The following is a 133,215-nucleotide window of genomic DNA, read 5'->3' as shown; positions in this document are numbered from 1 at the left end:
CATTTACACCCAGAGTAGATTTGTCATACATGAATGTTATAGTTTAAACATCGTAATCATCTGGATCAGGAAACAAATCAGTTAAAGCATAATCATCATCATCATCATTATCATCATCATTATCTTTATTATCAAACAGTAATGGATACATCAGCTCCATACGGTTCTCCATGGGGGTTATGGCTGTGGTGATTAATCTACTGATTAAAGCTCGAATGCATGGGATACAACAACATCCACAAAATGTCAGAATGGCTGCAAAAACAGCAATTGATATCAATATTGGTGAAATTAGGGTTTTATATTTACCAAAAACGTCCATCCAGCTGTCCCACAAAGAAGTGTCTACCCCAGAGTGGCTCTTCATCTTGTGATTGAGGGTCCGTAGACCATCGATGGCTCTGGTCAAGCTGCCATCCGCAGCAGTATTGTTTGGAATGTATGTACAACATTGTTCTCCAAACATACCACAAACACCTCCCTCTCTTGCGAGGAGCATGTCGACAGCTATGCGATTCTGGAACGTCATTAAAGAGGTAGCCTTGAGCTGCTCATGTACAGCTTCCAACCCACTCTGAGTCCAATTTCCTAATCTCTGTACATTGAAGTGGATGTAGTTTATCCTATCAACATTTTTATTAATCGTACACCACCAGCATATGAAAGACTCAAATCCTCCTGCAACTTGGTCAGCCAATTTGTATTGATTTGGAACCCCACGAGGAACACCTATGGCGTCGATGTACGTCGGATTATTTTGCCCCTGCCAGGACAAATCTCTTTTTTGTCTATGTTCTAGATCAGACAAAAACATTGGTGCCCTTTTCATTAAATCTTGAACAGGGATAGGGTATACTGACACATGCAATATCAAAGTGACAATAGCACACAATCCAGATATATCTTTAGGTAATCTATCAAACAGTCTATCATCTCCGCACCACCACCAGATGTCGCTCCGTGACACTGGCATAAAATTTGGTCCGACTTTTAAGGTTACTTTACACTGTGTGTCATTCAGTGGTCCTAATTTTTTGCCTTTACTAATCATGTTTATACAAGTGAAATTATTTGGTGCTACTAGAGTAGAAAACATCGGTTTGTTTTTATCTGCTTCTGTTACGGGATATATACGATCCCATGATTTACATCCCTTAGTTGGTACAGTAGCGTTCATTAATGGAATAATACAATTTTGTGATAATTGTGCCGGAACTATTCGCAACAAAGGCCTTGGACCCATGCAAACCACACAATCTTTTTTTGCTACATTTGCTGCTTGTTCCACCAATAGTAACCAATTGTTATTTTGTCCTGAAACTCCTGTGACTACAAGGAACCAATCATCAGTAGTTATTTTGTTAACCATTAACATGTGTCCACCTTTCTTTGAAGTTTTTAATGGCATTTCTGGTTTAACGCGGTTCCCATAACACAATGCTACTTGGAAGTGGGGATCTTTTCCCGCAGTATATGCCCACAAACTCACCATCAAACACATTGGGTGACTCGACTTGTATGTCAATATTAAATTATGGGTCGTTTTGCTTAAGTTAAACTTCTTTCTATGTTCTTTTGCTGCTTTTAATGACCAATTGGACCAATCATAACCTGTTTCACCAATGAGGTATTCCCATCCAAAGCCTATAGATGCATACCAGTCATATTTATCTCCCCAATTCTGCCCATTCTCTTGAGCTTCATTGGTGAGAGCCGCATATGGAATTATGATTAAAGTATCTTGATTTCGGGGGGCACAAAATATTAAACTGTTTTGCCGCATTTGGAGGTCATGCCCACAGTTCTGATCATCAACTGTACTCCTTTTGGTACGAGTTAATGCTTCCAAATTTTTTATTATTGGGTTGGTCATATTGGTCCAGTTGGTAGGTGATTTCCTATCTAAAAAATGCGTTGTATCGTTTAGTGTGGGACTTCCCACGTACCACATAAACAAAACCAACACTATAGTAACCAAAGTTGCTGCGTAACAGCTTATCGAATCTCGTAACCAACGTGGGTGTGCCATTCTGCTGAGTTCTCACTAAACGGGTTGGTGTCTTTTTTCTTCACTGACCAGCAAGCGTTTTCAGAATCTACACATCTGCTCCCGCTCCGTTATCAGACTTTTGCTCACCTTCCCTATTTGAGTACTCAGCTGAAATGACCCTTTTACAGTGTGTTAAATGAACCCACGTATTTCTTTCTGCTATTTTTAGGGCTGTTGGAGTTGTCAATAATACTTGATACGGTCCTTCCCACTTCGGTGAATGCCAGTGCTTCTTTTTGATGCTTCGAATTAGGACCCAGTCTCCCGGTCCAACCAACTTGGTTTCCTGCTGGGAAACATGTTTACTTTCAGCAGATACTTTTAAATCATTTTGTTTCTCTAACAACTTTCTCATGTAATCAGCTAAGTTTGTTTCGTCATCAAGTTCCCATTTTTGTTTAAACAACGGAAGTCTATAAGGTCTTCCAAACAATGTTTCGTAAGGTGTTAAACCTGTGGTACTTGTAATGTTGATGTACATTTTAACGAGGTCCAGACACTGTGTCCATGACCTTCCTGTCTCTTCCATACATTTTTTCAATCTATTTTTTATTGTCCCATTCATTCTTTCCACGAGACCTGCACTCTGAGGGTGGTAAGCACAATGGTTTTTCAAATTAATGTGGAACATGGTTCCTATTTTTTTGATTATTTGATTTACAAAATGAGTCCCATTATCGCTGTGAATGGTTTCAGGTATGCCATATCTTGGAATGATGTCTTTACATAGTGCTTTTGCCACCGTCAGAGCATCAGGTGATTTTGTTGGGAATAATTCGATCCATTTAGAAAATGCATCTATGATAACCAAACAGTATTTCTTTCCTTCACTTTGATTTAATTCTATATAATCCATGTGAATGCGTTGGAAGGGGTATGTAGGCACTGGAAATTGACCTCTAGTAGGTCGTAATTGCCCTTGAGGATTATGTCGTGCACAGATCATGCATGCTCTACAATAATTCTTTGCATATAAATTGAAACCATAGGTTGTAAAGTGTCGATGTATCTGTGCCACCATCCCTCCTGTTGAGACATGTGACACACCATGGCTCAATATAGCAGCCCATTTGAATAGGTTCTTTGGAAGTATTTGTTTCCCTTCTGTGCTAATATAAATATCATTTTGTAGCCTTGAACCTCGTTTTTCCCAATAATTGCGTTCTTGTTGTGGACTCTGTTGTTGCATATCTTTTAGTGTTTGGTCATCTAAGGTCTGTTGCTCAATATTTTTTATTAAACCCAAAAATGGTTTATAGGCTGCCTTTTTCGCGGTTTTGTCCGCAAATGCATTCCCTCGAGAAATTTTGTCAGTGCCAGATGTATGTGCAACACATTTGCAAATTGCCACTTTTCGTGGATGCTGCACTGCCTGTAACAATTGTTTAAGTAATTCAGCATGCGTTACTGGTTTCCCTGTTGATGTAATCATTCCTCTGTTATCCCAATATTGTGCAAAAACATGAACTGTGGAATACGCATATTGGCTATCAGTATAGATTGTAACATCCTTGTTTATCATCATTTTGCATGCTTCGGTTAATGCTACTAATTCAGCAGCTTGGGCAGAGTAGTGTGACGGTAGCGACTCAGCGATCCTCTTGTACATTTGGATTTGCCACCTCAATCATCGGATATAAATCCATGTCCCCCTCGTTTGAGGTTGTATTTGCCATTTTGGGAACGGGAGAAAATGTTTCCCCCATATTTTTAGACCAATGCATTTGTACTCCTCCTGATGGTAAAACTCAATGAGTTTCTGATTCACAAGTTGGAGGATGCTCATGAGGTGGCAAACCCGGGTACAAGGGCGCTGATGCTTGTGTCTCATCATTTTTCTCACTTCGTTTTTCAACTATCTTTGTTTTAACATTTCTTATCATTGGTCCTGTCTCATCATCTTCCTGTCTTTGGAACAATATATTTTTATCCTTGTCTGTTTGCTCTCTTAGTTCATCTGTTAAGTTTTTCTTTTTCTCCTCTCCTTTTTCTCTTTTAGACGCCATATTTAGCCAAAAAAGTAAGTCGTCAAATCCATCTTTCCCCATTTGTGATATATTATTATTGTGCCGTTCCTTTATTTTGTTTCGAAGTTGAACTAATTTTTTCGAATTCAGCTGGCCAGCGAAACTGTATTTGGTTATCCACGTGTTTAAATGTTTTATTTTGGAAGGGTTTTGAAGTTGTACATATTTCCAATCTTTACACGTCAGGCTTTCTGTTGGATTCGTTTTATTGTTATTGTTTCCCATTTTTGTGAATTTGGAAGTCAGTTTATTCGCACCTAGAGTGACCTAATACTGACTTTATTCAAAAAATGACTGGGTGACAATGAATGTCTGAGTTCTGGTAACCCTCAACCTTCTACCCCAAATGGGGCGGAGGATTCTTGCCTCTGCTTTCAAACTCAGTTGTCACTTACAATCCAGTCTCTTACATCCATACTTTTACACACACACACACGATATTAGTAACGTTTTAACAAACACACGAAAACATGGAAACACGGAAACACAAAGGCACGGAATTTTAAATACGTCTAGGACTCCGCCGTCCTTTATTTGTTTTTTGTTTTTTTTATTTTAACACGGAATTTTAGCACGTATAGGACTCCGCCGTCCATGCGGAATTTGTCGGACTCCGCCGTCCATCAGTTACTTGCCAGTGACTAGTATTACACAAGGTTTATTTCGCCGCAGACTTCTTTGTCGCGCAATACATTCACTCTTTAAAAAAATTCCCTAAAAATTTTTTTGAAATTTAACTCACCAAAGTCGTCTTCAAAACTGTGGATTGTCGTCAACCTTCAGATCCCAGTTGAGAAGAACGAAGACCAGTCCCGGAAAGGGTCTCAATTGCCGTGGCCACGGTCTCTTAACTGGGTGTCGGCTCCACAACTGGAATCCTCGGGTATGTTGACATCCGGCTCGAAGGACCAATTTAAGCCAATAATTACCTAGATTAATTCCTGCCACCCGTCCCTTCGCCTTTTGTACCACATGACTGTTTACCGCTCCTTTGACCAAGTCATTATTCAGGTCATATCCTGTTACTTTAGATGTTTGAAAAACCACTGGATCCTCATTTTTTGAAGCTGGTACTTTAGCAAATCTTCTCATTTATCGGACTAGATGAACTTTTTTTAGGTCGTATCCAATTAATAATAATCTGTCCTAGTGGATCAGCCCCCGAGACATATATACCCAAGGTCAAGACTGTAAAGGTAGCTACTGGTTTGCCCCACTCTCTCCACGGGGTGCTAGTTATATCACACAAGGTCAACAACACGGGATGTCGGTCCCTCGGGGTTACTGAGTGCATACTACCTCTTTCCAATTTGATCTTGTCCTTCCACCGCCAATTTCTGATCTCCGTCGGCTCCCAGTATCCCGGTTTCGAGTGGATAATCACTTGCCTCCAACTGTAACACAAATCCACCTGCTGGTTCGCTTTGACCCTATGGTTCACCGGATACCGGCCAGCTCCCCTATGTACTGTACTCAAAGCGCACAAGTAAATATCGTATCCCACCGGGTCGCCCCAGCGTGCACAATTTACCACCTTACACAATTCAAATTGGTATACCGTCCTTTCTCCCAATGTGTAGTTCAATTCCAAGGCCCCTGTTGGCTTCACGGCCCTCTTTGTTACTCTTTCTCCTTGTATTGAAGGCAATCCAAAATAGATTCCTGCAACTATAATCAGGGAGATCACCAGAGTCATGATTATAACCTTCTTTGACCAGACATCCAGGATGTACATATTTCCCCCTTCGTTAAAGGACTAATTTAATCCCAAAACACAACATACAGACACACTTACCCAAAAACGAAAGATATAGAACGAACAATACAACTACCACAACAACAACATCACCCCCCCAAAAAAAAGAAAACACAGGTCGACCGGGTTAAGATAAAATAAAAAACGAATACCAGCGCCCAAAAAATCCAGCATACACAATACAGCAGACAGTCACAAGAGGCACAATGTCTGTTTATTCCGCTACTGAGGTCTGTGCCGGGCGTGTTTGTGACACGTGGTACCACTTGTCCCCCTTTCCAAAGAGACGCACAGCGTGAGATGTCCGAGCCGACACCTCAAACGGACCAGTCCAGCGGGGTTCAGACCACTTCCTTTGGAGTACTTTCAAATACACGTGAGACGGAAGGGAGGGGTCACTGACGTGGACGTCTGCAACAGAGGGATCTGAAACACAAAGTGAGGACACAAGAGATGACAGTTGCTCCCAGTAGGGCTTATAGCCATGTCTCTTTTAAGATCGGTAAACAACTTCTCAGTTTTATCTGTCCAGTCCAAGCGAGCATGGAGGTTACGCATGCCTTTGACCCTAACTAGGTCCCGCAAAGCTCGTGTTCTAACCGCAAAGTCAGGAATAAAGCCACGGGAATAGCCGCAAAGGCCCAAAAAAGAAAGCATTTCCTTAACATTAGTCGGTCGGGGATAAGTCAAAATGGAAGAGCGGTGCGAATTACTCAGGGTCGAGCCCTTCCCTGAGATCACCCGCCCCAAAAACGTCACCTGTCGTCTGCAACATTGAAGTTTCTTTTTTGACACCTTGAACCCCAAGTCCTCAAGTCGGGACAACACAGTATGTGTTGCCTTTAAGCAGGTTTCAGCCGAGTTACCTGCAATCAACAAATCATCTACATACTGAACCAACAGAGAGCCTTCTGGCATACTCATAATAGCTAATTGCTCTCGCAAACACTGATTAAAAATCCCAGGGCTGAGCTTCCAGCCCTGGGGAACCCGCGTATATTGTAACTTACAATTCTTATATGTAAATGCGAAGTACTTCCGGCATTCCTCTGCCAGGGGGATGCAGAAAAAAAGCATTAGCCAAATCAATTACCGAGAACCATTGCATCTCCGGGCCCAAAACACCTAAACAACGGTGTGGGTCCGGGACCGGAACGCAAGGAGTTCTGGTAATATCATTTATTCGTCTTAAATCATGAGCCATCCGGTAATTAATACCGTCGGCCTTTTTTACCGGCAAAATAGGAGTGTTAAAGGGAGAATTTGATTCTTCAAGGACTCCTGCTTTCCAGAGTCCGTCTAAGGTCTCCGCTATGCCTTCCGCGGCCTCTTCTTTATATGGATATTGCGGCACGTTAACGAAAGCAGTCGGGTTTACCTCGAATGTTACCGGTGTCACGGATGTACACAGACCCCCGTCTGCAGGACCCTCGGACCACAATGAGTCCGGCAGGGAGCTCAACAGCTGTGCGGCGTCCTCATGGTCCGAGAGTTCTCTGCCATGGAATCGCGCTAAAGTCACATGCTCCAACACCCCTCCGTCCACCATGGTACCTTGAATACAAAAACATTCAGTACTAGGAGAGTACAACACATTGGGTATTTGATCTTGTTGCCAATCATTTGCCAAATGGCATTTCCTCACCATGGGTCCCAGTTCTCTGGCTTCATGACCTAATGCTAGTGCAAGTGATATGTGTGGAAAAGATGTCAAGTTCATCATAAACCACTCACTCTGCTCTGGTGCCAAGGTGGACGCAGCCGCCACACCTTGTTTCCCTATGTAAATTCCTGTACTATTGAGCCTCCAATTTTCTTCCTGTATTGACTCAAAAGCTTCCCTATGAACCAAATCGTCATTTTTATCATAAAACAGTGTGAGATGGAGAGGGTCACTTGGAGGACGATAGGGGGCAAGAGAGTCAATCCAGGGCTTCCACCGCAGGAAGGCCGCCCTCCTTTGTTTCAGGTTTTAGTCGGGCCCAATATATGTCAGCAGTTGCTTCCGGAAGTTCATGTTGTATCATGTTCCATCCGGAGGACCACTTCTGTCCACAGTTCATCATGGTCCCATCGGGGAACCGTATTGTCAGTCCATCCGGGCTACAAAGGATGGTAGCCCTGGTGTTGATAAGCAGATCTCTGCCCATCAGGTTCACTGGAGCCCCTTTTTTCATGAGGACAAACTGATGTTCATGTGTCTGTCCAGCAATTTCAGTCTTTAATGGTGTCGTAATCGGCAGAGTCATGGGCACTCCTGCACAGCTCATTCAGGTGGTTGTCGTCCCTTAGCGGGATTCAGAGGCTCTGTCTTTCCTCCGTCCCCTGGCTCCGGGCTCATTGGGCATTCGGACCAGTCCTCATCGCAGTAGTACTGGCGAGATGGCTCTTGTTGCTGTGGAGCCTGCTGCGGACGCTGTTGCCGGGCCGCGCCCAACTCTCCCTCGTGAAGCTTTGTAGCCTCCTCTTTGAGGTGTGGCCTCTCCGGGTTCCACTGGAGGTCGTTGTTGAATCATTGGGTAAACAGCACATTGGCAATCCCAGTGTCCCTACTGACCTCAATTGAAGCACGCTTGGTCCGTTGGAGGTCGGCAAGGGCTTCCCCTGCCTCCGTTGGTGTACTCTGTCACGACTCCCGCCTCGTCTCCTCGTTGACCCCTGCGCCATCCACATCTGTTTCTCTGCTTCTATTTTTATTTATTTATTTATTTATTTATTTTATGGCCACTTTACGGGCCTGGGCCAATTGTAGCTTCAAAAGTTGTTCCTGCATGTCCTTTACCTCATCTGATGATTTGTGTTTTCTGTTGACAAAAAGTTGCAAATGGTGTGACATATGACAGTTAAAGAAGCTATCTCCCCCTTTCATGAGGTCAGGGTCTTTAAAAAGTTCAGTCCTAACTTCAACCGGCAAGGTGTCAAGTAAAGCTATTCAATAAATAACATTTGCCTCCCTTAAACGGGAGGGATGTGACCCGGTCTCATCTGTCCAAATACTTATACAATTTTCGAAGTGAGAACTGGGATCCATGAGAGGTTTGTAGTCCGGAAGCTTCGGCACCGTTGGGGAAGAGGACGGGAACATGTCGCGGATTACTGCAAACACTATAGGAGCAAAAGGGGCAAATAAAATTTCAGGTTCGACATTATTCAGACCCGACCGTGTCAAAATATCATCCGATTGGTGAACCGAAATGCAACAGGCGCGTATCAGTCTCACTATGTCACCACACGCCAGGCTCATGCCGTCCGTCAAACCTTTCAGCCCCTGGATCCAAATTACACCAACAGCAGCCAGTCCGGGAAGCCGCTTCTGTAAAAACTCAACATTTTTTAAAGACAATTTTTATATTTACCCACCTCTTTGAATGTGGTGACGTCACTGGGGCTGTTTTCGGAAAGTTCCGTAAATTGTATTTAGCGGGGGAATTTGTCGCTCTTTTTTTTCTGAACAGCTGTAACAGCTGCCATGGCAGGGCACACCAGACAAATCTCATAATTTTTTCTTCTCAATTTTTCACTCTTCTATTTTCTTATTCAACGTTCAATTCTCTCTCCACCCTGCAGCATCCAGCTTTTCCTTCATCTTTTTCCTTTCAGAATAACCTCTCTGTTACGTGAAACAACTTACATTCCTTTTTCTTTTCCACTTTGCCCACACACTTCTTAATCCTGTTTGTTTCTTTTTCTGCCTTTTTCTTTCAATCCACAAATCCGACACATATCACATTCATTACCTCGACACTCGACTGTCCAATTCACAACCCCGAGTTTTGGTGGCACACTCATCTTATTCTAAATCGGTTTTGGGGGGTCCCAAAATCCCCAATGTCTAACGAAACGTTACAATTTGAAACCGCGTCCGATTTCAAGTCAGTCTACGACGGGACAAGTAGGTACCTTGTTACCCTACTTCCAGGATTTTCTCTGATCCTGGTCTGTCAGGTCCCTTGTTACCCTGACGTCAGGTCCTCCGTTACCCTGACTTTAATTATGCAATTTTAACAACACAACGTCTTATTAACTATAGACAACAAAACAACTGTACCACAAGTCTCCCAAATTTCGTAATTTCCAATGCGCAGAATTCGTGATATACTCAAACAGGCTTCCGCTCACCTTTTTTAAAAGGTTTTTTAAAAAAACTGAATTCCTGTCCGCTCCTCTGTCTTTTTATCTATTGTTCCTTCAGGATCACGTCGGGGTCACCATTTGAAGGAACCTGTGTTTTAAAATCCCCTAATTTCCGTGGTTCCAAGCGTGTTCATTTTCGTGAAAGAACTTCGTTCACAACAATGTATAAAAAGCAACCAATTTATTCCTGACAGAGGAGTCTATACATTTTGCAGAGCTCTGGGTTCGTAACTACCCTAACTTATTCTTAGCAGATACAGTAGTAGAACAAAACTATCTGACTCTCCCCCAGACTTATGCAATGTTTCAAACAGGCCGGTGTGGAATCGCTGTCGTCCGATTGGTCCGTAATCTGACGTCATCGTTGTTCGGCCAAATGATGACTATTTGATCTGGGTCCAGACGTCGCCTGCCGATGTCTCCTGCATTCAATGTTTATAGTGGCTCCCCGCAGTTCCTTTCTTCTTTGCCATCTGTCTCCAAATACCCCCTGATGGGGGCCACATACCCCCCGCTGGGGGCCTTCCTGCAGTATACTCCTATACTCCAATACACATTCTCTTCCAAACTAGTTAGAATTACATATTAGAATATAAAGTATTCTATATTCCCTTCAATATATATATGTTTAATATAATTATTTTAAATCCGAAGCGTTGACGTCCCTGTCGGACGATTTTATTTTGAAGCTGCCGCTCGTTGGCGGCTTATTACCGTAATGCCGAGTATGAACAAAATTAGGGGCGTCTGGTTTGACTTCATTTGGCTCAAACCGGTGGCCTGCCGTAAAGGATCATGGGTAATATATCTCCTTTCCCTTCTCGCCATGCGGGAGGAGGGACGATCGTGCTTCAGTAAATCTTCCTGAATTTGGACCGAATGTTGCGAATCCTCGACGCTTGACGCCCCTGATCGCGACTTTAGTGGACGAAAACATCATTCGTGCAATCTTCGTGTCCGGTTGGAGTCGTCTCTTGCACGTCGAAGGTTCTCGGCCGAGCTTATTTTATTTTAGCTTAGCTTGCTAACAAAGAGACACGTTTGTGAGCAACACTTTGCTAAGCAGAGATCAAGCGTCAGGCCACCTCCGAGTATCGAATGCTAACACTTAAATGGAGAGAAAATAACACACACACACACACCAACGACAACATTCTGTAAGCTTTGTCTGAGATACTAAAATAATATCCTCGAACAATTATTTTCTAAATCGTTGTTTGTTATTATTATCTCCGTCTGGATCCTTTTGTTGAATAATGTCTGTCATGTTTCATCACAAATTGTTTCTCCTGAAGTAAAAAATTAGCTGTCTTCTTAATCTCTGTTATCTGTTACAATACATAATTACGTTTTCATGTTTCATTTTGTTGACTTTGGTGCTTTGCCGTTTTGACTAACCTACTGTTAGTAGACTAACTACTTAGTTGGTTAGTCAAGTCGGCGCAGCCGAGGCGTCTGGGGGGTCCGGTTTGGTGGCCTCAGTATTGCATCTCTGCTTTTTGCGGATGATGTGGTTCTGTTGGCTTCATCAAGCCGTGACCTCCAACTCTCACCGGAGCAGTTCGCAGCCGAGTGTGAAGCGGCTGGGATGAGAATATACACCTCCAAATCTGAGACCGTGGTCTTCAGTCGGAAAAGGGTGGCGTGCCCGCTCCGGGTCGGGGATGAGATCCTGCCCCGAGTGGAGGAGTTCAAGTATCTCGGGGTCTTGTGCACGAGTGTGGGACGAATGGAACGGGAGCTCGACAGGCGGATCATGCAGCGTCTGCCGTGATGCAGACTTTGTATCGATCCTTTGTGGTAAAGAAGCAGCTAAGGCGAGGCTCTCGATTTTCCGGTCGATCTACGTTCCTACCCTCACCTATGGTCACGAGCTGTGGGTCGTGACCATAGGTGACTGTTGGTCGAAGTCAAAGAAGAAGAGGAGGTGAAAAGCGGGTTCTTCGGCAGAAAGAGAAGAGGAAAACACAGAGCCTAGAACTGAATGTGGGGACTTTGAATGTTGGGACTATGACAGGAAAATCTCGGGAGTTGGTTGACATGATGATTAGGAGAAAGGTTGATATATTGTGTGTCCAGGAGACCAGGTGGAAAGGCAGTAAGGCGAGAAGTTTAGGGGCAGGGTTGAAATTATTTTACCATGGTGTAGATGGGAAGAGAAATATTTTAAAAGAAGAGTTGGCTAAGAATGTCTTGGAGGTGAAAAGAGTATCAGATCGAGTGATGAGGCTGAAATTTGAAATTGAGGGTGCTATGTGTCATGTGATTAGTGGCTATGCCCCACAGGTAGGATGTGACCGAGAGGTGAAAGAGAAATTCTGGAAGGAGCTAGATGATGTAGTTCTGAGCATCCCAGACAGAGAGAGAGTCGTGATTGGTGCAGATTGTAATGGACATGTTGGTGAAGGAAATAGGGGTGATGAAGAAGTGATGGGTAAGTACGGCATCCAGGAAAGGAACTTGGAGGGACAGATGGTGGTAGACTTTGCAACAAGGATGCAAATGGCTGTAGTGAACACTTTTTTTTTCAGAAGAGGCACGAACATAGGGTGACCTACAAGAGCGGAGGTAGAAGCACGCAGGTGGATTAAATCTTGTGCAGACGATGTCATCTGAAGGAGGTTACCGACTGTAAGGTAGTGTTAGGGGAGAGTGTGGCGAGACAGCATAGGATGGTGGTGTGTAAGATGACTCTGGTGGTGGGGAGGAAGATTAGGAAGACAAAGGCAGAGAAGAGAACCATGTGGTGGACGAGTGTTGTGCAGCTTTTCGGGAAGAGGTGAGACAGGCTCTCGGTGGACGGCAGGAGCTTCCAGAAGACTGGACCGCTGCAGCCAAGGTGATCAGAGAAGCAGGCAGGAGAGTACTTGGTGTATCTTCTGGCAGGAAAGGAGAGAAGGAGACTTGGTGGTGGAACCTCACAGTACAGGAAATCATACAAGGAAAAAGGTTAGCTAAGAAGAAGTGGGACACTGAGAGGACCGAGGAGAGGCAAAAGGAATACATTGAGATGCGGCACAGGGCAAAGGCAAAACAAGAGGCATATGATGACATGTATGGCAGGTTGGACACTACAGAAGGAGAAAATGATCTATTCAGGTTGGCCAGACAGAGGGATAGAGATGGGAAGGAGGTGCAGCAGGTTAGGGTGATTAAGGATAGAGATGGAAATATGTTGACTGGTGCCAGCAGTGTGCTAGCGAGATGGAAAGAATACTTGGAGGAGTTGATGAATGAGGAAAATGAGAGAGAAGGGAGAGTAGAAGAGGCAAGTGTGGTGGACCAGGAAGTGGCAATGATTAGTAAGGGAGAAGTTAGAAAGGCATTAAAGAGGATGAAAAATAGAAAGGCAGTTGGTCCTGATGACATTCCTGTGGAGGTATGGAAGCATCTAGGAGAGGTGGCTGTGAAGTTTTTGACCAGCTTATTCAACAGAATTCTAGCGTGTGAGAAGATGCCTGAGGAATGGAGGAAAAGTGTACTTCTGCCCATTTTTAAGAACAAAGGTGATGTGCAAAGCTGTGGGAACTATAGAGGAATAGAGTTGATGAGCCACACAATGAAGTTATGGGAAAGAGTAGTGGAGGCTAGACTCAGGACAGAAGTGAGTATTTGCAAGCAACAGTATGGTTTCATGCCCAGAAAGAGTACCACTGATGCATTATTTGCCTAGAGGATGTTGATGGGAAAAGTACAGAGAAGGTCAGAGGGAGCTACATTGTGTCTTGGTGGATCTAGAGAAAGCCTATGACAGAGTACCCAGAGAGGAACTGTGGTACTGCATGCGGAAGTCTGGAGTGGCAGAGAAGTATGTTAGAATAATACAGGACATGTACGAGGGCAGCAGAACAGCGGTGAGGTGTGCTGTAAGTGTGACAGACGAATTTAAGGTGGAGGTGGGACTGCATCAGGGATCGGCCCTGAGCCCCTTCCTTTTTGCAGTGGTGATGGATTGGCTGACAGATGAGGTTAGACTGGAATCCCCGTGGACCATGATGTTTGCAGATGACATTGTGATCTGCAGTGAAAGTTGGGAGCAGCTGGAGGAACAGTTAGAAAGATGGAGGCATGTACTGGAAAGCGGAGGAATGAAGATTAGCCGAAGTAAAACAGAAGATATGTGCATGAATGAGAGGGCTGGTGGGGGAAGAATGAGGCTCCAGGGAGAAGAAGAGATAGCAAGGGTGGAGGACTTGAAATACTTGGGGTCAACCGTCCAGAGCAATGGGGAGTGTGGTCAGGAAGTGAAGAAACGGGTCCAAGCAGGTTGGAACGGGTGGAGGAAGGTGGAGGAAATCACATCCTGTAACACCTATTTTGTGAATCCATTTGAAGAATCTCAACAATGTTTAAACACCAATTTTCTCTCCCTATGTCACAAATGAGCTATTTTCTTTCTCTCATATTTCTTCCAATGCATCATTCCGTTTTCCTGTTTCCTCTTGTTGACTTTGGTGCTTTGCCATTTTAACTCATGTAGTGTTTAACCCACAGTGTCCAAATCGTCATCTTGATTTCATTGTTTCACATCTGATTTGCACTTGCTTTTCTCATCCCGCCAACGTAGAGCGGAAAGTGTTGCGATTGTCGTGTGAAAATGTGTGCAAGGACAGCAGAGTACGAGGAGGAACTTTGGGGCCCAAAAGAGGAGAAGGAGCCACAACGTCAACTGCTGGACGCTGCGTTCAATCTGCAGCCTCGAATTGTGCTCCGCAGAGCAGGTGGGTTCACTTCTCTCTCACTTGTTTTATGAATTACATTCTAATTTTCATATTATTCCTGTTTTTTTCTGATGAGCACTGTCTGACGTTACAATTTTTTTTTTTTTTAAATAATATCAAATAGCGTGTAGTGTGATGGCATCCCCTCATGATGATGTGGATTGAGGGTTGTAGGCCAAATTTCAGAAGATCTGAAAGGCTTGTGGCCATTGTTGCGTGATCAAAGTGTAACAGTGTTCCACAACCTACACGACGTGTTTGGAAAATTGCCAGCAAGATTTTTGCCCTTTTTGTGTCTTGTTGGCAAGTTGAGTAAACATTTGTTCATGCCAAGTCAAATCACTCTTCAAAGTAACCAAGTACAGTAAACCCTCCGCTATCGCGGTTCATCTATCGCAGTTTTATTACTGTACACATTATTCTTTACTGTACATTTTTAGGTGTCTATACTTTTTTTTTTTTACTTTCACTCTTTAAATTTGAAACCTGTGATTTCTCTTCCTTACTTTGTCACAAATAGCATTACTTTTTTCTACTTCTATGGACGATGACGTGTCAAAAAACAAAAAAACGGTGCATCCGCATTGAAGGGTCGCCAACTTTGCTTCGTTCCGCTGTTCTACTATTTTGCGTCACCCCATTAGTCCCATGAGGCTCTCTGGTTGAAGGCGCTAACGTGTAAACAGGATCGAGGACCAAGGTGGTTGTCAATATTGGAAACAAATTAGATTTGACCCATTTGTGTTTGTCTTCTTTTGTCTTGCAGGCGTCAGTAAATATCTTCATTCTGAGCGGCAGCAGTCAGTGTCCCCTCACATCAAAGAGGAAGAGGAGGAGGAAGAGGTTCAACACATCAAAGAGGAGGAGGAAGAGTTCCTTCACATGAAAGAGGAAGAGCAGGAGAAAATCATCAAGGTTCCATCCACTGGTGTCCCTTTGAAGAGTGAAGATGAAGGTCGAAGTGAGGAGAGACGAGGGGCGGAGCCACCAAACGGCAACAGCTCAAGTGATGGAGACCACTGTGGAGGATCACAAACAGACGGTGATGATGATGATGATGTTGATGAACAGTTGGAAGGTGATATGACATGTCACACTGCCAGTAAATGCTGGAAATGTTCTAAATGTAGGAAAACCTTTGCTTCTAAGAGCAATTTCAAACAACACATGAAAATACACACTGGTGAGAAACCTTTTGCATGCTCAGTTTGTGGTCAAAGATTCTCTCGTAAGGCTCGGGTTAAGACACACAAGTGTCCTGGTGAGATAAGCAGTGATCAAGAAGCTTTTAATGCAAATGTAAATGTTTAATATAAAGGTAATGACTATGTGACTGACAGAAATCTACACGCTTGTATTCTGTGTACCAGCTTTTATTGTATGTATCTTCTTCCTGTCCATATAGTTTCTAAAAGCCCCGTGAGTGTTGAGAATGAACACTGTTGCCAAAATACTTAAAAGGGACGAGTTAAAGGTGGTGGGAAAGAGGGCGGGTGTGGATCAGTAGAGCGGGTCGTCCAGTGACCGAAGGGTCGCCGGTTCGAACCCCGGCTCCGACGTGTCCTTGGGCAAGACACCACACCCTAATTTGCTCCCAGTGAGCCTGGTAGCGCCTTGCACGGCAGCAACCGCCCAGTGGTCTCTGAATATGTGTGTGAATGGGTGAATGTGAGGCTTAATAGAGCGCTTTGGGCACCGTGATCGTGAAGATGAAGCGTTACATAAGTGCAGTCCATTTGCCATTTGGCAAAGGTGAGAACATGGACACTTATTCCATGGTGCTGGACTTATAAATGTCTCCAGAAAAAAAAGCCCTCCAAAATGAACTCGGTCGTAATTTGCTAAAATCATTGAGGTTCATTGTTTTCTCCTCCTTAATGGACACACAGCACCCCATATTGGCAGAAAAAATCGGAATTGTTGAAATGTTTGCAGATTTATTTCAAAAGAAGAACTGAAATATCACACAGCCACAAGTATTCCGACTCTTTGCTCAGTATTTAGTCGAAGCGCCCTTTTGAGCTAATACAGCCATGAGTCTTTTTGGGAAGGATGCAACAAGTTTGTCACACCTGGAATTCCTGATCAAGTCCGATCAGCATAATCAAACACAGCTGGACTCCGATGAAGGTGAAGAACCATTTGAAGGATGATCAGAAGAAATGGACACCACCCGAGTTAAATATAGGAGTGTCACAGCAAAGGGTCGGAATACTTATGGCTGTGTGATATTTCAGTTCTTCTTTTTTAATAAATCTGCAAAAATGTCAACAATGATTTTTTTTTTCTGTCAATATGGGGTGCTGTGTGTACAAAAAAAAATTAAGTGATTTTTGCAAATGGCTGCAATATAACACAGAGTGAAAAATTTAAGGGGGTCAGAATACTTTCCGTACCCACTGTATGTATGTATGTATCGATCCAATATATGTATAGATCACAAATGAGTTTCTGCAGATGGCATTGTGTGACAGATGTGGACTGTCATGATGTCGGACGACCCGTAACGAAGGTCTCCTGTCCCGAAACTGCGGCTGATCTCATTTGATATTATCGGATCCATAAAAGCTCAAATATTGGGCTGATCATGAAATATTATTATTTATGATAGTTTGAAGCTGTCATGAGTAGAAATGTCTGCATATATTTTGGCGATGATTGTTGACAGTTGTGGGACATGAAGCCACGTTTCTTGGGTTCATGCATGAGGCTTGCAAGGATGTGGTGCTCGCCCGGCGTGTTTGCGTCATTTTAATGATGGCGTCCTCATCCATCCCAATCCATAAGTTTGCGTTTTTTCTTTTTGAAGCATTCCACCTGACAGCTGCGATATACAAATATGACCAATGACTGCCACTTCATAGTATGGTACATTCCTTTTCCCACACCAGCTATGCCAGTGCTTTTCAATTTTGTTGATGAAAAAGGGGCGTTCGAAAGGGAATTAGTTATTTACCAATTGCTCCAAAATGTATTGATATTATTGGAAATTAGTGCCAGTTTCATTTTCTTGAGCACGCATGCATTTTGTCCAATGTTTTAGTGATGTCAATATCAAATAAATGAATGATTGATTGAAATAGACTGGAAAGAAAAAACTGACTTTTGGTGCGAAACTGTAACGTGTATATGTGATCCTGAATAAAGTACAATAAAGTCAGGCGAGTGTACCACTACACCATCAGTGAGTCATCGGCATGATGTTTAATCTTAAAACAAATGACTTTGGCTCCGATTTGAAATTCAGTAGCTACTTCAGGGCTTCCTGTTAACAAGTGTTGAGAATTAGCACTCGTGCTAAAACATTGCTTTGTCGAATGTTTTTGTGATGTTCATTTCAAACAAGCAAATGATTCATTGAAATAGACTGTGAGGAAACTTTTAACTCTTTGGGTAAGATGGAAAACTGCATGTGATCCTGAATAAAATAAATAAATAAATAAATATATAATAATAAAATGGACATACATTCTGTAATGTAATATTGTATTGTGTAATTATCACACTGTACAGTTTCTCATCTATGTATTTGTATTTGCTTTTATTTTGCTTTGTTTTACGATACTGTCTGCTGCCAGGTCCGCCTTGCAAATGAGAATCTGCTCTCAATTACCTTGCCTGGATAAATGAAGATTCAATTCAAATTGAAACAAATTAAACACTGGATACTTTTCAAACCGTGATAGTAACCTCAGGAGCTTCAAAGATTATGAGAAGGTCGTCGACCATATTCGGACTCAGGAGGGAGCTGACCGCATGACGGCGTTAGAAGAAGGCATGGTGTCCCTCCAGATTTCAAAGCCACCAATATTGAGTGGGACTCTCCCACCTGCCGCAGTTGTTGGCGGATACTCTATATTCCTTAACCAATAAAGTTGTCTTTGTTCATTGAGCTCGTATCAGTCTTTTCCAATATCGCTCTTCGCAATTTGGAGTACGACAGGCCTGTCGGGGGGCTGCGGGTAATAACGGGGCAGTTCGAACGAACCGTGTGGGCAGAAGAGCCGGACGTTTGCGATGGTGGCCAGCACCATCTCAATTGAGTTTTTATGCAGTTGTAAATAAACACAAGGTAACCTCACCTAGGTAGGCGTCCTCCATTTAGCAAGAGAAGAGTTTAAATGAAGAGAGAATGTGGAAAATGAAGACAATACTTGAGGTGAAGAAAAGATCGTGTTAGGCCTGGTACACACAAAGACAATCGGGTTGTTTTTGTCCCGGTTTTGCCCTGTCCCGACCGGGGACCTCAAACGCCAGACTGGACTATGTTTTAAAAGATTATCCCATGAGATTATGTCAACAAGAGGAAACAGTGGAACGTACGCTGTTTTAATTGTACTTTTATTTTTTTCTCTTTGTATGAAATGTTTATAAGTGCTTTTTAAAATTTGTTTGGAAATGCTTTTAATCATGTAAAGCACATTGAGTTACCTTGTGTATGAAATGCACTCTTTAAATGAATTTGCTTTGCTTTCAATTTGAGATGTCTTAAGAGTGGTTTTGTTCAGAATAAAGGGACCGATCCGAAAAATATTTACGACGCTTACAAAATCTCCACGCGTGGAAGCCAACGTCTCCCCCAGTCATGACGTCGTGAATTGGGAAGTCAATCAGAATGGAGCCAATCGAGAAGCGCTCTGACTCAGGAACAAGGAAACAACCGCAAATAAAAACAAACGTCTTACCCGATGTCATGGTTTTTTTTTGTATCAAGGTGGGTTAGTATTTAAAAAGTATTTTCCAAAGCAAGTCCCTCATGGACGACATCGCCATTCTACAGATTTGTTTCCAGACCCGTGGTGGAACAGAATCCTTCTGTATGTTGTCGTGCCTTTCAGATTATTGGAGCACACCACAGAAAATAATGACAGAAATTGTTAAATGGCTGATTTTTTATGTTCATGCGTGGGGTCTTGAGCAGATGAAAACTCTTTTAAGATTGGAAAAATCCTTATGTGCGTCCGGGCCTTAGGAAGTAGAATTGTCGATCGAGGTGTGTGTTGGAGGAAATTTAGGTGTGGAAGTATATCTGTGCCATCAGATTCTCAATTTGAATTACACTTTTTTTTTTTTTTACACTCAATTTGAATTTTACTTTTCACATCAAAATATCCAATCCAAGCATTTCAGCTTCAAATATTCAGCTGCTCCATTTCAGAAGCAAATTCAACTCGCTGGCAGAAAAGGCTGTTAAAAGGGCAAAAAAATAGAAGAATAATAATAAATGCTAGTTAATTCTGCACGCAAGTGCAAACATAAACAAACGTAAACAACAATTTTCTATCCACAAATGAGGTATCAAAAGTTGCGTCTCAGCCACTCTTTAATCAAACCTTCTTTATTTTAAATTCTGCGTTCCCATCATGACGCAATTCCCCAAAACCTACGGATAAACTTCGATTGAGAATGAATGCGCTCCAACAATTCCCACATTTAACACTGTCACATCATTCATTTCCCATTCCAACTTCAAATCCCATACTAACTGTTAGCATTTGAGCTAATCTCCTGACTTATTTTTGTATACCATTTTTCTGATGTTGTATCATGATTCATGGTTTCTGATTCAATTCAAGGATGATATTGGAGTGTTTGGAAAACGATTCAGTACATTTTGGAAGTTTCACCAAGACGATCCATCCATGCATCCGTTTTCTGAGCCGCCTCCTCACTCGGGTCGCGGGCGTGCTGGAGCCCATCCCAGCAATCATCGGGCAGGAGGCGGGGTACCCTGAACTGGTTGCCGGCCAATCACGGGGCACGTACAAACAAACAACCGTTCGCACTCTCGGTTCAACTCCTGGCTCGCTTGTGGACAGTTTTGGGCGTTAAACCCAATTCAGAATGCTATATTGGATATTTTCACCTTTCTTCCTTCCTTCCTTCCTTCCTTCCTTCCTTCCTTGTTTCTTTCCTTTTCTGTTTCCTTGTGCCTTCCTTGTCTGTTTCCTTGTTTCCTTCCTTCCTTGTTTCTTTCCTTTTCTGTTTCCTTGTGCCTTCCTTGTCTGTTTGCTTGTTTCCTTCCTTCCTTGTTTCTTTCCTTTTCTGTTTCCTTGTGCCTTCCTTGTCTCCTTCCTTCCTTGTTTCTTTCCTTTTCTGTTTCCTTGTGCCTTCCTTGTCTGTTTCCTTGTTTCCTTCCTTCCTTGTTTCTTTCCTTTTCTGTTTCCTTGTGCCTTCCTTGTCTGTTTCCTTGTTTCCTTGTTTCCTTGTTTCTTTCCTTTTCCGTTTCCTTGTGCCTTCCTTGTCTCCTTCCTTCCTTGTTTCTTTCCTTTTCTGTTTCCTTGTGCCTTCCTTGTCTGTTTCCTTGTTTCCTTCCTTCCTTGTTTCTTTCCTTTTCTGTTTCCTTGTGCCTTCCTTGTCTGTTTGCTTGTTTCCTTCCTTCCTTGTTTCTTTCCTTTTCTGTTTCCTTGTGCCTTCCTTGTCTCCTTCCTTCCTTGTTTCTTTCCTTTTCTGTTTCCTTGTGCCTTCCTTGTCTGTTTCCTTGTTTCCTTCCTTCCTTGTTTCTTTCCTTTTCTGTTTCCTTGTGCCTTCCTTGTCTCCTTCCTTCCTTGTTTCTTTCCTTTTCGGTTTCCTTGTGCCTTCCTTGTCTGTTTCCTTGTTTCCTTCCTTCCTTGTTTCTTTCCTTTTCTGTTTCCTTGTGCCTTCCTTGTCTGTTTGCTTGTTTCCTTCCTTCCTTGTTTCTTTCCTTTTCTGTTTCCTTGTGCCTTCCTTGTCTCCTTCCTTCCTTGTTTCTTTCCTTTTCTGTTTCCTTGTGCCTTCCTTGTCTGTTTCCTTGTTTCCTTCCTTCCTTGTTTCTTTCCTTTTCTGTTTCCTTGTGCCTTCCTTGTCTCCTTCCTTCCTTGTTTCTTTCCTTTTCGGTTTCCTTGTGCCTTCCTTGTCTGTTTCCTTGTTTCCTTCCTTCCTTGTTTCCTTCCTTTTCGGTTTCCTTGTCACTTCCCTGTCTGTTTCCTTGTTTCCTTCCTTCCTTGTTTCCTTCCTTCCATACTTCCTTTCCTTCCTTCAAATCACAAATGGCCGTAGGAATTCCATTGATGTAGAAATACGAAGAAAAGATGGTTGGCTTGATAAGTGCTCAAAACACTTGGTCCTCTCAAAAGAATTCGGACTTCAGTCATGCTTCAATAAACTCCTTTATGACTTATCGTTTGGAAATATTCCATTCTGCTTCTGAGTTGGTTCCTTGGGGGGGGGGCTGGTCTGTCAAAAACTCCATGTCCGCTTTTGGGTAACAGTGCCACCACAGTTTCCATAGTGTAGTGGTTATCACATTCGCCTCACACGTGAAAGGTCCCCGGTTCGAGACCGGGTGGAAACAGCAGTTCTTGCTTGTCAGGCAGCTGTTGTACGTGGTTTGCTGGTGATGTTCTGCAGTGGAAGTTACCGTAGCTTAGTGGTGTGCATGTGCAGAAAAGGAATTCTTGTGACTTAAAAAAATTCTCGTGACGCGAAGTTTGTCCAAGTGGACTTGCCGTACAACGGACGGGCCGCTGCACCTCGACCTTTTTTCGGGGACCGCACGCGCTTCCACGCGCTGCACAACATTTTCCTGAATTCGCACCGAACGTGCTGAATCCTCGTCACGGGAAGTCCATCAATACCTCACAGGGCTAAAACATCATTCGTGCAAATCTTCTTGTCCGGTTGGCGTCGTCTCGTGCACGTTGAAGCCATTCGGCCGAGCTTCGTTGAGCTTAGCTTAGCTTAGCATGCTAACAAAGAGACACGTTTGGGATCAACATTTCAAAAGGTTTGATCAAGATTTCAAAAAAAAAAAAAAGAAAACCGTCTTTCTTGTAACTACTTAAAATATACTGTTTTCCTTCCAGTCACTGATGGTGTCGTGGTTCATTTGCCTGACTTCAATGCAGCCAGCGTGGGTTTGGTTCCCACTCAGTGGTGGTCTCTCCAGTGTATGTGCCCTGCGACTGACTGCCGACCAGCTCAGGGTTTTTTCTGTCTTTTGCCCGAACTCAGCAGGATAAGTGCTTTTGAAATGGATGGACCCATGCATGTCTTCCTTCCAGTGGCAGACTGGCATGAGAATTTACTTCAGTGGTTAAAGCGTTAATGTTGATACCCCAAAAAAATCATATTTAATGATAAAACAATCTTTTTTTTTTTTTACAGATTGCAGATATATTACATCAAATGGTGATGGCTGTAATGTAGTCGCATCCTGTATTTGTCTCCTACATTTATGAAGGGTAAAAGGTGTTGCGATACGAACAGGATTATTTCTAATGATTTCTTCAAAGAAGTAGGATTGACATTTTTTTAAATGAATGTTTTAAATCAGGCGGCACGGTGTGCGACTGGTTGGAGCATCTGCCTCACAGTTCTGGGGACCGGGGTTCAATCCCCGGCCCCGCCTGTGTGGAGTTTGCATGTTCTCCCCGTGCCTGCGTGGGTTTTCTCCGGGCGCTCCGCTTTCCTCCCGCATCCCAAAAACATGCATTCATTGGAGACTCGAAATTGCCCGTAGGTCTGAATGTGAGTGTGAATGTTTGTTTGTATGTGCCCTGCGATTGGCTGGCAAACAGTTCAGGGCGTACCCCGCCTCCTGCCCGATGATAGCTGGGATTAAACTCCAGCACGCCCGCGACCCTAGTGAGGAGAAGCGGCTCAGAAAATGGATGGATGGATGTTTTAAATCAGTGGCAGTGACAGTGAAATATGAATATTTCAGGAGACTTTTATTTTGAAATGCCACATCAGATTTGGCCCCTCCTTGAACTGTCCCCTTATCGTGGTGGAGGGGTTTGTGTGTCCCAATGATCCGAGGAGCTAATTTGTCTGGGGCTTTATGCAAACAGGTCCTAGGTGAGGGGCCAGACAAAGCACAGCTCCAAAAACCTCTATGATGACAAACGATTCAGGAAGACGTTTTCCCTTGCCCGGACGCGGGTCACCTCTGGAGCCATGCCTGGAGGTGGGGCTCGAAAGCGAGCGCCTGGTGGCCGGGCTTGCACCCATGGGGCCTGACCGGGCAGAGCCCGAAAGGGTAACGGGGGTCCCCCTTCCCATGGGCTCACCACTTGTTGGAGGGGCCATTGCGGTCGGGTGCAGTGTGAGCTGGGCAGTGGCTGAAGGCAGGGACCTTGGCGATCTCATCCCCGGCTACAGAAACTGGCTCTGCTACAGAAACTGGAATGTCACCTCTCTGGCAGGTAAAGAGCCCAAGCTGGTTTGCGAGGTCGAGAAGTTCTGACGAGATATAGTACCAAACAGCAGTTCAGAGTACCCACGCTTTTTGGAGTCCTTGGAGGGGGTGCTGGAGAGCGCTCCCGGTGGGGACTCCATCGTTCTGCTGGGGGACTTCAATGCTCACGTGGGCAATGACAGTGAGACCTGGAAGGGCGTGATTGGGAGGAACGGCCCCCCCGATCAGAACCCGAGCGGTGTTCTGTTATTGGACTTCTGTGCTCATCACGGATTGCCCACAACGAGCACCATGTCTTGGACACTCGGGTGAAGAGAGGGGCGGAGCTGTCAACTGATCACCACCTGGTGGTGAGTTGGCTCCGATGGTGGGGGAAGATGCCGGTCCGACGTGGCAGGCCCAAACGTATTGTGAGGGTCTGCTGGGAACGTCTGGCAGAATCCCCTGTCAGACGGAGCTTCAACTCCCACCTCTGACAGAACTTTGCTCATGTTCCGGGGGAGGCGGGGGACATCGAGTCCGAGTGGGCCATGTTCCGCGCCTCCGTTGCTGAGGCGACCGATCGGAGCTGTGGCCGTAAGGTGGTCATTGCCTGTCGTGATGGCAATCCCCGAACCCGTTGGTGGATGCTGAAGGAGTCCTATCGTGGCTTTTTGGCCTGTTGGACTCCTGAGGCAGCTGATGGGTACCGGCAGGCCAAGTGGAATGCAGCTTTGGTGGTCACTGAAGCAAAAACTCTGGCATGGGAGGAGTTCGGTGAGGCCATGGAGAAAGACTAGGAAATTCTGGTCCACCATCCGCCGTCTCAGGAGGGGGAGCAGCACACCATCAACACTGTGTATAGTGGGGATGGGGCGCTGCTGACCTCAACTCGGGACGTTGCGAGTCGGTGGGGAGAACACTTCGGAGACCTCCTCAATTCCACCGACACGCCTTCCCATGAGGAAGCAGAGTCTGGGTTCTCTGAGGCGGGCACTCCGATATCTGGGGTTGAGGTCACCGAGGTGGTGAAAAAGCTCATCGGTGGCAAGGCCCCAGGGGTGGATGAGATTCGCCCGGAGTTTCTAAAGGCTCTGGATGTTGTGGGGCTGTCCTGGTTGACACGCATCTGCAACATCGCTCGGACATCGGGGACAGGGCCTCTGGATTGACAGACTGGGGTGGTGGTCCCCCTTTTTAAGAGGGTGTGTTCCAACTACAGGGGGATCACACTCCTCAGCCTCCCTGGTAAGGTCTATTCGGGGGTGGCGTGCCCTCTCCAGGTCGGGGATGAGATCTTATCCCAAGTGGAAGAGTTCAAGTACCTCAGTGTCTTGTTCAAGAGTGAGGGAAGAATGGAACGGGAAATCAACAGGCGGATCGGTGCGGCGTCTGCAGTGATGCGGACTTTGTATCGCTCCGTTGTGGTAAAGAAGGAGCTAAGCCGATAGGCGAAGCTCTCAATTTACCGGTCGATCGACGTTCCTACCCTCAACTATGGTCACGAGCTGAAGAAAGAATGAGATCCTGGATGCCAGCGGCCGAAATGAATTTCCTCCGCAGGGTATCCGGGCTCTCCCGTAAAGCTAGGGTGAGAAGCTCGGTCATCCGGAAAGAGCTCAATGTAGAGCCGATGCTCCTCCACATCGAGAGGAGCCAGATGAGGTGGCTAGGTGAGGTGTTCCGGGAACGTCCCACCGGAAGGAGACCACGGGGACGTCCCAGGACACGGTGGAGAGACCTCGTCTCTCGGCTGGGCTGTGAACGCATCGGGATCCCTCGGAAGAGCTGGATGAAGTGGCTGGGGAAATGGAAGTCTGGGCGTCCCTGCTAAAGCTACTGCCCCCGCGACCTGACCTCGGATAAGTGGTAGAAAATGGATGGATGGATGGACATCAGATTTGGGTGGGACCACTTTTGTTGGAGACCTGGGGTGGTGTCGTGTCCCCCAGAACTGGACTGGTGTTGTGATAACTCAAAGATTTTTTTAAATGAATTTTTGAAATCCGTGATCATGACAGTGAAATATACCAATTTCAAGAGTCTTTTATTTGAAATGCAACATCAGATTTGGGTGGGACCACTTTTGTTGGAGACCTGGGGTGGTGTAGTGTTCCCCAGAACTGGACTGGTGGTGTGAAAACTCATTCAAAAGATTGAACAGATTTTTTCAGTCAGGGGTAATGACAGCAAAATATGCAGTTTTCAGAGACTTTTATTTTGAAATACAATATATCTTCATCAAACCTCTTTTCGTGGAGTCCTTGGTGGTCTGTCACACAGATCTGGACTTGACCTTGCGATACCAATGGGATTATGTTGGGGTGGCTTTGGCTCTGGAGGTAGAACAGGTTCGAATCCCTGCTACGACTGTCCGCACGTCGAAGTGTCCTTGGGCAAGACGCTGAACCCTAATTGGCTCCCAGTGGGCCTGGCAGCAGTCGCCCATTGGTTTAGGAATGTGTGTGTGAATGTGAGGCTTTGGGCACTGTGATGATGTAGATAAAGCGCGATATAAGTGCAGTCCATTTCCATTTATTTTTCCTAAGATATCAAATAAAGTATATTTTTTAATGTATGGATGTAATCTATTTCAAGATTCAAATGAACTTTGCTGGTTGCATTCCTTAACTGACGTCCGTATTATTGGGAAGCTTTTATTTTGAAGGTGGCTTCGCCGCGAGTTGGCGACCTATTACCGTAATGCCGAGTATGAACAAAATTAGGGGCGGCTGGCTTGGCTGCTACTTTACGAGTGGAGGCTGCTTGACCGCAGTCTTTTTTCGGGGACCGCACGCGCTTCCACGCGCTGCACATTTTCCTGAATTCGCACCGAACGTGCTGAATCCTCGTCACGGGAAGTCCATCAATACCTCACAGGACTAAAACATCATTCGTGCGATCTTCGTGTCCGGTTGGCGTCGTCTCGTGCACGTTGAAGCCATTCGCCTTAGCTTCGTTTAGCTTAGCTTAGCTTAGCATGCTAACAAAGAGACACGTTTGGGATCAACATTTCGCTAAGCAGAGAAAAAGCCTGAGCGTAAAGTGTTCTTCTTTCCGTCACCTACGAGTTCGGACGTGGACCAGAATATTAATACGAACAATTAAATGAGATAAAAACAACAACTAGATGATCAGCTTTGTTTGTCTGAGGTACTGAAATCACATCCTTTAACACCTATTTTGTGAATCCATTTGTAGAATCTCGACAATGTTTTCTCTCCCTGTCACAAATGAGCTGTTTTCTTTCTGTCTCATATTTCTTCCAATCATTCCGTTCTCCTGTTTCCTCTTGTTGACTTTGGTGCTTTGCCATTTTAACTCACGTAGTGTTTAACCCACAGTGTCCAAATCGTCATCTCGATGTCATCTGACTTGCACTTGCTTTTCTCATCCCTCCAAAGTGTTGCGATCGTCGTGTGAAAATGTGTGCAAGGACAGCAGAGTACGAGGAGGAACTTTGGGGCCCAAAAGAGGAGAAGGAGCCACAACGTCAACTGCTGGACGCTGCGTTCAATCGGCAGCCTCGAATTGTGCTACGCAGAGCAGGTGGGTTCACTTCTCTCTCACTGGTTTTATGAAACACATTCTCATTTTCATATTATTCCCGGGTTTTTCTGATGAGCACTGTCTGACGTTACATATCTTTTTTTTAATAATATCAAATAGCGTGTAGTGTGATGGCATCCCCTCATGATGATGTGGATTGAGGGTTGTAGGCCAAATTTCTGAAGATCCGAAAGGCTTGTGGCCATTGTTGCATGATCAAAGTGTAACAGTGTTCCACAACCTACACGACTTGTTTGGAAAATTGCCAGCAAGATTTTTGCCCTTTTTGTGTCTTGTAGGCAAGTTGAGTCAACATTTGTTCATGCCAAGTCAAATCACTCTTCAAACTAACCAAGTACAGTAAACCCTCCGCTATATCGCAGTTCATCTATCGCAGTCTTATGACTGTACACATTATTCTTTACTGTACCTAAGTACATTTTTAGGTGTCTATCCTTTTTTTTTTACTGTCAACAATTTACGTTCACTCTTTAAATTTGAAACCTGTAATTTCTCTTCCTTACTTTGTCAAAAATAGCATTACTTTTTTCTACTTCTATGGACGATGACGTGTCAAAAAACAAAAAACGGTGCATCCACATTGAAGGTTCGCCCAACTTTGCTACGTTCCGCTGTTCTACGATTTTGCGTCACCCCATTAGTCCCATTAGGCTCTCTGGTTGAAGGCGCTAACGTGTAAACAGGATCGAGGACCAAGGTGGTTGTCAATATTGGAAACAAATTAGATTTTACCCATTTGTGTTTGTCTTCTTTCGTCTTGCAGACGTCAGTGAATATCTTCATCCTGAGCGGCAGCAGTCAGTGTCCCCTCACATGAAAGAGGAAGAGGAGGATGAAGAGGTTCAACACATCAAAGAGGAGGAGGAAGAGTTCCTTCACATGAAAGAGGAAGAGCAGGAGGACATCATCAAGGTTCCATCGACTGGTGTCCCCTTGAAGAGTGAAGATGAAGGTCGAAGTGAGGAGAGACGAGGGGCGGAGCCACCAAACGGCAACAGCTCAAGTGACGGAGACCACTGTGGAGGATCACAAACAGACGGTGGTGATGATGATGATGATGTTGATGAACAGTTGGAAGGTGATATGACATGTCACACTGCCAGTAAATGCTGGAAATGTTCTAAATGTAGGAAAACCTTTGCTTCGAAGAGCAATTTCAAACAACACATGAAAATACACACTGGAGAGAAACCTTTTGCATGCTCAGTTTGTGGTCAAAGATTCTCCCTAAAGGAAAACTTAAATAGACACACAAGAACCCACACTGGTGAGAAACCTTTTGCATGCTCAGTTTGTGGTCAAACCTTCTCTCAGAAGGGACACTTAAAAATACACACAAGAACGCACACCAGAGAGAAGCCTTTTGCATGCCCAGTTTGTGGTCAAACCTTCACTCACAAGGAAAGCTTAAAAATACACGCAAGAACACACACTGGAGAGAAGCCTTTTGCATGCCCAGTTTGTGGTCAAACCTTCACTCGGAAGGGATATTTGACGGGTCACGCAAGAACACACACTGGAGAGAAGCCTTTTGCATGCCCAGTTTGTGGTCAAAGATTCACTCGGAAGGAACACTTAAAAATGCACACAAGAACCCACACTGGTGAGAAACCTTTTTCCTGCTCATGTTGTGGTCAAAGGTTCTCTCAGAAGCAACACTTAAAAATACACATAAGAACGCACACTGGTGAGAAACCTTTTGCATGCTCAGGTTGTGGTCAAAGATTCTCTCGTAAGGATCGGGTTAAGACACACAAGTGTCCTGGTGAGACAAGCAGTGATCAAGAAGCTTTTAATGCAAATGTAAATGTTTAATATAAAAGTAATGACTATGTCACTGACAGAAATATACATGCTTGTATTCTGTGTACCAGCTTTTATTTGATGTATCTTCTGATGGAAAAAATGTAAATAAGTTATCATGTGTTGTGCTTTTCTGCTTACTTTTAGTTCGAGAAATGTTTTATCACTGCGTGCAAAGTTTTCTCCCACAGGATGAGTCATGTGCTTGCAGGTGCAAGGACAAATTTGAGCTGGAGTCTTCCTGTGTCTTGATAAGAAGTATATCATTCTTCTACTGTCTCAACCACAACGAAGAGTGTTATGTGCTGATCAACAAGCATGTATGCCCCCACCTTTTTGACGTCGTAACTCATATGTAACAAGGGAACTGCCCTAAAGTAATAAAAAGAGAGAATCCGGCAGAGTGAACTCAGAAAAATGGTTGGAGACTGTAACTCAGTACACTCTTGGCCGTTTTCTCCTTGCAAGTCTGGAAACTGAACGACCTCTGTGTCTGTCTTGATTTAGGTGTCTTGAACCTGACAAATGTGCTCGTCACAGACTGTCAATAATGAAAACCATCTTCACACATAAGGGTTTCCAGATGAGCACTTGACACCAGGACAACCAAAAGCCGCAGTTTGATGATCAACTTTGTGGTCGTGTCATCGGGCTTGCTGCCGCATTTCTTGGACACTGGGGTCAAAAGAGGGGCTGAGCTGGAATCTGATTCCCACTGGGTGGTGTGTTTGCTTCGATGTTGGGGGCAGATGTCAGTTGGACCTGAAAGAGAATTACGTATTGTGAGGGTGTGCTGGTAATGTCCCCAGTCAGAAGGAACTTCAACTCCCACCTCCGGCAAAACTTTGTCCATGTCCCGGGGGAAGCAGGGGACATGAAGTCCGAGTGGCAAATGTTCTGTCAGCAGACTTTGTCTTCATTCTCATGCTCTTGACTTGGATTCCTACATTTCAGATGAGTATTGAGTCAGTAAGTCAGAGGCACTGGCATGCATACAAACATCAGAAAACTATGATGCAACGAAAAACAACACAATCGAAGTCTGTCGGAGTGGCCGAGCCGTCCAAGCAACTCCATTCAGGTTGCAGCCTCTACGGGTATGCGGGTTGAAATTCTGCCTCTCGTGTGATTAGACTGACAAAAACTGTCTGGTTCCTCTCCTTGGCTTTCCAGTCCAACAGAAATTGGTACAACTAGGGTGTTATCATTGTTGCTGCCCTACACTACCACGAAACAACACAAGGGATATTTATGAGGATGGCTGTTGGATTTATCTCACCCAACATTATAATGAATAGACACAAAAGGAATGAAGACGCTGGTTTCTGTTTCTCATGAGGAGGGCGCATGGGAGATTGTTCAGGTTAAAGCCTCTCAACACGCTCCAAACAATCTCCCCCGTCGCTCCTGCATTGATTTGAAAATAGGAGGGTTTTACAAGACATCATGTTCGAAGCACTAAGACACAACATAAATCATGGGAAACTTCCGGTCGAGGGTCCAAATGGGACACTCGTTATCGGTTCGCCGATTATCACGTTGTTTTGTTAGCCCCTTTCGCAACAGTATCGTTGGGATTTCTCATCTTGTGCCTTTCGCACGGACACAACACAAAACATGGGACCAGACCAACACCTGCCACGTCCCCGATCACGTCCTTGGTCAAGGCGTCCTTCCATCGGATGATGCTGAGTCACCTTCTTGAAGGCGAGACATCTTCCTTTCTAAAAATTGTCCAAAATACTCATGCAAGCTAAGCAAACAAATGATAACTTCTCAAATATATTTAACATTTCCCTCCTGTTTATCATGTATTTGCACAAATTCTCATATCATCTTACAGTCACTTCATTTCGATTTTTAACTGTAGAATCATTTTGATGAAACAAATACATTTACACCCAGAGTAAATTTGTCATACATGAATGTTGTAGTTTAAACATCGTAATCATCTGGATCAGGAAACAAATCAGTTAAATAAAATCATCATTATCTTTATTATCAAACAGTAATGGATACATCAGCTCCATACGGTTCTCCATGGGGGTTCTGGCTGTGGTGATTAATTTACTGATTAAAGCCCGAATGCATGGGATACAACAACATCCACAAAATGTCAGAATGGCTGCAAAAACAGCAATTGATATCAATATTGGTGAAATTAGGGTTTTGTATTTACCAAAAACGTCCATCCAGCTGTCCCACAAGGAGTGTTGATTGAGGGTCCGTAGACCATCGATGGCTCTGGTCCGGCTGCCATCTGAAGCAGTATTGGTTGTTCTCCAAACATACCGCAAACACCTCCCTCTCTTGCGAGGAGCGTGTCGACAGCTATGCGGTTTTGGAACGTCCTTGAGCTGCTCGTGCACAGCTTCCAACCCGCTCGGAGTCCAATTTCCTAATCTCTGTACATTGAAGTGGATATAGTTTATCCCATCAACATTTTTATTCATCGTACACCACCAGCATATGAAAGACTCAAATCCTCCTGCAACTTGGTCAGCCAATTTGTATTGATTAGGAACCCCACGAGGAACACCTATGGCGTTGATGTATATTTTATGTTGGATAATTTTGCCTCTGCCAGGATAAATCTATTTTTTGTCTATGTTCTAGATTGGACAAAAACATTGGTGCCCTTTCCATGAAATCTTGAACAGGCATCGGGTATACTGACACAGGCAATATCAAAGTGATAATAGCGCACAATCCAGATTTATCTTTAGGTCATCTATCAAACAGTCTATCATCTCCGGACCACCACCAGCTGCCGCTCCGTGATACTGGCATGAACTTTGGTCCGACTTTTAAGGTTACTTTACACTGTGTGTCGTTCAGTGGTCCTATTTTATTTTTTTTTCTTTACTAATCATGTTTATACAAGTGAAATTATTCGGTGCTACTAAAATAGAATTTTGTCCCGAAACTCCTGTGACTACAAGGAACCAATCATCAGTAGTTCTGTTGTTAACCATAAAAATGTGTCCGCCTTTCTTTGAAGTTTTTAATGGCATTTCTGGTTTAACACGGTTCCCATAACACAATGCTACTCGGAAGTGGGGATCTTTTCCGCCAGAATATGCCCACAACCTCACCATCAAACACACTGGGTGACTTGATTTGTATTTCAATATTAAATTATGGGCCGTTTTGCTTAGGTTAAACTTCTTTCTATGTTCTTTTGCTGCTTTTAATGACCAATTGGACCAATCCTAACCTGTTTCACCAATGAGGTGTTCCCATCCAAGGCCTATAGATGCATACCAGTCATATCCACATCCCCAATTCCGCCCATTCTCTTGAGCTTCATTGGTGAGAGCCGCATATGGAATTATGATTAAAGCAGTTTGATTTTGGGGGGCACAAAATATTAAACCATGCCCACAGTTCTGTTCATCAGCTGTACTCCTTTTGATACGAGTTAATGATTCGACATTTTTTATTATTGGGTTGGTCATATCGGTCCAGCTGGTAGGTAATTTCCTATCTAAAAAATTGGTTGTATCATTTAGGGTGGGACGTCATGTACCACAAAACAAAATCAACACTATAGTAACCAAAGTTGCTATGTAACAACTCATCGAATCTCGTAACCAACGCGGGTGTGCCATTCTGCTGAGTTCTCACTAAACGGGTCGGTGTCTTTTTTCTTCACTGAGCAGCAAGCGTTTTCAGAATCTCCACATCTGCTCCCGCTCCGTTATCAGACTTTTGCTCACCTTCCCTATTTGAGTACTCAGCTGAAATGACTCTTTTACAGTGTGTTTAATGAACCCACGTGTTTCTTTCTGCTATTTTGTATTGTCCCATTCATTCTTTCCACGAGACCTGCACTCTGAGGGCGGTGAGCACAATGGTTTTTCAAATTAATGTGGAACATGGTTCCTATTTGATTGATTATTTGATTTACAAAATGAGTCCCATTATCGCTGTGAATGGTTTCAGGTATGCCATATTTTGGAATGATGTCTTTACATAGTGCTTTTGCCACCGTCAGAGCATTAGGAGATTTTGTTGGGAATAATTCGATCCATTTAGAAAATGCATCTATGATAACCAAACAGTACTTTTTCCCTTCACTTTGGTTTAATTCAATATTCCTCTCCTGGGCCTCAAATTGCCTTGTGGATTATACCTAGCACAAATCATACATGCTCTACAAATTATTATTATTATTATTATTATTATTTTAATAGGAATTAAAACCATAAGTTGTATAATATTGATTTATCTGTCTTACCATCCCTCCTGTTGAGACATGTGACACAGCATGGCTCAATATAGCAGCCCATTTGAATAGTTTTTTTTTTTTTGCTAATGTAAATTTCATTTTGTAGTTTTGCACTTTGTTTTTTACCAATAATTCCATTCTTGTTGTGGAACCCTCATACTGGCTATCAGTATAGATTGTACCATCTTTATTTATCATTAGTTTGCATGCCTCGGTTAATGCTACTAATTCAGCAGTTTGTTCGGCCAATTCCTGACAATCATGCTGCGTGCCTTCATCAGGTAAGGGTGTTAGCGTGGCTGGATTTAAGGTTGTGCATCGCTCAACAGTCAAATGTGGTTGTGACAGCAAGATGGCCATGCAAGATAAATGTCTTGCAGGTGATAAAAACGCCATATTGGTTTGCAATAGGAGAGCAGACACTGTATGTGGCACTTTAAGAGTTAATGGATGAAATAACACAATCGTGGAACTGCTCTCTACTGCCATCGAAGCTGCCACAACTGCTCTGACACAATGCGGTAATGCACACGTCACGTTGTCCAGTTCAGTTGAAAAATAAGCTATTGGTCTCAGCTTATCACCGTATTGTTGTGTAAGTACGGAGGTCATGTACTAGTTTTTACAATCTACCATCTGAATGAATGGTTTATCATAATTTGGAAGGGCCAGCGCAGTACTGGACACCAAATGTTGTTTAATGTCACAGAAGGCCTTTTCTGCCTCTGTATTCCATTGAACAGGTGATGTCATTTTAAGGTTGGCTTCATACATTAATTTTGACAATGGTGCAACAATTTCTGCATAGTTTGGAATCCATGCTCTACAATAATTTGTCAGACCTAAAAACGACATCGTATGTTTCTTCGTCTGCGGTTTAGGGGCTTTTAAGACGATAGCATTTCTGTCTTCTAATATCGTCCTTCCTCCTACACTTAAATTATGTACCAGATATTTGACTTGTTTTTTACACCATTGCAATTGATTCTTGTTAACTTTATGTCCCTCCTCTGCTAGATGACGCAGTAAGGCCAATGAATCTTCGCATGTCGCGCCCTCCTGGGGGAGTGAATTTAGACATGCTTGTTATTATTACTTGTGAATAAATGGTTGGACTTTCACAGTAACCTTGTGGTAATTTAGTAAATGTATATTTTTCCCCTCAAATTTAAATGCAAACCAAATTTGACTGTTCTTTTCTATTGGTATAGAAAATAAAGCATTTCTTATGTCAATATTTCTTCATCAATTTCAGTGAGGATCATTTGGTCCAATCATACAGGATGCATGTGTCTCCCTTCATCAGCCTGCGTTGTCCAAAACATCGCAATCCTGATTAGACCAGTTGACGCACTGTATTCCAGTTTGTTTCCTATTTGTCGCCAATCATTTGTCTCCTATCCTTGTTTCAGTAATGTTCCCACATGTTTCCATTGTGACCCATAATCTTTGCACAATGAAATACGTGGGACACTTGTATTTTTATGCAGTTCCTTTAATTTGTCCGGTAAAATAATTCCTGCCGCGACTTTTGCTTCATTGTCTGAGTACAGATAATCTTCAGTAATTTCATCAGGTGTCGCATGTCGTAACTTGCTTTCATATCCTGGGTCTGGCCCTGGTGTGTTTTTGTACCACAGAGTTATATGCAGCTCATTATTGTTTATTTTTTATTTTTTATCTTCTATTTGTCTGATAAGCTGCAAGGCTGCAGGCAACAGGGCCTCTCCCACGTTTAACGGTGGTTTGTCTGGAATATCGATTGTGTAATAGAATGTACTCTCTCTGTTTTCGAGTGTCATATAGAGGTTGTCTCTTTTTAATTCATGTTTCCGTTTCACTACAATATTTTAATTTGAAGATGGAATGAGTATAAGTCCTAGTTGGAATAAGCCATCTCTTCCCAACAAATTCACAGGGCACTCCAGGACTTCGAAAATTGGCATTCTACAAGTTCTCCCTTGTGGGTCTCTAATCCACACGGGCTCAAGTTCCATGGCAAAAGTAATTTGCCTATTTGCAGATTTAACCATTGCCTTATGTCCCGATAGTCTGGAACCTGGGATCTTTTCCCTACATGCTTTTGTATCGCAAGGAAATTTCATTTCTTTCCCATTTATTGACAAGGTTATTTCAGGTTTTTTTTTTTTGTGTCCAAACTCAGAATGTCCTGTAAATTGAAATCCACTTCCTCATTCTCTGTAATGTTTAAACAAGAGGATTCGTTGAGTTGGGAATCAGGCTGGCTTAGTCATGCGGTTGTTTGACCGTCTTCTCTGTTATCTTTCTTCGGGCAGTTACGTGCGATGTGGCCTTTATCTCCACAGCACCAACAGATGGTATTATCATAATATTTTCGACCATATCTTACCATCCCACGGCCTCTGCCGCGTCCTCTAAAATTATCTCTCTCTCTGCCTTGATAGTATTTCTTTTTCTCCTCTAGACGCCATGTTTAGCCAAAAAAGTAAGTCGTCAAATCCATCTTTTTCCATTTGTGATATATTATTTTTGTGTCGACCCTCTATTTCGTTTCGAAGTTGAACTAATTTTTGCGAATTTAGCTGGCCAGCGAAACCGTATTTGGTTATCCACGTGTTTAAATGTTTTATTTTGGAAGGGTTTTGAAGTTGTACATATTTCCAATCTTTACACGTCAGGCTTTCTCTTGGATCCATTTTAAAGTTAGTGTTTCCCATTTTTGTGAATTTGGAAGTCAGTGTATTTGCACCTAGAGTTACGTAATACTGACTTTATTCAAAAAAATGATCGGGTGACAATGAATGTCTGAGTTCTGGTAACCCTCAACCTTCTACCCCAAATGGGGCGGAGGATTCTTGCCTCTGCTTCCAAACTCAGTTGTCACTTACAATCCAGTCTCAAACATCCATACTTTTACACACACACACGATATTAATAACGTTTTAACAAACACACGAAAACATGGAAACACGGAAACACAAAAACACGGAACTTAAGTACGTACAGGACTCCGTCGTCCTTTTTTTTTTTTATTTATTTTTTATTTTTTCATTAAACACGGAATTTTTTACGTACAGGACTCCGTCGTCCTCGCGGAATTTGTCGGACTCCGCCGTCCTTCATTTACTTGCCAGTGACTAGTATTACACAAGGTTTATTCTGCCGCAGACTTCTTTGTCGCGCAATACGCTCCTTTTTCCGAAAATTAAAAAAAAAAAAATTAACTCACCAGTCGTCTTCAATCCTGTGGCTTGTCGTCAACCTTCAGATCCCAGTTGAGGAGAACGAAGACCAGTCCCGGAAAGGGTCTCAATTGCCGTGGCCACGGTCTCTTAACTGGGTGTCGGCTCCACAACTGGAATCCTCGGGTGTGTTGACATCTTGCTCGAAGGACCAATTAAATGTTGGATTTATCTTACCCAACATTATAATAAATAATATAATAATATAATAATATATAATATATATAATATAATAAATAGACACAAAAGGAATGAAGACGCTGGTTTCTTTTTCTCATGTCAACCGTCGAGACCTTCAAGTTCCTGGGAATTACAATCTCTCAGGACCTGAAGTGGGCGAACAACATCAACTCCGTCCTCAAAAAGGCCCAGCAGAGGATGTACTTCCTGCGGCTTCTGAGAAAGCACGGCCTGCCACCGGAGCTGCTGAGACAGTTCTACACAGCGGTCATCGAATCGGTCCTGTGTTCTTCCATCACAGTCTGGTTTGGTGCTGCTACAAAAAATAACAAACTCCGACTGCAACGAACAATCAAAACTGCTGAAAGGATTGTCGGTACCCCCCTACCCACCATTGAGGACTTGCACGCTGCCAGAACTAAGACAAGGGCGTGCAAAATCCTCTCGGACCGTCTGCACCCCGGTCACCAGCTCTTCCAGCTCCTTCCCTCAGGTAGGCGCTACCGATCAACGCAAACTAGAACTAGTAGACATTCCAACAGCTTCTTCCCTCTTGCGATCAACTTCTTAAACACCTAACCTATAATTCCATTACAACAAGCTGGCAATTTTTTGACTTGAGTTCGTTGTCACATTTCTGTGGGGCCAATTATGTATTACTCGTGCACTCACTGTAGTTGTCTCGCCATGCTGCACTATTTGCATATACTGGCCACTCATGCCAGAGTAGCATCTGCTCCATTTGCACACTGATTGAGGAGTATCTGTAACATTTGCACAACCGACATTGTCCCAGATGATTGCACTACTCGTCACTTTAAACCGCATCCACTCCTTGAAGTCTCAGCGCCCTTTGCACAATGGTCATTGCACCGGACTATTGCAATATTAGTCGTTCGAACTGCTCTAAGTGCTAGAGGACTCTGCATCGTTTTGCACAATTGTTTTTTGTCAATGTCTTTATGTCCCCAAAGTGTTCTGTAAATTGACTGTTTGTTGTACTAGAGCGGCTCCAACTACCGGAGACAAATTCCTTGTGTGTTTTGGACATACTTGGCAAATAAAGATGATTCTGATTCTGATGAGGAGGGCGTATGGGAGATTGTTCAGATTACAGCCTCTCATCACGCTCGAAACAATCTCTCCCGTCGCTCCTGCATTGATTTGAAAATAGGGAGGTTTCTAAGTTTACAAGACATAATGTACTCAGCTACAAGACACAACACACTAAGGGGAGGGTTTCAAGGTGAAGACATGGCACCAACACCTGCCACGTCCCGACCACGTCCTTGGTCAAGGCGCCCTTCTCTCTGATGATTCCTGCTGAGTCATCTTCTTGAAGGCGAGACATCTTTCTTTCTAAAAAATGTCCATAATACGTCCCCGTTTATCATGTATTTACACAAATTCTCATATCATTTTACAGTCACTTCATTTCGATTTTTAACTGTAGAATCATTTTTATGAAACAAACACATTTACACTCAGAGTAAACTTGTCATACATGAATATTGTAGTTTAAACATCGGAATCACCTGGATCAGGAAACAAATCAGGTAAAACAACATCATCATCATCATCATCGTCATCATTATCAACATCCAATAAAGGATACATCTGCTCCATACGGTTCCTCCATGGGGGTTAATTGCTGTGGTGATTAATCTACTGATTAAAGCCCAAATGCATGGGATACAACAACATCCACACAATGTCAGAATGAATTTCCTAATCTCTGTACATTGAAGTGGATATAGTTTATCCTATCAACATTTTTATTCATCGTACACCACCAGCATATGAAAGACTCAAATCCTCCTGCAACTTGGTCAGCTAATTTGTATTGATTAGGAACCCCACGAGGAACACCGATGGCGTCGATGTATGTTTTATGTTGGATAATTTTGCCTCTGCCAGGATAAATCTCTTTTTTGTCTATGTTCTAGATTGGACAACAACATTGGTGCTTTTTCCATTAAATATTGAACAGGCATAGGGTATACAGTGGTCCTAATTTCTTTCCTTTACTTATCATGTTTATACAAGTAAAATTACTCGGTGCTACTAAAGTAGAAAACATTGGTTTGTGTTTGTCTGCTTTTGTTACGGGATATATAGGATCCCATGATTTAGACCTCTCAGTTGGTATCATTCAGGGCGGGACGTCCCATATACCACATAAACAAAACCAACACCATAGTAGCCAAAGTTGCTACGTAACAACCTATCGAATCTCATAACCAACACGGGTGTGCCTTTCTGCTAAGTTCTCACAAAACGGGTTGGTGTCTTTTTTCTTCATTGACCAGCAAGCGTTTTCAGAATCTACACATCTGCTCCCGCTCCGTTATCAGACTTTTGCTCACCTTCCCTGTTTGATTTTGTAGTTTTGCACTTTGTTTTTTACCAATAATTCCGTTCTTGACGTGGAACCCTCATACTGGCTATCAGTATAGATTGTAACATCTTTATTTTTCATTAGTTTGCATGCCTCGGTTAATGCTACTAATTCAGCAGCCAATTCCTGACAATCATGGTGCGTGCCTTCATCAGGTTAGGGTGTTAGTGTGGCTGGATTTAAGGTTGTGCATCGCTCAACAGTCAGATGTGGTTGTGACAGCAAGATGGCCATGCAAGATAAATGTCTTGCAGGTGATAAAAACGCCATATTCGTTTGCAATAGGAGAGCTGTATGTGGGAACTGCTCTCCTCTGCCATCAAGGCTGCCACAACTGCTCTGACACAATGCGGTAATGCACACGTCACACTGTCCAATTTAGTCGAAACATAAGCTATTGGTCTCAGCTTATCACCGTATTGTTGTGTTAGTACGGAGGTCATGTAATAGCTTTTACAATCTACCATTTGAATAAATGGTTTGTCATAATTTGGAAGGGCCAGCGCCGTACTGGACACCAAATGTTGTTTAATGTCACAGAAGGCCTTTTCTGCCTCTGTATTCCACCGAACAGGTGATGTCATTTTAAGGTTGTCTTCAAACATTAATTTTGACGATGGTGCAACAATTTCTGCATAGTTTGGAATCCATGCTCTACAATAATTTGTCAGACCTAAAAATGATTATTATATATTTCTTCGTCTGTGGTTTAGGTCTGACAAATTATTGCAGAGCATGGATTCCAAATTTCAAAAGAAAAAAAAAAGGAATTAGAATTAGATGAGTTCTCGATAGCAGAGGTCTTTTGTCGAACCCAAACACACAGAAATTATACAAGTAGTGAATTTTTATAGAAGATTTCATGAGCTCTACCAGGGGAATCTACAAGTAAACAAGGCAGGAAAAAGCAAACGAAGGACAAACATTGGTAGGAAGAGGCTGAGCTTGTGATGTGAGGGTGGAATGAGCGTGTATTGACAATGCATATAGCTGGGGGTTCCTGTTCTTGTTCATCTAAACACAAATATGCACTCATCTGTACTTCCAGTCGCCCACAAAATGGAATTACTTTGCATGCAACAGAATTTACGCAGGCTGGTCGATTTCCTGGATGTTTGGCCGGTCTGGTCTGCACGGCGAACAGGTGGATTTGGCGGAAAAGTAAGGGGGGAAAAAGGAGAGCGGGGAAAAAAAAATTTCCCAGGCAGGGCGGCCGGAGCCCGTATGTCGCTATTCGCAAGACGTTCGGAGCGGACGTGCGCTGCCCGCTTCCTTCCCGACGGAGTTTGCCTGGGCACCCGAAAGGTGTGTGCAGTGCTCGGAGCACTGGCAGGATGCCCTGCGGCGGGGAGGGGTCCGATGTGTCCTCGCCACCTCATGGTGCGAGGTAGGGCTTCCTGGCTAAGCCAGTCTTCGGCAAGTTGGTCGAACGAGAGCCAGCAAACAGCGGGTTCCTCACCTTCTTGGTGATCAAGCCGGTGTCCCCCCCAAAAAAGTCTTTGTTGATGAGACACTTCAGGCTGGCTGGGAGTGAAAGTTAATTGACTTAGCGTCCGAGTGAGAAACCAGTGTCCGTATCGCAGCTTTGATGAGCTACTTGGGACTGGCTGGTAATTCATTTAGCGTCCGTGTGCGAAGTTAAATCTAGCATCTCCGTGCCCGTCTGTCTCGGGGGAGCGGAGACAGCGATGTAGCTCAGTCCGGGGTTTGGGGGTCAGTGCCTTCGGGCGAGAGCATGTCCATTACATTGGTCTCCATTATACACATTGGCCTCCATTACATTTTGGCAACACACAACAACTACATGTAACGAGCTCGAGACGGTAACTCAATATAAAATTGCAGCTTGCGGTCATTTGCGGTGATCTTCTAAACTGCAAACTCCTTTCAGCTGGGAAGTAAAATGTAAATTTTTTGCGTGAAGGCTACCAAATACTTCTTAAACCTGTTGGTTTTCAACTTTCAGTTCTGCTATTTTTCAATGCAAAGATCATGGCAGTTAATGTCGGCATTTTTTTCTTTCGTAAAAATTCAAGGACAGTATCAGAATGTTTCCTTTAAACACTTAAAATGTCAAACATGAACTTAAATAATGACCTGGTACTGGGGGAATGTTCACACAGTTTGACATGTCAAGAGGTGCTGAAGCTGCATCGGCTCTCTTCTTCTGCGTCCCCCTCTGCTCCTGTCTTTTGTATCTTGCATACTGCAGACTGTTTTCTGTTTAGCATTGTAATGACTTTGACCCAGTTGCCAAAACCTCCCGAACAACTTTTGCAATTAAACATTGACATTTTCAATGAAAGCTTCTTGACCCCTGCGATTCTCACCAGCACACTTGTGTTTCTTAGGACAGAATCATTGGCCACAAACTGAACAGGCAAAAGTTTTCTCTCCAATTGTGTTTTGTCATTCGTCGTTTGCTATTACAAACAAAGGTTTTCCCACACTGAAAACAATTCCATTGTTTGTTGTCAGTGTGACATGTCAGATCACCTTCTGACTGTTTATCATCATCATCATCAGTGTGAGGAGAGTGTGACGTCACGTCGCCACGATCTGATAGTGGAGCTACGAGGCCGTCTGCTTGTGATCTTCCGCAATGCCCGCTTTGCAGTTTTTTTCACTTCCGCCTGATCTCTTGGGCCAGTTTTTGCTTGAAGTTGCGAGCATTTTGTTTTTGGAGGGTTTCCAAGAGATAAAAACATTTCAATACTTTTTAATGGGGAAAATGGATTTGATGTACAAGTAAATGGAGTCACCCTCACTGTTTTAAGCAGTGTACTTTATTCAGGATCACATATACACGTTACAGTTTAGCACCAAAAGTCTTTTTTTTTTTTTTTTAAACAGTGTATTTCAATCAATCGTTCACTTATTTGATATTGACATCACTAAAACATTGGACAAAATGCATGCATGCTCAAGAAAATGAAACTGGCACTCATTTCCAATAATATCAATACATTTTGGAGCAATTGGTAAATAACTAATTCCCTTTCGAACACCCCTTTTTCATCAACACAATAGAAAATTGAAAAGCACTGGCATCGCTGGTGTGGGAAAAGGAATGTACCATACTATGAAGTGGCAGTCATTGGTCATATTTGTATATCGCAGCTGTCAGGTGGAATCCCCTCACCTTCAAAATGACAACTTTTCAGGAAATTGCTTGAGTTTCCAAACACCGCCTTGTTCAAGCTGGTATTACGTTGTATATCTTCCATTGCTGTCATATATCATTGCATCACATGAACAACAGCTCGTACCCCGAAATGATGTTCAATCACGACTTTAATGTGCTTGACAAATTTAAAAATTTGGGATGGATGAGAACGACATCATTAAAATGACGCAAACACGCCGGGCGAGCACCACATCCTTGCAAGCCTCATGCATGAACCCAAGAAACGTGGCTTCATGTCCCACAACTGTCAACAATCATCGCCAAAATATATGCAGACATTTCTTCTCATGACAGCTTCAAACTATCATAAATAATAATATTATAATGATCAGCCCAATATTTGAGCTTTTATGGATCCGATAATATCAAATGAGATCAGCCGCAGTTTCGGGACACGAGACCTTCGTTACGGGTCGTCCGACATCATGACAGTCCACATCTGTCACACAATGCCATCTGCAGAAACTAATTTGTGATCTATACATATATTGGATCGATACATACATACATACATACAGTGGGTACGGAAAGTGTTCAGACCCCCTTCAATGATTCCACTGATGACCACTGGGCGGCTGCTGCCGTGCAAGGCGCTGCCAGGCTCACTGGGAGCAAATTAGGGTTCGGTGTCTTGCCCAAGGACACTCATCATGGCGAGACAACTACAGTGAGTGCACGGGTAATACATAATTGGCCCCACAGAAATGTGACAACGAACTCAAGTCAAAAAATTGCCAGCTTGTTGTAATGGAATTGTAGGTTAGGTGTTTAAGAAGTTGATCGCAAGAGGGAAGAAGCTGTTGGAATGTCTACTAGTTCTAGTTTGCGTTGATCGGTAGCGCCTACCTGAGGGAAGGAGCTGGAAGAGCCGGTGACCGGGGTGCAGACGGATTTTGCACGCCCTTGTCTTAGTTCTGACAGCGTGCAAGTCCTCAATGGTGGGTAGGGGGGTACCGACAATCCTTTCAGCAGTTTTGATTGTCCGTTGCAGTCGGAGTTTGTCCTTTTTTGTAGCAGCACCAAACCAGACTGTGATGGAAGAACACAGGACCGATTCGATGACCGCTGTGTAGAACTGTCTCAGCAGCTCCGGTGGCAGGCCGTGCTTTCTCAGAAGCCGCAGGAAGTACATCCTCTGCTGGGCCTTTTTGAGGACGGAGTTGATGTTGGTCGCCCACTTCAGGTCCTGAGAGATTGTAATTCCCAGGAACTCGAAGGTCTCGACGGTTGACACAAGGCAGCTGGACAACGTGAGGGGCAGCTGTGGCGAAGGATGCCTCCTGAAGTCCACGATCATCTCTACCGTCTTGAGCGTGTTCAGCTCCAGGTTGTGTTGGCCGCACCGCAGCTCCGGCCACTCCGCTTCCTGTCGATATGCAGACTCGTCACCGTCCTTGATGAGGCCGATGACAGTGGTGTCATCTGCAAACTTCAGGAGCTTGACAGTCGGGTTCGCTGAGGTGCAGTCGTTCGTGTAGAGAGAGAAGAGCAGCGGAGAGAGGACGCAACCTTGGGGCGCCCCAGTGCTGATGCTGCGTGCGGATGAGGTGGCCTCCCCCAGCCTGACCTGCTGTGTCCTGCCCGTCAGAAAGCTGTAAATCCACTGGCAGATGGCAGGTGAGACGCTGAGCTGGAGAAGCTTGGTTGAAAGGAGTTCAGGGATGATGGTGTTGAACGCTGAGCTGAAGTCCACGAACAGGATCCTCGCGTAGGTCCCTGCACTGTCGAGGCGTTCTAGGATGAAGAGCAGTCCCATGTTGACTGCATCATCCGCAGACCTGTTCGCTTGGTAGGCAAACTGCAGGGGGTCCAGCAGGGGACCTGTGACACTCTTGAGGTGGTCCAGCACGAGACGTTCAAAGGACTTCATGACCACAGATGTCAAAGCGACAGGCCTGTAGTCATTCAGACCAGAGATTGCAGGTTTCTTGGGGACTGTAATGATGGTGGAGAGTTTGAAACAGGATGGTACTTCGCACAGTTCCTGAGATCTATTGAAGATCTGAGTGAAGACTGGAGCGAGCTGGTCTGTGCAGACTTTGAGGCAGGATGGGGACACATGGTCCGGGCCTGCCGCTTTGTTAATCTTCTGTTGTCTGAAGATGCGTCTCACATCCTGTTCATGGATGGTTAACGCAGAAGTCAGAGGTGTGGTTGTGGTCGCGGGTGCGGCCGGGTGGGTGTGTGGAGTGAAACTGTCCTTTTCAAATCTGCAATAGAAGGTATTCAAGTCGTTGGCTAGTGTGCTATTGTTCTCAGCTTGGGGGGATCGTCGCTTGTAATTAGTCAGCGATTGGAATGCACGGCAGACTGATTTAGAGTCGTTCGTGATAAACTGTTTTTCCAACTTTGCTGCATAGATCCTCTTTGCAATGTTAATTTCTTTCGTCAGCTGGTTTCTAGCTCGATTATACAGGGCCCTGTCCCCGCTCTGATATGCGTCTTCCTTAGCTTGGCGAAGCTGCTTAAGTTTAGCAGTGAACCACGGCTTGTTGTTGTTGAATGTCCGAAATGATTTTGTTGGTACACAAACCTCTTCACAGAAACTGATATAGGATGTGACAGTGTCCGTATATTCATCCAGGCTGCCAGCTGAATTTTCAAAGACACTCCAGTCTGTGCAGTCTAAACAGCTTTGAAGTTCCATCTTGGCTTCATCGGTCCACTTTTTGACTGTTTTCACTGTAGGCTTCGCACATTTAAGTTCTTGCTTGTACGTCGGTATTAAGTGAATTAAGCAGTGATCGGACGAGCCCAGGGCTGCACGAGGTATAGCACGGTATGCGTTTTTTACCGTAGTGTAGCAGTGGTCTAAAGTATTATTTTCCCTGGTAGGACAGTCGATGTGCTGCTTGTATTTAGGGAGTTCGTGGTTGAATTTAGCTTTGTTAAAGTCCCCGAGAATAATGAGGGGTGAGTCAGGGTGTTTTTTTTTCAATTTCGTTGACTTGTTCGGCGAGCGTTAGCAATGCGGCGTTCGTGTTAGCTTGCGGTGTAATATAGACTCCAGCCAGTACAAACGATGCAAACTCACGTGGCGAGTAAAATGGTTTACAGTTCAGAAACAGCGACTCCAAATGCGGGCTGCAGTGTGTGCTGAGCACCGTGACGTCCGTACACCATTTTTCGTTTATATGGAGGCATATCCCGCCGCCCTTCGTTTTTCCCGGTGATTCCATGTCGCGGTCCGCTCGATGAATGTTGAAGCCGGGAAGCGTGACGGCGCCATCGGGTACGGCGTCGCAAAGCCAGGTCTCCGTGAAGCGCATGGCCGCGGAACGTCCGAAGTCTTTACTGGTCTTTAACAGAAGATGAAGCTCGTCCATTTTGTTGGGTAGGGAGCGTACATTCGCGAGGTGGATCGACGGGAACGCCAATCTGTGTCCTCTCTTGCGGAGTTTCACCTGAATGCCGGCTCGTTTTCCTCTGTGGCGCCGCTTCCGCCTCCGTGCGCCGAAAACCGCGGACGCCGCTCCGGTGAGTAACTCTGGGAAACAACTGAGCGGATTTTCGAAAGTTGGTGACAGAAAGTCCGGAGTAGCCTCTTTGATGGTTAGCAGGTCTCCCCTTGTGTAAGTGAGTCGTGTAAGGTCTTCAAAGACGGACGAAAAACACAAAAACAAAGACAATACTAGAGAGCGCGTTACCGAGGCGGCCACACTGGTAGGCGCCATCTTGGCATATCAGGGGGATTCTGCCAGACGTTCCCAGCAGACCCTCACAATACGTTTGGGCCTGCCACGTCGGACCGGCATCTTCCCCCACCATCGGAGTCAACTCACCACCAGGTGGTGATCAGTTGACAGCTCCGCCCCTCTCTTCACCCGAGTGTCCAAGACATGGTGCTCGTTGTGGGCAATCCGTGATGAGCACAGAAGTCCAATAACAGAACACCGCTCGGGTTCTGATTGGGGGGGGCCGTTCCTCCCAATCACGCCCTTCCAGGTCTCACTGTCATTGCCCACGTGAGCATTGAAGTCCCCCAGCAGAACGATGGAGTCCCCACCGGGAGCGCTCTCCAGCACCCCCTCCAAGGACTCCAAAAAGTGTGGGTACTCTGAACTGCTGTTTGGTGCACAGGCACAAACAACACCCAAAGGCGGAGGGAGGCTACCCTCTCGTCCGCAGAGGTGAACCCCAACGTACAGGCGCCCAGCCAGGGGGCAATAAGTATACCCACAGCTGCTCGGCACCTCTCACCGTTGGTAACTCCAGAGTGGAAGAGAGTCCAACCCCTCTCGAGAGGACTGGTACCAGAGCTCAAGCCATGTGTGGAGGCGAGCCCGACTATATCTCGTCAGAACTTCTCGACCTCGCAAACCAGCTTGGGCTCCTTCCCTGCCAGAGAGGTGACATTCCAGTTTCTGTAGCAGAGCCAGTTTCTGTAGCCGGGGATGAGATCGCCAAGGTCCCTGCCTTCAGCCACTGCCCAGCTCACACTGCACCCGACCGCAATGGCCCCTCCAACAAGTGGTGAGCCCATGGGAAGGGGGAACCCCGTTACCCTTTCGGGCTCTGCCCGGCCAGGTCCCATGGGTGCAAGCCCGGCCACCAGGCGCTCGCCTTCGAGCCCCACCTCCAGGCATGGCTCCAGAGGTGACCCGCGTCCGGGCAAGGGAAAACGTCTTCCTGAATTGTTTGTCATCATAGAGGTTTTTGGAGCTGTGCTTTGTCTGGCCCCTCACCTAGGACCTGTTTGCATAAAGCCCCAGACAAATTAGCTCCTAGGATCATTGGGACACACAAACCCCTCCACCACGATCAGGGGACAGTTCAAGGAGGGGCCAAATCTGATGTGGCATTTCAAAATAAAAGTCTCCTGAAATATTCATATTTCACTGCCACTGATTTAAAACATCCATCCATCCATTTTGTGAGCCGCTTCTCCTCACTAGGGTCGCAGGCGTGCTGGAGTTTATCCCAGCTATCATCGGGCAGGAGGCGGGGTACGCCCTGAACCGGTTGCCAGCCAATCGCAGCGCACATACAAACAAACAACCATTCATACTCCCATTCATACAATGGGCAATTTAGAGTCTTCAATTAACCTGCCATGCATGTTTTTAGGATGTGGGAGGAAACCGGAGTGCCTGGAGAAAACCCACGCAGCCACGGGGAGAACATGCAAACTCCACACAGGCGGGGTCGGGGATTGAACCCTGCTCCTCAGAACTGTGAGGCAGATGCTCCAAGCAGTCGTACACCGTGCCGCCTAATTGAAAACATTCATTAAAAAAAATGTCAATACTCCTTCTTTTAAGAAATAATTAGAAATAATCCTGTTCGTATCGCAACACCTTTTACCCTTCATACATGTAGGAGACAAGTACAGGAAGCTACTACATTACTGCAATTACCATTTGATGTAATATTTCTGCAATCTGTAAAAAACCCAGATTGTTTTATCATTAAATATGATTTTTTGGGGTATCAACATTAATGCTTTAACCACTGAAGTAATTTCTCATGCCAGTCTGACACTGGAAGGAAGACAGTATATTTTAAATAGTTACAAGAAAGATGGTTTTCTATTTTTTTTTTTTAAATCTTGATCTTTAGTGGAGACCTGGTGTGGTGTAGTGTCCCCCAGAACTGGACTGGTGTTGTGATAACTCACAGATTTTAAAAAAAATAATTTTTTTAATCCGTGATCATGACAGTGAAATATACCAATTTCAGGAGACTTTTATTTTGAAATGCCACATCAGATTTGGATGGGACCTCTATTGTTGGAGACCTGGGGTGGTGTAGTGTCCCCCAGAACTGGATCAGTGTTGCGATATCTCATTCAAAAGATTGAACAGATTTTTTCAGTCAGGGGTAATGACAGCAAAATATGCAGTTTTCAGAGACTTTTATTTTGAAATACAATATCATATCTTCATCAAACCTCTTTTCGTGGAGTCCTTGGTGGTCTGTCACACAGATCTGGACTTGTCTTGCGATACCAATGGGATTATGTTGGGGTGGCTTTGGCTCTGGAGGTAGAACAGGTTCGAATCCCTGCTACGACTGTCCGCACGTCGAAGTGTCCTTGGGCAAGACGCTGAACCCTAATTGGCTCCCAGTGGGCCTGGCAGCAGTCGCCCATTGGTTTAGGCATGTGTGTGTGAATGTGAGGCTTTGGGCACTGTGATGATGTAGATAAAGCGCGATATAAGTGCAGTCCATTTCCATTTATTTTTCCTAAGATATCAAATAAAGTATATTTTTTAATGTATGGATGTAATCTATTTCAAGATTCAAATGAACTTTGCTGGTTGCATTCCTTAACCGAAGACTACTTACGTCCGTATTATTGGGAAGCTTTTATTTTGAAGGTGGCTTCGCCGCGAGTTGGCGACCTATTACCGTAATGCCGAGTATGAACAAAATTAGGGGCGGCTGGCTTGACTGCTACTTTACGAGTGGAGGCTGCTTGACCGCAGTATGTGATTTCAGTACCTCAGACAAAGAAAGCTGATCATCTAGTTGTTGTTTTTATCTCATTTAATTGTTAGTATTAATATTCCGGTCCACGTCCTAACTCGTAGGTGACGGAAAGAAGAACACTTTACGCTCAGGCTTTTTCTCTGCTTAGCGAAATGTTGATCCCAAACGTGTCTCTTTGTTAGCATGCTAAGCTAAGCTAAGCTCAACGAAGCTCGGCCGAATGGCTTCAACGTGCACGAGACGACGCCAACCGGACACGAAGATCGCACGAATGATGTTTTAGTCCTGTGAGGTATTGATAGAGTTCCCGTGACGAGGATTCAGCACGTTCGGTGCGAATTCAGGAAAATGTGCAGCACGTGGAAGCGCGTGCGGTCCCCGAAAAAAGGTCGAGGTGCAGCGGCCCGTCCGTTGTACGGCAAGTCCACTTGGACAAACTTCGCGTCACGAACGCGCGATGCGACTTTATCACAAAGAAAACCAAACGAGTATCTCGCGTGAGGACTGGGTTCGATAACCGACCGAAGGTTAAATAAACTACTTACTTCTAGCTTCCTAAATTGTACTAACATTGAATTTTAAGCATGATAACGTTTGTGCATACCGCTTCTCCTGTTCAGGGTCTCTGGATCCTATCCGAAAGTCGAACATCACCACGACGGAAACTGTTGCTCTCGTGCTGTCTGTTAACAGACATTTGAACTGCGGTCAACCAGCCTCCACTCTGAAAGACTGCGGTCAAGCCAGCCGCCCCGAAATTTGTTCATACTTGGCAAAAGGTCGCCAACTCGCGGCGAAGCCACCTTCAAAATAAAAGCCTCCCAATAATACGGACGTCAGTACTCTTTGGTGAAGGAATGCAACCAGCAAATTTGCATCTTGAGATACATTAAAAAATTTACTTTATTTAATATCTTGGGAAAATTTTATGGTAATGGACTGCACTTATATCGCGCTTTATCTACATCATCACAGTGCCCAAAGCCTCACATTCACACACACATTCCTAAACCAATGGGCGACTGCTGCCAGGCCCACTGGGAGCCAATTAGGGTTCAGCGTCTTGCCCAAGGACACTTTGACGTGCGGACAGTCGTAGCAGGGATTCGAACCTGTTCTACCTCCAGAGCCAAAGCCACCCCAACATAATCCCATTGGTATCGCAAGACAAGTCCAGATCTGTGTGACAGACCACCAAGGACTCCACGAAAAGAGGTTTGATGAAGATATGATATTGTATTTCAAAATAAAAGTCTCTGAAAACTGCATATTTTGCTGTCATTACCCCTGACTGAAAAAATCTGTTCAATCTTTTGAATGAGTTTTCACACCACCAGTCCAGTTCTGGGGAAACCCTACACCTCTCTAGGTCTCCAACAAAAGTGGTCCCACCCAAATCTGATGTTGCATTTCAAAATAAAAGACCCCTGAAATTGGTATATTTCACGATCACTACCACTGATTTAAATAAATCATTAAAAAAAAGCTACGAGGTATTGCAAAACCAGTCCAGTTCTGGGGACACGACACCACCCCAGGTATCCAACAAAAGTGGTCCCACCCAAATCTGATGTCCATGCATCCATCCTTTTTCCACCGCTAATCCGAGGTCGGGTCGCGGGAGCAGTAGCTTTCGCAGGGACGCCCAGACTTCCCTCTCCCCAGCCACTTCATCCAGCTGTTCCAGGGGGATCCCGAGGTGTTCCCAGGCCAGTCGAGAGATGTCGTCTCTCCACCTTGTCCTTGGTCGTCCCCGGGGTCTCCTTCCGGTGGGACGTTCCTGGAACACCTCACCGGGGAGGCGTACGGGAGGCATCAGAATCAGATGCCCCAGCCACCTCATCTGGCTTCTCTCAATGCGGAGGAGCAGCGACTCTCCTCTGAGATCCTCCCGGATGACCGAGCTTCTCACCCTATCTCGAAGGGAGAGCCCCGACACTCTGCGGAGGAAACTTATTTCGGCCGCTCGTATCCGGGATCTCGTTCTTTCGGTCACGACCCACAGCTCGTGGCCATAGGTGAGGGTAGGAACGAAGATCGACCGGTAAATCGAGCGCTTCGCCTTTCGGCTTAGCTCCTTCTTTACCACAACGGAACGATACAAAGTCCCCATCACTGCAGACGCCGAACCGATCCGCCTGTTGATCTCCCGTTCCATTCTTCCTTCACTCGTGAACAAGACCCCAAGATACTTGAACTCCTCCACTTGGGGCAGGATCTCATCCCCGACCTGGAGAGGGCACGCCACCCTTTTCCGACTGAGGACCATGTTCTTAGATTTAGAGGTGCTGATTCTCATCCCAGCAGTTTCACACTCGGTTGCGAACTGCTCGAATGAGAGTTGGAGATCACGGCTTGATGAAGCCAACAGAACCACATCATCTGCAAAAAGCAGAGATGCAATACTGAGGCCACCATAACGGACCCCCTCTATGCCTCGGCTGTGCCTAGAAATTCTGTCCATAAAAGTTATGAACAGAATCGGTGACAAAGAGCAGTGGAGTCCAACCCTCACCGGAAACGAGTCCGACTTACTGCCGGAAATGCGGAACAAACTCTCACACCGGTCGTACAAGGACCGAACAGCCCGTATCAGTTTCAGTATCAATATCAGTACCATACTCCCGAAGCACCCCCCAAGGTACACTGTCGAACATCTTTTCCAGGTACACAAAACACATGTAGACTGGTTGGGCAAACTCCCATCCACCCTCGAGGACCCTCCCGATGATACAGAACTGGTCCACCGTTCCCCTGCCAGGACGAAAACCACACTGCTCCTCCTGAATCTGAGATTCGACTTCACGACGAACCCTCCTCTCCATCACCCCCGAATAGACCTTACCAGGGAGGCTGAGGAGTGTGATCCCCCCCCCACACCCTCCGGTCCCCCTTCTTAAAAAGGGGGACCACCACCCCAGTCTCTCAATCCAGAGGCACTGTTCCCGATGTCCGAGCGATGTTGCAGAGGCGTGTCAACCAGGACAGCCCCACAACATCCAGAGCCTTTAGGAACTCCGGGCGAATCTCATCCACCCCTGGGGCCTTGCCACCGATGACCTTTTTCACCACCTCGGTGACCTCAAAAGGGTGTCCACACGTGCACTTGGGACCAGGACACCCTAGGTCGCAGTTCGATGATCGACTTTGTGGACGTGTCATCGGACTTGCGGCCGCATGTCTTGGACACTCGGGTGAAGAGAGGGGCGGAGCTGTCAACTGATCACCACCTGGTGGTGAGTTGGCTCCGATGGTGGGGGAAGATGCCGGTCCGACGTGGCAGGCCCAAACGTATTGCGAGGGTCTGCTGGGAACGTCTGGCAAAATCCCCTGTCAGAAGGAGTTTCAACTCCGACAGAACTTTGCTCATGTTCCGGGGGAAGCGGGGGACATCGAGTCCGAGTGGACCGTGTTCCGCGCCTCCATTGCTGAGGCGGCCGACCGGAGCTGTGGCCGTAAGGTGGTCGGTGCCTGTCGTGGCGGCAATCCCCGAACCCGTTGGTGGACACCAAATGGTGAGGGATGCCGTCAAGCTGAAGAAGGAGTCCCATCGGGCCTTTTTGGCATGTGGGACTCCTGAGACAGCTGATTGGTACCAGCTGGCCAAGCTGAATGCAGCTTTGGTGGTCGCTGAAGCAAAAACCCGGGTAGGGGAGGAGTTCGGTGAGGCCATGGAGAAAGTCTTCCGGATGGCTTCGAGGAAATTCTGGTCCACCATCCGGCGTCTCAAGAGGGGGAAGCAGTGCACCATCAACACTGTGTATAGTGGGGATGGGGCGCTGCTGACCTCGACTCGGGACGTTGTGAGCCGATGGGGAGAACACGTTGAAGACCTCCTCAATTCCACTGACACGCCTTCCCTTGAGGCAGCAGAGTCTGGGGTCTCTGAGGCGGGCTCTCCTATGTCTGAGGTTGATGTCACCGAGGTGGTTAAAAAGCTCCTCGGTGGCAAGGTGGATGAGATTCGCCCAGAGTTGCGAAAGGCTCTGGATGTTGTGGGGCTGTCCTGGTTGACACGCCTCTGCAACATCGCATGGACATCGGGGACAGTACCTCTGGATTGACAGACTGGGGTCGTGGTCCCCCTCTATTCAGGGGGGCTGCAGAGGAGTGTCCTTCGGGAAGTCGAAGTCGTGGACTTGGAGAAGGCGTTCGACCGTGTCCCTCGGGGAGTCCTGTGGGGGGTGCTTCGGGAGTATGAGGTCCCGAACCCCCTGATACGGGCTGCTTGGTCCCTGTACGACCGGAATCAAGAGTTTGGTCCGCATATCTGGCAGTAAGTCGGACTCGTTTCCGGTGAGGGTCTGACTCCACCAAAGCTGCCCTTTGTCACCGATTCTGTTTTATGGACAGAATTTCAAGGCGCAGCCGAGGAATAGATGGCATTCGGTTTGCTGCCCTCAATATTGCATCTCTGCTTTTTGCAGATGATGTGGTTCTGTTGGCTTCATCAAGCCGTGACCTCCAACTCTCACTGGAGCAGTTCGCAGCTGAGAATTGTTGGATTGTTCTATTTGTACTCATGAAGCTATGTTCCTTTCTTTAACAATTAAGTTCAATTTCCAAAACATCCAAGACCAGAGAGAGGGGTGCCCACATCTTCGGATGACTCCCTTTTCTTCTTTATAACACCCAAGGTAGATTACTGAAGAATGATGTTCTTAGGATGACTCCTTTTCTGATCACACCCAAGGCCAGAGGTACCTTCTGCGAAACATATATCAAAACCTTCTCCTGAACAGTCATAACGAAACCTTCCGACGTGTATAAAAGGAGTTAGCTCAAATAAACAAAGTGTGTCATTCACTGAACCTGCACTCTGGTGGGCAGTTGATTGAATGCACCCTGAGACTCAACACGTTGGTGTCTTGTTTTTTCCTCTCTCTTTGGACAAAGAAAACGAACACGCAAGGACGATTGAAGGTTCCATGATCTATTGAACATTGACATTATGTTACGTCCTTAACAGTATGAAGCGGCCGGGATGAGAATCAGCACCTCCAAATCTGGGACCACGGTCCTCAGTCGGAAAAGGGTGGCGCGGCCTCTCCGGGTCGGGGATGAGATCCTGCCCCGAGTGGAGGAGTTCAAGTATCTTGGGGTCTTGTTCACAAGTGAGGGAAGAACGGAACGGGAGATCGACAGGCGGATCGGTGCGGCGTCTGCCGTGATGCGGACTTTGTATCGGTCCGTTGTGGTAAAGAAGGAGCGATTTACTGGTCGATCTGCGTTCCTACCTTCACCTATGGTCACGAGCTGCGGGTCGTGACCGAAAGAACGAGATCCCGGATACGAGCGGCCGAAATGAGTTTCCTCCGCAGGGTGTCCGGGCTCTCCCTTAGAGATAGGGCGAGAAGCTCGGTCATCCGGGTGGGTCTCAGAGGATAGTCGCTGCTCCTTCACATCGAGAGGAGCCAGATGAGGTGGCCGGGGCATCTGATTCGGATGCCTCCCGGACGCCTCCCCGGTGAGGTGTTCCGGGCACGGGGACGACCCAGGACACGCCGGAGAGACTACGTCTTTCGGCTGGCCTGGGAACGCCTCGGGATCCCCCCGGAAGAGCTGGATGAAGTGGCCGGGGAGAGGGAAGTCTGGGCGTCCCTGCTAAAGCTACTGCCCCCGCGACCCGACCTCGGATAAGCGGTAGAAAATGGATGGATGGATGGAAAATGTATGGATAAGCTGAAAAGATGTGTCTCTAACTTTGTTCCTAATTAGATATCTCTTCGGTAGGAGCCAGACCTGGGTCCCGACCCACCAGTTAAGAATCATGCACGAGACCACTCCTGGGGCCTCGTGTACAAAAGGTGCGTACACAAAAAAATGCGGCGTACTTTCTTTTTCACGGCAAAGTTCAGCTGTATCAAGAGTGAAATGAGCGTGGAAATGTGCGGTGCCTCACGCCGACTGCGTGGCTGGCGTACGCACGTTTCTGCGGCTGTTGGTGCTTTCAGGCGACACTCGGAGGTGATGGTGGGAAGGGTTAGAGAGACACATGGATTCAAGCAATTCTGCAAGGCAGACTGGGCCAAAATATCATTGGCAGTTCTGGAAAATGCGTGATTTGAGTTGTTGCTGCTGAGGGTGGCCCAACCAGTTATTAGGCTTGGCGGGCAATGACTTTTTCACACAGGGCCAGGTACCTTTGGAGAGTTTTTTCCCCTTAAGAAATAAACTCACCATTATATTTTGACTTGGGTTATCTTTGATATTTACACTTGCTTGATTGCTTTATTCACTTGTCCCTCCCTTTGTTGACCAATTTAAATATCAAATAGAACAGAGAACATTAGTTTGAAATCGGCTTTTGTGATTTTGTTGATACATCTTCCTGGTCGTGACTAAAACTTTGTTCTTTGAAATAGTCATAATTATCCTCTCAAGTTATGATTCTCAACATGTCAACGCAACAATGTTACTCAACCTTTTTCGCCATCTCGTGGAAGAGAAAAAAAAGTGAGGTGAGTGAGGTCAGTCCTCGCTCCCATTTTTTTTCTATTTTTGTCCAACGAAATGTCACTCAAACCACTCATCAACAGAAAAAGACATTAATAGACTTTTTTTCTCCCTGGTTTATTATTATATAGCTAAGTTTGTTCTTGACCAGTTCAGCGGAGCAACTCACACAGCCAGCGTGTCCTCTTGAGCAAACAGTCTAACATTAGCACTGATTTGCAGATCTCTGAATTGCGATCCCATTACTGTAATTCGAGTAATTCATTCAATAGGTATTCAAACAAAATGTTCCTTTCATTGTTAAGTCCGGCGTAAAAGCTGCGCCCGAAAATCATGCGAGTGACTCGCTGTGGCGGGGAATTCTCGGAGAGAGAGGTTTTGGGCTCTCCTGCAATATCGGGAGCTTTCCCACGATGTCGCGTTAATTATCGTACCCTGACATAAATACCGTGATAGAACCGAAACCATGAGATATTCATATCATTACATCCCTAATATATATATGGATATATTATGTACATGTGTGTGTGTGTGTGTGTGTATATGTTGCAAATTAAATAAAAGTGTACTGTTGATGGTTGAACTGGATGATCAAAATTGCTTTGATGGTTTGTATTTAAATATTTTGTTAAATGCTAAAATGAATGGCCAGTAATTTAAAAATGTGCTGCCTACATAAGATAAGTAGAAATAATTAGGAAAAACAAATGGTCAGAATAATGTATTTTTCTCATTATAATGGAAAATGTCTCGACTTATCAAAAGTGAAATTTAGCTTGAAACAAGTGACGATTGTCTAAAAACAAAGTTGCGCTCTTCGGCAGAGGGAGCAAAATGACTCACCCTGCGTGTTTAAGTAGAAGTACAGATACACGTGTAAAAAAAAAAAAAAAAAAAAAAAAAAATGTTCAAAGCTGAAGTACGGCGTCAACATCTTTCCTGAAATAAAGGTAAAAGGTCCAGACTGAAATGTACTTAGTACGAAAGTAAAAAGGATTTCAGTATCCATTATATTCAATACCCTATTGTATAAATTCTGACACGTCTTGCATGAGCAAAACAAAACAAAAACGTAACGAAAAATACGATACATTACATACACATACGATGTATCACGCCCTTTCTGCATGATATAGGTTTTAAATTCAAAATAATAGAGCATTAAAAGTGCTTTATTTTGTTATTATTATTAGTAGTAGTAGTAGTAGTCGTCGTAGTAGGCACTCCACTCACACGCACAACTGTTTGAATTTCATGCTTTTTTTTTTTTTTTAATCTTGGGAATTTTAGCAATTTAAAATAGTATACAGCATGTCTTGAATAAGCTGAACACGTTGACGTTGGAACAGTTTGAATCTTTCGAAAAATAAGGAAACTGGAGGTAGTTATGTAAACATTTTGCATTTCAGGCTTTTATTTTGAAAATCTAGAAGATTTTAGTCATTTTGAATAGTTCATGGGATGGCTTCAATGACCTAAATAAGTTGAAATAAGGAAACTGTAGGTAAATTTGTAAAAATGTTGAATTTTTTTCGGACTTTTTTTTTTTTTAAATCTCGGAAATCTGAACAATTTTGCCTCGTTCATCGGATGGCTTGAATGAGCTGAACACTTTGAAGTTGGAGCGGTTCGAATCGTTTGCGAAAGAAGCGGAGGTGGGTCGAGTGGCCAAATATTGTACTTAAGTAAGAGTACTGTCGCTTTTGAATATGACGCAAGTAAAAGTAAGAAGTACTCCTCCAAATAATTACTTGAGTAAGAGCAAGAATGTATTCTGTGTCAAAACTACTCAAGTAGTGAGTAACTAGTGAGTCACATGATTTATTAACGTTAAATAAAATAAAAATAAATAAATCAAAGATTATTGTGCAAATTCAGATGTTGCTCAACAATATCACTTATAATCTAAAAAAACAAATACAATTTTACAAAATCAAATGTTTGTAGAATAGCAAATTGAGGCAAATTCAGCTCCAAGAAATTAGTTTCACCCAAAAAAATCGCCCAGGAATACAAAAGCTTTTATGCACTGTTGAAAGTGGCGTGCGATGTAACTTGACCATGTGCCCGTGTTTGTGTGTGAGAGAGACTGGCACACTTATGGAAACACTGCATTGCGCCGGCTGAGCAGTTTGCGTTTTTACCGTCTTGAGATGTAACTGCGTGTTAACTTTAGCTTGAGATTTCGGGGGGGGTCCAGTGCTACACCGGCCTCCCCTCTGGCTCCGCCCCTGGAGAAGAAGGCAAAAAGATAAAAAGGGCACGAAAGGGAGGAGGAAGAAGGCAAAAGAAGGAGAAAAAGAAGGTAGAAGGCCGTGTGCTCCTCGTCGATCTTCACACACGTTTTCGTCTTCGGAACGAGAGGAAACGTGCACGCGCGCAGGTCACAATTCCGCACTCTTTCACTCGCAAAGCTTTCCTTGACGTCCGACACTTTTTTTTTTTTCTTCCAAAAACCTCACTTCAAATGGGAAGTGAGGTCGGGCGGGTGAGGAACGTCGTCACGCGACCCCGGCAGGGCGCGGCTGCTTTCGCTCGTCCCCATACCGCCCAAAGTCAGAGTTGACCTCTGACCTTTTACCTCTGCAACCGTGTGTGCGCGTGTGTCGACGTGCCTTCCGCGTATTGAATCATGACGAGTGTCGTGGAACACCGAGCATTGCGATCAGTTGCGTGAGAGCGTGCGCGCGTGTCTGATAAAGCAGGAAGGCTTATTTGTTTGCATCGTCACGCGTGGGCGTCGGTTGGCACAGGAGCTCGGGAACCCGGCGTGCGATAGACAGCCGCTGTCGTCCAGGAAATTTGCTTCTGAGCCCGCTGCTGACAAATCCCCGACCGGGGCGGGTCTTCTCTCGGTTACCTCCGGGGGCGGCGTAACATTCCGTCAAACTTGATTGACAAAGTACCAACTCCAAAAATACTTGGAGCTCTCCGAGTATCACCATCACGACCAGCATTATACTTGCGGCGTAGTAGGCCTCAGTGGTTCTGAATAAAACAGGCAGAGGTTTTATCCCTAAGAACTATATTTGATTATCATTATTGTGAACCAAGGTAACCTTATGCTCACTTTGAACTCGGCATGGGCCAGTTACTGCTTTCATGGCATATTGTGGTTTTAAAAAGTCCTAGTTTCTAAATTGTTAACATTTTCCAGCAGTGCTATGAGATGGTTTTGTTTGTTTGTTTGTTTGTTTGATTTTTGAGTCGTCAGCACAGTCAAAGTGACTCTGCTCCTCATGTTGTGCGTGGATTTCAAAATGAAATATTTTCAAAAATATTTCATTTGATACCATGATCACAGTTATTATACTGTCAGAATCTTAATCGTTAACACTAGCCTACAATGTAGAAACATGAAAAACTGTATTGAAATGACTGAATTAAAACGTATTGCACAGAAGTTAATTTTTAACTTAACCTAACTTGAACTGAGTTCTAAAAGATGAAATGCAACAGTTTTGCACTTCAAAGTTAAATACAACCGAATTGTACTCGTGCACGAATTGAACATTTTATTCAGTGCTTTTTCACATCCTGTACGACTCGAGGGAGGCCACACTTTGAGAACCGCTTCAGTAGCGCGCTCGTCGTGTCGCGTGTTAGCGTGACACGCGTGCTCCGATGCAGCCGTGATGGCGCGTCCCGCGTTGCTTTCCCACCACGCGTGTGTGTGCAGGAGTTGTGCAAGCGTCCTGCCTTCATCGTGGAGGGAGCGACGCGTACTGACATCTGCCAGGGAGCGCTGGGTGAGCGCGGAATGTTGAGAATTCGGGCACACAAACATGCAAGACATGCACAATGTGCATTCCGCACCACTAGGTGGCAGAAAAGTACATACCTGTCCCCTCGCAGTCGAAAGAAAGCCGCTTTAGCATTTATTAGAATGGCTCTGTCTTGCTAGTGCACAGTTGCGCTGTGTCTCACTGGTCACATATACTGGACAGTAGTTGTTGAACTAGCATGTCAATGTTTTCCTACGAGTGTGCAGAAATGCCCTGCTACTTACATTGACTAGTTGTGTGAATAAATTGCATACTAGTAGCGTATGGAAAGTTATTTGAACATTTATTCAATATCCTTGATATAAGGTTGTACTAGTAGACCGTTCAAGTAAGACATAGACATTCTAGTTGTTCTACTAGTGCGCTGAATTGAGGACATAGAGTGTACTAGTACATGAAGCTCAAGCTGGATCTGAAGGATATCGAAGAAATGCTCAAACGGCCAAAGGGGGATTTAATCGATATCCTTAGTTATGCTAGTAGGTCAAAAGTGGCACCAGTAGTGGAAGAGGAAAAATAACTTTTTAGTTTGACACAGTCGTTCTACAACCCCAATTCCAATGAAGTTGGGACGTTGTGTTAAACGTAAATAAAAAAACAGAATGCAATGATTTGCAAAACATGTTCAACCTATATTTAATTGAATACACTACAAAGACAAGATACTTTTATGTTCAAACTGATAAATTTGATTGTTTTTAGCAAATAATCATGAGCTTAGAATTTGATGGCTGCAACAGGTGGCAAAAAAGACTGAGAAAGTTGAGGAATGCTCATCAAACAGCTGTTTTGGAATGAACATCCCACAGGTGAACAGGCTCATTGGGAACAGGCGGGTGCCATGATTGGGTAGAAAAGGAGCTTCCCTGAATGGCTCAGTCATTCACAAGCAAAGATGGGGCGAGGTTCACCTCTTTGTGAACAAGTGCGTGAGAAAATAGTCCAACAGTTTCAGGACAACGTTCCTCAACGTACAATTGCAAGGAATTGAGGGATTTCATCATCTACGGTCCATAATATCATCAAAAGGTTCAGAGAATCTGGAGAAATCATTGCATGTAAGCGGCAAGGCCGAAAACCGACATCGAATGCCCGTGACCTTCGACCCCTCAGGCGGAACTGCATCAAAAACCGACATCAATGTGTAAAGGATATCACCGCATGGGCTCAGGAACACTTTTGAAAACCAATGTCAGTCAATATAGTTCGGCACTACATCCGTAAGTGCAACTTGAAACTCTACTATGCAAAGCAAAAGCCATTTATCAACAACACCCTGAAACGCCGCCGGCTTCTCTCGGCCCGAGCTCATCTGAGATGGACTGATGCAAAGTGGGAAAGTGTTCTGTGGTCAGACGAGTCCACATTTCAAATTGTTTTTGGAAATTGTGGACGTCGTGTCCTCTGGGCCAAAGAGGAAAAGAACCATCCGGACTGTTATGGATGCAAAGTTCAAAAGCCAACATCTGTGAAGGCACCATTAATGCTGAAAGGTACATACAGGTTTTGGAGAAACATATGCTGCCATCCAAGCAACATCTTTTTCATGGACGTCAAAAAAAATAAAATAGGACAACGGAGACCCCGGACTGTTGAACAGCTGAAGCTGTACATCGAGCAAGAATGGGAAAGAATTCCACCTTCAAAGCTTCAACAGTTCGTGTCCTCAGTTCCCAAACGTTTATTGAATGCTGTTCAAAGAAAAGGTGATGTAACACAGTGGAAAACACGACCCTGTCCCAGCTTTTTTGGAACGTGTCGCAGCCAGAAAATTCCAAGTTCATGATTATTTGCTCAAAACAATCAAGTTGATCAGTTTGAACATTAAATATCTTGTCTTTGTAGTGTATTCAATTAAATATAAGTTGAAGATGATTTGCAAATCTTTGTATTCTGTTTTTATTTATCGTTAACACAATGCCCCAACTTCATTGGAATTGGGGTTGTACGAGTGTGTCCGAGTCGTTCTATGAGTGTGCAGAATTTTCTTACTAGTGAGGACAAGTACATGGATCTTGAGTTGGATATCACGTACAGTAAATGCGCAAAGGCTTTTCCAGTCTTGTGACATTGTACGCGTGTGCAGGGGACTGCTGGCTGCTGGCGGCCATCGCCTCGCCGACCTTAAACGACACCCTCCTGCACCGAGTGGTCCCGCACGGACAGAGCTTTGAGCGGGGATACGCGGGAATCTTCCACTTCCAGGTGATTCCTGTGTGGTTTTTGCGTCTGGAACCCCAACATCGGAAGACTATTCCCAAGTACACTCATGCCAATTCATTAAAACTATCATGTGTACCCCTAAATGCCAAGCATAAGTTTACCACCACCTGATTAAGTGCATGTATTTCAATCATTGTCCATCATCGGTAGCGAGAAGTGCTGCGCGTCAAGTGATTCGCAAGTAAAGTGACTGATGCAGGGATGACCGATTGACACCGTCGCTGTCGGAACAGAGCTTTTCATTTCCCAAAGCTAAGCTAGGGAAGAGAAGAGTACAGTGTTCCCACACATACTTGTTATTCGCAGATTTGTTCGTTATTTTTGTGCTCTGGCCCAAACCCTAATATTAAAGTCTCGCTTTGGCGCCATCTTCTGTCATCTTGTGGCATCACCAGAGTAGAAGCTGTAGAATCGGGTCAAGCCTAAAAGCAAAGATGAAGAAGCAGACCAGCAGGGGGCGAAGGCAGGACAGGGGATGCTGTTTATCTTGCGTTGCCATGGTGACGAGCGCCTCGCACGGCATCCTGTGTTCACAGTTCTGGCAGTTCGGCGAGTGGGTGGAGGTGGTGATCGACGACCGTCTGCCCGTGAAGAAGGGCAAGCTGCGAGTTCTGGAGCGCGCTGATGGAGAAGGCCTACGCCAAGTAAGAGGAGCGCCGAGTCGCCGTCCGGGTCGGAGTCGGGCTCCGCTAAAGTCACGTGTGGACTCCGCCCGCCTCAGGTTGAACGGCTGCTACGAGGCGCTGTCGGGGGGAAGCGCGTCCGAAGCCTTCGAGGACTTCACGGGCGGCGTGACGGAAATGTTCGAGTTGAGCAAGGCGCCCTCCGACCTCTTCGGCCTCATGGGCCGCGCCATCGAGAGAGGCTCGCCGCTCGGCTGATCCGTCAACGTGAGTAAGAACGTCGACGCGTATTCGTGGACGCTGCCCTGCGCAGGTTGGCCTCGTGCTGCGATACGGCAGTGTGGTTGCCATATTGGATGTGGCAGATCTGCCTGTAATCAACTGCCAGTGAATTGACTTAACTTCATCAACTTCTTGTTCACCCATTTGCACAAACACTAATGTACATTTGCGAAATCTGATAATCATAACATTTCTAAAGGTTTGGGACACAGGTCACCACTAAACCAGTGCATGTATTTTTAAAGTGTTTATTGTAACCAGTATATTTAATGCTGTTACTGTAATGATACATATTGAAATATCAATAGTTAACATTTAACGTTATATACTGTAATAACAGTATTGCTTTGGTGGCTTCTTGATGCCAAGCCATTATGTTGAAGTGATTTTAGGAGTTTTAGTTCGACGTAAGTAATGCTTTGCCACCACTTTGTGGCATCTGTAGGCAATTACAAACCTTTTTGAGGGTGTCAATTAATTTGTCATCAATTCAGGATGAAGCCTAAAAGCACCATAACCTTTGACGGTGAACTTTATTTGACCTTTTCTAAACTTAAGACTGTTCAATAGGTCAATATAGCAGTACTTTTTGCACAAATTGCTGTTCTCTAGCAAGGAGCTGAACAACAAAAATTCACAATGTGTTTGATTCGTGGAAATTTCCAAGCCTATACTCTCCTATGCCTTTCTGTGACTCTTCCAGTTGCAACCTGCTGATGACTTCTGTGTGACACTTGAAATGGCAAGGTACTGTTGATGACTCGTTAGGGGGTGTTTGGGACGTATGATGTCCAAATGTTACCAGCATAACATCAAGCTTTGTTACAATACATATTTTAATTGAACCAGGAAATGTATTAGGCTATTCAAGGATCAAACACATGTTGTGATGTTGCCGGCAAGTTGTGCAAAAAGGACTGAATCGTTGAACAGTTGGACATGTGAATTAAAATGTTCTGTAAAGGTCAAATGAAGTTCACCGGGGTGTAAAGATCATAATGTATTTTAGGTTCGTCCTGAAATTTTCCCCTCTAAAAGCCCAATAGCCCTTATTTTTCTTAAGTAGTGTAAATTGTTCACAACAAATTAATTTTAAAATCAGAAGTCATGGAAAATTATGGTATGTCAATATTTAAGTGTGAAACTGCTGTTCCGTTTTAGTTAAGAGGGTATTTCGTGTAAAAAAAAAAAAAAAAATGAAGAGTACAGAAAAAGTGCAATTTTGGTAAAAGAAAAGAACCAACCCATTCATACAGAAACATGAAGTCGACACACATTTTAATTTAGTGGGCCACATAAAGTGATGCGGCAGGCATATGTGGGCCCCACCCCTCGAGTTGGACACCTGTTAGTTTGGCGTTTTGCAACCTCGCCGCCGTCTCGTGTGGACCCGCGTGGGGTTCCCATATTCACCTTTTTGTCCATTTGCGTTATTGCGCGTCAAGCCAAGCCCGAGACGAACAGAGTCGTTGCAGGCGTGCGGTGTGGACGCGGCTTCCGGCTGTGCTTCCTGTGCCAAACTGCTCGCCAGTTTTGCGCCAGAGGCTTCACGAATCGCGCTCGCTCCGTTTCCTACCGATCGTCGTTGAGTCCGGCGAGAGGGTTGTTCCCAGCGAAGCCCGGAATGGTAAGTCCCCAAATGATAAGTCAGGATAAACGCACACAAACAAACAAATAGTCCTATGAATAGCACCAAGCCATCGTTTGCGTTATCCAAGGACATTCCCAAGCAGTTACAACAGCTGGCTGTGCAGCTGGTGGGAATGTCCCGATTATGGGCCTCGTGATCTGGTTTTGGGGGTTTTGGCTTGAAAGAGAGTGTGGGGAGCAAGAGGACAGCTGGCCGCCTCCTCTGCTTCTTTTCCCCCCACTTCTTTCTTTTTTGTTTAGATGATGGAAATAGCTTTTTGTATAGAAAACCAAAAAACAAAGACAAGACTGCTTTCTTCTTTATTCTGTGAGAAACATATTTGCCAAAACAATTGTGATAAGAATATTCTTAGTTGAAGACTTGTCGGCAAGTCTACCCACCTCTGTGCATCATTCCATGCAATGAAAATGATCATTAAAACTGGCATAAGAATCAACTTTGACCTTCTGAAGGAAGCAAGACCTTCCTTCATTCCTTCTGCAACACATCAACAGCCTGATGATCTATGACGATGAACTTTAAGGGTTTGGCCCAAAGGCAAATAAGACTGTGTCCCACCTCGTTTCACAAAACCCCACCGACCTTATTACTGTGCAGGAGGTAGCGATACGCCTCCAAGCCGTCTGAAGTGACAGTTGAGAAAGTAGCGAGCTACAGACGCTACATACGTTCGAAGTGATCTCTGGCCACTTCTTCATGTCATCCGCAACATTAGTAGGAAGTATGAAACGGTATAGTACACAAGTAATCAATACTACCTACTGTATTAAAATAGCTAAGATAGTTCATGTAACTGAAAAATACACACAGACGGTAACAGAAAAAACATGAAATCATTCCCAGTGTCCTCATCTTGCAGGTACCGCGAATACAATTAAGGTACCGAGAATACAATCCTTGGTGGATGAACTGCAGAAGCCTGCTCAGATGAGAGGCGAAACCTTCATTGATCACTGCTATTCTCATCGACACACTTGCTACTCTTAGCCAGATTCTGATGAGAGAACCTCTTTCCACAAACTGAGCCGGAAAAAGACTTCTCTCCAGTGTGTGTTCTTGAGTGCGTTGTCAAAAATCCCTTTCGAGAGAATCTTTGCCCACAAATTGAGCAAGAACAAAGTTTATCACCAGTGTGGGTTCTTGTGTGTTTTCTTAAGTTTCCCTGACGAGAGAATCTTTGACCGCAAACTGAGCAGCCAAGAGGTTTCTCACCTGTGTGTGTTCTTGGATGGCTTCTTAAGCTTCAATTGATTGAGAATCTTTGGCCACAAACAGAGCAGGAAAAGGGTTTCTCACCAGTGTGGATTTTTAAATCTCCCTTCTGAGTGAATCTTTGACCACAAACTGAGCAGGAAAAAGGTGTGTTGTCAAATGTGACAAGTCTAAAATTGTCCACTGTGGGTTCAGATACAATGATCTGATGTAGTTTTCTTTTTTCATTTATTCTTTTCATTCACATATTTTATGTGATATGTTATGATGTGACGACTGGGGAAATGGTTCTCATGGAATATTAGCATTTGAATCCTGTGCAACGATTTATTCTTCTCGGGTCGTAGCAGACCCTTTTATCTTAAAATGTTTGGAAGAAAGAAACGCCAACGTCAATGTCTAGTTTCATTTTCACTGATCACACCCGAGCCTGATTACCTCCAGACCTGGTCCATCAAGAAATGACTTCAACAGAATCTGTCCTGACAAACTCAAATAGGACAAAAGAGCTATAAAAAAAAAAAAAGAAAGAAAAAGCTGCAACAAAATGACACGAGCCAAAGAAATTCCAGAATAGTCGATAAATCAAGTCATTGACATCTATCAGTCTGGAAAGGGTTAACAAAAGCGATTTCTAAAGCTTCAGGATTCCAGCAAACCATGGGGAGAGCCATTAACCTCAAATGGAGAAAACATGGAACAGTGGTGAACCTTCTCAGGAGTCGCCGGCCTCCAAAGATTAACCCAAGAGAACAGGGATGACTCATCCAGGAGGCCACAAAGGAACTCTGGTGTGGTGAAATGTGTTATACGTCAATTTGTCTTGCGTTAACTTCAGTGTTTCAGGACATGCCTGAAGAACGACAAATGTCTGGCGAAGTCACTATTTGTGGTAGAAAACATCAATTCCCATAAGATATAAGATGTTTACAAGTACAGTCATGTGTTTTGGGGAGTGCAAATGTTGCTAAAAATGTGTTATTTAAAACATTCGCATTCGTTAGCCCTCTATGCTAGCTGAGCTTTGTTGTGCTAATTAGGCTAACGATGTTGGCAATTGGCTTCGTGGAGGCCCTGAATAGCGAGCCTGTATGGGCATTTGAAGCTGTATATTCTACTTTATCACGTTTCTTAAACCACAAAAAGCTAGATAAATAGCTCAGGAAGAGGCGGGTGAGAATTAAAAGCGTGTGTGGCTATTTGAAAGGACTGTTGCAGACTCCATATTCCATACAATAAAAAAAAAAATAAAGGCACCACATTCATCCCAATATCATTGTTTAAAAGTTAAAGAGGGATACTGCACACGTGCAGTGATCACAGTTAGTTTCCTCTTCACGTGTTAATTGTTGTTGAGATGCTCCGTCAGCTCTTGTGTTTGTCCAGTTTTTACAATTTCTAGTATATTGTCTACGCATAATTTCCAGAGTATTGGTTTGTATTGTTGGGGTGCAGTCTGGCTGGCTTTGCTTTCCAAGTCCTCCACGAAAAAAAAAAAACGCTCATATTGTGGCTTGTGGACAACCATTGAAGCGCACTCACTGCTTTACTTTTTAAACATCGTATTACGACTGCTAAACGTGTCACAGGGAAGTTTGTCCACAGTGAAGCCACGTATCGTCGACGTATTCTAATCACGAGTGTGGGTGAGCGTGCGTGTGTACACCTTATTTTGTCCTCTTGTTTCCACATCTCTCATAATACAAACACAAGAGTGTTTGGATCATATGGAAAGCTTTTAAAAAATGAGTTAAGCCAATTTCCCACACGGGGTGAATAGTTTCTATCTATCGATCCGAGCAAGGTATTGCCTTCTGGGACTGTTCGAAAACAGCTTTCCTCATCCAACTAAGCAACTGTTTCAAATGTCTTTAAACCCACCCATCCTTTTATCCATCCATCCATGCATGCATGCAGCCCAAACATTCATATGTGCAGCACGGTGAACAAGTGGTTCGCACTTCTGCCTCACGGTTCCAAGGTTTTGGATTTGGATTCGGGCCTCCCACATTACAAAACCATGCATATTAAATAATCATAGGTCTGAAAAGACCAGATAGAGAAAAATTGGACTGATACTTAATTTCTTTTGTTTTTCTTAGCACATTTGGTCATGGAGTCACCGAGTTCTGTACAGAACTGAAAATGGGCGTGTCGTATCTCCCTATCAAAGATATCGGTGAGTGTCAAACAATCCTCGCCTGCGAGCAATTGGCTGCACGCTGACAACACGGCATGGATTTATGTTTGATGCATCCCATTACACGTACACACCCAGATTTCCTAATACAAATCGAGCTGCACCGACACAACAAACGCGCAACCAATCAACACAAGGTGCGCTTGGAATTTCACTCCGGGCGCGCTCTCTGCACCCCGGAAACTTCGGGAACTCAGAGCTCTTGTTGGAGTGTGCCGTTCGATACGAGCAGAACGGACACATCCAATATGGCGGATGTAGTGACGCATCCCTGCCAAGAGCCAACACGTTCATGAGTAAAGTTATCAAAAATGAAGCACGCTCTGTCGCTCCGAGTACCGCAATCCTCAGACTAAGTGTTCGAACGCACCCAGACACCGAGGCGAGATCGGATTGGTCCGAGACTGCGTACACGTCACGGCAGGAAGCAGCCTTGGCCACAAAACAAGCGGAAAAAAGCTTCCGCGCTTTCTTTCGTCCGGACGGTACGAACGCTGAACCTTCACCAACCTTATTGTTCGACTCTGTAGTTGCGAATACGTTGTTCAACTGTTCATTCGGCCTAATCATTGAAGAATCACCTCGACCAGAAGAAAAGAACCAGTTACTAATCGAGGATTGAACGGCCGTTGAAGCTTCTCGGCCCAGTTAGCTTAGCTTAGCTCGCTAGCCGCTAACAAAGAGACGCGTTTGTCAGCAACGCATCGCAAATTCGAGATCGCCTGTGATCATCGTGTGCAAAATCTGTGCGAGAACGACAGCAAAGTACGAGAAGGAACTTTCTGGAACGAAAGAGGAGGACGAGCCACGACGTCAACTTGTGGACGCTGGTCGCATGCAGCCTCGTGTTGTGTTACACACAGCAGGTTTGGGATGTTGAGTTCCTAACTACCTTCTTGTGTTCACAAATATTCCTGCCCTCATATTTGAATGGAATCTTCATATCTATATGTCATAGTGACGGCCAAACGAAGCCTCATAAAGAGTTGACGATTTCCATCCAATTTGTTGAGGTTTCACGAGCATACAAACCATCCATTCATTTTCTCCAGCGCTTATCCATATGAGGGTCGCGGGTGTGCTGGAGCCTAACCCGGCTGACTTGTGGCAAGAGGCGGGGCACACCCTGGACTGGTCGCCAGCCAATCGCAGGGCACATGTCGACAAACACCCATTCGTTTTCTCAAATTCACACCCAAAGACAATTTGGAGAATGCATTTGACGTTCAGTTGTCCTTTTTTTGTTGTTGTTGGACTTAAATGTTTCCCATCACTCATCAAATTAAAATATGAGTCAAAGACAACAAAAGTAAACACAAAACTCAGTTTTTAAATCAAGGTTTTTCTTATTGAGGGAGGAAAAAAAATCCAAACCGACATGGCCCTGTGTGGAAAAAGCGATTGCCCCCTAAACCGAAGAACTGCTTCATGGCAGGGATTCTCAAAGTGCGGTACGTGGGCTCCTCTCGCGGTATGCCAAACTATCGCTGCTTAAGTAAAGTTTTAGTTACATTTTTTTGGTACAATACATTTGCGTTTTATCTTAAAGAATTGCTTTTTTAAAAACTATTTAGCCACAATTTTTATGAATGTCAAGAGTGCAAGGATTTTATGACTGTCGATGAAAATTAATATTTTGATTGTTAATGTTTTTTAATACATACATGCCATTTACAACAAGGTATAAACCATAAATTGTCCCAAAAATTGTTTTATTGAGGACTTACTCTGACCGTGGAGCTACAATTTGAAATACCAGCGGGATGAGGATTTAGACTAACACCAGACCAGAAAAAAACACTTCCGGCGCTTCTGCTGTTAAGACGTAACGGTACTTTTACTTCGTGACAATGATCGCAACTTTTATTTATCAATGATTGCTTACTTATCAGCTATTTCAGAATCAGAATCATCTTTATTTGCCAAGTATGTCCAAAAAAACAGAAGGAATTTGTCTCCGGTAGTTGGAGCCGCTCGAGTACGACAACAGGCAGTCAATTTACAGAACATTTCCAGACAGAAAGACATTGACAAAAAAAAACAGTCACTGTGCATTAAAGGGTTGCTAGTTATCTGGTAATGCCGGTAAATTATTATTTATTTTTTTGACAATTGTGCAAAAAGATGCAGAGTCCTTTAGCACTTAGAGCAGTTCGAACGACTAATATTGCAATAGTCCGGTGGGGCGCCGAGACTTCAAGGGGTGTATGCGGTTTAAAGTGACGAGTCGTGCGATCATCTGGGACAATGTCGATTGTGCAAATGTTGCAGATACTCCTCAATCAGTGTGCAAATGGAGCAGATGCTACTCTGGCATGAGTGGCCAGTATATGCAAATAGTGCAGCATGGCGAGACAACTGCCGTGAGTGCACGAGTAATACATAATTGGCCCCACAGAAATGTGACAACGAACTCAAGTCAAAAAATTGCCAGCATGTTGTAATGGAATTATAGGTTAGGTGTTTAAGAAGTTGATCGCAAGAGGGAAGAAGCTGTCGGAATGTCTGCTCGTTCCCGTTTGCATTGATCGGTAGCACTGGTGACCGTGGTGCGGAGGGTCAGAGAGGATTTTGAACGCCCTGGCACCGTCCAAGTCCTCGATGGTGGGTAGGGGGGTACCGACAATCCTTTCAGCAGTTTTGATTGTTCGTTGCAGTCGGAGTTTGTCCTTTCTTGTAGCGGCACCAAACCAGACTGTGATGGAAGAACACAGGACTGATTCGATGTCGTGTGTGTCGAACTGGCTCAGCAGCTACGGTGGCAGGCCGTGCGTTCTCAGAAGCCGCAGGAAGTACATCCTCTGCTGGGCCTTTTTGAGGACGGAGTTGATGTTGGTCGCCCATTTCAGGTCCTGAGAGACTGTAATTCCCAGGAACTTGAAGGTCTCGACGGTTGACACAAGGCAGCTGGACAACGTGAGGGGCAGCTGTGGCGAAGGATGCCTCCTGAAGTCCACGGTCATCTCTACCGTCTTGAGCGTGTTCAGCTCCAGGTTGTGTCGACTGCACCGCTGCTCCGGCCGCTCCGCTTCCTGTCGATATGCAGACTCGTCACCGTCCTTGATGAGGCCGATGACAGTGGTGTCATCTGCAAACTTCAGGAGTTTGACAGTCTGGTTCGCTGAGTTGCAGTCGTTCGTGTAGAGAGAGAAGAGCAGCGGAGAGAGGACACAACCTTGGGGCGCCCCAGTGCTGATGCTGCGTGCGGATGAGGTGGCCTCCCCCAGCCTGACCTGCTGTGTCCTGCCCGTCAGAAAGCTGTAAATCCACTGGCAGATGGCAGGTGAGACGCTGAGCTGAAGAAGCTTTGTTGAAAGGAGTTCAGGGATGATGGTGTTGAACGCTGAGCTGAAGTCCACGAACGGGATCCTCGCGTAGGTCCCTGGACTGTCGAGGTGTTCTTGGATGAAGAGCAGTCCCATGTTCACTGCATCATCCGCAGACCTGTTCGCTTGGTAGGCAAACTGCAGGGGGTCCAGCAGGGGACCTGTGACACTCTTGAGGTGGTCCAGCACGAGACGTTCAAAGGACTTCATGACCACAGATGTCAAAGCGACAGGCCTGTAGTCATTCAGACCAGAGATTGCAGGTTTCTTGGGGACTGGAATGATGGTGGAGCGTTTGAAACAGGATGGAACTGTCCTTTTCAAATCTGCAGTAGAAGGTATTCAAGTCGTTGGCTAGTGTGCTATTGTTCTCAGCTTGGGGGGATCGTCGCTTTTAATTAGTCAGCGATTGGAATGCATGCCAGACTGATTTAGAATGTTAATTTCTTTCGTCAGCTGGTTCCTAGCTCGATTATAAAGGGCCCTGTCCCCGCTCTGATATGCGTCCTCCTTAGCTTGGCGAAGCTGCTTAAGTTTAGCAGTGAACCACGGCTTGTTGTTGTTGAATGTGCGAAAAGATTTTGTTGGTACACAAACCTCTTCACAGAAACTGATATAGGATGTGACAGTGTCCGTATATTCATCCAGGCTGCCAGCTGAATTTTCAAAGACACTCCAGTCTGTGCAGTCTAAACAGCTTTGAAGTTCCATCTTGGCTTCATCGGTCCACTTTTTCACTGTTTTCACTGTAGGCTTCGCACATTTAAGTTATTGGTTGTACGTCGGTATTAAGTGAATTAAGCAGTGATCGGACGAGCCCAGGGCTGCACGAGGTATAGCACGGTATGCTTTTTGTACTGGAGTGTAGCAGTGGTCGAAAATGTTATTTTCCCTGGTAGGACAGTCGATGTGCTGCTTGTATTTAGGGAGTTCGTGGTTGAATTTAGCTTTGTTAAAGTCCCCGAGAATAATGAGGGGTGAGTCAGGGTGTTTTTTTTCAATTTCGTTGACTTGTTCGGCGAGCGTTAGCAATGCGGCGTTCGTGTTAGCTTGCGGTGTAATATAGACTCCAGCCAGTATAAAATATGCAAACTCACGTGGCGAGTAGAATGGTTTACAGTTCAAAAACAGCGACTCCAAATGCTGAGCTCTGTGACGTCCGTACACCATTTTTCGTTGATACAGAGGCATATCCCGCCGCCCTTTGTTTTCCCCAATGATTCCATGTCGCGGTCCGCTCGATGAATGTGGAAGCCGGGGAGCATGACGCCGCCATCGGGTACAGCGTCGTAAAGCCAGGTCTCCGTGAAGCACATGGCCGCGGAACGTCCGAAGTCTTTACTGGTCTTTCACAGAAGATGAAGCTCGTCCATTTTGTTGGGTCGGGAGAGTACATTCGCGAGGTGGATCGACGGGAACGCCAATCTGTGTCCTCTCTTGCGGAGTTTCACCTGAATGCCGGCTCGTTTCCCTCTGTGGCGCCGCTTCCGTCTCCGTGCGCCGAAAACCGCGGACGCCGCTCCAGTGAGTTACTCTGGGGAAAAAACTGAGGGGATTTGCGAAAGTTGGTGACAGAAAGTCCGGAGAAGCCTCCTTGATGGTTCGCAGGTCTCCCCTGCTCGTGCACGAGACCACGGCTTTGACTTCTGCATTGGGCGCTGTTTGCTCCTGTCCAATTTAAGCGCGAGTGACGTTTAAGTCTAGTTCACCAATCAGACAACACCAGAAAGTCACACGACCTCACACAACGTCTTCTATTGGGTATTAACATGAGATAAGCCAGCCCGGCTGATGGTCGTGCCTACGTGGCCACCATATTGGGAATGTTGTCGTTACCATGAAGGCTACGGCGTGCCACTCGTGTTTATATTTACACGAACAAAAACAACAGCTTTCATGTATTGTAGTATTTGTCTGGGACTGTCTGCATAAATGTGGATATTTCAGCCCACTTCTAACTTGAGAAAACACTATGCAGTAAATTGCAGATGTTTTTGTTGTAGTTTTGGCTCTGCATACACACACATGCACACACAGCAATATCTGTGCTTGACACTCAGTTAACAAGTTGTTGTTAGTTGGACGAGGAAAGCAGTTTTCGCGGGTCTCTTCTTTGTGGGAAAACAAAAAAGCCCATCAGCCTCGTTTCCAAACAGGGACCTTACGCCTGTTTGGTGAACATAAGAACCACAACACGACGAAAGCCGTCGGGCTATCCGTTAGCAGGACCAGCAAACGGCCTCGCGAGCTGGCATTGCCGATGCGTTCAGGTGAATTGACGTGGTCGACACTCGGTGAATGCAGTACAAGGGACTCCTCGTTAGTATCGAGGGTATGCGCTCATGTCACATTCCCACTGGAACACGCCCCCCCCCCCCATTGAGGTGCCACTCGGACTGAGTGGCAAAACATGCCTGCGTTCAACAAATTCTTTAGGAGTTCCTTAGGAAATTAAAAAATTTGACCAATCGCTTCTAACTTTAAGTTTCAAAAGGTAAGTAAATACCAAGAAAAAAATATGTTTGCATACTGCTCATTGATGCACCAGAGAGAAGAGAGAACTTTTTTACCCCATTATGTTATTTGTGTGTCTCATTGCTGAAAAGTAAATCTGACAATTATCAAAGTATATTAAACTTAATGAGGAATCACAGAGCTTTCTGTTGCTAATTAACCGATACGGGATGACGGTGAACTTTGATCTTGACGCGCCTGTTATTTGTTTTTATAAGCATCAGAATTTTGTTTCTTGAAATACGTTTCATCCTGAAGAGTTCATCTACCGTTTTTTACTTTTTAAATAAAGCATTCAGCGAATTATACATCAAACAATAACACGCTTAACCCGGGAATGAAAGAAGTGTGTCAATGAAGTATGCAGTTCTGTACATAAAGGACTGTAAAACTGAAACCGGAAATGGAAGCAATTTTATTTTAAAATCATTCTCCTTAGTTACAGGCCTGGCGGCACGGTGGGCGACTGGTTAGAGCGTCTGCCTCGCAGTTCTGAGGTCTGGGGTTCAATCCCTGACCCCGCCTGTGTGGAGTTTGCTTGTTTTCCCTGTGCCTGCGTGGGTTTTCTTCGGGGACTCCGGTTTCCTCCCACATCCCAAAAACATGCATGGTAGGTTAATTGATGACTCTAAATTGCCCGTAGGTGTGAATGTGAGTGCGAACGGTTGTGTGTTTGTATGTGCCCTGCGATTGGCTGGGCACCAGTTCAGGGCGTACCCCGCCTCCTGCCCGATGATAGCTGGGATGGGCTCCAGCACTCCCCCGACCCTTGTGAGGATATGCGGCTCAGAAAATGGATGGATGGATGGAGTTCCGGGCCTGACGGTGGAGGTTGAAGTCTGCAGGATGGTAGATGATAATCGTGACTCTGTTCCTTTTGTCCTTCGCTGTTTTTTGTTTTAGGTTTTTCAGGTTATTCGTTACGCCGTGATTTATGGTCCAAATCGTCAAAAGCTGTTTTTTTCCCATCTGGTTACTTGGCTGGCAGCGCCCCTTAGTGCACGGTGGACCGGTCTGGACAACATGACGCAGCAGTTTCATGTTTGCCTCACATGTGAAAGGTCCCTGGTTCGAAACTGGCTGGCTTTGTATTTTTTCATCTGCCATGATAACTATGGGTAGAAGTTTGTCTCAAAATGATTTCCACAAATATATCCATGATTTTACACACGTTTCTTAAATGTTGTGTGTGCGTTTATCATAACTTGACATGATGATGATGAATATTTACATGATATCATTTGTCAATATTCATTTCTGCTTGTCGATTGTTGAAGGTGCGTCTGTGAGCGAGCGCGTTTATTTTTTATACAAACGTAACGCAGTTTTCAAGATATTCTCACACACGCACACACGATAAAATAGATGATTGAGAGATCGCCACTTTTTATTTAAACACTAATAATAAGCTGTTTTTTGTATCGTGCTGACAGATGAGGAAGGTGATTTATTTAAATTTTCCTAACTAATGACGGGGCGGCCAGTTTTCCACCTGGTTCTGGCACGGTCGGCTTACCGGGGATTTCGGCAGGGTCGGACCATCGACAGTTGGATTCCCTTAAAAATGACTCGCAGTCAAGTCATCATGCTGATAGGAAACTGCAGCACTGTGGCATCAGAGGATGTCAATATTGATTGGATCACAGGCTTTTGACAAGTCCAAAACAGGTGGGCTGCCATAGGTTTCCAGGTGGTGGGTCACTTAGTGGAGGGTCTCTCCTCTTTGTCTCATTTGCATGTTTAGGTTGCTGTATATTTTACCCTGTGTCCCTTTTCATTTTGTAGTGTGTGTGACCTGTCGTCCCCCGCACCCTGAATGAATCTCCGAAAGTGGATATTCTCTGACTGGAGCTGTCGGCCTTGTCAAAACGGGCATTGTAAATAATTGGCAATAACAATTATTTTTTACTTTTCAAATAAACTGCTTGAAGCAAGCACACTTGGCTTCTTATTTGGAAACTTCGACATGCGGACAGTCGCAGCAGGGATTCGAACCTGTTCTACCTCCAGAGCCAAAGCCACCCCAACATAATCCCATTGGTATCGCAAGACAAGTCCAGATCTGTGTGACAGACCACCAAGGACTCAACGAAGAGGTTTGATGAAGATATGATATTTTATTTCAAAATAAAAATCTCTGAAAACTGCATATTTTGCTGTCATTACCCCTGACTGAAAAACTCTGTTAAATCTTTTTAATGAGATATCGCAACACCGGTCCAGTTCTGGGGGACACAACTCCTCCCCAGGTCTCCAACAAAAGAGGTCCCATCCAAATCTGGTGTGGCATTTCAAAATAAAAGTCCCTCAAATTGGTATATTTTACTGTCATGAACACGGATTTCAAAAATTCATGACAAAATCTGTGAGTTAACAATTAAATGAGATAAAAACAACAACTAGATGATCAGCTTTGTTTGTCTGAGGTACTGAAATCACATCCTGTAACGCCTATTTTGTGAATCCATTTGTAGAATCTCGACAATGTTTTCTCTCCCTGTCACAAATGAGCTGTTTTCTTTCTGTCTCATATTTCTTCCAATCATTCCGTTCTCCTGTTTCCTCTTGTTGACTTTGGTGCTTTGCCATTTTAACTAACGTAGTGTTTAACCCACAGTGTCCAAATCGTCATCTCGATGTCATCTGACTTGCACTTGCTTTTCTCATCCCTCCAAAGTGTTGCGATCGTCGTGTGAAAATGTGTGCAAGGACAGCAGAGTACGAGGAGGAACTTTGGGGCCCAAAAGAGGAGAAGGAGCCACAACGTCAACTGCTGGACGCTGCGTTCAATCTGCAGCCTCGAATTGTGCTACGCAGAGCAGGTGGGTTCACTTCTCTCTCACTGGTTTTATGAAACACATTCTAATTTTCATATTATTCCCGGGTTTTTCTGATGAGCACTGTCTGACGTTACATATCATTTTTTTAAATAATATCCAATAGCGTGTAGTGTGATGGCATCCCCTCATGATGATGTGGATTGAGGGTTGTAGGCCAAATTTCAGAAGATCTGAAAGGCTCGTGGCCATTGTTGCATGATCAAAGTGTAACAGTGTTACACAACCTACACGTGTTTGGAAAATTGCCAGCAAGATTTTTGCCCTTTTTGTGTCTTGTAGGCAAGTTGAGTCAACATTTGTTCATGCCAAGTCGAATCACTCTCGTAACCAAGTACAGTAAACCCTCCGCTATCGCGGTTCATCTATCGCAGTTTTATTACTGTACACATTATTCTTTACTGTACTCAAGTACATTTTTAGGTGTCTATACTTTTTTTTTTACTTTCACTCTTTAAATTTGAAACCTGTGATTTCTCTTCCTTACTTTGTCACAAATAGCATTACTTTTTTCAACTTCTAAGGATGATGACGTGTAAAATTGAAGGGTCGCCCAACTTTGCTGCGTTCCGCTGTTCTACGATTTTGCGTCACCCCATTAGTCCCATTAGGCTCTCTGGTTGAAGGCGCTAACGTGGAAACAGGATCGAGGACCAAGGAGCTTATCAATATTGGAAACAAATTAGATTTGACCCATTTGTGTTTGTCTTCTTTTGTCTTGCAGGCGTCAGTGAAAATCTTCATTCTGAGCGGCAGCAGTCAGTGTCCCCTCACATCAAAGAGGAAGAGGAGGATGAAGAGGTTCAACACATCAAAGAGGAGGAGGAAGAGTTCCTTCACATGAAAGAGGAAGAGCAGGAGGACATCATCAAGGTTCCATCCACTGGTGTCCCTTTGAAGAGTGAAGATGAAGGTCGAAGTGTGGAGAGACGAGGGGCGGAGCCACCAAACAGCAACAGCTCAAGTGATGGAGACCACTGTGGAGGATCACAAACAGACGGTGATGATGATGATGTTGTTGATGAACAGTTGGAAGGTGATATGACATGTCACACTTCCAGTAAATGCTGGAAATGTTCGAAATGTAGGAAAACCTTTGCTTCTAAGAGCAATTTTAAACAACACATGAAAATCCACACTGGTGAGAAGCATTTTGCATGCTCAGTTTGTGGTCAAAGATTCACTCGGAAGGGACACTTAAAAATACACACAAGAACACACACTGGTGAGAAGCCTTTTGGCTGCTCAGTTTGTGGTCAAAGATTCTCCCTAAAGGAAAGCTTAAATAGACACACAAGAACCCACACTGGTGGGAAACCTTTTGCATGCTCAGTTTGCGGTCAAAGATTCTCTCAAAGGGGACATTTGACAGGTCACGCAAGAACACACACTGGAGAGAAACCTTTTGCCTGCTCAGTTTGTGGTCAAACCTTCTCTCAGAAGGGAACCTTAAAAATACACACAAGAACACACACTGGTGAGAAACCTTTTTCCTGCTCAGGTTGTGGTCAAAGATTCTCTCGTAAGGCTCGGGTTAAGACACACAAGTGTCCTGGTGAGACAAGCAGTGATCAAGAAGCTTTTAATGCAAATGTAAATGTTTAATATAAAAGTAATGACTATGTTACTGACAGAAATCTACATGCTTGTATTCTGTGTACCAGCTTTTATTGTATGTATCTTGTTAAATATATTGTAGAAGTTATCATTTATTTGCTTAGCTTGCATGAGTATTATGGACGATTTTGATAAAGGAAGATGTCTCGCCTTCAAGAAGATGACTCAGCAGGAATCATCAGAGAGAAGGACGTGGCCGGGACGTGGCAGGTGTTGGTGCCATGTTTTCACCTTGAAACCCTCCCCTTAGTGTGTTGTGTCTTGTAGCTTAGTACGGTATGTCTTGTAAACTTAGAAACCTCCCTATTTTCAAATAAACGCAGGAGCGACGGGAGAGATTGTTTCGAGCGTGATGAGAGGCTGAAATCTGAACAATCTCCCATACGCCCTCCTCATGAGAAAAAGAAACCAGCGTCTTCATTCCTTTTGTGTCTATTTTTTTATAACGTTGGGTAAGATAAATCCAACATTAAATTGGTCCTTCGAGCCGGATGTCAACACACCCGAGGGTTCCAGTTGTGGAGCCGACATCCAGTTAAGAGACCGTGGCCACGGCAATTGAGACCCTTTCCGGGGCTGGTCTTCGTTCTGCTCAACTGGGATCTGAAGGTTGACAACAATCCACAGGTTTGAAGACGACTTTGGTGAGTTAAATTTAATAAAACAACATTTTTTTCGGAAAAAGAATTAAAGAGTGAGTGAATTGCGTGACGAAGAAGTCCGCGACAGAATAAACCTTGTGTAATACTAGTCACTGGCAAGTGGTAGAGGGACGGCGGAGTCCGACAAATTCCGCGAGGACGGCGGAGTCCTGTACGTACTTAAATTCCGTTAAAGAAACTCGGAAAGTTTCGTGGCGTCGTAGTTAAATTCCGTAGAGGACGGCGGAGTCCTCTGACGAGCCAGTGTGAATGAAAACTGTTTGAATGAGAGTGGAAATGGGAAATGGGAAACCACTAGGTTTTTCATTCCATACCAAAACAGTGGGAAGGTAAACGGTGAACTTTTGTGGATGCAAAGGCAAGAATTCTCCACTCGAAAGAGTTGAAGTGAGAATTACCACAGAAAGTAAATTTGAATCACCGTCCTACTGAAAAGAAACAGTGTTCTAGACTACCCTAGGTAGTATTACACTGAACCAAATTCTTTCAAATGGGGAAAGGAAGTAGTCAAATAAAAAACAGGGATACACTGCAGTGTAAAGGTTGGAAGTTCATTAAATTAAATTTAAAAAAAAAACAGGATCCTGATCAAATTGAATATTTAGAGACAGGGATAGCTGAACACGCCTTTAATGGTGGGTTAAATACACAAAAAATAGCCGCGTTGCAGGAATCAAATTATATAAAATAAAAGAGAATACGGACAAACTACCGCATGACTAAGCCAGCCTGCTTCCCAACTCAACAAATCCTCTTTTGTAACCAGGATATGAAAACAAGATACGACATGCGACACCTGATGAAATTACTGTCGATTATCTGTACTCAGACAATGAAGCAAAAGTCGCGGCAGGAATTATTTTACCGGACAAATTAAAGGAACTGCATAAAAATACAAGTGTCCCACATATTTCATTGTGCAAAGATTATGAGCCACAGTGGAAACATATGGGAACATTAGTAAAACAAGGACAGGAGGCAGATGATTGGCAGCAAATAGAAAACAAACTGGAATACAGTGCGTCAACTGGTCTAATTAGGAAGGCGATGTTTTGGACAATACAGGGTGATGAAAGGAAACACATGCATCCTGTATGATTGGACCAAATGATCCTCACTGAAATTGATGAAGAAATATAAAAAAAAAAGTTCAACTTTTTTTTTGGATGTAGGCCTTATTAAAGGGGCTTTACCAGTACAAATTAGACCCAAGACAGAATGTAGACCAGGGATTGGTCAATATCCATTAAAACCAGATGCACATGAAGGAATCAAACCGGTAATTGAAGCACTAATTAAGGCAGGCGTTATAGTGGCGTGTCCAGAATCACCATGTAACACACCCATTTTTCCCTGTAAAAAAAGCCCCACCTTTCGTGGGTTGGAGACTTACAGGCAGTAAATAGTGCAGTAATACAGAGAGCAGCAAGACCAGACGCTACTGTGTTTACAGTAGTGGACATAAGTAATGCATTCTTTTCTGTACCAGTAGAAAAGAACAGTCAATTTTGGTTTTGCATTTGAGGAAAAAACAAAACAAAACATTTACTAGATTACCGCAAGGTTACTGTGAAAGTCCAATCATTTATTCACAAGTTATGACAACACGCATGTCTTCTGGCAAATGGGCTTCAAATGGGCTGCTATATTGAGCCATGCTGTGTCACATGTCTCAACCGGAGGGATGGTGGCACAGATACATCGACACTTTACAACCTATGGTTTCAATTTATATGCAAAGAATGATTGTAGAGCATGCATGATCTGTGCACGACCTTAATCCTCAAGGGCAATTACGACCTACTAGAGGTCAATTTCCAGTGCCGACATACCCTTTCCAACGCATTCACATGGATTACATAGAATGAAGTCAAAGTGAAGGAAAGAAATACTGTTTGGTTATCATAGATGCATTTTCTAAATGGATCGAATTATTCCCAACAAAATCTCCTGATGCTCTGACGGTGGCAAAAGCACTATGTAAAGACATCATTCCAAAATATGGCATACCTGAAACCATTTACAGCGATAATGGGACTCATTTTGTAAATCAAATAATCAATCAAATAGGAACCATGTTCCACATTAATTTGAAAAACCATTGTGCTCACCGCCCTCAGAGTGCAGGTCTCGTGGAAGGAATGAATGGGACAATAAAAAATAGATTGAAAAAATGTATGGAAGAGACAGGAAGGTCATGGACACAGTGTCTGGACCTCGTTAAAATGTACATCAACATTACAAGTACCACAGGTTTAACACCTTACGAAACATTGTTTGGAAGACCTTATAGACTTCCGTTGTTGAAACAAAAATGGGAACTTGATGACGAAACAAACTTAGCTGATTACATGAGAAAGTTGTTCGAGAAACAAAATGATTTCAAAGTATCTGCTGAAAGTAAACATGTTTCCCAGCAGGAAACCAAGTCGGTTGGACCGGGAGACTGGGTCCTAATTCGAAGCATCAAAAAGAAGCACTGGCATTCACCAAAGTGGGAAGGACCGTATCAAGTGTTATTGACAACTCCAACAGCCCTAAAAATAGCAGAAAGAAACACGTGGGTTCATTAAACACACTGTAAAAGAGTCATTTCAGCTGAGTACTCAAATAGGGAAGGTGAGCAAAAGTCTGATAACGGAGCGGGAGCAGATGTGGAGATTCTGAAAACGCTTGCTGCTCAGTGAAGAAAAAAGACACCGACCCGTTTAGTGAGAACTCAGCAGAATGGCACACCCACGTTGGTTACGAGATTCGATAAGCTGTTACGCAGCAACTTTGGTTACTATAGTGTTGATTTTGTTTTGTGGTACATGGGACGTCCCACCCTAAATGATACAACGCATTTTTTAGATAGGAAATCACCTACCAACTGGACCAATATGACCAACCCAAGAATAAAAAAAATTGAATCATTAACTCTTATCAAAAGGGTACAACTGATGATCAGAACTGTGGGCATGGTTTAATATTTTGTGCCCCCCAAAATCAAACTGCTTTAATCATAATTCCATATGCGGCTCTCACCAATGAAGCTCAAGAGAATGGGCGGAATTGGGGATGTGGATATGACTGGTATGCATCTATAGGCCTTGGATGGGAACACCTCATTGGTGAAACAGGTTATGATTGGTCCAATTGGTCATTAAAAGCAGCAAAAGAACATAGAAAGAAGTTTAACCTAAGCAAAACGGCCCATAATTTAATATTGAAATACAAATCAAGTCACCCAGTGTGTTTGATGGTGAGGTTGTGGGCATATTCTGGCGGAAAAGATCCCCACTTCCGAGTAGCATTGTGTTATGGGAACCGTGTTAAACCAGAAATGCCATTAAAAACTTCAAAGAAAGGTGGACACATGTTAATGGTTAACAAAATAACTACTGATGATTGGTTCCTTGTTGTCACAGGAGTTTCAGGACAAAATAACAATTGGTTACTATTGGTGGAACAAGCAGCAAATGTAGCGAGAAAAGATTGTGTGGTTTGCATGGGTCCCAGGCCTTTGTTGCGCATAGTTCCGGCACAATTATCACAAGATTGTATTATTCCATGAATGAACACGACTGTACCAACTGAGAGGTGTAAATCATGGGATCCTATATATCCCGTAACAGAAGCAGATAAAAACAAACCGATGTTTTCTACTCTAGTAGCACCAAATAATTTCACTTGTATAAACATGATTGGTAAAGGCAAAAAATAGGACCACTGAACGACACACAGTGTAAAGTAACCTTAAAAGTCGGACCAAAGTTTATGCCAGTATCACGGAGCGGCAGCTGGTGGTGGTCCGGAGATGATAGACTGTTTGATAGATGACCTAAAGATAAATCTGGATTGTGCGCTATTATCACTTTGATATTGCCTGTGTCAGTATACCCGATGCCTGTTCAAGATTTAATGGAAAGGGCACCAATGTTTTTGTCTAATCTAGAACATAGACAAATAAGAGATTTGTCCTGGCAGGGGCAAAATAATCCGACGTATATCGACGCCATCGGTGTTCCTCGTGGGGTTCCAAATCAATACAAATTGGCTGACCAAGTTGCAGGAGGATTTGAATACTTCATATGCTGGTGGTGTACGATGAATAAAAATGTTGATGGGATAAACTATATCCACTTCAATGTACAGAGATTAGGAAATTGGACTCCGAGCGGGTCGGAAGCTGTGCACGAGCAGCTCAAGGACGTTCCAAAACCGCATAGCCGTCGACACGCTCCTCGCAAGAGAGGGAGGTGTTTGCGGTATGTTTGGAGAACAACCAATACTGCTTCAGATGGCAGCCGGACCAGAGCCATCGATGGTCTACGGACCCTCAATCAACACTCCTTGTGGGACAGCTGGATGGACGTTTTTGGTAAATACAAAACCCTAATTTCACCAATATTGATATCAATTGCTGTTTTGCAGCCATTCTGACATTGTGTGGATGTTGTTGTATCCCATGCATTCGAGCTTTAATCAGTAGATTAATCACCACAGCAATTACCCACATGGAACCGTATGGAGCAGATGTGATTACGATGTTTAAACTACAACATTTATTGATGACAAGTTATTTAAATGAATTTGTTTCATAAAAATGATTCTACAGTTAAAAAATTGAAATGAAGTGACTGTAAAATGATATGAGAATTTGTGCAAATACATGATAAACAGGAGGGAAATGTTAGATATATTGTAGAAGTTATCATTTATTTGCTTAGCTTGCATGAGTATTATGGACGATTTTGATAAAGGAAGATGTCTCGCCTTCAAGATGATTGCTCAGCAGGAATCATCAGAGAGAAGGACGTGGCCGGGACGTGGCAGGTGTTGGTGCCATGTTTTCACCTTGAAACCCTACCCTTAGTGTGTTGTGTCTTGTAGCTTAGTACGTTATGTCTTGTAAACTTAGAAACCTCCCTATTTTCAAATCAATGCAGGAGCGACGGGAGAGATTGTTTAGAGCGTGTTGAGAGGCTGTAACCTGAACAATCTCCCATGCGCCCTCCTCATGAGAAAAAGAAACCAGCGTCTTCATTCCTTTTGTGTCTATTTTTTATAATGTTGGGCAAGATAAATCCAACATATCTTCTTCTTGTCCATATAGTTTCTAAAAGCCCCGTGAGTGTTGAGAATGAACACTGTTGCCAAAATACTTAAAAGGGACTAGTTAAAGGTGGTGGGAAAGAGGGCGGGTGTGGATCAGTAGAGCGGGTCGTCCAGTGACCGAAGGGTCGCCGGTTCGAACCCCGGCTCCGACTGTCCGTATGTGGAAGTGTCCTTGGGCAAGACACCGAACCCTAATTCGCTCCCAGTGAGCCTGGCAGCGCCTTGCACGGCAGCAGCCGTCCAGTGGTCATCGGTGGAATCATTTACTGATAAAATATTAGATTTTCAATCGCGTTGGAAATCTCTGGCACGAGGCCGATTCAATACATACAGTGGGTACTGAAAGTGTTGAGACCCTTTGCTCAGTATTTAGTCGAAGCGCCCTTTTGAGCTAATACAGCCATGAGTCTTTTTGGGAAGGATGCAACAAGTTTTTCACACCCGGATTTCGTAATCAAGTCCGATCAGCATAATCAAACACAGCTGGACTCCGATGAAGGTGAAGAACCATTTGAAGGATGATCAGAAGAAATGGACACCACCCGAGTTAAATATAGGAGTGTCACAGCACAGGGTCGGAATACTTATGGCTGTGTGATATTTCAGTTCTTCTTTTTTCATAAATCTGCAAAAATGTCAACAATGATTTTTTTTTTCTGTCAATATGGGGTGCTGTGTGTACAAAAAAAAATTAAGTGATTTTTGCAAATGGCTGCAATATAACACAGAGTGAAAAATTTAAGGGGGTCCGAATACTTTCCGTACCCACTGTATGTATGTATGTATCGATCCAATATATGTATAGATCACAAATGAGTTTCTGCAGATGGCATTGTGTGACAGATGTGGACTGTCATGATGTCGGACGACCCGTAACGAAGGTCTCCTGTCCCGAAACTGCGGCTGATCTCATTTGATATTATCTGATCCATAAAAGCTCAAATATTGGGCTGATCATTATAATATTATTATTTATGATAGTTTGAAGCTGTCATGAGTAGAAATGTCTGCATATATTTTGGTGATGATTGTTGACAGTTGTGGGACATGAAGCCACGTTTCTTGGGTTCATGCATGAGGCTTGCAAGGATGTGGTGCTCGCCCGGCGTGTTTGCGTCATTTTAATGCTGTCGTTCTCATCCATCCCAAATTTTTAAATTTGTCAAGCACATTAAAGTCGTGATTGAACATCATTTCGGGGTACGAGCTGTTGTTCATGTGATGCAATGATATATGACAGCAATGGAAGATATACAACGTAATACCAGCTTGAACAAGGCGGTGTTTGGAAACTCAAGCAATTTCCTGAAAAGTTGTCATTTTGAAGGTGAGGGGATTCCACCTGACAGCTGCGATATACAAATATGACCAATGACTGCCACTTCATAGTATGGTACATTCCTTTTCCCACACCAGCGATGCCAGTGCTTTTCAATTTTCAATTTTGTTGATGAAAAAGGGGCGTTCGAAAGGGAATTAGTTATTTACCAATTGCTCCAAAATGTATTGATATTATTGGAAATGAGTGCCAGTTTCATTTTCTTGAGCATGCATGCATTTTGTCCAATGTTTTCGTGATGTCAATATCAAATCAGTGAATGATTGATTGAAATAGACTGGAAAGAAACTTTGACTTGGTGCTAAACTGTAACGTGTATATGTGATCCTGAATAAAGTACACTGCTCAAAACAGTGAGGGTGACTCCATTTACTTGTACATCAAATCCATTTTCCCCATTGAAAATAATTGAAATGTCTTTCATGCATTGGAAAGCCTCTAAAAGCAAAATGCTGGCAACACAAAGCAAGAAATGGCCCAAGCGACAAGGCCTAAGTGCGAAAACTGCTCCGGTGGGGCACTGGTACGTCAAGGTAGCGCTGTACTTGGCTGACTTTGGGTCTTGGGCGTCCTCCACCCGCTCCTCCCCTGGAGACCCAGAAGAAGAGAGCCAATGCAGCTTCAGCACTTCTTGACATGTCAAACTGTGTGCATGTTTCCACAGTACCAGGTAAATATTTAATTCATGTTTGACATTTTAAAAGTGTACAGTGTTTTTAGGACAAATGCAGCCCTATGGGGGGCACAAGTCAGTGCGAACTGTAGGCCGGTCCCAAGCCCGTATAAATGCAGAGGGTTGCGTCAGGAAGGGCATCCGGCTTAAAACTTTGCCAAACCAATATGAGCGTTCATCCAACGAATTCCATACCGGATCGGTCGTGGCCCGGGTTAACGACGTCCGCCACCGGCGCCGTCAACCTGCGGGGCGCCGTTGGAAATTCAGCTACTGTGGGTCGAAGTCAAAGAAGAAGAGGTGGAAAGCAGGTTCTTCGGCAGAAAGAGAAGAGGAAAGCACAGAGCCTAGAACTGAATGTGGGGTCTTTGAATGTTGGGACTATGACGGGAAAATCTGTGAGTTGGTTGACATGATGATTAGGAGAAAGGTTGATATATTGTGTGTCCAGGAGACCAGGTGGAAAGGCAGTAAGGCTAGAAGTTTAGGGGCAGGGTTTAAATTATTTGACCATGGTGTAGATGGGAAGAGAAATGGAGTCGGGGTTATTTTAAAAGAAGAGTTGGCTAAGAATGTCTTGGAGGTGAAAAGAGTATCAGATCGAGTGATGAGGCTGAAATTTGAAATTGAGGGTGCTATGTGTCATGTGATTCGTGGCTATGCCCCACAGGTAGGATGTGACCGAGAGGTGAAAGAGAAATTCTGGAAGGAGCTAGATGACGTAGTTCTGAGCATCCCAGACAGAGAGAGAGTCGTAATTGGTGCAGATTGTAATGGACATGTTGGTGAAGGAAACAGGGGTGATGAAGAAGTGATGGGTAAGTACGGCATCCAGGAAAGGAACTTGGAGGGACAGATGGTGGTAGACTTTGCAACAAGGATGCAAATGGCTGTAGTGAACACTTTTTTCCAGAAGAGGCACGAACATAGGGTGACCGACAAGAGCGGAGGTAGAAGCACGCAGGTGGATTACATCTTGCGCAGACGATGTCGTCTGAAGGAGGTTACCGACTGTAAGGTAGTGGTAGGGGAGAGTGTGGCGAGACAGCATAGGATGGTGGTGTATAAGATGACTCTGGTGGTGGGGAGGACAATTAGGAAGACAAAGGCAGAGAAGAGAACCATGTGGTGGAAGCTGAGACAGGACGAGTGTTGTGCAGCTTTTCGGGAAGAGGTGATACAGGCTCTCGGTGGACGGCAGGAGCTTCCAGAAGACTGGACCACTGCAGCCAAGGTGATCAGAGAAGCAGGCAGGAGAGTACTTGGTGTATCTTCTGGCAGGGAAGGAGAGAAGGAGACTTGGTGGTGGAACCACACAGTGCAGGAAATCATACAAGGAAAAAGGTTCGCTAAGAAGAAGTGGGACACTGAGAGGACCGAGGAGAGGCGAAAGGAATACATTGAAATGCGACGTAGGGCAAAGGTAGAGGTGGCAAAGGCCAAACAAGAGGCATATGATGACATGTATGGCAGGTTGGACACTAAAGAAGGAGAAAAGGATCTATACAGGCTGGCCAGACAGAGGGATAGAGATGGGAAGGATCTGCAGCAGGTTAGGGTGATTAAGGATAGAGATGGAAATATGTTGACTGGTGCCAGCAGTGTGCTTGCTAGATGGAAAGAATACTTCGAGGAGTTGATGAATGAGGAAAATGATAGAGAAGGGAGAGTAGAAGAGGTAAGTGCGGTGGACCAGGAAGTGGCAATGATTAGTAAGGGGGACGTTAGAAAGGCATTAAAGAGGATGAAAAATGGAAAGGCAGTTGGTCCTGATGACATTCCTGTGGAGGTATGGAAGCATCTCGGAGAGGTGGCTTTGGAGTTTTTGACCAGCTTGTTCAACAGAATTTTAGTGCGTGAGATGATGCCTGAGGAATGGAGGAAAAGTGTACTGGTGCCCATTTTTAAGAACAAAGGTGATGTGCAAAGCTGGTTTCATACTGGTTTCAGTATGGTTTCATGCCTAGAAAGTACCACAGATGCATTATTTGCCTTGAGGATGTTGATGGAAAAGTACAGAGAAGGTCAGAAGGAGCTTGTAGATCTAGAGAAAGACAGAGTACCCAGAGAGGAACTGTGGTACTGCATGCAGAAGTCTGGAGTGGCAGAGAAGTATGTTAGAATAATACAGGACATGTACGAGGGCAGCAGAACAGCGGTGAGGTGTGCTGTAGGTGTGACAGAAGAATTTAAGGTGGAGGTGGTACTGCATCAGGGATCAGCCCTGAGCCCCTTCATTTTTGCAGTGGTGATGGATAGGCTGACAGATGAGGTTAGACTGGAATCCCCGTGGACCATGATGTTTGCAGATGACATTGTGATCTGCAGTGAAAGTTGGGAGCAGCTGGAGGAACAGTTAGAAAGATGGAGGCATGTACTGGAAAGAAGAGGAATGAAGATTAGCCGAAGTAAGACAGAATATATGTGCATGGATGAGAGGGGTGGTGGGGGAGGAGAGAGGCTACAGGGAGAAGAGATAGCAAGGGTGGAGGACTTTAAATACTTGGGGTCAACCGTTCAGAGCAATGGGGAGTGTGGTCAGGAAATGAAGAAACGGGTCCAAGCAGGTTGGAACGGGTGGAGGAAGGTGTCAGGTGCGTTATGTGACAGAAGAGTCTCTGCGAGGATGAAGGGCAAAGTTTATAAAACAGTAGTGAGGCCGGCCATGATGTACGAATTAGAGACAGTGGCACTGAAGAGACAACAGGAAGCAGAGCTGGAGGTGGCAGAAATGAAGATGTTGAGGTTCGCTCTCGGAGTGACCAGGTTGGATAAAATTAGAAATGAGCTCATCAGAGGGACAGCCGAGGTTCGATGTTTTGGAGACAAAGTTAGAGAGAGCAGACTTGGATGGTTTGGACACGCCAAACCCTCCAAACCGTCTGCCAATCCAGAGGCACTGTCCCCGATGTCCACGCGATGTTGCAGAGGCGTGTCAACCAGGACAGCCCTACAACATCAAGAGCCTTGAGGAACTCTGGGCGAATCTCATCCACCCCCGGTGCCCTGCCACCGAGGAGCTTTTTAACCACCTCGGTGACCTCAACCCCAGAGATAGGAGAGCCCGCCTCAGAGAACCCAGACTCTGCTCCCTCATGGGATGGCGTGTCGGTGGAATTGAGGAGGTCTTCGAAGTATTCTCCCCACCGGCTTACAATCTCCCGAGTCGAGGTCAGCAGCGCCCCATCCCCCACTATACACAGTGTTGATGGTGCACTGCTTTCCCCTCCTGAGACGTCGGATGGTGGACCAGAATTTCCTCGAAGCCACCCGGAAGTCTTTCTCCATGGCCTCACCGAACTCCTCCCATGCCCAAGGTTTTGCTTCAGCGACCACCAAAGCTGCATTCCGCTTGGCCAGCCATCTGCTGCCTCAGGAGTCCCACAGGCCAAAAAGGCCAGATAGGACTCCTTCTTCAGCTTGACGGCATTCCTCACCATTGGTGTCCACCAACGGGTTCGGGCTCAAGCAATTCCCTGAAAAGTTGTCATTTTGAAGGTGAGGGGATTCCACCTGACCGCTGCGATATACAAATATGACCAATGACTGCCACTTCATAGTATGGTACATTCCTTTTCCCACACCAGCGATGCCAGTGCTTTTCAATTTTCAATTTTGTTGATGAAAAAGGGGCGTTCGAAAGGGAATTAGTTATTTACCAAATGCTCCAAAATGTATTGATATTATTGGAAATGAGTGCCAGTTTCATTTTCTTGAGCATGCATGCATTTTGTCCAAACTGACTTTTGGTGCTAAACTGTAACGTGTATATGTGATCCTGAATAAAGTACACTGCTTAAAACAGTGAGGGTGACTCCATTTACTTGTACATCAAATCCATTTTCCCCATTAAAAAGTATTGAAATGTTTTTATCTTTTGGAAACCCTCCAAAAACAAAATGCTCGCAACTTAAAGCAAAAACTAGCCCAAGAGATGAGGCGGAAGTGAAAAAACTGCAAAGCGGGCATTGCGGAAGATCACAAGCAGGCGACCTCTTAGCTCCACGATCAGATCGTGGCGACATGATGTCACACTCTCCTCACACTGATGATGATGATGATAAACAGTCGGAAGGCGATCTGACATGTCACACTGACAACAAACGATGGAAATGTTCTCAGTGTGGGAAAACGTTTTACTTCCTAAGAGTGAACGACGCATGACGACACTGGTGAGAAATCTTTTTCCTGCTCAGTTTGAAATTCTCTCCTAAGTATTGGGCAAAGAAACACAAGTATGCTGGTGAGAATCGCAGGGGTCAAGAAGCTATAAAGACGAGACTGTAAAGAAGCATTGACTTTTGGTGGTAAACTGTAAAGTGTATACAGTATGTGATGCATGATAAAAGAGTGATCAATGATAAAACACGCTTCAGACAGTGACAGTAACTCAATTTGTTTGGAAATCAAACAAATCAAACTCACATACTGTATACACTTTCCAGTTTACCACCAAAAGTCAATGCTTCCTTACAATCTAGTTCAATCAATCATTCATTTATTTGATATGGACATCACAAAATTATTGGGAAATAAGGCATACATTACTGTGTGTATTTTGGCACCAGTGCTAATTCTTAACATTTGTCCACGGGAGGCTTTTACAAAAGACGACAACATGAAGATAAGAGATAGAGAGAAGAGAAGATAAACATGCCCACATTGCAGTTTTTTCACTTCCGCCTCATCTCTTGGGCCAGTTTTTGCTTTGAGTTGCGAGCATTGTTTTTGGAGGGTTTCCAAAAGATAAAAACATTTCAATACTTTTTAATGGAGAAAATGGATTTGATGTACAAGTAAATGGAGTCACCCTCACTGTTTTAAGCAGTGTACTTTATTCAGGATCACATATCCACGTTACAGTCTAGCACCAAAAGTCAGTTTTTTTTAGTCTAGTTTGACTTCATTTGGCTCAAACCGGTGGCCTGCCGTAAAGGATCATGGGTAATACATCTCCTTTCCCTTCTCGCCATGCGGGAGGAGCGACGATCGTGCTTCAGCAAATCTTCCTGAATTTGGACCGAATGTTGCGAATCGTCGACGCTTGACGCCCCTGATCGCGACTTTAGTGGACTAAAACATCATTCGTGCCATCTTCGTGTCCGGTTGGAGTCGCCTCGTGCACGTCGAAGCTTCTCGGCCTAGCTTAGCTTAGCTTAGCTTAGCTTGCTAGCAAAGAGACGCGTTTGGGATCAACACTTTGCTCAGCAGAGATCAAGCGGGAGGTAAAGTGTTCTTCTTTACACCACCTACTAGTGTCTAAAGCTTAAATGGAGTGAAAATAACACACACACACCAACTACAACATTAAATAATATCCTCGAACAATTCTTTTCGAAATAGTTATTTGTTGTTATTATCTCCATCTGGATCCTTTTGTGGAATAATGTCTGTCATGTTTCATCACAAATTGTTTCTCCTGAAGTCAAAAATTAGCCGTCTTCTTCATCTGTTACAATACATAATTACGTTTTAATGTTTCATTTTGTTGACTTTGGTGCTTTGCCGTTTTGACTCATCTGCTGTTTGACTCCCAATGTCCAAATCGGAATCTTGAGTTCAATGTTTCACATGTTCGATGATCACTTGCTTTTCTCATCCCTCCAAAGTGTTGCGATCGTCGTGTGAAAATGTGTGCAAGGACAGCAGAGTACGAGGAGGAACTTTGGGGCCCAAAAGAGGAGAAGGAGCCACAACGTCAACTGCTGGACGCTGCGTTCAATCTGCAGCCTCGAATTGTGCTCCGCAGAGCAGGTGGGTTCACTTGTTGCATGCATTCGAATTTTATTGCTGTTCCTGTTCCTGTGTTTCTTTCCAGCCTCCGTTTGATGACTCATTCACTGCCAGACATTTTCACTCCGTTTTCACGCCCCACAGAATATTGTGTACTATGACGATGTCAACACCAAAACCACCGAAAGAAAGATCCGACTCTCTTTCTTTCATCAGAAAAAAAGTTCGTCTCTCCCTTATACCGTTCTTTAGTAATCAGCAGTCAAATATAGGCGACTTTCGGCCAAATCTGTTCGTGGAGGAAAAACAGCCTTTTTGTGAAAGCAGACGCATCAAGCAGAACAATGACTTTGACACCAACATTTTTTTCCTTTCGTGAAAACCTCAAACATCTGAACATAAAACAATACAGAGAAAGTACAGAAAAATAATATATTTACAAGTATAACTCTGTGCAGAATTGACATGAGACAAAGATGCGTGAACACATGGGGCTCCCAGACTTGCGCTTCGTCCGTCGTAATTCTCCTCCTCTACCGTTCGCTCAATAGTCTAGTTTTTTTTTTGGACCTTGCGCTAAAATCTAGCCAAGTTTTAGCCACATCTGGATTTTATTCTTTGGTGGCAGTGAACGGGATCTCGTGTGGTTGTCGGTGTCCTTGAAACCAGTCCCGACTTCTGCTTGAAGCACAACCTGTGCAGTTTAGAAATATTTTTATGACCGTATTTTCACGACTATATGGCGTACGTAAAAGTCGTACATTTTCTCCAAAATGGACGGGGCGCCTTGTGTCCAAAATGTATAAATGTTGTTGTGTGACGAGCGCGCCGCTTGACTGACTGGGAGCGTTTCCTGCCGACACGCTGCTTATACAGAGGAAATGCGGACGTAAAGGGGGGAGGGTCCGCGTGAAGGAGGACGCTAAAGGCACGCCCCCGGTAGGTATATAGCGCCGGTCAAGCTAGCCTCCACTCGTAAAGTAAAGTAGCAATCAATCACTTTGTTATTATAAATGGAATATATATAATATTTATGCTGTGCTGCAATTTTGTATCTGTTTTTAAACGTAATCATCTGGTGACCAAATGTCTCGCTTTGTTTGTAGCTAGCAAGCTAAGCTAGAATAAACGATCTTCAAAATGCATCGAGACAAGTTCACCTGGACACAAATATTTGATGAATGATGCTTTAGTACGGTAAAATAATGATGGATGTCTGTCGAGCCTTCAATGCAGAACTAATTTGAAAAGAAGTATATCTGCAATGGGTGGCATGGAAGACGACTGGTTAGCACATCTGTCTCACAGTTATGAGGTTTGGGGTTCAAATCCCAGCCTCGCCTGTGTGCAGTTTGCGTGTTCAGCGCCTGCGTGGGTTTCCTCCAGCACTCCGGTTTCCTCCCACATCCCAAAAACTTGCGTGGTTCGTTGATTGAAGACTCTAAATTGCTCGGTTAAACATAAAAACAGAATACAATGATTTGGAAATCATATTCAACTTATATTTCATTGAATACACTACAAAGACAAGATATTTCATGTTCATGCTGAAAAACTTTATTGTTTTTCGCAAATAATCATGAACTCAGAATTTTATGGCTGCAACACGTTCCCAGAAAGCTGCGACAGGTGGCAAAAAAGACAAAGTGAGAAAGTTGAGGAATGCTCATCAAACACCTGTTTGGAACATCCCACAGGTGAACAGGCTCATTGGGAACAGGCGGGTGCCATGATTGGGTAGAAAAGGAGCTTCCCTGAATTGCTCAGTCATTCACAAGCAAAGATGGGGCGAGCCTCACCTCTTTGTCAACAAGTGTGTGAGAAAATAGTCCAACAGTTGAAGGACAATGTTCCTCAACGTACAATTGCGAGGAATTTAGGGATTTCATCATCTACGGTCCATAATATCATCAAAAGGTTCAGAGAATCTGGAGAAATCGCTGAATGTAAGCGTAAAGGCCGAAAACCAACATCAAATGCCCGTGACCTTCGACCCCTCAGGCGGCACTGCATGAAAAACCGGCATCAATGTGAAAAGGATATCAATGCATGGGCTCAGGAACACTTCAGAAAACCAATGTCAGTCAGTACGGTTCAGCACTACATCTGTAAGTGCAACTTGAAACTCTACTATGCAAAGCAAAAGCCATTTATCAACAACACCCAGAAACGCCGCCGGCTTCTCTGGGCCCGAGCTCATCTGAGATGGACTGATGCAAAGTGGAAAAGTGTTCTGTGGTCTGACAAGTCCGCATTTCAAATTGTTCTTTGAAATTGTGGACGTTCTGTCCTCCGGGCCAAAGAGGAAAAGAACCATCCGGACTGTTATGGACGCAAAGTTCAAAAGCCAACATCTGTGACGGTATGGGGCCGTGTTAGTACCAATGGCATGGGTAACTTACAGATCTGTGAAGGCACCATTAATACTGAAAGGTACATACAGTTTTTGGAGAAACATATGCTGCCATCCAAGCAACGTCTTTTTCATGGACCCACCTGCTTATTTCAGCAAAACAATGGCAAACCACATTCTGCACGTCTTACAACAGCGTGGCTTCGTAGTAAAAGAGTGAGGGTACTAGAGTGGCCTGCCTGCAGTCCAGACCTGTCTGCCATTGTGTGGCGCATTATGAAGCGTAAAATACGACAACGGAGATCCCGAACTGTTGAACAGCTGAAGCTGTACATCGAGCAAGAATGGGAAAGAATTCCACGTACAAAGCTTCAACAATTAGTGTCCTCAGTTCCCAAACGTTTATTGAATGTTGTTCAAAGAAAAGGTGATGTAACACAGTGGTAAACATGAGCCTGTCCCAGCTTTTTGGGAACGTGTCGCAGCCATCAAATTCCAAGTTCATGATGATTTGCTAAAAACAATAAAGTTGATCCGTTTGAACATGAAATATGTTGTCTTTGTCGTGTATTCAATTAAATAGAAGTTGAACATGATTTGCAAATCTTTGTATTCTGTTTTTATTTATCTTTAACACGATGTCCCAACTTCATTGGAATTGGGTTTGTACTTTTTGGGAAAATACAGTTTGACATTTTTTGTCATTTTGCTGCTATTTCGATAACAGATATTTAACTTTGTACAGTATAAAAAGTTCAGTTGCATTCATTAGTTATCTCGTGTACATTTTCCTATTTTTTTTATTTTATTCCCCCCTCTTTTACCAGATGCCACGATCAGGAAAATAAAAAGTCCCATGTTGCCCAGCCCTACACTCACCGTGCCATATTTGTTCATACGAGGCATTACTTCTCACCCCAAATGTTTTGAGTTTTATCGACTTTGATCGATGGAACCATTTTTACTGGTGACTGTCAAACATTATGCCAACGCTCGACAAAGTAGAGTTTTTCACAGTAGCTGTCTGTTGTCATACAAGATCGGCCGAACTCCCAGAGACAAATTCCTTGTGTGTTTGACATACTTGGCAAATAAAGATGTTTCATTGTTGCGATTATCTTATGCTTTTATTGTATTTGAAGATACCTAATCGTTGCCTGTCTCATGGCCATATGCCATATTCCAACAGGCAGTATAGCAGTTACGACCCAGTGCCGTAAAGTGTCATTGTGTTTTGGTGTGCAATGACTCCTCCGAACCCAACTTTGATGACAAAATTCTTGTTAGCACACAGTTGTTGTCCGCGCATTATTGGACATGATAATCTGCCAACAAAGCCGCCATTCAGGCAGTGATTAGTGACTCAGTGTCACGATGATCAGCGACAGTAACTTCATCACGCAGGCAGCTCCCCTCTGGCATTTCCGCAGCTGCGGATGTCTCATTTACTCCAGGGACGTTCCGTTCTGCCGTCTTGTGCCAGTGACGAAGCTGGCATGGAGGTGAAGAATAGTAACTTCGTCATGTGATGATTTGTGAGGCTAGCTAGCTGTAATGTTCCATCGTCTTGTCAACATATATAAGGAGTTCCAGTCTTATTACTTGTTCTGTTGTGGACAGTGTAATGTCTGAAGTCTTGAGTGTGGGTCGTTAAGGGCGGGCCCTGTTGATTGGCGGTCGGACAAAGGAACATTTCAGCTGGAACGTTGGCTCAAGTTAGTCAATTTGAGTACGGAGTGACTGAGCGTGAGTTAAGTTAGCTAACCCTCCACGTACTTTGCTGTCGTACACAAAACGTTATCCTCACACTTGATCTTTGCTTAAAAATGTTTTGCTGACAAACGTCTCTCTTTGTGTGCGGCTAGCAAGCTAAGCTAGGCTAAACTAGCTTGGGAAGATTCAAAATGCATCGAGACAAGTTTACGAGATCTGATGAATGATGTTTTCGTGTGGTAAAGTAGTGATGGATGTACTCTGTCAAGACAACAATTCAGTATTAATTTGGAAAGAAGTAGATCTGCAGTGGATGTAGAATGGGAAGTCGACTCGATTTTACTGCACGGCACAATTTGTTTTGCGCATCTCAGTTTAACAATCCTCTGTCATTGGCCAGAATGAGATAACCCCCAGACCCCCCTATAATTGTTTATTTTTATTTTTATTTTGCCACCTTTTTCATGCCTTTGGTGTTTGCATGTCAGTTGTGTTAGCCATTGCTCTTGTTCTCTCTCAGTATATTATGTTTTTAGCCTTGTCTGAAAATGCAGCTTGATCGTACTTTATGCGCCCCTGCTAATTTCTGTGTCGGAGATACGTGACACACATGAAAGAGATGCCTGATCCCTGCAAAATACACATTAGTCACAACATGAGAACAGATTTTCCAAACCATTTGTGTTTGTCTTCTTGTGTTTTACAGACATCACTAAAGATCTTCGTACTGACCAGCAGGAGCCAGAGCCCCTTCACATTAAAGAGGAAGTGGAGGACGAAGAACTCCACCACATCAAAGAGGAAGAGGAGGAGGTCACCAAGTTTCCATCGACTGGTGTTCCTCTAAAGAGTGAAGACAAAGTTCAAAGTGAGGAGAGAAGGGGGGCGGAGCCTCCAAGCAGCAGCTCAAGGCAACTCATGACAACAGAAGGTGATGGAGATCACTGTGGAAAATCACAAGCAGACGGCATCTTAGCGCCACTGTCAGACAGTGACGACATGAAGTCACACTCGACTCACACTGATGATGGACAGTCTGAAGTTGATAAGACATTTCAGACTGACAACAAACAATGGAAATGTTCTCAGTGTGGGAAAACACTAGCTAGTAAGAGTACTTTGAAACAACACATGAGAACACACACCGGTGAGAAACCTTTTTCCTGCTCAGTTTGTGGTCAAAGGTTCACTCAGAAGGGAAGCTTAAACACACACACAAGAATACACACTGGTGAGAAACCTTTTTCCTGCACCGTTTGTTGTCAAAGATTTTCCGTGAAGGCACACTTAAAAATACACGCAAGAACGCACACTGGTGAGAAACCCTTTTCCTGCTCAGTTTGTGATCAAAGGTTCTCTGAACATGGAAGTTTAAAAACACACACAAGAACCCACACTGGTGAGAAACCTTTTTCCTGCTCAGTTTGTGGTCAAAGGTTCACTCAGAAGGGAGGCTTAAACACACACACAAGAACACACACCGGTGAGAAACCTTTTTCCTGCACAGTTTGTTGTCAAAGATTTTCTGTTAAAGCACACTTAAAAATACACACAAGAACGCACACTGGTGAGAAACCCTTTTCCTGCTCAGTTTGTGATCAAAGGTTCTCCCAAAAGGGAAACTTAAAAAGTCACACAAGAACGCACACTGGTGAGAAACCTTTTTCCTGCTCAGATTGTGACCAAAGATTCTCTAAGAAGGAAACCTTAAAAAGACACACAAGAACGCACACTGGTGAAAAACCTTTTTCCTGCTCAGTTTGTGACCAGAGATTCTCTAAGAAGGAAACGTTAAAAATACACACGAGAACACACACTGGTGAGAAACCTTTTCCCTGCACCGTTTGTGGTCAAAGATTTTCTGTGAAGGGATACTTAAAAATACACACAAGAATGCACACTGGTGAGAAACCTTTTTCCTGCACCGTTTGTTGTCAAAGATTTTCTGTTAATGCACACTTAAAAATACACACAAGAACGCACACTGGTGAGAAACCTTTTTCTTGCACTGTTTGTGGTCAAAGATTTTCTGGAAAGGGAGGTTTAAAAATACACACAAGAGCACACACTGGTGAGAAACCTTTTGTCTGCTTCTATTGTGGCCAAAAATTCTCTGTGAAGGAACACTTAAGAACACACACAAGAACGCATACTGGTGAGAAACCTTTTTCCTGCTCAGTTTGTGGCCAAATGTTCTGTTATACGTATCAGGCTAAGACACACAAGTGTGCGGGTGAGAAGAGCAGTGATCAAGAAGCTTTTTAATGAAAATGTAAATGTTTAATCTGAAAACTAATTACCTGATTTACAAAAGTCTACAGTCTTGTATTCTGTGTACCAGATTTTATTATATTCTTCTTCTTGACCATATATTTTCTCAAAGACCCTCAAGTGTAAAGAATTAACATTGGTGCCAAAATACTTAAAAGGGACTAGTTGAAGGTGAGAACACGGGCACGTATGCCATCGTGCTGGACTCAAAAATGTCTCCCGAAAAAAGCTCCCCAAAACACACTCAGTCGTCATTTTAGTCATTTACTGATGAAATATTTAATTTTCAGCGAGATTTTGGCCTGCCCACAGTTTGGATATGTCAGCCTGTTACAGCCTGACGCAAAATGAGCAGGAGCCGATTACATTTCCTCATTGAACTTCTGTGTTTTCCATGGTGTAATTTGTCCCCATATTGAAAGTCTGGGACAATAATGATAATAAGAATACAATAATAAGACAATAATGAGCAAAAATAGTGATAGTGATTGTTTAAAAAATAAAAATTTTGAATTTTATTTTTTTAATAACTTTTTTTATTTTTAAATTCTTCTTTGAACGTACGTCAGCTCAATTTTGAATTGATTGCACCACAAATGTATTGTATATGTGTGAATGTATGTATAGATCAAAAGTATGTATGGATCACAGAGGCGTTTCTGTCGGTGGCATTGTGTGACAGACGTGGACTTTGGCTGTCTGTCATAACGTCGGCTGACCCATGACGGGGGTCTCCCGGCCGAACGCGTTTCGTCGTTTAATATCCTGAAACTGCAGGTGATCTGATTTTATTTCATCTGATCCATATAATCTAAAATATTGGGCTGATTGTGGAAATATTTGTCAGAGGTTGAAGCTGCGATGAGAAGAGATGTCCGCATAAATTTTGGTGATGATTGTTGACAGTTTTTGGGTGTTATTGGGTTAGGTTAGAGACCCTTCGTTATCGATGTTTCTTGGGTTCATGTATGAGGCCTGCAAGGATGTGGCAATCACCCGCCGTGTTTGTATGATTTTACTGATGCAATTTTTGAGCACATCAAATGAGTGATTGAACATAATTCTGGGGTACTGGTTGTCGTTCATGTGATGCAGTGGTGTATGACTGCAAAGTAAGATATAATACCAGCTTCAACAAAGTGGTGTTTGGAAACTCAAGCAAGCTGTATATTTTTTTTTCCTGAAAAAAGTGAGGGGATTCCACCTGACAGCTACGATGTATAAAATATGACCCATTACTGCCACTTAATAGTATAGGACATTCCTTTTCCCACACCAGCGATGGCAAGTGATTTTCCATTTTCGATTTTGCAGATGAAAAGGGGGCGTTTGATAGGAAATGAGTTATTTACCAATTGCTCCAAAACGTTTTGATGTTATTGGAAATGACTGCCAGTTTAATTTTCTTGAGCAAATATCCATAAAACAAACTTGTTCGTGAAATGTAGACCATGAAGACACATACTTCCTTTAAGCAATGCATGCATTTTCTCCAACGTTTTCGTGATGTCAATATCAAATAAGTGAATGATTGATTGAAATAAGACTGGAAAGAAACCTTTACTTTTGGTGGTAAAGTGTATTTGTGATCCTTAATAAAATACACTCCTTTAAACAGTGAGGGCTACTCAATTTGCTTGTACATCAAATCCATTGAAATGTCTTTTCACCACTGGAACCCCTCCAAAAACAAAATGCTCTCAACATAAAGGAAAAAAATGGCCCAAGCGACAAGGCCGAAGTGGAAAAACTGCAAAGCTGGGGCACTGCGGAGGATCACAAGCAGACGGCCTCTTAGCTCCACTCTCAGATAGTGACGACATGACGTCACACTCCTCACTCTGATGAAGATGATGATGAAAAGTCCGAAGGTGATACGACATCACGCTGACAACAAACGATGGAAGTGTTCTCAGTGTGGGAAAACGTTTGCTTGTAAGAGCGAACGACGCATGACAAGACACACTGGTGAGAAACCTTTTGCCTCCTCAGTTTGCGGTCAAAGATTCTCTCGTCAGTATCGGGCTAAAACACACAAGTGTGCAGTGAGAACAGCAGTGATGAAGAAGCTTTAAAGGAAATTACGATCACACTGATTTACAAACATCTACATTCTTGGCTTCTGTCTACCATCTTTTATTTTTTCAATCTTTTCATTTTCTTTGTATCTTCGAAAAGCCTCCTGTGGACAAATGTTGAGAATTATCACTGGTGCCAAAATACTTTTCTTATGTTTTAAAATGAGCAAATGATTGATCGAACTAGATTGTGATTCGATGTTTGACTTTAGGTGAAAAGGTTGAAAAGTGTGAATGGGATCCGTCATAAAATACAATTCTTCAAACAGTGAGAGTCACTCCATTGTCTTGTATGTCAAATCCATTTTCCCTGTTGAAAAGAACTGAAATGCCTTTAATCCTTTCAAAACCCTCCAAAACCAAAATGATGGCAACGTAAAACAAATAAGGCGGGGCCGGGATTTGAACCCCAGTCCTCAGAACTGTGAGGCGGATGTGCTAACCAGTCTAACCAGTAGAAGGCTGGAGAACCGCAGGATGCTGAGCCAGGACGACAGTGAATTAATGTGAAGGGCATGATAGGCATTAAACTGTCGATCAAGTGAATCATCTCAACATTTTACTGTATCAGAATCAGAATCAGAATCAGAATCATCTTTATTTGCCAAGTATGTCCAAAACACACAAGGAATTTGTCTCCGGTAGTTGGAGCCGCTCTAGTACGACAAACAGTCAATTTACAGAACACTTTGGGGACATAAAGACATTGACAAAAAACAATTGTGCAAAAAGATGCAGAGTCCTCTAGCACTTAGAACAGTTCGAATGACTAATATTGCAATAGTCCGGTGCAATGACCATTGTGCAAAGGGCGCCGAGACTTCAAGGAGTGGATGCGGTTTAAAGTGACGAGTAGTGCGACCATCTGGGACAATGTCGGTTGTGCAAATGTTGCAGATACTCCTCAATCAGTGTGCAAATGGAGCAGATGCTACTCTGGCACGAGTGGCCAGTATATGCAAATAGTGCAGCGTGGCGAGACAACTACAGTGAGTGCACAAGTAATAAATAATTGGCCCCACAGAAATGTGACAACGAACTCAAGTCAACAAATTGCCAGCTTGTTGTAATGGAATTGTAGGTTAGGTGTTTAAGAAGTTGATCGCAAGAGGGAAGAAGCTGTTGGAATGTCTACTAGTTCTAGTTTGCATTGATCGGTCGCGCCTCCCTGAGGGAAGGAGCTGGAAGAGCCGGTGACCGGGGTGCGGACGGTCCGAGAGGATTTTGTCTGAGTTCTGGCAGCGTGCAAGTCCGCAAGGGTGGGTAGGGGGGTACCGACAATCCTTTCAGCAGTTTTGATTGTCCGTTGCAGTCGGAGTTTGTCCTTTTTTGTAGCAGCACCGAACCAGACTGTGATGGAAGAACACAGGACCGATTCGATGACCGCTGTGTAGAACTGTCTCAGCAGCTCCGGTGGCAGGCCGTGCTTTCTCAGAAGCCGCAGGAAGTACATCCTCTGCTGGGCCTTTTTGAGGACGGAGTTGATGTTGTTCGCCCACTTCAGGTCCTGAGAGATTGTAATTCCCAGGAACTCGAAGGTCTCGACGGTTGACACAAGGCAGCTGGACAACGTGAGGGGCAGCTGTGGCGAAGGATGCCTCCTGAAGTCCACGATCATCTCTACCGTCTTGAGCGTGTTCAGCTCCAGGTTGTGTCGCCCGCACCGCAGCTCCGGCCGCTCCGCTTCCTGTCGATATGCAGACTCGTCACCGTCCTCGATGAGGCCGATGACGGTGGTGTCATCTGCAAACTTCAGGAGTTTGACAGTCGGGTTCGCTGAGGTGCAGTCGTTCGTGTAGATGGCCCTGTATTGATAAGAATATTAATCAACATTTAATACAGATTACCATTTCAACCGCTTTGATGCTCACATCTTGTGTGGTGATGAAATGCGACACTCGTCACGCTCCACTTTATCATATTTTTTTATTTTTTAAAATCATCATTGAAGCCATAATTGATTAACAATTAGACAGAATCATGATGATGTTTTCAATTTAACATTATGCAGAATAATTTTTATCCCATAACATAATAGACTTCAATAACTGTCCCTCATAATGTTCTTGACAACATTTTTAAAATGTAGAAATTCATATTGGGACAAATTGTTCTGGAAGTGAAATTTTATAAGTTGGCACCTTCCGACACCCGATTGGTTTTTCTGCGATCCATCCAGGGACTACGAATTTAGATGGCGAGGCCCCCGGTGAACACAACCAAAGAACACATTTTGCTCCTCCTGCCTTGAAACCAAGCCACGAATACGAACCAATGAGCGGTGACTGTGATTACACTGCATGCATAATACAATTGCCTCCCCAGTACGGCAGCCTTACACACGGCATCTCTACCGGTCGGGTTATTGCTGCTTCCTGTTCCATTCTCTTCCTTCTCCCCCAATAAGAGCACCACATCTTCCTCCTCCTCCTTGTTCTCCAAGACCAGAACCACCTCTTCACTGCCACCATGGGGTCACCCAGTCCCTCAATAACCCCTCTGCTCGTGACCTCAACCCCTGATGCTGCTGCTAATCACAACAAAACAATAATAATCACAGCAAGAGTTATGTTCTTAATACACAAAGACATTCCATGTAAGAAAATGGCATAAATTACAAACCGACACACACCCACTTTGAGGGTTTACGCTTTCTTATATCAAAGTGAACCCGCTCATTTGTTCACATGTCAAATAATATGGAAGTATCCTTTAACTGCTTAAAGTGTAATTCACAAAGTCAGGGCACAGAGACAACAAGAATCAACGATGCTTGCAATCCATCCATCCATCCAAAGAAAAGATCTGTCAATCTTTGCACATTTTGGTTCACGTCCGGTGTGGGGGCAGGGAGACGACCCTCCGAGTGATTGTCTAGATTAACAATTATTGACTATACCAGAAGGCCCTGGTGGTCTAGTGGTTAGGATTCGGCGCTCTCGCCGCCGTTGCACGGGTTCGATTCCCGGTCAGGGAACATTAATCCTGAAACCTATTTGGTCAAGTGTTGCTCAACATTGACTGTTATTTGCATTGACCTGGGTTTGATCCTCTTTCATGCAAGCCAGTGCAAACTGAAGGCTGGTACCAAGACAAGGAACATAGGGTGACCTCGAAGAGCAGAGGTAGAAAGGCATTCAAGAGAATGAAAAATGGAAATGCAGTTGGTCCTGATGACATTCCTGTGGAGGTATGGAAGCATCTAGGAGAGGTGGCTGTGGAGTTTGTGACCAGCTTGTTTCACAGAATTATAGCGGGTGAGAAGATACCTGAGGAATGGGGGAAGAGTGTGCTGGTGCCCAGTTTTAAGAACAAGGGTGATGTGCGGAGCTGTGGGAACTATAGAGGAATAAAATTGATGAGCCACACAATAAAGTTACGGGAAACAGTTGTGGAGGCTAGACTCAGGACAGAAGTGAGCATTTGTGAGCAACACAACATCCATCAACCTTCTCTTTGGTCTTCCTCGAGCTCTCTTGCCTGGCAGCTCCATCCTCATCATCCTTGTACATATATGCTCACTCTCTCTCCACTGGACGTGTCCAAACCATCGACTTCTGCTCTCTCTAACTTTGTCTCCAAAACATCAAATCTTGGCTGTCCCTCTGATGAGCTCTTTTCTAATTTTATCCAACCTGGTCACAATAGCAAACCTCACCATCTTCATTTCCACCATCTCCAGCTCAGCTTCCTGTTGTCGCTTCAGTGCCACTGTCTCTAATCCGTACATCATGGCTGGCCTCACCACGGTTTTATAAACTTTGCCCTTCATCCTAGCAGAGACTCTTCTGTCACACCAACAGCACACCTCAACACTGTTCTGCTGCCCTCAAAACCACAGTTCCTCTCTGGTTACTCTGTCATAAGCTTTCTCTAGATCTACAAAGACACAATGTCGCTCCTTCTGACCTTCTCTGTACTTTTCCATCAACACCCTCAAGGCAAATAATGCATCTGTGGTACTCTTTCTGGGCATGCAACCACACACACACACACACACACACACCACTGGGACTCTTTCACTGGGTGTGGGGCCACTCACTTATTGCGACAAATAACTCAGGAATATGCAAATCGCTTTTGTATCCCCTCACCTATACTCTCGTCCTGCACTCTTTTATAGTTTACATAATTAATGCAACCACACTTCAGTTGTACAGCCGGGTTCACGACCCTTGTCCTGCATGCTTCTTCTCCTGTCCTTGTCCTGTCCTATCTTGTCCTGTCCTTCCCTCACAGGGAGTAGCGCTACAGCCCCATGCAACTCCGATATTTAATGTTTCATTTCCTCCATTCTGCTTGACCTAACAGCCGAACAGGACAAAAAAAGGAGGATTACATGGAAAAGGATGACTTGCTGTGGCGACCCCTAACGGGACCAGCCCAAAAGAAAAGAAGAAGATTATCTCATTAAAACACAAAAACAAGACAATATAAATACAAATATTCATTTTAAGAATGAGTCATATCAACCATATTTGCCATTCTATTGTTGTAGGATTCTGTAGCAAATATGCAGAAACATTTTCCAAAGGGTTCTACCCCCAGTGGAACTCATTAGCCTTTATTCTAGACTATTGTAATTAGAAGTCTTTTTTCTATCTCGGTTTCATTGCAACTCATAGCCTTTATGTTAGGCCTAAAGTGATTGCACATTGCCCATTTAGCTCTGTCAATATATTTTAAAATTTGCTTTCCCAAAATGTGTTGAAGCCACACATTATAACTCAACTGATTTGGAGTAAACTGAGAAACAAAACTTATGTATTTATTGAAATATTTAACCTTTAAACATCTTTAAAATTCCAGTTTGAAACTGAGAAACGGCGCAAATAAGCACAATTGTCTGCTACATCACAGGTTACATTGACAGGAATAAAATAAATCTGAAAGAGGTCAGTAGAAAGTCATACAAATTAAATATTAAAAATAAATGATACAATTAAACAAACCGCACAATCATACAAAAATAAATAATTCCAAAATTAAACTACATCAAACATACTGTCTTAATTTCTACTTAACTCACAAACGGCAACTTCATGTAAAAAATTCAAGAAACATTTAACATTTTTCTGTTGGCAGCACATTTACGACTCCGAGAACAGGAGCGGACTGTTCTTCGGTCCAAGTGCTCTGTTGAGGAGTTTACGCCCATCCATGTCCATAATAATCTTTTGCACGACCTCAAATGTGTCACGGGGGTCACTGGGGTATCTGAGATTTAGCACATAAATGAGTCCAAAAATCATAGCAACGGCAAGTGCTACACTACAGCATGTAAGTTGAGTGAATTCCTTGACTTGAATTTTTTGACGTTCTTCTACATTCATCATTTCCATTCGATTCACACCATTTTAATTTTGACACATTCCAAAAATTCACACCAAATATGCTTGCATTTTTCTCACTCCAAAAACTTTGTGAAATATTTGGAAAATTCAGTTTTTCAGCTGGCAGCCCGGATGAATATACGGACACTGTCACATCCTTTATCAGTTTCTGTGAAGAGGTGTACGTACCAACAAAGTCATTTCGCACTTTCAACAACAACAAGCCGTGGTTCACTGCCAAACTTAAGCAGCTTCGCTAAGCCAAGGAGGACGCATATCAGAGCGGGAACAGGGCCCTGTATAATCGAGCTAGAAACCAGCTGACTAAAGAAATGAACATGACAAAGAGGAACTTTGCAGCAAAGTTGGAAAAACAGTTTAGCGCTAACGACTAATTCAGGCTGGCATGCATCCCAATCGCTGACCAATTACAAGCGACGATCCCCCCAAGCTGAGAACAATAGCACACTAGTCGACGACTTGAATACCTTCTACTGCAGATTTGAAAAGTACACTTCACACCCCACACCCACCCAGCCGCACCACCGACCACAATCACACCACCGACTTCGACGTTAACCATCCGCGAACAGGATGTGAGACAACAAAAGATTAACAAAGCGGCAGGCCCAGACCATGTGTCCCCATCCTGCCTCAAAGTCTGCGCGGACCAACTCGCTCCAGTCTTCACACAGCAATTCAATAAATCTCTGGAACTGTGCGAAGTACCATCCTGTTTCAAACGCTCCATCATCATTCCAGGAAACCTACAATCTCGGGTCTAAATGACTACAGGCCTGTCGCCTTGACATCTGTGGTCATAAAGTCCTTTGAACGTTTCGTGCTGGACCACCTCAAGAGCGTCACAGGCCCCCTGCTGGACCCCCTGCAGTTTGCCTACCGAGCAAACAGGCCTGCGGATGATGCAGTCAACATGGGACTGCACTTCATCCTAGAACACCTCGACAGTGCAGGGACCTACGTGAGGATCCTGTTCGTGGACCTCAGCTCAGCGTTGAACAACATCATCCCTGAACTCCTTTCATCCAAGCTTCTCCAGCTCAGCGTCTCACCTGCCATCGGCCAGCTTCCTGACGGGCAGGACACAGCAGGTGAGGCTGGGGGAGGCCACCTTGTCCACACGCAGCATCAGCACTGGGGGGCCCCAAGGTTGTGTCCTCTCTCCGCTGCTCTTCTCTCTCTACACGAACGACTGCACCCCGGCTGTCAAACTCTGTCATCGGCCTCATCAAGGACGGTGACGAGTCTGCATATCGACAGGAAGCGGAGCGGCCGGAGCTGCGGTGCGGCCGACACAACCTGGAGCTGAACACACTCAAGACTGTAGAGATGATCGTGGACTTCAGGAGGCATCCTTCGCCACAGCTGCCCCTCACGTTGTCCAGCTGCCTTGTGTCAACCGTCGAGACCTTCTAGTTCTTGGGAATTACAATCTCTCAGGACCTGAAGTGGGCGAACAACATCAACTCCGTCCTCAAAAAGGCCCAGCAGAGGATGTACTTCCTGCGGCTTCTGAGAAAGCACGGCCTGCCACCGGAGCTGCTGAGACAGTTCTACACAGCGGTCATCGAATCGGTCCTGTGTTCTTCCATCACAGTCTGGTTTGGTGGGCTACAAAAAAGGACAAACTCAGACTGAAACGGACAATCAAAACTGCTGAAAGGATTGTCGGTACCCCCCTACCCACCCTAGAGGACTTGCGCACTGCCAGAACGAAGACAAGAGAGTGCAAAATCCTCTCGGACCCTCCACATCCCGGTCACCGGCTCTTCCGGCTCCTTCCCTCAGGTAGGCGCTACCGATCAATGCAAACTAGAACTAGCAGACATTCCAACAGCTTCTTCCCTCTTGCGATCAACTTCTTCAACACCGAATCTACAATTCTATTGCAACATGCTGCCAATGTTTTCTCTTGAGTTTGTTGTCACATTTCTGTGGGGCCAATTATGTATTACTCGTGCACTCACTGTAGTAGTCTCGCCACGCTGCACTATTTGCATATCTGCTGTTGACCAATACTGGCCACTCGTGCCACAGTAGCATCTGCCCCACTTGCGCACTGACTGAGGAGTATCTGCAACATTTGCACAATCAACATTGTCCCAGATTATCGCGCTACTCGCTTGAAGTCTCGGCGCCCTTTGCACAACGGTCATTGCACCGGACGATTGCAATATTAGTCTTTCGAACTGCTCTAAGTGCTAGAGGACTCTGCATCTTTTTGCACAATAGTCAAAAAAATAATAATTGTACCGGCATTACCAGATAACTAGCAACCTTTTATTGCTCAGTGACTGTTTTTCTTAATGTCTTTCTGTCTCCAAAGTGTTCTCTGTCAATTGACTGTCTGTTGTCGTACTAGAGCGGCTCCAACTACCGGAGAAAAATTCCTTGTGTGTTTTTTGGACATACTTGGCAAAATAAAGATGATTCTGATTCTGGGATTTGGGTGAGACCTCGTTGGCAGTGTCCCCCAGAACTGGACTAGTGTTGCGATACCAATGGGATCATCTTGGAGCGGCTGTGGCTCAGTAGGTAGAGCAGGTCATCCAGTGACCAAAGTGTAGCTCGTTCAAATCCTGGCTACGACTGTGTGCATCTCGAAGGGACCTGGGGCAAGACACTGAACCCTAATTTGCTCCCAGTGGCCCTGGCAGTACCTTGCTTGGCAGCAGTTTCCCGTTGTTGTATGAATGTGTGTTTGTGAGTCAGTAAAGTACTTTGGGCACTGTGATGGTCTCGATAAAGCGCTATATAAGTGCAGTCCGTTAACCATCCATCCATCCATCCATTTTCTGAGCCGCTTCTCCTCACTGGGGTCGCATGCATATATCAGTTTCTATATCAGTTTCTGTGAAGAGGTTTGTGTACCAACAAAATCAGTTCGGACATTCAACAACAACAAGCCGTGGTCCACTGCTAAACTTAAGCAGCTTCGCCAAGCTAAGGAAGATGCATATCAGAGCGGGGACAGGGCCCTGTATAATCGAGCTAGAAACCAGCTTACTAAAGAAATTAACATTGCAAAGAGGATCTATGCAGCAAAGTTGGAAAAACAGTTTATCGCGAACGACTCGAAATCAGTCTGGCGTGCATTCCAATCGCTGACTAATTACAAGCGACGATCCCCCCAAGCTGAGAACAATAGCACACTAGCCAACGACTTGAATACCTTCTATTGCAGATTTGAAAAGGACAGTTTCACTCCACACACCCACCCGGCCGCACCCGCGACCACAACCACACCTCTGACTTCTGCGTTAACCATCCATGAACAGGATGTGAGACGCATCTTCAAACAACAGAAGATTAACAAAGAAACAGGACCGGACCATGTGTCCCCATCCTGCCTCAAAGTCTGCGCGGACCAGCTCGCTCCAGTCTTCACTCAGATCTTTAACAGATCTTTGGAAATGTGCGAGGGAAATGTGCGAAGTTCCATCCTGCTTCAAACGCTCCACCATCATTCCAGTCCCCAAGAAACCTGCAATCTCTAGTCTGAATGACTACAGGCCTGTCGCTTTGACATCTGTGGTAATGAAGTCCTTTGAACGTCTCGTGCTGGACCACCTCAAGAGCGTCACAGGTCCCCTGCTGGACCCCCTGCAGTTTGCCTACCAAGCGAACAGGTCTGCGGACGATGCAGTCAACATGGGACTGCACTTCATCCTAGAACACCTCGACAGTGAAGGGACCTACGCGAGGATCCTGTTCGTGGACTTCAGCTCAGCGTTCAACACCATCATCCCTGAACTCCTTTCAACCAAGCTTCTCCAGCTCAGCGTCTCACCTGCCATCTGCCAGTGGATTTACAGCTTTCTGACGGGCAGGACACAGCAGGTCAGGCTGGGGGAGGCAACCTCATCCACACGCAGCATCAGCACTGGGGCGCCCCAAGGTTGTGTCCTCTCTCCGCTGCTCTTCTCTCTCTACACGAACGACTGCAACTCAGCGAACCCGACTGTCAAGCTCCTGAAGTTTGCAGATGACACCACTGTCCTCGGCCTCATCAAGGACGGTGACGAGTCTGCATATCGACAGGAAGCGGAGCGGCCGGAGCTGCGGTGCGGGCGACACAACCTGGAGCTGAACACGCTCAAGACGGTAGAGATGATCGTGGACTTCAGGAGGCATCCTTCGCCACAGCTGCCCCTCACGTTGTCCAGCTGCCTTGCGTCAACCGTCGAGACCTTCGAGTTCCTGGGAATTACAATCTCTCAGGACCTGAAGTGGGCGAACAACATCAACTCCGTCCTCAAAAAGGCCCAGCAGAGGATGTACTTCCTGCGGCTTCTGAGAAAGCACGGCCTGCCACCGGAGCTGCTGAGACAGTTCTACACAGCGGTCATCGAATCGGTCCTGTGTTCTTCCATCACAGTCCGGTTCGGTGCTGCTACAAAAAAGGACAAACTCCGACTGCGACGGACAATCAAAACTGTTGAAAGGATTGTCGGTACCCCCGTACCCACCATTGAGGACTTGCACGCTGCCAGAACTAAGACAAGGGCGTGCAAAATCCTATCGGACCGTCTGCACCCCGGTCATCGGCTCTTCCGGCTCCTTCCCTCAGGTAGGCGCTACCGATCAACGCAAACTAGAACTAGTAGACATTCCGACAGCTTCTTCCCTCTTGCGATCAACTTCTTAAACACCTAACCTACAATTCCATTACAACAAGCTGGCAATTTTTTGACTTGAGTTCGTTGTCACATTTGTGTGGGGCCAATTATGTATGACTCGTGCACTCACTGTAGTTGTCTCGCCATGCTGCACTGTTTGCATATACTGGCCACTCGTGCCAGAGTAGCATCTGCTCCATTTGCACACTGATTGAGGAGTATCTGCAACATTTGCACAATCGACATTGTCCCAGATGATCGCACTACTCGTCACTTTAAACCGCATACACTCCTTGAAGTCTCGGCGCCCTTTGCACAATGGTCATTGCACCGGACTATTGCAATATTAGTCGTTCGAACTGCTCTAAGTGCTAGAGGACTCTGCATCTTTTTGCACAATTGTTTTTTGTCAATGTCTTTATGTCCCCAAAGTGTTCTGTAAATGGACTGTCTGTTGTACTAGAGCGGCTCCAACTACCGGAGACAAATTCCTTGTGTGTTTTTGGACATACTTGGCAAATAAAAATTATTCTGATTCTGATTCTGATGCGTGCTGGAGCCAATCCCAGCTGTCATCGGGCAGGAGGCGGGGTACACCCTGAACTGGTTGCCAGCCAATCGCAGGGCACATAGAAACGAACAACCATTCGCACTCACATTCACACCTACGGGCAATTTAGAGTCTCCAATTCATGCATGTTTTTGGGATGTGAGAGGAAACCGGAGTGCCCGGAGAAAACCCACGCAGGCACGAGGAGAACATGCAAACTCCACACAGGCGGGGACGGGATTCAACCCGGGTCCTCAGAACTGTGAGGCTGACGCTCTAACCAGTCGGCCACCGTGCCACCCGTTAACCATTTATTTTTTATAATTTTTTTAAAAAAAATATATACTTGCAGTCATGGATGCAGATATCAAATAAAAAAAATGTCATGCATCTCAAGATTGGAATTAACCTTGCTGGTTGCATTCCTGGTTGCGTTGTAACAGAGCGCTTATTTATATAATTATTTGAAATCCGAAGCATTGACGTCCCTATAATTGGCAGGCTTTTATTTTGAAGGTCGTTGGCGGTTTATTACCGTAATGCCTCGTATGAACAAAATGAGGGGCGGCTGGCTTGACTTCTTCACGAGTGGAGGCTGGCCTCCCAGTCAACTGGAATTGGTCGAGTTTCGTCTTTATTCCACCTGCATGTTCTTTATCTCGGTTTTATCCAGTATATTTTGACCATAAACTTGACCATCGCAACACACTATCAAATCCGAGCTCCTGCGTCTGCGCATGCGCTTCCCTCGTTGCCAGCAACTTCCGCTCCAGATCGACTTTCGTGCACTTTTGTTCGAGCAAATTAATTTGTTCCACTAATTAATTCTTCCCGAATTAGTTGCGAACGGATTGAAACCTCGACACAGTGCGTCCTTCACTACTTTCAAGAAGTAAAACATCATTTCAATCTTCGTGTGCGGATAAACTCGTCTTGGTGGTGCACGTCGAAGCTTCTCGGCCTAGTTAGCTTAGCTTAGCTCGCTAGCCGCTAACAAAGTGACGCGTTTGTCAGCAACGCATCGCAAATTCGAGATCGCCTGTGATGATCGTGTGCAAAATCTGTGCGAGAACGACAGCAAAGTACGAGAAGGAACTTTCTGGAACGAAAGAGGAGGACGAGCCACGACGTCAACTTGTGGACGCTGTTCGCATGCAGCCTCGTGTTGTGTTACACGCAGCAGGTTTGGACTCTTCCTACTCTCACTTGTTGAGTTCCGAACTACTTTCTGTATCCAATCGTTTCAGCTTGAGCTCACAAAATGTTTTTGGGTAGACAGCAGAATTATTGGTTCCATTTATCACAGCAAGTCTTTCGGGTCCTGAAGGAGCAAAACAGCCCCAGACCATCACACTACCACCACCATGTTTCCCTTGATGTATGAGGTCCTTTTTCTGAAATGCGGTATTAATTTCACGCCAGATGTCATGGGACGCACACCCTCCAAAAAGTTCAACTATTGTCTCGTCAGACCACAGAGTATTTTCCCAAAAGTCTTGGAGACAATCAAGATGGCTTCTGGCAAAATTGAGACGAGTCTTCATTTTCTTTTTGCTCAGCAGTGCTTTTCGTCTGCCATGCAGGCCATTTGTGCCCAGTCTCTTACTTATGGTGGAGTCACGATGATTGACCTTAACTGAGGCAAGTGAGGCCTGCAGTTCTTTGGATGTTGTTGTGACCTCATTGACATATAGACGAACAATGGTTGTTTGTCTATATGTGCCCTGCGATTGGCCGGCGACCAGTTCAGGGTGCACCCGCCTGTCGCCCGAAGTCAGCTGAGATTGGTGCCAGCACACCCGTGACGCGAGTGAGGATAAGCGGTTCAGAAAATGGATGGATGGACCTTCTGACCATAAACCTTTTCCAGATTGTTTCTTTTGTTAGATCTATTGAATTCGGTGAGGGCTAAATTAAGTTGCATTGCACATTGTGAATACATCGAAAGAACACGTTCATAATTCAAAGAAATGCTCAGAAGAAAAAATGCAGTTTAAACTGAAATTACTTTCATATATTTTTATAGTTTTCTGCCCAATGTGAATTTAAGAAATAAAAGTAGATTTTCTTAAAAAGAAAAATAAGTGGTTGTTCATTTTTATGTGAAATTGCTTATTTTTTCTCGTGTATTCATAATTGCTCTTTTTAACTCTGCAAAGATTTATCTGAATACTTCATGACAATTTTAGTAGGATACTCGAACACGAAACTATTTGGTACCTTAGGCCCTAATATTTTCAGAGGTGTATGTGGACGGAAATAGGAATGTACTCATAAATTTTGGTGAAGATCGGACGCCATTTTTGGACATAAAGCGACGTAACTCATGTTATATGTGGCAGGAAGTGGCTATACCGTCTTCCCTCAAGGAAGCGTTTCAACGGGCGGTTTTTGAAAACAGCAACCCTTCCAACATGTTTCACAATCACGACACCACCACCGATACGAGATCAACAATTATCACTCGGACTCTCTACTCACTACGGTTCCAACGACAGCCCCAATTCCAATGAAGTTGGGACGTTGTGTTAAACACAAATAAAAACAGAATACAATGATCTGCAAATCATGTTCAAGCTATATTGAATTGAATACACCACAAAGACAAGCTATTTAATGTTCAAACTGATAAACTTGATTGTTTTTAGCAAATAATCATTAACTGCTACATGTTCCAAAAAAGCTGGGACAGGTGGCAGAAAAGACTGAGAAAGTTGAGGAATGCTCATCAAACACGTGTTTGGAACATCCCACCGGCGAACAGGCTAATTGGGAACAGGCGGGTGCCATGATTGGGTAGAAAAGGAGCTTCCCTGAATGGCTCAGTCATTCACAAGCAAAGATGGGGCGAGGTTCACCTCTTTGTGAACAAGTGTGTGACAAAATTGTCGAACAGTTTAAGGACAATGTTCCTCAATGTATAATTGCAAGGACTTGAGTGTTTTCAGCATCTACGGTCCATAATATCATCAAAAGGTTCAGAGAATCTGGAGAAATCACTGCATGAAAGCGGCAAGGCCGAAAACCAACATTGAATGCCCGTGACCTTCGACCCCTCAGGCGGCACTTAAGTGCACGCGTCCGTGCACTTGAACGCATCGGCAACGTCAGCCAGCGAGTTTGCTCGTCCTGTTAACAGACAGCACGAGAGCAACAGTTTCCGTCGTGGTGATGTTCGACTTTCGGATAGGATCCAGAGACCCTGAACAGGAGAAGCGGTATGGACAAACGTTATCATGTTTAATATTCAATGTTAGAACAATTTAGGAAGCTAGAAGTAAGTAGTTTATTTAACCTTCGGTCGGTTATCGAACCCAGTCCTCACGCGAGATACTCGTTTGGTTTTCTTTGTGATAAAGTCGCATCGCGCGTTCGTGACGCGAAGTTCGTCCAAGTGGACTTGCCGTACAACGGACGGGCCGCTGCACCTCGACCTTTTTTCGGGGACCGCACGCGCTTCCACGCGCTGCACAACATTTTCCTGAATTCGCACCGAACGTGCTGAATCCTCGTCACGGGAAGTCCATCAATACCTCACAGGGCTAAAACATCATTCGTGCGATCTTCGTGTCCGGTTGGAGTCGTCTCGTGCACGTTGAAGCCATTCGGCCGAGCTTCGTTGAGCTTAGCTTAGCTTAGCATGCTAACAAAGAGACACGTTTGGGATCAACATTTCGCTAAGCAGAGAAAAAGCCTGAGCGTAAAGTGTTCTTCTTTCCGTCACCTACGAGTTCGGACGTGGACCAGAATATTAATACGAACAATGAAATTAGATAAAAACAACAACTAGATGATCAGCTTTGTTTGTCTGAGGTACTGAAATCACATCCTGTAACACCTATTTTGTGAATTCATTTGTAGAATCTCGACAATGTTCAAACACCAATTTTCTCTCCCTATGTCTATTTTCTTTCTGTCTCATATTTCTTCCAATCATTCCGTTCTCCTGTTTCCTCTTGTTGACTTTGGTGCTTTGCCATTTTAACTAACGTAGTGTTTAACCCACAGTGTCCAAATCGTCATCTCGATGTCATCTGATTTGCACTTGCTTTTCTCATCCCTCCAAAGTGTTGCGATCGGCGTGTGAAAATGTGTGCAAGAAGGACAGCAGAGTACGAGGAGGAACTTTGGGGCCCAAAAGAGGAGAAGGAGCCACAACGTCAACTGCTGGACGCTGCGTTCAATCTGCAGCCTCGAATTGTGCTACGCAGAGCAGGTGGGTTCACTTCTCTCTCACTGGTTTTATGAATTACATTCTAATTTTCATATTATTCCCGGGTTTTTCTGATGAGCACTGTCTGACGTTACAATTTTTTTTTTTTTTTTAAATAATATCAAATAGCGTGTAGTGTGATGGCATCCCCTCATGATGATGTGGCTTGAGGGTTGTAGGCCAAATTTCAGAAGATCTGAAAGGCTCGTGGCCATTGTTGCGTGATCAAAGTGTAACAGTGTTACACAACCTACACGACGTGTTTGGAAAATTGCCAGCAAGATTTTTGCCCTTTTTGTGTCTTGTTGGCAAGTTGAGTCAACATTTGTTCATGCCAAGTCAAATCAGTCTTCAATGGTGGGAAGTAACCAAGTACGGTAAACCCTCCGCTATATCGCGGTTCATCTATCGCAGTTTTATTACTGTACACATTATTCTTTACTGTACTTAAGTAAATTTTTAGGTGTCTATACTTTTTTTTTTACTTTCACTCTTAAAATTTGAAACCTGTGATTTCTCTTCCTTACTTTGTCACAAATAGCATTACTTTTTTCAACTTCTATGGACGGTGACGTGTAAAAAAAACAAAAAACGGTGCATCCACATTGAAGGGTCGCCCAACTTTGCTGCATTCCGCTGTTCTACGATTTTGCGTCACCCCATTAGTCCCATTCGGCTCTCTGGTTGAAGGCGCTAACGTGGAAACAGGGTCGAGGACCAAGGAGCTTATCAATATTGTAAACAAATTAGATTTGTCCCATTTGTGTTTGTCTTCTTTTGTCTTGCAGACGTCAGTGAATATCTTCTTCCTGAGCGGCAGCAGTCAGTGTCCCCTCACATCAAAGAGGAAGAGGACGAGGAAGAGTTCCTTCACATGAAAGAGGAAGAGCAGGAGAAAATCATCAAGGTTCCATCGACTGGTGTCCCTTTGAAGAGTGAAGATGAAGGTCGAAGTGAGGAGAGACGAGGGGCGGAGCCACCAAACAGCAACAGCTCAAGTAATGGAGACCTCTGTGGAGGATCACAAACAGACGGTGATGATGATGATGATGATGTTGATGAACAGTTGGAAGGTGATATGACATGTCACACTGCCAGTAAATGCTGGAAATGTTCTAAATGTAGGAAAACCTTTGCTTCGAAGAGCAATTTCAAACAACACATGAAAATACACACTGGAGAGAAACCTTTTGCATGCTCAGTTTGTGGTCAAAGATTCTCCCTAAAGGAAAACTTAAATAGACACACAAGAACCCACACTGGTGAGAAACCTTTTGCATGCTCAGTTTGTGGTCAAAGATTCTCCCAAAATGAAAGCTTAAAAATACACACAAGAACCCACACTGGAGAGAAGCCTTTTGCATGCTCAGTTTGTGGTCAAAGATTCTCTGTGAAGAGATACTTAACAATACACACAAGAACACACGCCGGTGAGAAACCTTTTGCATGCTCAGTTTGTGGTGAAACTTTTTCTCAGAAGGGAACCTTAAAAAGTCACACAAAAACGCACACCACAGAGAAGCGTTTTGGCTGCTCAGTTTGTGGTCAAAGGTTCACTCACAAGGGACATTTGACACGTCACGCAAGAACACACACTGGAGAGAAGCCTTTTGCATGCCCAGTTTGTGGTCAAAGATTCTCCCAAAAGGGAAACTTAAAAATACACACAAGAACACACACTGGTGAGAAACCTTTTGCATGCTCAGTTTGTGGTCAAACCTTCACTCAGAAGGGAACCTTAAAAATACACACAAGAACACACACTGGTGAGAAACCTTTTGCATGCTCAGTTTGTGGTCAAACCTTCACTCAGAAGGGAACCTTAAAAATACACACAAGAACACACACTGGTGAGAAACCTTTTGCATGCTCAGTTTGTGGTCAAACCTTCACTCACAAGGAAAGCTTAAAAATACACGCAAGAACACACACTGGTGAGAAACCTTTTGCTTGCTCAGTTTGTGGTCAAAGATTCTCCCTCAAGGGAACCTTAAAAACACACACAAGAACACACACTGGTGAGAAACCTTTTGTATGCTCAGTTTGTGGTCAAAGATTCTCTCGTAAGGCTTGGGTAAAGCCACACAAGTGTCCTGGTGAGACAAGCAGTGATCAAGAAGCTTTTAATGCAAATGTAAATGTTTAATATATAGACTATGTGACTGACATAAATCTACATCCTTGTATTCTGTGTACCAGCTTTTATTGCATGTATCTTCTTCTTGTCCATATAGTTTCTAAAAGCCCAGTGAGTGTTGAGAATGAACGCTGTTGCCAAAATACTTAAGTTAAAGGTGGTGGGAAAGAGGATGGCTGTGGATCAGTAGAGCGGGTCGTCCAGTGACCGAAGGGTCGCCGGTTCGAACCCTGGCTCCGATTGTCCGTATGTCGAAGTGTCCTTGGGCAAGACACCGAACCCCAATTTGCTCCCAGTGAGCCTGGCAGCGCCTTGCACGGCAGCAACCGCCCAGTGGTCTCTGAATATGTGTGTGAATGGGTGAATGTGAGGCTTAATAGAGCGCTTTGGGCACTGTGATCGTGAAGATGAAGCGTTACATAAGTGCAGTCCATTTGCCATTTAGCAAAGGTGAGAACATGGACACTTTTTCCATGGTGCTGGACTTATAAATGTCTACAGGAAAAAAAGCCCTCCAAAATGAACTCGGTCGTCCATCCATCCATCCATCTTCTACCGCTTATCCGAGGTTGGGTCGCGGGCACAGTAGCTTTAGCAGGGACGCCCAGACTTCCCTTTCCCCAGCCACTTCATCCATCTCTTCTGGGGGGATCCCGAGACGTTCCCAGGCCAGCCGTAGGATGTAGTCTCTCCAGCGTGTCCTGGGTCGTCCCCGGGGTCTCCTCCCGGTGTGACGTGCCCGGAACACCTCACCGGGGAGGCGTCCGGGAGGCATCCGAATCAGATGCCCCAGCCACCTCATCTGGCTCCTCTCGATGTGGAGGAGCAGCGGCTCTCCTCTGAGATCCTCCCGGATGACCGAGCTTCTCACCCTATCTCTAAGGGAGAGCCCGGACACCCTGCGGAGGAAACTCATTTCGGCCGCTTATATCTGGGATCTCGTTTTTTCGGTCACGAGCTGTGGGTCGTAGGTGAGGTAGGTGAGGGTAGGAACGTAGATCGACCGGTAAATCGAGAGCTTCGCCTTTCGGCTTAGCTCCTTCTTTACCACAACGGATCGATACAAAGTCCGCATCGCTGCAGACGCTGCACCGATCCGCCTGTTGATCTCCCATTCCATTCTTCCCTCACTTGTGAACAAAACCCCAAGATACATCATTGTTCAAAATTGCATGCAACATAAAAACAATCCGGATAAATTGTGCCTTGATAGAGTGCTTTTGATTGTGGTTGGATGAGAGCTGTCGAATGTTAATGGATCATCTGTATTTTGTGACGGAAATCACTCATTTTTCACTTACATTTTCTCATTATTATACTGAATAATAAAAATAAAAGTGTTGATTTGAAAAGCATGATAAAGTCCTTACAATCCTTTTTGAGGATTAAGATCTAACAAGCCTTCATCTCAAAACTTTTACTGTAATTGACTCGAACATGAATCAACATTTAATCTTGTTTACCATTTCAACCACTTTTATACTCACCTTTTGGTGATGAAAAGCATCACTCGTGTCACTCTCGTCTTTGTCATCATGTTTTATGTGATAAAGCTTGAAACTAATTTATTCAAGATTATGAATATAGAGTCATCATTATGTTGTCCAAGTTAACAATATGCAGAATTATTTTTATCCTGTACTGCAATCACTGTCCTGCGGTCATGCTATTGACAAAGTTTTAAAAATATGTAAATTCTGACAAATTGGGACAAATTGTTCTGCAAGTGACTTTCTATAGGTTGGCAGCTCTCGATACCATTCCGACACCTTATTGGTTTGTACGCGATCCATCGCACCTGCGCAGGTAACAAATCAAACAAATCGAAGACAAATGGTCACACGAGGACATCGAGAGCAGATGTGCAGCCGAGGCCCGAAAATGTCCGTGGCAGAGAACTCACACCAAAAGTCCCAACCGAGTCCCAGCAGCAAGGAGGTTGATAGCCAGCCAACCCTTGTACATCCGTGGCCGGACCTGGAAGATTTTTTCCAAATGGCTGTGTTGCAAAAAGAACTCCTGTTGAATGCACTGTGCTTCATTTATTCACCCCCCCACATTACTTTTATTCTTCAAGTCATTTTGAAACTTGTACTTTTACACATTTACTTGACTAAAAAGCTTGAATTGATACTAGAAATTCTTCTTTAAACCCTAAACTCTACTTCTACTTGAGTAATGAACGTGAATATGTTTGACGCCTCTGGTTGTCAGTTTGTGTCCACTTGTCTCGCTTAATTGCTGCAATCCAAAGTTTACGACACGCTTCGGGTTTTTGGGCGAAAATGCGTTCAAAGCGCAAGGGATCCTTCTTTTCCAAGTCGATAGTACAGCCGATAATGCAACAACAGCCAACGCGTTTGCTTTCGAGACTTTATATCTGGTAAGACACACAACTTGAAATTATTGCTTCATATAAATGCAAGATACAAAAGAGCAGAGGGAGACCCAGAAGAAGAGAGCCGATGCAGCTTCAGCACTTCTTGACATGTCAAACTGTGGGAATGTTTCCTCAGTACCAGGTAAATATTGAATTCATGTTTGACATTTGAAAAGTCTACACTGTTTTTAGGACCCATTTTGAGACTGAGTGAATCTTTACAGATGAAAACCAATGACGACATTCACTCTCATGATCTTTGCAGGAAAGAATAGCAGAACTGAATGTTGAAAACCAACATGTTTAAGAAGAACTTGGTAGACTTCACAAAAAAAATTTACATCTCGCATCCCTGCTGAAATGAGTTTGCAGTTTAGAAGATCACCTCAAGTGACCGCAAGCTGCAATTTTATACTGGGTTACCATCAAGAGCTCAAGACGTGTGGTTGTTCTTCATTCTGTTGTTGTGTGTTGCCAACATGGAAAGTAATGACACCAAAGAGCATCTATCTGTCTCACAAAGATCTAGCATAACGCATCAAAAACAACTATTTCAGACATTCTAAACCAGGGACTTTCAAAATTAGCAGAGAAACTAGCTTTCTTAATTCAGTGGCCAGTAAAGGATTGCTTACGAAGCAATATGCCAACTGTATTCAAACAATCCTACCCTAAGTGCACCAGCATAATTGACTGTTTTGAAGTATTTACAGTATTCAAAGTCCTAATGCAGCCCTATGGGTGGCACAGGTCAGTGCAAACTGTAGGCCGGTCCCAAGCCCGGATAAATGCAGAGGGTTGCGTCAGGAAGGGCATCCGGCTTAAAACCTTGCCAAACAAATATGAGCGTTCATCCAAAGAATTCCGGATCGGTTGTGGCGGACGTTAACAACGTGGCGGACGTTAACAACGTCCGCCACCGTTGGAAATTCAGCTACTGTGGGTCAAAGTCAAAGAAGAAGAGGAGGTGGAAAGCGGGTTCTTCGGCAGAAAGAGAAGAGGAAAACACAAAGCCTAGAACTGAATGTGGGGACTTTGAATGTTGGGACTATGACCGGAAAATCTCGGGAGTTGGTTGACATGATGATTCGGAGAAAGGTTGATATATTGTGTGTCCAGGAGAGCAGGTGGAAAGGCAGTAAGGCGAGAAGTTTAGGGGCAGGGTTGAAATTATTTTACCATGGTGTAGATGGGAAGAGAAATATTTTAAAAGAAGAGTTGGCTAAGAATGTCTTGGAGGTGAAAAGAGTATCAGATCGAGTGATGAGGCTGAAATTTGAAATTGAGGGTGTTATGTGTAATGTGATTAGTGGCTATGCCCCACAGGTAGGATGTGACCTAGAGGTGAAAGAGAAATTCTGGAATGAGCTCGACGAAGTAGTTCTGAGCATCCCAGACAGAGAGAGAGTCGTAATTGGTGCAGATTGTGTTGGACATGTTGGTGAAGGAAATAGGGGTGATGAAGAAGTGATGGGTAAGTACGGCATCCAGGAAAGGAACTTGGAGGGACAGATTGTGGTAGACTTTGCAACAAGGATGCAAATGGCTGGAGTGAACACTTTTTTCCAGAAGAGGCAGGAACATAGGGTGACCTACAAGAGCGGAGGTAGAAGCACACAGGTGGATTACATCTTGTGCAGACGATATAATCTGAAGGAGGTTACCAACTGTAAGGTTGTGTTAGGGGAGACTGCTGCTCGACAGCATAGGATGGTGGTGTGTAAGATGACTCTGGTGGTGGGGAGGAAAATTAGGAAGACAAAGGCAGAGAAGAGAACCATGTGGTGGAAGCTGAGACAGGACGAGTGTTGTGCAGCTTTTCGGGAAGAGGTGATACAGGCTCTCGGTGGACGGCAGGAGCTTCCAGAAGACTGTAGCACTGCAGCCAAGGTGATCAGAGAGGCAGGCAGGAGAGTACTTGGTGTATCTTCTGGCAGGAAAGGAGAGAAGGAGACTTGGTGGTGGAACCTCACAGTACAGGAAATCATACAAGGAAAAAGGTTAGCTAAGATGAAGTGGGACACTGAGAGGACCGAGGAGAGACCAAAGGAATACATTGAGATGCGACACGGCAAAGCTAGAGGTGGCAAAGGCAAAACAAGAGGCATATGATGACATGTATGGCAGGTTGGACACTAAAGAAGGAGAAAAGGATCTATACAGGCTGGCCAGACAGAGGGATAGAGATGGGAAGGATGTGCAGCAGGTTAGGGTGATTAAGGATAGAGATGGAAATAGGTTGACTGGTGCCAGCAGTGTGCTTGCTAGATGGAAAGAATACTTTGAGGAGTTGATGAATGAGGAAAATGAGAAAGAAGGGAGAGTAGAAGAGGCAAGTGGCAATGATTAGTAAGGGGGAAGTTAGAAAGACATTAAAGAGGATGAAAAATGGAAAGGCAGTTGGCCCTGATGACATTCCTGTGGAGGTATGGAAGCATCTAGGAGAGGTGGCTGTGGAGTTTTTGACCAGCTTGTTCAATAGAATTCTAGTGCGTGAGAAGATGCCTGAGGAATGGAGGAAAAGCGTACTGGTGCCCATTTTTAAGAACAAAGGTGATGTGCAGAGCTGTGGAGGAATAAAGTTGATGAGGCACACAATGAAGTTATGGGAAAGAGTAGTGGAGGCTAGACTCAGGACAGAAGTGAGTATTTGCGAGCAACAGTATGGTTTCATGCCCAGAAAGAGTACCACAGATGCATTATTTGCCTTGAGGATGTTGATGGAAATGTACGGAGAAGGTCAGAAGGAGCTACATTGTGTCTTTGTGGATCGAGAGAAAGCCTATGACAGAGTACCCAGAGAGGAACTGTGGTACTGCATGCGGAAGTCTGGAGTGGCAGAGAAGTATGTTAGAATAATACAGGACATGTACGAGGGCAGCAGAACAGCGGTGAGGTGTGCTGTATGTGTGACAGAGGAATTTAAGGTGGAGGTGGGACTGCATCATTGATCAGCCCTGAGCCCCTTCCTTTTTGCAGTGGTGATGGATAGGCTGACAGATGAGGTTAGACTGGAATCCCCGTGGACCATGATGTTTGCAGATGACATTGTGATCTGCAGTGAAAGCAGGGAGCAGCTGGAGGAACAGTTAGAAAGATGGAGGCATGCACTGGAAAGAAGAGGAATGAAGATTAGCCGAAGTAAGACACAATATATGTGCATGAATGAGAGGGCTGGTGGGGGAAGAATGAGGCTACAGGGAGAAGCGATAGCAAGGGTGGAGGACTTTAAATACTTAGGGTCAACGGTCCAGAGCAATGGTGAGTGTGGTCAGGAAGTGAAGAAACGAGTCCAAGCAGGTTGGAACGGGTGGAGGAAGGTGTCAGGTGTGTTATGTGACAGAAGAGTCTCTGCTAGGATGAAGGGCAAAGTTTATAAAACCGTGGTGAGGCCGGCCATGATGTACGGATTAGAGACAGTGGCACTGAAGAGACAACAGGAAGCAGAGCTGGAGATGGTGGAAATGAAGATGGTGAGGTTTGCTATTGTGACCAGGTTGGATAAAATTAGAAAAGAGCTCATCAGAGGGACAGCCAAGATTTGATGTTTTGGAGGCAAAGTTAGAGAGAGCAGACTTCGATGGTTTGGACACGTCCAGTGGAGAGAGAGAGAGTGAGTATATTGGTAGAAGGATGATGAGGATGGAGCTGCCAGGCAAGAGAGCTCGAAGAAGACCAAAGAGAAGGTTGATGGATGTCGTGAGGGAAGACATGATGGCAGTTGGTGTTCGAGAGGAGGATGCAGGAGATAGGCTTTCATGGAAAAGGATGTCACGCTGTGGCGACCCCTAACGGGACAAGCCGAAAGGAAAAGAAGAAGAAGAAGAAAGTCCTGGTCCATAAACAGGATATTAAAAGACGTGGTCTGACTGTAAGCATCACAATACACAGCACAACCGGTGATGTTTCATTTGTATCAAAAGCTTTTGGTGGGAGGACATCTGGCAAGGTGGTGACACAACGGAGTGGTTATCTTGAAAGATTCCAGTGGCAGGCTGAGTTTGGGACCTGGGCCATCAGTGACCTAATCCACCTCTTAATAACACCGTCACGTCCCAAAAATAATGTGCAAAAATGCAACACATGTAGAACTATGTGTGGCATAAAAGAAGAGACAGAGGCTTTCCCCATGTTGGAGGATGAATGCCATTATTACCGAAGCAAGAAACACAGTTACCTTTACATTCCAATCCGTCACCTCCAAACCGCCAAGAGGTTGTCGTGTATACAACGCAACATAACAGTTCACAATCAATATTTATCTAATAACATGACAAAAACATTAAACGTTTTTGTTTTGTTTTATAATCAGGGTAGGAAGCCTGTTTCTGCCAATTAGCCTCGCCAGTGATTATTTTTATTTATTGTTTTACTGCGAGAAAACATTTTCCGCCAGTGGGATTCCAAAAAAAATGCTCGTGATCTTCCATGTGTTGTGCCAAAGCCACAAGTTGGAAGGAGGCGAGACAGCTTTGCAGTTCGTTACGGAATAGATGTCATTATTGAAGACTACTTCAGGCGTGGATTCACAAACTGTGAAATATTAGAGAAACAGTTTTTCTGGAGGACTCTCATGGTATCCAAGTCAGCCGCTGGACCCGAGAAAGAAAGCTACAGAAGAACCAGTTGTGGAGGAGATGAAACAAGATGGATGACGCTCAAGTGGCAGGCTTCATCGACCATCAGTTGCAAATGTCTGGCAAGCAACACGGCTACAGATGGATGCACCAAAAATGTTGGACGGCCGGGCCAGCGTCAGGCAGCGGCGTGCAGGCGGGGGAAGGGCTTAAGTCAACTGAATGGACTGCTGGACTGAAGAACTGATGAGGTATTCGTTCGTTGATCTTCGTTCGCGATCCGTTAGACGAGTGATTCGTGAATCACTCGTTGAAACTTCATTTGTGATCCGCTAAGGAGCGATGTACTCGTACGATGAATGTACATGAAAACAAGCACACATATATAAAATAAATGTAAATTAATAATAATGTATATACGTGCCCATCACTATTGCATAATGAGGATGTGTGCTTCTTCTTCTGTTGTTTACACCTCCAACAGGTAAGGCCCCTCCCCTCCTCTTCGCTGGTAGGCTACGTGCGCGATGACAACCTGCGATCAAACGCCCACGAGTGACGCACAGCGACAAGTCGTTGTCGCATCCTGTGTGAATGCGGCATAAGTAGTTTCCGTCGTGTAGTGGCTATCATGATCCCTTCATATGAAAAAGGTCCATGGGTAGAAACAAAGCCCTTTTTTTCCTTTTTCTTTTTTAATCTGACATAAAAAAAAACAAGGGGAGATATTTGTCTCAAAATTATTTACGCAAATATATCTCCGATTTACGTTTGACAGATCCACAAATATATCTGCGATAAACTCGTTTTTTTTTCTTTTAATTGTGTTGTGTGTGCATTTGTCATGACTTATCATTTGAACATATTAAATTGCTCGGTTGGCCGGTCTGTCAAAAACTCCATGTCCACTGCATTTATCTGGGCTTGGAACCAGCCTACAGTTTGCACCGGCTTGTGCCCGCCATCAGGCTGGATTAAGAGAGGATCAAACGCAGGTCAATGCAAATCATAATTGATGTTGAACAACACTTGACCAAACAGGGTTCATAATGATTTTTCCCTGACCAGGAATCGAACCCGGGCCGCAGCGCTGAGGACAAAATCCTCGCCACTAGACCACCAGGGATTAACAATTGTTAATCTCGACAATCCCTCAGAGTTTGTGTGTGTTTGTGTGTGCGTGCGTATGAATATCTTGAAAACGTGGTTTGCTGGTCCTGTAACGGATAGCACGAGAGTGACAGTTTCAGTCGTGTAGTGGTTCTTATGGTTCCCGAACGGGTGTAAGGTCCCTGTTTGGAAACGAGGCTGATGGGCTTTTTTGTTTTCCCAGAAGGAAGAGCCCCATGAAAAGCTATAGACCAGTTGAAGTTAACTCCCCGTCAGGGAATCCAACCCCAGTCTTCCGCGTGACAGGCAGAGATACTGTCCACTATACTAACGAAGAGTCTTTTGACATACATTCACTGAGTGTCGAGCACACGTCAATGCACCTGAATTCATGGCAATGCCAGCGAGACGGTTTGCTGGTCCTGCTAACGGATAGCACGAGAGGTGGAGGAGAACACAAGAGAGTCAGTACAAATGCGGGTAGCCAAGTAATCAATCAAACACAAGAGAACGCATCACAAGAGTACCACGGACGATACTGCTGGTGCTGGATTCCTGGATCTGGCAGGCTTACTGTATATGCAGGCAGTGATGAGTGCTGATTGAGAACAGGTGCACGGGCGAGGAGGTGATGCTTGCTGGTGTCACGTACGTGGTTAGGGCGAGGGCGAGTAACACAAGGTAAGAACATGGTGGACCCAATTGCAGGGAAGCAGGGAGGCAAGGCAGGAGTGCAGGAGTCTCAAAATAATATTTAATCTTAGAAAAGGGAAAACTGAACAAAGTCCCACAACAGAGACCAATCAAATCAAAGTAACAAAGAAACACTCAAATATCTAAAACTGGAAACAAACTATGACCTGTGAGTAAGACGTGGAATAGAAAGGGAAAATGACACCTGACAATGACATACCACAATGATAAAGACAACTGACGACTATGACATGGCAGAGACATGTGACAACGACAATGAACCGACAACTGAAAGAAACCAGGGAACTAAATACAAACAGATAGACGAGACAACGAGGAACACCTGGACAAGACACGAGTGGCTGGAGAGAGCTGATTGGTCGACACAAAGCAGACGAGAACAGGTGGACACAACAACTTAATGAGCACACGACAAACATGGAACACAGGAAAACATGGAACAAAACTAAACACAACCCAAACCAAAACACAGACCATGACAGTACCCCCCCCTCTAAAGGAACGGATCCCAGACGTTCCCCAAACTACAACCAAAAAGTCACCAACCCAGGGTGGGCGGAAGGGGGCCTGGAGGAGGGTACAGAGTCCACCCCTCAGGTCAGTCTGGTGGCCATCCAGGCCACCCAGGGTGAGGTGCTTGGCTGAGCGGTTCAGGAGGTCGTCCAGGATGCCAAGCACCAGGGTCTTTACAGGGCCATTCAGGCGGACGGCCACGGTGCCGAAGCCAATGGTAATGCAGGGGCCAGGCAATAGGGTTGGGTGGCGGCCGCTGGACGAGCGCCGCTGGAGCTAGGACGGGTGGCGGCCGCTGGACGAGCGCCGCTGGAGCTAGGACGGGTGGCGGCCGCTGGACGAGCGCCGCCGGAGCAAGGACGGGTGGCGGCCGCTGGACGAGCGCCGCCGGAGCAAGGACGGGTGGCGGCCGCTAGACGAGCGCCGCCGGAGCGGGGTCGGGTGGCGGCCGCTGGACGAGCGCCGCCGGAGCGGGGTCGGGTGGCGGCCGCTGGACGAGCGCCGCCGGAGCAAGGACGGGTGGCGGCCGCTGGACGAGCGCCGCCGGAGCAAGGACGGGTGGCGGCCGCTGGACGAGCGCCGCCGGAGCAAGGACGGGTGGCGGCCGCTGGACGAGCGCCGCCGGAGCAAGGACGGGTGGCGGCCGCTGGACGAGCGCCGCCGGAGCGGGAACCTGGCGCAGCTGCCGAGGCGCAGGAGCGGGAACCTGGCGCAGCTGCCGAGGAGCAGGAGCGGGAACCTGGCGCAGCTGCAGAGGAGCAGGAACGGGAGCAGCAGGAACGGGAGCCTGCCGAGGAGCAGGAACGAGAGCCTGCCGCAGCTGCCGAGGAGCAGGAACGGGAGCCTGCCGCAGCTGCCGAGGAGCAGGAACGGGAGCCTGCCGCAGCTGCCGAGGAGCAGGAACGGGAGCCTGCCGCAGCTGGAGAGGAGCAGGAACGGGAACGGGGCCTGCAGTCGCTTCCTCAGCCTGCCGCCATTGAGGTTTGGGAGTAGAGGGTACGGGAGTGGAAGAGTGCACAAGGTCTCGGGAAGGTGAACTAGGAAAAATGGCTGGTACTGAACATGGTGGCTTGGGGGCAGGTTTGACTGGACGTGACTTAATTGGAGCCGTGGAACAACGTGTGGGAACAGGTGAAAAATTAAGTGACTTGTGAACAGGGAAAAAACGAGGGGGCAAAATTTGACCTTTACTTGGGCGCCTCCGTTGGCCACCACGCGGCGGTCCCGGGTAGATGGCCAAACGGGTGCCCAAGAAAAGGTCCGAGGGAGGTTTTGGACTCACTGGGGTTGGAAACGGGGAGACGTGACAAAAACTGACGAGGACGGGATAAAGTAGGGAAGGAACCAGAAAAATCTAAGTCTGTGTCAGAGTCAGAATCAGACAGAAGGTTAACTAAATCGGGGCCATCTTCACAATCAGAAAAATCAGAATCTAAAGAAACATGTGGATGTAAAATAGTAGAGCATGGTGAATAACTAGGACAAGTGGGGGGACCCGAAGAAAAGGACAGAAAAGACTGAACGATGGGGCTTACTGGAGGAGGGTAGGTATGGATGGCAGGCTGAGGACGGTGGGAGGCAGTTTGGTGGTGTCCAGGGTGACGCCATCTTCTTCCCGCTGGGTCCTGTTCTGGTCGGTTCATTCTGTCACGTACGTGGTTAGGGCGAGGGCGAGTAACGCAAGGTAAGAACATGGTGGACCCAATTGCAGGGAAGCAGGGAGGCAAGGCAGGAGTGCAGGAGTCTCAAAATAATATTTAATCTTAGAAAAGGGAAAACTGAACAAAGTCCCACAACAGATACCAATCAAATCAAAGTAACAAAGAAACACTCAAATATCTAAAACTGGAAACAAACTATGACCTGTGAGTAAGACGTGGAATAGAAAGGGAAAATGACACCTGACAATGACATACCACAATGATAAAGACAACTGACGACTATGACATGGCAGAGACATGTGACAACGACAATGAACCGACAACTGAAAGAAACCAGGGAACTAAATACAAACAGATAGACGAGACAACGAGGAACACCTGGACAAGACATGAGTGGCTGGAGAGAGCTGATTGGTCGACACAAAGCAGACGAGAACAGGTGGACACAACAACTTAATGAGCACACGACAAACATGGAACACAGGAAAACATGGAACAAAACTAAACACAACCCAAACCAAAACACAGACCATGACAGCTGGAGAGTTCGAGAGGGAAAAGGGAGGTACAAAGTGACACCCAAGTTCCAAAAAGGAATTGCAGGGCACAGATCATGACAGACCCCACCTAAAGGGTTGCGTGACACCATGAAAGCAGGATGTTTGTTGATTATGTGGGGCGGAGGGGGTAAGGCCGGAGGGCTAAGGGGACTGGTGGAGACAGGCTTGAGCAGAGACACATGAAATGTCGGCTGGATTTTGAGAGAATGAGGGAGCTCCAACTGAACAGAGGTGGGATTTAAGACTTTAGTGATCGGAAAAGGACCAATGAAGCGTGGCGTGAGCTTCCGTGATTCGGTCTGGAGAGAAAGGTCACGGGAGGAAAGCCAAACCATCTGACCCACCTTGAAAACAGGTGTAGGGGAGCGATGAAGATCCGCCAACCGCTTGTTTCTTTCGGCAGCCCTGACGTCCTTCCAAATGTAGTTGGAGTTGTGGGCCCACTGAAGTACTTCAGAGCATGTGAAACTGGGCACGAAAAGCCGGTCTGGAGGTCCAGTCTTGGGATCCGGTTGGGTTCTCTGAGCCCTTTTGGCCACTTGTTCTATCTCCCACGTGGCAGCCCCAACAAAGCAGGAGGAAGGAAGAAACTGGAGGTCGTCTGCACAAATTCTGTAGTTCCACATTTAACAGCTGAATGAGGTGCAAACACTCAAATGATCCTCACATTAGAGTACATTTTCAATTTGTAGCTGTGTTGGGTTGTTCACCTGGTTTTAGCGCATTGTTCCCCCATTACTAATCAAAATGACAGAAAATACTTGGAGAGATAGGTTCCACCAACCCATCGTATCGTAGCGTAGTGGTGTGTGTGTGCACCTCATGTGTGAAAGGTTCCTCGTTCAAAACATAGTATGAGCAAGGCCTGGTTATTATTATTATTATTATTTTAATTACTCTGCGGCGGCACGGTGGACGACTGGTTAGAGCGTCGGCCTCACAGTTTTGAGGACCCAGGTTCAATCCCCGGCCCCGCCTGTGTGGAGTTTGCATGTTCTCCCCGTGCCTGCGTGGCTTTTCTCCGGGTACTCCGGTTTCCTCCCACATCCCAAAAACATGCATGAATTGGAGACTGTACATTGCCCGTTGGTGTGAATGTGAGTGCGAATGGTTGTTTGTTTGTATGTGCCCTGCGATTGGCTGGCAACCAGTTCAGGGTGTACCCTGCCTCCTGCCCAATGACAGCTGGGTTAGGCTCCAGCACGCCCGCGACCCTCGTGAGGAGAAGCGGCTCAGAAAACGGATGGAAGGATGGATGGATAATTATTCTGCCTTGAAAAACAGCTTCGACAAAAATCTGCTCGGACACCGTGAATAGTTCTGCCAGCGAAGCGGGAATCAGGATCGAGAGGCTGCGTGTGAAGATTCTCAACTTCTGTGTGTGTGTATCTTGAAAACTTCATTACGTTTGTCTCAAAAATAAATGCGCTGATCTACAAACGCACCATCAACAATACACAAGCAGAACTGAATATTTACAAATGATAAGTTATGATAAATGCACACACAATATAAAAAAAACACAAGATATGTTTGTGGATTTGAAAACACGTATGTAAGTCACAGATATATTTGTGTCAAAGATTTTGACGCAAATCTCTCCCCATCGTGTTTCATGGCAGATAAAAAGAAAAAATAACTAACAAGCCTTGTTTCCACCCAATTTCGAAACAGGGACCTTTTGCGAGTGAGGCAAACGTGATAACCACGACACTATGGAAACTGCTGCCTTGCTCTGTGTAACTGACCCAACAATACTTTTGGGAGCTGCCAGCAACCCGATGGTAAAAAAAATGGCATTTGACGTTTTGGACGGTAAATTGTGGAGTAATCAAACATTGATTCATTCATTCATCTTCCGTCCCGCTTCTCCTCACTAGCCTTGGAAAGGTCTGAGGCCAGAGGGCACGCGAAGAAATTCCAACGGCCACCGCGGTTTTGGGCACATCCTCCGAACGCACAGGCCCGTGTGTCTCTCTAACCCTTCCCAACATCACCTCCAAGTGTCACCAAAGCACCAACAGCTGCAGAAACGTGCGTACGCCAGCCATGAAGTTGGCGTGAGGAACCGCACGCTCCTTTCACTCTTGATACATCTGAACTTTGCCGTGAGAAAGAACGTACACCACGTTTTTGTGCAGACGTTTTCTGGATTTGCGCGTACGGCATGTTTCAGTCGGAAATCCACGCAAGATTTTGTACATGAGGCCCCTGATGACTTGTTTCTCCTGGATGTGGAGATGGTAGTCGTGACTGTTTCTTTTGTCCTTGTTTCCTCTTTTTAGTTTTAGGATTTGTTGATATTTATTTTTAGATGATTGATTCCACCATGATTTAGGGTCCAAAACAGTCAAATGCACTTTTGTTTTGGTTTTTCCATCAGGTCACGTGAAACTTGTCGCCGGCCGGCAGCTCCCCTTAGCATGTGGTGGCCCAGTCCGCCTTGGGTCATAACACCAGCAGCGGTTTCCATAGTGTAGTGGTTATCACGTTCGCCTTACATGCGAAAGGTCCAAGGTTTGAAACAGCTCATCTTTCGAGCTGTCGTCTGTGGTTTGCCGGTCCTGTTATACGTCTCAACAGACGCAAAAGTATTATTTTTCCGGAACGACTTCTCAGATGTTCCAAATGTCAGCGATATGGACACAAGGGAGACAGAGTTGTCCAAAATGTGGAGGAGAAATGCTGTCATTTTGGAGGACAACACAGGGTGAGATTTGGGTGGAGATGCAACGTAAGAAAGACGAAATCAGTCCGGTTAAAGTGGTCAATAAAATCAGTGAAGAGGGTCCAAAATGAAAAGCAGAGTGAGAATATTGCCATGTCAACAGAAAATGTGATTCTCTGTATGGCGTACGTCATAAATTGTGTGGAAATTGCAGTAAAACAGAAAACAGAGACATTTCAGGCTGGCTGGGAGTGAAAGTTAATTGACTTAGCGTCCGAGTGAGAAACCAGTGTCCGTATCGCAGCTTTGATGAGCTACTTGGGACTGGCTGGTAATTCATTTAGCGTCCGTGTGCGAAGTTAAATGTAGCATCCCCGTGGCCGTCTGTCTCGGCGGGGGAGCGGCGACAGCGATGTAGCTCAGTCCGGGGTTTGGGGGTCAGTGCCTTTGGGCGAGAGCATGTCCATGACATTGGTGTCCATTACTTTACATTTTGGCAACACACGACAACGACATGGAACGAGCTCGAGACGGTCACTCAATATAAAATTGCAGCTTGCGGTGATCTTCTAAACTGCAAACTCCTTTCAGCTGGGAAGCAAAATGTAATTTTTTTACGTGAAGGCTACCAAATACTTCTTAAACCTGTTGGTTTCCAACTTTCAGTTCTGCTATTTTTCAATGCATAGATCATGGCAGTTAATGTCGGCATTGTTTTCTTTCGTAAAAATTCAAGGACAGTATCAGAATGTTTGCTTTAAACACTTTTAAAATGTCAAACATGAATTCAATATTTACCTGGTACACAACAACAATTCTTTTTAAAAAAAATTTCATGGGGAACATGGATTTGATGTACAAGTAAATGGAGTCACCCTCACTGTTTTAAGCAGTGTACTTTATTCAGGATCACATATACACGTTACAGTTTCGCACCAAAAGTCAGTTTTTTCTTTCCAGTCTATTTCAATCAATCATTCATTTATTTGATATTGACATCACTAAAACATTGGACAAAATGCATGCATGCTCAAGAAAATGAAACTGGCACTCATTTCCAAGAATATCAATACATTTTGGAGCATTTGGTAAATAACTAATTCCCTTTCGAACGCCCCTTTTTCATCAACAAAATTGAAAATTGAAAAGCACTGGCATCGCTGGTGTGGGAAAAGGAATGTACCATACTATGAAGTGGCAGTCATTGGTCATATTTGTATATCGCAGCTGTCAGGTGGAATGCTTCAAAAAGAAAAAAAAGAAAAAACGCAAACATGGATTGGGATGGATGAGGACGCCATCATTAAAATGACGCAAACACGCCGGGCGAGCACCACATCCTTGCAAGCCTCATGCATGAACCCAAGAAACGTGGCTTCATGTCCCACAACTGTCAACAATCATCGCCAAAATATATGCAGACATTTCTACTCATGACAGCTTCAAACTATCATAAATAATAATATTATAATGATCAGCCCAATATTTGGGCTTTTATGGATCAGATAATATCAAATCAGATCAGCCGCAGTTTCGGGACAGGAGACCTTCGTTACGTATTGAATCGGCCTCGTGCCAGAGATTTCCAACGCGATTGAAAATCTAATATTTTATCAGTAAATGATTCCACCGATGACCACTGGGCGGCTGCTGCCGTGCAAGGCGCTGCCAGGCTCACTGGGAGCGAATTAGGGTTCGGTGTCTTGCCCAAGGACACTTCCACATACGGACAGTCGGAGCCGGGGTTCGAACCGGCGACCCTTCGGTCACTGGACGACCCGCTCTACTGATCCACACCCGCCCTCTTTCCCACCACCTTTAACGAGTCCCTTTTAAGTATTTTGGCAACAGTGTTCATTCTCAACACTCACGGGGCTTTGAGAAACTATATGGACAAGAAGAAGATACATGCAATAAAAGCTGGTACACAGAATACAAGCATGTAGATTTCTGTCAGTCACATAGTCATTACTTTTATATTAAACATTTACATTTGCATTAAAAGCTTCTTGATCACTGCTTTTCTCACCAGGACACTTGTGTGTCTTAACCCGAGCCTGACGAGAGAATCTTTGACCACAACCTGAGCAGGAAAAAGGTTTTTCTCCAGTGTGGGTTCTTGTGTGACTTGTCAAATATTTCTTTTGAGAGAATCTTTGACCACAAACTGAGCAGGCAAAAGGTTTCTCACCAGTGTGTGTTCTTGTGTGACTTGTCAAATGTCCCTTTTCAGAGAATCGTTTACCACAAACTGAGCATGCAAAAGGTTTCTCACCAGTGTGGGTTCTTGTGTGTCTATTTAAGTTTTCCTTTAGGGAGAATCTTTGACCACAAACTGAGCAGACAAAAGGCTTCTCACCAGTGTGTGTTCTTGTGTGTCTGTTTAAGCTTTCCTTTTGGGAGAATCTTTGACCACAAACTGAGCAGGCAAAAGGCTTCTCACCAGTGTGTGTTCTTGTGTGACTTGTCAAATGTCCCCTTTGAGAGAATCTTTGACCACAAACTGAGCATGCAAAATGTTTCTCACCAGTGTGTGTTCTTGTGTGCATTTTTAAGTATCCCTTCTGTGTGAATCTGTGACCACAAACTGAGCATCCAAAAGGTTTCTCACCAGTGTGTGTTCTTGTGTGTATAATTAAAGTTCCCTTTTCATTGAATC

At 44.8% G+C, this 133,215-nt stretch overlaps 5 protein-coding genes, 2 non-coding genes and 1 pseudogene across 15 annotated transcripts in view; 7 read left to right on the top strand and 1 right to left on the bottom strand.

The window, feature by feature from the left end:
* Positions 1–21,930: 21,930 nt before the first annotated feature.
* trnav-cac (transfer RNA valine (anticodon CAC)) lies at positions 21,931–22,003 on the top strand. Its single transcript has one exon. It is a non-coding gene; the product is annotated as a tRNA-Val (tRNA).
* Positions 22,004–22,203: 200 nt separating this feature from the next.
* LOC133398381 (zinc finger protein OZF-like) lies at positions 22,204–29,700 on the top strand. 2 transcript variants are annotated; one of them, XM_061669967.1, is made up of 4 exons: positions 22,204–22,435; positions 22,515–22,598; positions 27,232–27,376; positions 28,161–29,700. In XM_061669967.1, the coding sequence occupies exons 2-4, from the start codon at positions 22,521–22,523 to the stop codon at positions 29,210–29,212; spliced, it is 1,275 nt and encodes a 424-aa protein (XP_061525951.1). In that variant the 5' UTR covers positions 22,204–22,435; positions 22,515–22,520; the 3' UTR covers positions 29,213–29,700. The 2 variants fall into 2 exon arrangements, with proteins under 2 accessions (XP_061525951.1, XP_061525953.1); XM_061669969.1 differs by lacking the exon at positions 22,204–22,435 and having other exon boundaries at positions 22,504–22,598.
* Positions 29,701–57,017: 27,317 nt separating this feature from the next.
* On the top strand, positions 57,018–64,008 carry LOC133398377 (calpain-1 catalytic subunit-like; annotated as a pseudogene).
* Positions 64,009–67,715: 3,707 nt separating this feature from the next.
* Positions 67,716–77,971, top strand: LOC133398382 (zinc finger protein 239-like). Of its 7 annotated transcripts, none has more exons than XM_061669975.1 (4): positions 67,716–68,150; positions 74,910–75,220; positions 75,802–75,946; positions 76,686–77,971. In XM_061669975.1, the coding sequence occupies exons 3-4, from the start codon at positions 75,823–75,825 to the stop codon at positions 77,564–77,566; spliced, it is 1,005 nt and encodes a 334-aa protein (XP_061525959.1). In that variant the 5' UTR covers positions 67,716–68,150; positions 74,910–75,220; positions 75,802–75,822; the 3' UTR covers positions 77,567–77,971. The 7 variants fall into 7 exon arrangements, with proteins under 7 accessions (XP_061525959.1, XP_061525957.1, XP_061525955.1 ...); XM_061669973.1 differs by having other exon boundaries at positions 74,558–75,220; XM_061669971.1 differs by having other exon boundaries at positions 74,028–75,220.
* Positions 77,972–90,297: 12,326 nt separating this feature from the next.
* Positions 90,298–99,032, top strand: LOC133398378 (gastrula zinc finger protein XlCGF57.1-like). The gene is made up of 3 exons (XM_061669963.1): positions 90,298–90,577; positions 90,962–91,106; positions 95,858–99,032. The coding sequence occupies exons 2-3, from the start codon at positions 90,983–90,985 to the stop codon at positions 97,414–97,416; spliced, it is 1,683 nt and encodes a 560-aa protein (XP_061525947.1). The 5' UTR covers positions 90,298–90,577; positions 90,962–90,982; the 3' UTR covers positions 97,417–99,032.
* Positions 99,033–102,405: 3,373 nt separating this feature from the next.
* trnae-cuc (transfer RNA glutamic acid (anticodon CUC)) lies at positions 102,406–102,479 on the top strand. Its single transcript has one exon. It is a non-coding gene; the product is annotated as a tRNA-Glu (tRNA).
* Positions 102,480–110,780: 8,301 nt separating this feature from the next.
* On the top strand, positions 110,781–116,618 carry LOC133398379 (gastrula zinc finger protein XlCGF57.1-like). The gene is made up of 3 exons (XM_061669964.1): positions 110,781–111,206; positions 114,092–114,239; positions 115,025–116,618. Exons 2-3 carry the CDS (start codon positions 114,113–114,115, stop codon positions 116,380–116,382), a joined length of 1,485 nt encoding a protein of 494 aa, XP_061525948.1. The 5' UTR covers positions 110,781–111,206; positions 114,092–114,112; the 3' UTR covers positions 116,383–116,618.
* A 14,855-nt stretch (positions 116,619–131,473) lies between these two features.
* LOC133398380 (zinc finger protein OZF-like) overlaps positions 131,474–133,215 on the bottom strand; it is an 8,445-nt gene continuing 6,703 nt past the window's right edge. For both annotated transcript variants that reach the window (XM_061669965.1, XM_061669966.1), the window contains one exon: positions 131,474–133,215. This exon is cut by the window's right edge and continues 555 nt beyond it. In XM_061669965.1, coding sequence (XP_061525949.1) covers positions 132,536–133,215 — 680 coding nt within the window. In that variant the 3' untranslated portion in view covers positions 131,474–132,535.

This window comes from Phycodurus eques, unplaced genomic scaffold, assembly GCF_024500275.1.
Source record: "Phycodurus eques isolate BA_2022a unplaced genomic scaffold, UOR_Pequ_1.1 contig_101, whole genome shotgun sequence".
In the NCBI taxonomy this organism is placed as follows: Eukaryota; Metazoa; Chordata; class Actinopteri; order Syngnathiformes; family Syngnathidae; genus Phycodurus; species Phycodurus eques.
The sequence above is the reverse complement of the archived record's forward strand: the minus strand, read 5'-3'. Positions and strand labels throughout refer to the sequence as shown.

Excerpts from the sequence above, each read along its gene's own strand:
- LOC133398381 (XM_061669967.1), top strand. The coding sequence starts at position 22,521 with ATGGTGTCGTGGTTCATTTGCCTGACTTCAATGCAGCCAGCGTGGGTT. Across the intron at positions 22,599-27,231 it reads TCAGTGGTGGTCTCTCCAGT|TGTTGCGATCGTCGTGTGAA; the intron begins GTATGTGCCCTG and ends ATCCCTCCAAAG. Across the intron at positions 27,377-28,160 it reads AATTGTGCTACGCAGAGCAG|ACGTCAGTGAATATCTTCAT; the intron begins GTGGGTTCACTT and ends TTCGTCTTGCAG.
- LOC133398382 (XM_061669976.1), top strand. The coding sequence starts at position 75,823 with ATGTGTGCAAGGACAGCAGAGTACGAGGAGGAACTTTGGGGCCCAAAA. Across the intron at positions 75,947-76,685 it reads AATTGTGCTACGCAGAGCAG|GCGTCAGTGAAAATCTTCAT; the intron begins GTGGGTTCACTT and ends TTTGTCTTGCAG.
- LOC133398378 (XM_061669963.1), top strand. The coding sequence starts at position 90,983 with ATGTGTGCAAGGACAGCAGAGTACGAGGAGGAACTTTGGGGCCCAAAA. Across the intron at positions 91,107-95,857 it reads AATTGTGCTCCGCAGAGCAG|ACATCACTAAAGATCTTCGT; the intron begins GTGGGTTCACTT and ends TGTGTTTTACAG.
- LOC133398379 (XM_061669964.1), top strand. The coding sequence starts at position 114,113 with ATGTGTGCAAGAAGGACAGCAGAGTACGAGGAGGAACTTTGGGGCCCA. Across the intron at positions 114,240-115,024 it reads AATTGTGCTACGCAGAGCAG|ACGTCAGTGAATATCTTCTT; the intron begins GTGGGTTCACTT and ends TTTGTCTTGCAG.